General features: G+C 53.0%; 2 protein-coding genes across 3 annotated transcripts; one reads left to right on the top strand and one right to left on the bottom strand.

Annotated features, from left to right (window-relative positions):
* Nucleotides 1-38115: 38115 nt before the first annotated feature.
* Nucleotides 38116-45138, bottom strand: LOC140738207 (nuclear factor 7, brain-like). 2 transcript variants are annotated; one of them, XM_073065317.1, is made up of 6 exons: nt 44693-45138; nt 44519-44614; nt 43871-44104; nt 43164-43186; nt 42949-43067; nt 38116-38732 (listed from the first exon to the last, which is right to left on the bottom strand). In XM_073065317.1, the coding sequence occupies exons 1-6, from the start codon at nt 45101-45103 to the stop codon at nt 38200-38202; spliced, it is 1416 nt and encodes a 471-aa protein (XP_072921418.1). In that variant the 5' UTR covers nt 45104-45138; the 3' UTR covers nt 38116-38199. The 2 variants fall into 2 exon arrangements, with proteins under 2 accessions (XP_072921418.1, XP_072921424.1); XM_073065323.1 differs by having other exon boundaries at nt 43871-44098.
* Nucleotides 45139-88676: 43538 nt separating this feature from the next.
* Nucleotides 88677-141663, top strand: LOC140719979 (zinc-binding protein A33-like). The gene is made up of 6 exons (XM_073034893.1): nt 88677-89093; nt 89220-89315; nt 89724-89957; nt 98853-98875; nt 98972-99090; nt 141077-141663. The coding sequence occupies exons 1-6, from the start codon at nt 88683-88685 to the stop codon at nt 141607-141609; spliced, it is 1416 nt and encodes a 471-aa protein (XP_072890994.1). The 5' UTR covers nt 88677-88682; the 3' UTR covers nt 141610-141663.
* The last annotated feature ends 2516 nt before the right edge of the window (nt 141664-144179 follow it).

Below are 144179 nucleotides of genomic sequence, written 5' to 3'. Positions count from 1 at the left end.
CACACACTCCTCCCCACCCTCTCCATCTGTCCATCCCCCACACACTCCTCCCCACCCTCTCCATCTTCCCATGCCCCACACGCCACCCTCTCCATCTGCCCATCACACACACTCTTCCCCACCCTCTCCATCTTCCCGTCACCCACACTCCTCCCCAGCTTCTCTATCTGCCCATCATCCACACACTCCTCCCCACCCTCTCCATCTGTCCATCACCCACATACTCCTCCCCACCCTCTCCATCTGCCCACTACCCACACACTCCTCCCAACCCTCTACATCTTCCCATCACACACACACTCCTGCCCACCCTCTCCATCTGCCCATCCCCCACAGACTCCTCCCCACCCTCTCCATCTGTCCATCACCCCAACCACACTCTCCATCTGCCCACCACACACACACTCCTCCCCACCCTCTCCATCTGCCCACCACCCACACACTCCTCCCCACCCTCTCCATCTGTCCATCCCCCACACACTCCTCCACACCCTCTCCATCTGCCCATCACCCACACACTCCTCCCTACCCTCTCCATCTGCCGATCACACACACTCCTCCCCACAATCTCCATCTTCCCACCACCCACACACTCCTCCCCACCCTCTCCATCTTCCCATCCCCCACACACTCCTCCCCACACTCTCTATCTGTCCATCCCCCCACACACTCCTCCCTACCCTCTCCATCTGCCCACCACCCACACACTCCTCCCCACTCTCTCCATCTGTCCATCACCCACACACTCCTCCCACCCTCTCCATCTGTCCATCCCCCCACACACTCCTCCCCAAACTCTCCATCTGTCCATCCCCCCACACACTCCTCCCTACCCTCTCCATCTGCCCACCACCCACACACTCCTCCCCACCCTCTCCATCTGTCCATCCCTCACACACTCCTCCCCACCCACTCCATCTGCCCATCACCCACACACTCCTCCCTACCCTCTCCATCTGCCCACCACCCACACACTCCTCCCCACACTCTCCATCTGTCCATCACCCACACACTCCTCCCCACCCTCTCCATCTGCCCCCCACCCACACACTCCTCCCTACCCTCTCCATCTGCCGATCACACACACTCCTCCCCACACTCTCCATCTTCCCAACACCCCCACACTCCTCCCCAGCCTCTCCATCTGCCCATCACTCACACAATCCTCCCCACCCTCTCCATCTGTCCATCACCCACACACTCCTCCCCACCCTCTCCATCTGCCCACCACCAACACACTCCTCCCCACCCTCTACATCTTCCCATCACACACACTCCTGCCCACCCTCTCCATCTGCCCATCCCCCACACACTCCTCCCCACCCTCTCCACCTGTCCATTACCCCAACCACACTCTCCATCTGCCCACCACCCACACACTGCTCCCCACTCTCTCCATCTGTCCGTCACCCCACACACTCCTCCGCACCCTCTCCATCTGTCCATCCCCCACACACTCTTCCCCACTCTCTCCATCTGTCCATCCCCCACACACTCCTCCCCACCCTCTCCATCTGTCCATCACACACACACTCCTCCCCACCCTCTCCATCTGTCCATCATCCACACACTCCTCCCCACCCTCTCCATCTGTCCATCACCCCACACACTCCTCCCCACCTTCTCCATCTGCCAATCACCCACACACTCCTCCCCACACTCTCCATCTGTCCATCCCCCACACACTCCTCCCCACCCTCTCCATCTGTCCATCACCCCACACACTCCTCCCCACCTTCTCCATCTGCCAATCACCCACATACTCCTCCCCACACTCTCCATTTTCCCATCACCCACACACTCCTCCCCACTCTCTCCATCTGTCCATCACCCACACACTCCTCCCCACCCTCTCCATCTGTCCATCACCCCACACACACCTCCCCACACTCTCCATCTGTCCATCACCCCAACCACACTCTCCATCTGCCAACCACCCACACACTCCTCCCCACCCTCTGCATCTGTCCATCACCCCACACACTCCTCCACACCCTCTCCATCTTCCCACGACCCACACACTCCTCCCCACCCTCTCCATCTGTCCATCACCCCACACACTCCTCCCCACCCTGTCCATTTGTCCATCCCCCCACACACTCCTCCCCACCCTCTCCATCTGCCCACCATCCACACACTCCTCCCCACCCTCTCCATCTTCCCTCCACCCACACACTCCTCCCCACCCTCTCCATCTTCCCATCACCCACACACTCCTCCCCACCCTCTCCATCTGCCCATCACCCCCACACTCCTCCCCACCCTCTCCATCTGCCCACACATTCCTCCCCACCCTCTCCATCTTCCCATCCTCCACACACTCCTCCCCACCCTCTCCATCTGTCCATCACCCACACACTCCTCCCCACCTTCTCCATCTGTCCATCACCCACACACTCCTCCCCAACTTCTCCATCTGTCCATCACCCACACACTCCTCCCCACCCTCTCCATCTGTCCATCACCCCACAGACTCCTCCCCACACTCTCCATCTGTCCATCACCCCAACCACACTCTCCATCTGCCAACCACCCACACACTCCTCCCCACCCTCTGCATCTGTCCATCACCCGACACACTCCTCCCCACCCTCTCCATCTGTCCATCCCCCCACACACTCCTCCCCACTCTCTCCATCTTCCCATCACCCACACACTCCTCCCCACCCTCTCCAGCTGTCCATCACCCCACACACTCCTCCCCACCCTCCCATTCTTCCCATCACCCACACACTCCTCCCTACCCTCTCCATCTTCCCACGACCCACACACTCCTCCCCACCCTCTCCATCTGTCCATCACCCCACACACTCCTCCACACCCTGTCCATTTGTCCATCCCCCCACACACTCCTCCCCACCCTCTCCATCTGCCCACCATCCACACACTCCTCCCCACCCTCTCCATCTTCCCTCCACCCACACACTCCTCCCCATACTCTCCATCTTCCCACCACCCACACATTCCTCCCCACCGTCTCCATCTGCCCACCACCCACACACTCCTCCCCACTCTCTCCATCTGCCCACCACCCACACACTCCTCCCCACTCTCCATCTGCCCATCCCCCACACACTCCTCCCCACCCTCTCCATCTTCCCTCCACCCACACACTCCTCCCCATACTCTCCATCTTCCCACCACCCACACATTCCTCCACACCGTCTCCATCTGCCCACCACCCACACACTCCTCCCCACTCTCTCCATCTGCCCACCACCCACACACTCCTCCCCACTCTCCATCTGCACATCCCCCACACACCCCTCCCCACCCTCTCCATCTGCCCACCATCCACACACTCCTCCCCACCCTCTCCATCTGTCCATCACCCCACACACACCTCCCCACACTCTCCATCTGTCCATCACCCCAACCACACTCTCCATCTGCCAACCACCCACACACTCCTCCCCACCCTCTGCATCTGTCCATCACCCCACACACTCCTCCACACCCTCTCCATCTTCCCACGACCCACACACTCCTCCCCACCCTCTCCATCTGTCCATCACCCCACACACTCCTCCCCACCCTGTCCATTTGTCCATCCCCCCACACACTCCTCCCCACCCTCTCCATCTGCCCACCATCCTCACACTCCTCCCCACCCTCTCCATCTTCCCTCCACCCACACACTCCTCCCCACCCTCTCCATCTTCCCATCACCCACACACTCCTCCCCACCCTCTCCATCTGCCCATCACCCCCACACTCCTCCCCACCCTCTCCATCTGCCCACACATTCCTCCCCACCCTCTCCATCTTCCCATCCTCCACACACTCCTCCCCACCCTCTCCATCTGTCCATCACCCACACACTCCTCCCCACCTTCTCCATCTGTCCATCACCCACACACTCCCCCCCAACTTCTCCATCTGTCCATCACCCACACACTCCTCCCCACCCTCTCCATCTGTCCATCACCCCACAGACTCCTCCCCACACTCTCCATCTGTCCATCACCCCAACCACACTCTCCATCTGCCAACCACCCACACACTCCTCCCCACCCTCTGCATCTGTCCATCACCCGACACACTCCTCCCCACCCTCTCCATCTGTCCATCCCCCCACACACTCCTCCCCACTCTCTCCATCTTCCCATCACCCACACACCCCTCCCCACCCTCTCCAGCTGTCCATCACCCCACACACTCCTCCCCACCCTCCCATTCTTCCCATCACCCACACACTCCTCCCTACCCTCTCCATCTTCCCACGACCCACACACTCCTCCCCACCCTCTCCATCTGTCCATCACCCCACACACTCCTCCACACCCTGTCCATTTGTCCATCCCCCCACACACTCCTCCCCACCCTCTCCATCTGCCCACCATCCACACACTCCTCCCCACCCTCTCCATCTTCCCTCCACCCACACACTCCTCCCCATACTCTCCATCTTCCCACCACCCACACATTCCTCCCCACCGTCTCCATCTGCCCACCACCCACACACTCCTCCCCACTCTCTCCATCTGCCCACCACCCACACACTCCTCCCCACTCTCCATCTGCCCATCCCCCACACACTCCTCCCCACCCTCTCCATCTTCCCTCCACCCACACACTCCTCCCCATACTCTCCATCTTCCCACCACCCACACATTCCTCCACACCGTCTCCATCTGCCCACCACCCACACACTCCTCCCCACTCTCTCCATCTGCCCACCACCGACACACTCCTCCCCACTCTCCATCTGCACATCCCCCACACACCCCTCCCCACCCTCTCCATCTGCCCACCATCCACACACTCCTCCCCACCCTCTCCATCTTCCCTCCACCCACACACTCCTCCACACCCTCTCCATCACCCCACACTCCTCCCCACCCTCTCCATCTTCCCATCCTCCACACACTCCTCTCCACCCTCTCCATCTGTCCATCCCCCCACACACTCCTCCCCACCTTCTCCATCTGTCCATCACCCACACACTCCTCCCCACCTTCTCCATCTGTCCATCACCCACACACTCCTCCCCACCCTCTCCATCTGTCCATCCCCCACACACTCCTCCCCACCCTCTCCATCTGTCCATCCCCCCCACACACTCCTCTCCACCCTCTCCATCTTCCCATACCCCACTCTCTCCATCTTTCCATCACACCACACACTCCTCCCCACCCTCTCCATCTGCCCATCCCCCACACTCTCCATCTTCCCATCCCACACAAACTCCTCCCCACCCTCTCCATCTGTCCATCACCCCAACCACACTCTCCATCTGCCCACCACCCACACACTCCTCCCCACACTCTCCATCTTCCCATCACCCACACACTCCTCCCCACCCTCTCCATCTGCCCACAATCCACACACTCCTCCCCACCCTCTCCATCTTCCCTCCACCCACACACTCCTCCCCACCCTCTCCATCTTCCCATCACCCACACACTTCTCCCCACCCTCTCCATCTGCCCATCACCCCCACACTCCTCCCCACCCTCTCCATCTGCCCACACATTCCTCCCCACCCTCTCCATCTTCCCATCCTCCACACACTCCTCCCCACCCTCTCCATCTGTCCATCACCCACACACTCCTCCCCACCTTCTCCATCTGTCCATCACCCACACACTCCTCCCCAACTTCTCCATCTGTCCATCACCCACACACTCCTCCCCACCCTCTCCATCTGTCCATCACCCCACAGACTCCTCCCCACACTCTCCATCTGTCCATCACCTCAACCACACTCTCCATCTGCCAACCACCCACACACTCCTCCCCACCCTCTGCATCTGTCCATCACCCGACACACTCCTCCCCACCCTCTCCATCTGTCCATCCCCCCACACACTCCTCCCCACTCTCTCCATCTTCCCATCACCCACACACTCCTCCCCACCCTCTCCAGCTGTCCATCACCCCACACACTCCTCCCCACCCTCCCATTCTTCCCATCACCCACACACACCTCCCTACCCTCTCCATCTTCCCACGACCCACACACTCCTCCCCACCCTCTCCATCTGTCCATCACCCCACACACTCCTCCACACCCTGTCCATTTGTCCATCCCCCCACACACTCCTCCCCACCCTCTCCATCTGCCCACCATCCACACACTCCTCCCCACCCTCTCCATCTTCCCTCCACCCACACACTCCTCCCCATACTCTCCATCTTCCCACCACCCACACATTCCTCCCCACCGTCTCCATCTGCCCACCACCCACACACTCCTCCCCACTCTCTCCATCTGCCCACCACCCACACACTCCTCCCCACTCTCCATCTGCCCATCCCCCACACACTCCTCCCCACCCTCTCCATCTTCCCTCCACCCACACACTCCTCCCCATACTCTCCATCTTCCCACCACCCACACATTCCTCCACACCGTCTCCATCTGCCCACCACCCACACACTCCTCCCCACTCTCTCCATCTGCCCACCACCGACACACTCCTCCCCACTCTCCATCTGCACATCCCCCACACACCCCTCCCCACCCTCTCCATCTGCCCACCATCCACACACTCCTCCCCACCCTCTCCATCTTCCCTCCACCCACACACTCCTCCACACCCTCTCCATCACCCCACACACTCCTCCCCACCCTCTCCATCTTCCCATCCTCCACACACTCCTCTCCACCCTCTCCATCTGTCCATCCCCCCACACACTCCTCCCCACCTTCTCCATCTGTCCATCACCCACACACTCCTCCCCACCTTCTCCATCTGTCCATCACCCACACACTCCTCCCCACCCTCTCCATCTGTCCATCCCCCACACACTCCTCCCCACCCTCTCCATCTGTCCATCCCCCCCACACACTCCTCTCCACCCTCTCCATCTTCCCATACCCCACTCTCTCCATCTTTCCATCACACCACACACTCCTCCCCACCCTCTCCATCTGCCCATCCCCCACACTCTCCATCTTCCCATCCCACACAAACTCCTCCCCACCCTCTCCATCTGTCCATCACCCCAACCACACTCTCCATCTGCCCACCACCCACACACTCCTCCCCACACTCTCCATCTTCCCATCACCCACACACTCCTCCCCACCCTCTCCATCTGCCCACCATCCACACACTCCTCCCCACCCTCTCCATCTTCCCTCCACCCACACACTCCTCCCCACCCTCTCCATCTTCCCATCACCCACACACTCCTCCCCACCCTCTCCATCTGCCCATCACCCCCACACTCCTCCCCACCCTCTCCATCTGCCCACACATTCCTCCCCACCCTCTCCATCTTCCCATCCTCCACACACTCCTCCCCACCCTCTCCATCTGTCCATCACCCACACACTCCTCCCCACCTTCTCCATCTTCCCATGCACCACACGCCACCCTCTCCATCTGCCCATCACCCACACACTCCTCCCCACCCTCTCCATCTGTCCATCACCCACACACTCCTCCCCACCATCTCCATCTGTCCATCACCCACACACTCCTCCTCACCCTCTCCATCTGTCCATCACCCCACACACACCTCCCCACACTCTCCATCTGTCCATCACCCCAACCACACTCTCCATCTGCCAACCACCCACACACTCCTCCCCACCCTCTGCATCTGTCCATCACCCCACACACTCCTCCACACCCTCTCCATCTTCCCACGACCCACACACTCCTCCCCACCCTCTCCATCTGTCCATCACCCCACACACTGCTCCCCACCCTGTCCATTTGTCCATCCCCCCACACACTCCTCCCCACCCTCTCCATCTGCCCACCATCCACACACTCCTCCCCACCCTCTCCATCTTCCCTCCACCCACACACTCCTCCCCACCCTCTCCATCTTCCCATCACCCACACACTCCTCCCCACCCTCTCCATCTGCCCATCACCCCCACACTCCTCCCCACCCTCTCCATCTGCCCACACATTCCTCCCCACCCTCTCCATCTTCCCATCCTCCACACACTCCTCCCCACCCTCTCCATCTGTCCATCACCCACACACTCCTCCCCACCTTCTCCATCTGTCCATCACCCACACACTCCTCCCCAACTTCTCCATCTGTCCATCACCCACACACTCCTCCCCACCCTCTCCATCTGTCCATCACCCCACAGACTCCTCCCCACACTCTCCATCTGTCCATCACCCCAACCACACTCTCCATCTGCCAACCACCCACACACTCCTCCCCACCCTCTGCATCTGTCCATCACCCGACACACTCCTCCCCACCCTCTCCATCTGTCCATCCCCCCACACACTCCTCCCCACTCTCTCCATCTTCCCATCACCCACACACTCCTCCCCACCCTCTCCAGCTGTCCATCACCCCACACACTCCTCCCCACCCTCCCATTCTTCCCATCACCCACACACTCCTCCCTACCCTCTCCATCTTCCCACGACCCACACACTCCTCCCCACCCTCTCCATCTGCCCATCCCCCCACACACTCCTCCCCACCCTCTCCATCTGTCCATCCCCCACACACTCCTCCCCACCCTCTCCATCTTCCCATGCCCCACACGCCACCCTCTCCATCTGCCCATCACACACACTCTTCCCCACCCTCTCCATCTTCCCGTCACCCACACTCCTCCCCAGCTTCTCTATCTGCCCATCATCCACACACTCCTCCCCACCCTCTCCATCTGTCCATCACCCACATACTCCTCCCCACCCTCTCCATCTGCCCACCACCCACACACTCCTCCCCACCCTCTACATCTTCCCATCACACACACACTCCTGCCCACCCTCTCCATCTGCCCATCCCCCACAGACTCCTCCCCACCCTCTCCATCTGTCCATCACCCCAACCACACTCTCCATCTGCCCACCACCCACACACTCCTCCCCACTCTACCCATCTGTCCATCACCCACACACTCCTCCCCACACTCTCCATCTGCCCAGCACCCACACACTCCTCCCCACCCTCTCCATCTGTCCATCCCCCACACACTCCTCCACACCCTCTCCATCTGCCCATCACCCACACACTCCTCCCTACCCTCTCCATCTGCCGATCACACACACTCCTCCCCACAATCTCCATCTTCCCACCACCCACACACTCCTCCTCACCCTCTCCATCTTCCCATACCCCACTCTCTCCATCTTTCCATCACACCACACACTCCTCCCCACCCTCTCCATCTGCCCATCCCCCACACTCTCCATCTTCCCATCCCACACAAACTCCTCCCCACCCTCTCCATCTGTCCATCACCCCAACCACACTCTCCATCTGCCCACCCCCCACACACTCCTCCCCACACTCTCCATCTTCCCATCACCCACACACTCCTCCCCACTCTCTCCATCTGTCCATCACCCCACACACTCCTCCCCACCCTCTCCATCTGTCCATCCCCCACACACTCCTCCCCACCCTCTCCATCTGTCCATCCCCCACACACTCCTACCCACCCTCTCCATCTTCCCATGCACCACACGCCACCCTCTCCATCTGCCCATCACACACACACTCCTCCCCACCCTCTCCATCTTCCCGTCACCCACACTCCTCCCCAGCCTCTCTATCTGTCCATCACCCACACACTCCTCCCCACCCTCTCCATCTTCCCATGCACCACACGCCACCCTCTCCATCTGCCCATCACCCACACACTCCTCCCCACCCTCTCCATCTGCCCATCCCCCCACACACTCCTCCCCACCCTCTCCATCTGTCCATCCCCCACACACTCCTCCCCACCCTTTCCATCTGCCCATCACACACACTCCTCCCTACCCTCTCCATCTGCCCACCACCCACACACTCCACCCCACTCTCTCCATCTGTCCATCACCCACACACTCCTCCCACCCTCTCCATCTGTCCATCCCCCCACACACTCCTCCCCAAACTCTCCATCTGTCCATCCCCCCACACACTCCTCCCTACCCTCTCCATCTGCCCACCACCCACACACTCCTCCCCACCCTCTCCATCTGTCCATCCCTCACACACTCCTCCCCACCCACTCCATCTGCCCATCACCCACACACTCCTCCCTACCCTCTCCATCTGCCCACCACCCACACACTCCTCCCCACACTCTCCATCTGTCCATCACCCACACACTCCTCCCCACCCTCTCCATCTGCCCCCCACCCACACACTCCTCCCTACCCTCTCCATCTGCCGATCACACACACACTCCTCCCCACCCTCTCCATCTGTCCATCCCCCACACACTCCTCCCCACCCTCTCCATCTGTCCATCCCCCACACACTCCTCCCCACCCTCTCCATCTGTCCATCCCCCACACTCCTCCCCCACCCTCTCCATCTGTCCATCCCCCACACACTCCTCCCCACACTCTCCATCTGTCCATCACCCACTCACTCCTCCCCACCCTCTCCATCTGTCCATCACCCACACACTCCTCCCCACCCTCTCCATCTGTCCATCCCCCCACACACTCCTCCACACCCTCTCCATCTGTCCATCCCCCACACACTCCTCCCCACCCTCTCCATCTGTCCATCCCCCACACACTCCTCCCCACCCTCCCCATCTGTCCATCACCCCACACACTCCTCCCCACCCTGTCCATTTGTCCATCCCCCCACACACTCCTCCCCACCCTCTCCATCTGCCCACCATCCACACACTCCTCCCCACCCTCTCCATCTTCCCTCCACCCACACACTCCTCCACACCCTCTCCATCACCCCACACATTCCTCCCCACCCTCTCCATCTTCCCATCCTCCACACACTCCTCCCCACCCTCTCCATCTGTCCATCACCCACACACTCCTCCCCACCTTCTCCATCTGTCCATCACCCACACACTCCTCCCCAACTTCTCCATCTGTCCATCACCCACACACTCCTCCCCACCCTCTCAATCTGTCCATCGCCCACACACTCCTCCCCACCCTCTCCATCTGTCCATCCCCCCCACACACTCCTCCTCACCCTCTCCATCTTCCCATACCCCACACTCTCCATCTTTCCATCACACCACACACTCCTCCCCACCCTCTCCATCTGCCCATCCCCCACACTCTCCATCTTCCCATCCCACACAAACTCCTCCCCACCCTCTCCATCTGTCCATCACCCCAACCACACTCTCCATCTGCCCACCACCCACACACTCCTCCCCACACTCTCCATCTTCCCATCACCCACACACTCCTCCCCACTCTCTCCATCTGTCCATCACCCCACACACTCCTCCCCACCCTCTCCATCTGTCCATCCCCCACACACTCCTCCCCACCCTCTCCATCTGTCCATCCCCCACACACTCCTCCCCACCCTCTCCATCTTCCCATGCACCACACGCCACCCTCTCCATCTGCCCATCACACACACACTCCTCCCCACCCTCTCCATCTTCCCGTCACCCACACTCCTCCCCAGCTTCTCTATCTGTCCATCACCCACACACTCCTCCCCACCCTCTCCATCTTCCCATGCACCACACGCCACCCTCTCCATCTGCCCATCACCCACACACTCCTCCCCACCCTCTCCATCTGCCCATCCCCCCACACACTCCTCCCCACCCTCTCCATCTGTCCATCCCCCACACACTCCTCCCCACCCTCTCCATCTGCCCATCACACACACTCCTCCCCACCCTCTCCATCTTCCCGTCACCCACACTCCTCCCCAGCTTCTCTATCTGCCCATCATCAACACACTCCTCCCCACCCTCTCCATCTGTCCATCACCCACATACTCCTCCCCACCCTCTCCATCTGCCCACCACCCACACACTCCTCCCCACCCTCTACATCTTCCCATCCCCCACACACTCCTCCCCACCCTCTCCACCTGTCCATTACCCCAACCACACTCTCTATCTGCCCACCACCCACACACTGCTCCCCACTCTCTCCATCTGCCCATCACCCACACACTCCTCCGCACCCTCTCCATCTGCCCATCCCCCACACACTCTTCCCCACTCTCACCATCTGTCCATCACCCCACACACTCCTCCCCACACTCTCCATCTGTCCATCCCCCACGCACTCCTCCCCACACTCTCCATTTTCCCATCACCCACACACTCTTCCCCACTCTCTCCATCTGTCCATCACCCACACACTCCTCCCCACCCTCTCCAGCTGTCCATCACCCACACACTCCTCCCCACACTCTCCATCTGTCCATCCCCCACACACTCCTCCCCACCCTCTCCATCTGCCCATCCCCCACGCACTCCTCCCCACACTCTCCATTTTCCCATCACCCACACACTCCTCCCCACTCTCTCCATCTGTCCATCCCCCACACACTCCTCCCCACCCTCTCCATCTGTCCATCACCCCACACACACCTCCCCACACTCTCCATCTGTCCATCACCCCAACCACACTCTCCATCTGCCAACCACCCACACACTCCTCCCCACCCTCTGCATCTGTCCATCACCCGACACACTCCTCCCCACCCTCTCCATCTGTCCATCCCCCACACACTCCTCCCCACCCTCTCCATCTTCCCATGCCCCACACGCCACCCTCAACATCTGCCCATCACACACACTCCTCCCCACCCTCTCCATCTTCCCGTCACCCACACTCCTCCCCAGCCTCTCTATCTGTCCATCACCCACACACTCCTCCCCACCCTCTCCATCTTCCCATGCACCACACGCCACCCTCTCCATCTGCCCATCACCCACACACTCCTCCCCACCCTCTCCATCTGTCCATCACCCACACACTCCTCCCCACCCTCTCCATCTGCCCATCCCCCCACACACTCCTCCCCACCCTCTCCATCTGTCCATCCCCCACACACTCCTCCCCACCCTCTCCATCTGCCCATCCCCCCACACACTCCTCCCCACCCTCTCCATCTGTCCATCCCCCACACACTCCTCCCCACCCTCTCCATCTTCCCATGCCCCACACGCCACCCTCTCCATCTGCCCATCACACACACTCTTCCCCACCCTCTCCATCTTCCCGTCACCCACACTCCTCCCCAGCTTCTCTATCTGCCCATCATCCACACACTCCTCCCCACCCTCTCCATCTGTCCATCACCCACATACTCCTCCCCACCCTCTCCATCTGCCCACCACCCACACACTCCTCCCCACCCTCTACATCTTCCCATCACACACACACTCCTGCCCACCCTCTCCATCTGCCCATCCCCCACAGACTCCTCCCCACCCTCTCCATCTGTCCATCACCCCAACCACACTCTCCATCTGCCCACCACCCACACACTCCTCCCCACTCTACCCATCTGTCCATCACCCACACACTCCTCCCCACCCTCTCCATCTGCCCACCACCCACACACTCCTCCCCACCCTCTCCATCTGTCCATCCCCCACACACTCCTCCACACCCTCTCCATCTGCCCACCACCCACACACTCCTCCCCACCCTCTACATCTTCCCATCCCCCACACACTCCTCCCCACCCTCTCCACCTGTCCATTACCCCAACCACACTCTCTATCTGCCCACCACCCACACACTGCTCCCCACTCTCTCCATCTGCCCATCACCCACACACTCCTCCGCACCCTCTCCATCTGCCCATCCCCCACACACTCTTCCCCACTCTCTCCATCTGTCCATCACCCCACACACTCCTCCCCACCCTCTCCATCTGTCCATCACCCACACACTCCTCCCCACACTCTCCATCTGTCCATCACCCACACACTCCTCCCCACCCTCTCCAGCTGTCCATCACCCACACACTCCTCCCCACACTCTCCATCTGTCCATCACCCCAACCACACTCTCCATCTGCCAACCACCCACACACTCCTCCCCACCCTCTGCATCTGTCCATCACCCGACACACTCCTCCCCACCCTCAACATCTGCCCATCACACACACTCCTCCCCACCCTCTCCATCTTCCCGTCACCCACACTCCTCCCCAGCCTCTCTATCTGTCCATCACCCACACACTCCTCCCCACCCTCTCCATCTTCCCATGCACCACACGCCACCCTCTCCATCTGCCCATCACCCACACACTCCTCCCCACCCTCTCCATCTGTCCATCACCCACACACTCCTCCCCACCCTCTCCATCTGCCCATCCCCCCACACACTCCTCCCCACCCTCTCCATCTGTCCATCACCCACACACTCCTCCACACCCTCTCCATCTGCCCATCACCCACACACTCCTCCGCACCCTCTCCATCTGCCCATCCCCCACACACTCTTCCCCACTCTCTCCATCTGTCCATCACCCCACACACTCCTCCCCACCCTCTCCATCTGTCCATCACCCACACACTCCTCCCCACACTCTCCATCTGTCCATCACCCACACACTCCTCCCCACCCTCTCCAGCTGTCCATCACCCACACACTCCTCCCCACACTCTCCATCTGTCCATCACCCCAACCACACTCTCCATCTGCCAACCACCCACACACTCCTCCCCACCCTCTGCATCTGTCCATCACCCGACACACTCCTCCCCACCCTCAACATCTGCCCATCACACACACTCCTCCCCACCCTCTCCATCTTCCCGTCACCCACACTCCTCCCCAGCCTCTCTATCTGTCCATCACCCACACACTCCTCCCCACCCTCTCCATCTTCCCATGCACCACACGCCACCCTCTCCATCTGCCCATCACCCACACACTCCTCCCCACCCTCTCCATCTGTCCATCACCCACACACTCCTCCCCACCCTCTCCATCTGCCCATCCCCCCACACACTCCTCCCCACCCTCTCCATCTGTCCATCCCCCACACACTCCTCCCCACCCTCTCCATCTGCCCATCCCCCCACACACTCCTCCCCACCCTCTCCATCTGTCCATCCCCCACACACTCCTCCCCACCCTCTCCATCTTCCCATGCCCCACACGCCACCCTCTCCATCTGCCCATCACACACACTCTTCCCCACCCTCTCCATCTTCCCGTCACCCACACTCCTCCCCAGCTTCTCTATCTGCCCATCATCCACACACTCCTCCCCACCCTCTCCATCTGTCCATCACCCACATACTCCTCCCCACCCTCTCCATCTGCCCACCACCCACACACTCCTCCCCACCCTCTACATCTTCCCATCACACACACACTCCTGCCCACCCTCTCCATCTGCCCATCCCCCACAGACTCCTCCCCACCCTCTCCATCTGTCCATCACCCCAACCACACTCTCCATCTGCCCACCACCCACACACTCCTCCCCACTCTACCCATCTGTCCATCACCCACACACTCCTCCCCACCCTCTCCATCTGCCCACCACCCACACACTCCACCCCACCCTCTCCATCTGTCCATCCCCCACACACTCCTCCACACCCTCTCCATCTGCCCATCACCCACACACTCCTCCCTACCCTCTCCATCTGCCGATCACACACACTCCTCCCCACAATCTCCATCTTCCCACCACCCACACACTCCTCCTCACCCTCTCCATCTTCCCATACCCCACTCTCTCCATCTTTCCATCACACCACACACTCCTCCCCACCCTCTCCATCTGCCCATCCCCCACACTCTCCATCTTCCCATCCCACACAAACTCCTCCCCACCCTCTCCATCTGTCCATCACCCCAACCACACTCTCCATCTGCCCACCCCCCACACACTCCTCCCCACACTCTCCATCTTCCCATCACCCACACACTCCTCCCCACTCTCTCCATCTGTCCATCACCCCACACACTCCTCCCCACCCTCTCCATCTGTCCATCCCCCACACACTCCTCCCCACCCTCTCCATCTGTCCATCCCCCACACACTCCTACCCACCCTCTCCATCTTCCCATGCACCACACGCCACCCTCTCCATCTGCCCATCACACACACACTCCTCCCCACCCTCTCCATCTTCCCGTCACCCACACTCCTCCCCAGCCTCTCTATCTGTCCATCACCCACACACTCCTCCCCACCCTCTCCATCTTCCCATGCACCACACGCCACCCTCTCCATCTGCCCATCACCCACACACTCCTCCCCACCCTCTCCATCTGCCCATCCCCCCACACACTCCTCCCCACCCTCTCCATCTGTCCATCCCCCACACACTCCTCCCCACCCTTTCCATCTGCCCATCACACACACTCCTCCCTACCCTCTCCATCTGCCCACCACCCACACACTCCACCCCACTCTCTCCATCTGTCCATCACCCACACACTCCTCCCACCCTCTCCATCTGTCCATCCCCCCACACACTCCTCCCCAAACTCTCCATCTGTCCATCCCCCCACACACTCCTCCCTACCCTCTCCATCTGCCCACCACCCACACACTCCTCCCCACCCTCTCCATCTGTCCATCCCTCACACACTCCTCCCCACCCACTCCATCTGCCCATCACCCACACACTCCTCCCTACCCTCTCCATCTGTCCATCCCCCCCACACACTCCTCCTCACCCTCTCCATCTTCCCATACCCCACACTCTCCATCTTTCCATCACACCACACACTCCTCCCCACCCTCTCCATCTGCCCATCCCCCACACTCTCCATCTTCCCATCCCACACAAACTCCTCCCCACCCTCTCCATCTGTCCATCACCCCAACCACACTCTCCATCTGCCCACAACCCACACACTCCTCCCCACACTCTCCATCTTCCCATCACCCACACACTCCTCCCCACTCTCTCCATCTGTCCATCACCCCACACACTCCTCCCCACCCTCTCCATCTGTCCATCCCCCACACACTCCTCCCCACCCTCTCCATCTGTCCATCCCCCACACACTCCTCCCCACCCTCTCCATCTTCCCATGCACCACACGCCACCCTCTCCATCTGCCCATCACACACACACTCCTCCCCACCCTCTCCATCTTCCCGTCACCCACACTCCTCCCCAGCTTCTCTATCTGTCCATCACCCACACACTCCTCCCCACCCTCTCCATCTTCCCATGCACCACACGCCACCCTCTCCATCTGCCCATCACCCACACACTCCTCCCCACCCTCTCCATCTGCCCATCCCCCCACACACTCCTCCCCACCCTCTCCATCTGTCCATCCCCCACACACTCCTCCCCACCCTCTCCATCTGCCCATCACACACACTCCTCCCCACCCTCTCCATCTTCCCGTCACCCACACTCCTCCCCAGCTTCTCTATCTGCCCATCATCCACACACTCCTCCCCACCCTCTCCATCTGTCCATCACCCACATACTCCTCCCCACCCTCTCCATCTGCCCACCACCCACACACTCCTCCCCACCCTCTACATCTTCCCATCCCCCACACACTCCTCCCCACCCTCTCCACCTGTCCATTACCCCAACCACACTCTCTATCTGCCCACCACCCACACACTGCTCCCCACTCTCTCCATCTGCCCATCACCCACACACTCCTCCGCACCCTCTCCATCTGCCCATCCCCCACACACTCTTCCCCACTCTCTCCATCTGTCCATCACCCCACACACTCCTCCCCACACTCTCCATCTGTCCATCCCCCACGCACTCCTCCCCACACTCTCCATTTTCCCATCACCCACACACTCTTCCCCACTCTCTCCATCTGTCCATCACCCACACACTCCTCCCCACCCTCTCCAGCTGTCCATCACCCACACACTCCTCCCCACACTCTCCATCTGTCCATCCCCCACACACTCCTCCCCACCCTCTCCATCTGCCCATCCCCCACGCACTCCTCCCCACACTCTCCATTTTCCCATCACCCACACACTCCTCCCCACTCTCTCCATCTGTCCATCCCCCACACACTCCTCCCCACCCTCTCCATCTGTCCATCACCCCACACACACCTCCCCACACTCTCCATCTGTCCATCACCCCAACCACACTCTCCATCTGCCAACCACCCACACACTCCTCCCCACCCTCTGCATCTGTCCATCACCCGACACACTCCTCCCCACCCTCTCCATCTGTCCATCCCCCACACACTCCTCCCCACCCTCTCCATCTTCCCATGCCCCACACGCCACCCTCAACATCTGCCCATCACACACACTCCTCCCCACCCTCTCCATCTTCCCGTCACCCACACTCCTCCCCAGCCTCTCTATCTGTCCATCACCCACACACTCCTCCCCACCCTCTCCATCTTCCCATGCACCACACGCCACCCTCTCCATCTGCCCATCACCCACACACTCCTCCCCACCCTCTCCATCTGTCCATCACCCACACACTCCTCCCCACCCTCTCCATCTGCCCATCCCCCCACACACTCCTCCCCACCCTCTCCATCTGTCCATCCCCCACACACTCCTCCCCACCCTCTCCATCTGCCCATCCCCCCACACACTCCTCCCCACCCTCTCCATCTGTCCATCCCCCACACACTCCTCCCCACCCTCTCCATCTTCCCATGCCCCACACGCCACCCTCTCCATCTGCCCATCACACACACTCTTCCCCACCCTCTCCATCTTCCCGTCACCCACACTCCTCCCCAGCTTCTCTATCTGCCCATCATCCACACACTCCTCCCCACCCTCTCCATCTGTCCATCACCCACATACTCCTCCCCACCCTCTCCATCTGCCCACCACCCACACACTCCTCCCCACCCTCTACATCTTCCCATCACACACACACTCCTGCCCACCCTCTCCATCTGCCCATCCCCCACAGACTCCTCCCCACCCTCTCCATCTGTCCATCACCCCAACCACACTCTCCATCTGCCCACCACCCACACACTCCTCCCCACTCTACCCATCTGTCCATCACCCACACACTCCTCCCCACCCTCTCCATCTGCCCACCACCCACACACTCCTCCCCACCCTCTCCATCTGTCCATCCCCCACACACTCCTCCACACCCTCTCCATCTGCCCACCACCCACACACTCCTCCCCACCCTCTACATCTTCCCATCCCCCACACACTCCTCCCCACCCTCTCCACCTGTCCATTACCCCAACCACACTCTCTATCTGCCCACCACCCACACACTGCTCCCCACTCTCTCCATCTGCCCATCACCCACACACTCCTCCGCACCCTCTCCATCTGCCCATCCCCCACACACTCTTCCCCACTCTCTCCATCTGTCCATCACCCCACACACTCCTCCCCACCCTCTCCATCTGTCCATCACCCACACACTCCTCCCCACACTCTCCATCTGTCCATCACCCACACACTCCTCCCCACCCTCTCCAGCTGTCCATCACCCACACACTCCTCCCCACACTCTCCATCTGTCCATCACCCCAACCACACTCTCCATCTGCCAACCACCCACACACTCCTCCCCACCCTCTGCATCTGTCCATCACCCGACACACTCCTCCCCACCCTCAACATCTGCCCATCACACACACTCCTCCCCACCCTCTCCATCTTCCCGTCACCCACACTCCTCCCCAGCCTCTCTATCTGTCCATCACCCACACACTCCTCCCCACCCTCTCCATCTTCCCATGCACCACACGCCACCCTCTCCATCTGCCCATCACCCACACACTCCTCCCCACCCTCTCCATCTGTCCATCACCCACACACTCCTCCCCACCCTCTCCATCTGCCCATCCCCCCACACACTCCTCCCCACCCTCTCCATCTGTCCATCCCCCACACACTCCTCCCCACCCTCTCCATCTGCCCATCCCCCCACACACTCCTCCCCACCCTCTCCATCTGTCCATCCCCCACACACTCCTCCCCACCCTCTCCATCTTCCCATGCCCCACACGCCACCCTCTCCATCTGCCCATCACACACACTCTTCCCCACCCTCTCCATCTTCCCGTCACCCACACTCCTCCCCAGCTTCTCTATCTGCCCATCATCCACACACTCCTCCCCACCCTCTCCATCTGTCCATCACCCACATACTCCTCCCCACCCTCTCCATCTGCCCACCACCCACACACTCCTCCCCACCCTCTACATCTTCCCATCACACACACACTCCTGCCCACCCTCTCCATCTGCCCATCCCCCACAGACTCCTCCCCACCCTCTCCATCTGTCCATCACCCCAACCACACTCTCCATCTGCCCACCACCCACACACTCCTCCCCACTCTACCCATCTGTCCATCACCCACACACTCCTCCCCACCCTCTCCATCTGCCCACCACCCACACACTCCTCCCCACCCTCTCCATCTGTCCATCCCCCACACACTCCTCCACACCCTCTCCATCTGCCCATCACCCACACACTCCTCCCTACCCCCTCCATCTGCCGATCACACACACTCCTCCCCACAATCTCCATCTTCCCACCACCCACACACTCCTCCTCACCCTCTCCATCTTCCCATACCCCACTCTCTCCATCTTTCCATCACACCACACACTCCTCCCCACCCTCTCCATCTGCCCATCCCCCACACTCTCCATCTTCCCATCCCACACAAACTCCTCCCCACCCTCTCCATCTGTCCATCACCCCAACCACACTCTCCATCTGCCCACCCCCCACACACTCCTCCCCACACTCTCCATCTTCCCATCACCCACACACTCCTCCCCACTCTCTCCATCTGTCCATCACCCCACACACTCCTCCCCACCCTCTCCATCTGTCCATCCCCCACACACTCCTCCCCACCCTCTCCATCTGTCCATCCCCCACACACTCCTACCCACCCTCTCCATCTTCCCATGCACCACACGCCACCCTCTCCATCTGCCCATCACACACACACTCCTCCCCACCCTCTCCATCTTCCCGTCACCCACACTCCTCCCCAGCCTCTCTATCTGTCCATCACCCACACACTCCTCCCCACCCTCTCCATCTTCCCATGCACCACACGCCACCCTCTCCATCTGCCCATCACCCACACACTCCTCCCCACCCTCTCCATCTGCCCATCCCCCCACACACTCCTCCCCACCCTCTCCATCTGTCCATCCCCCACACACTCCTCCCCACCCTTTCCATCTGCCCATCACACACACTCCTCCCTACCCTCTCCATCTGCCCACCACCCACACACTCCACCCCACTCTCTCCATCTGTCCATCACCCACACACTCCTCCCACCCTCTCCATCTGTCCATCCCCCCACACACTCCTCCCCAAACTCTCCATCTGTCCATCCCCCCACACACTCCTCCCTACCCTCTCCATCTGCCCACCACCCACACACTCCTCCCCACCCTCTCCATCTGTCCATCCCTCACACACTCCTCCCCACCCACTCCATCTGCCCATCACCCACACACTCCTCCCTACCCTCTCCATCTGTCCATCCCCCCCACACACTCCTCCTCACCCTCTCCATCTTCCCATACCCCACACTCTCCATCTTTCCATCACACCACACACTCCTCCCCACCCTCTCCATCTGCCCATCCCCCACACTCTCCATCTTCCCATCCCACACAAACTCCTCCCCACCCTCTCCATCTGTCCATCACCCCAACCACACTCTCCATCTGCCCACCACCCACACACTCCTCCCCACTCTACCCATCTGTCCATCACCCACACACTCCTCCCCACCCTCTCCATCTGCCCACCACCCACACACTCCTCCCCACCCTCTCCATCTGTCCATCCCCCACACACTCCTCCACACCCTCTCCATCTGCCCATCACCCACACACTCCTCCCTACCCTCTCCATCTGCCGATCACACACACTCCTCCCCACAATCTCCATCTTCCCACCACCCACACACTCCTCCTCACCCTCTCCATCTTCCCATACCCCACTCTCTCCATCTTTCCATCACACCACACACTCCTCCCCACCCTCTCCATCTGCCCATCCCCCACACTCTCCATCTTCCCATCCCACACAAACTCCTCCCCACCCTCTCCATCTGTCCATCACCCCAACCACACTCTCCATCTGCCCACCCCCCACACACTCCTCCCCACACTCTCCATCTTCCCATCACCCACACACTCCTCCCCACTCTCTCCATCTGTCCATCACCCCACACACTCCTCCCCACCCTCTCCATCTGTCCATCCCCCACACACTCCTCCCCACCCTCTCCATCTGTCCATCCCCCACACACTCCTACCCACCCTCTCCATCTTCCCATGCACCACACGCCACCCTCTCCATCTGCCCATCACACACACACTCCTCCCCACCCTCTCCATCTTCCCGTCACCCACACTCCTCCCCAGCCTCTCTATCTGTCCATCACCCACACACTCCTCCCCACCCTCTCCATCTTCCCATGCACCACACGCCACCCTCTCCATCTGCCCATCACCCACACACTCCTCCCCACCCTCTCCATCTGCCCATCCCCCCACACACTCCTCCCCACCCTCTCCATCTGTCCATCCCCCACACACTCCTCCCCACCCTTTCCATCTGCCCATCACACACACTCCTCCCTACCCTCTCCATCTGCCCACCACCCACACACTCCACCCCACTCTCTCCATCTGTCCATCACCCACACACTCCTCCCACCCTCTCCATCTGTCCATCCCCCCACACACTCCTCCCCAAACTCTCCATCTGTCCATCCCCCCACACACTCCTCCCTACCCTCTCCATCTGCCCACCACCCACACACTCCTCCCCACCCTCTCCATCTGTCCATCCCTCACACACTCCTCCCCACCCACTCCATCTGCCCATCACCCACACACTCCTCCCTACCCTCTCCATCTGTCCATCCCCCCCACACACTCCTCCTCACCCTCTCCATCTTCCCATACCCCACACTCTCCATCTTTCCATCACACCACACACTCCTCCCCACCCTCTCCATCTGCCCATCCCCCACACTCTCCATCTTCCCATCCCACACAAACTCCTCCCCACCCTCTCCATCTGTCCATCACCCCAACCACACTCTCCATCTGCCCACCACCCACACACTCCTCCCCACACTCTCCATCTTCCCATCACCCACACACTCCTCCCCACTCTCTCCATCTGTCCATCACCCCACACACTCCTCCCCACCCTCTCCATCTGTCCATCCCCCACACACTCCTCCCCACCCTCTCCATCTGTCCATCCCCCACACACTCCTCCCCACCCTCTCCATCTTCCCATGCACCACACGCCACCCTCTCCATCTGCCCATCACACACACACTCCTCCCCACCCTCTCCATCTTCCCGTCACCCACACTCCTCCCCAGCCTCTCTATCTGTCCATCACCCACACACTCCTCCCCACCCTCTCCATCTTCCCATGCACCACACGCCACCCTCTCCATCTGCCCATCACCCACACACTCCTCCCCACCCTCTCCATCTGCCCATCCCCCCACACACTCCTCCCCACCCTCTCCATCTATCCATCCCCCACACACTCCTCCCCACCCTCTCCATCTGCCCATCACACACACTCCTCCCCACCCTCTCCATCTTCCCGTCACCCACACTCCTCCCCAGCTTCTCTATCTGCCCATCATCCACACACTCCTCCCAACCCTCTCCATCTGTCCATCACCCACATACTCCTCCCCACCCTCTCCATCTGCCCACCACCCACACACTCCTCCCCACCCTCTACATCTTCCCATCCCCCACACACTCCTCCCCACCCTCTCCACCTGTCCATTACCCCAACCACACTCTCTATCTGCCCACCACCCACACACTGCTCCCCACTCTCTCCATCTGCCCATCACCCACACACTCCTCCGCACCCTCTCCATCTGCCCATCCCCCACACACTCTTCCCCACTCTCTCCATCTGTCCATCACCCCACACACTCCTCCCCACACTCTCCATCTGTCCATCCCCCACGCACTCCTCCCCACACTCTCCATTTTCCCATCACCCACACACTCTTCCCCACTCTCTCCATCTGTCCATCACCCACACACTCCTCCCCACCCTCTCCAGCTGTCCATCACCCACACACTCCTCCCCACACTCTCCATCTGTCCATCCCCCACACACTCCTCCCCACCCTCTCCATCTGCCCATCCCCCACGCACTCCTCCCCACACTCTCCATTTTCCCATCACCCACACACTCCTCCCCACTCTCTCCATCTGTCCATCCCCCACACACTCCTCCCCACCCTCTCCATCTGTCCATCACCCCACACACACCTCCCCACACTCTCCATCTGTCCATCACCCCAACCACACTCTCCATCTGCCAACCACCCACACACTCCTCCCCACCCTCTGCATCTGTCCATCACCCGACACACTCCTCCCCACCCTCTCCATCTGTCCATCCCCCACACACTCCTCCCCACCCTCTCCATCTTCCCATGCCCCACACGCCACCCTCAACATCTGCCCATCACACACACTCCTCCCCACCCTCTCCATCTTCCCGTCACCCACACTCCTCCCCAGCCTCTCTATCTGTCCATCACCCACACACTCCTCCCCACCCTCTCCATCTTCCCATGCACCACACGCCACCCTCTCCATCTGCCCATCACCCACACACTCCTCCCCACCCTCTCCATCTGTCCATCACCCACACACTCCTCCCCACCCTCTCCATCTGCCCATCCCCCCACACACTCCTCCCCACCCTCTCCATCTGTCCATCCCCCACACACTCCTCCCCACCCTCTCCATCTGCCCATCCCCCACACACTCCTCCCCACCCTCTCCATCTGTCCATCCCCCACACACTCCTCCCCACCCTCTCCATCTTCCCATGCCCCACACGCCACCCTCTCCATCTGCCCATCACACACACTCTTCCCCACCCTCTCAATCTTCCCGTCACCCACACTCCTCCCCAGCTTCTCTATCTGCCCATCATCCACACACTCCTCCCCACCCTCTCCATCTGTCCATCACCCACATACTCCTCCCCACCCTCTCCATCTGCCCACCACCCACACACTCCTCCCCACCCTCTACATCTTCCCATCACACACACACTCCTGCCCACCGTCTCCATCTGCCCATCCCCCACAGACTCCTCCCCACCCTCTCCATCTGTCCATCACCCCAACCACACTCTCCATCTGCCCACCACCCACACACTCCTCCCCACTCTACCCATCTGTCCATCACCCACACACTCCTCCCCACCCTCTCCATCTGCCCACCACCCACACACTCCTCCCCACCCTCTCCATCTGTCCATCCCCCACACACTCCTCCACACCCTCTCCATCTGCCCACCACCCACACACTCCTCCCCACCCTCTACATCTTCCCATCCCCCACACACTCCTCCCCACCCTCTCCACCTGTCCATTACCCCAACCACACTCTCTATCTGCCCACCACCCACACACTGCTCCCCACTCTCTCCATCTGCCCATCACCCACACACTCCTCCGCACCCTCTCCATCTGCCCATCCCCCACACACTCTTCCCCACTCTCTCCATCTGTCCATCACCCCACACACTCCTCCCCACCCTCTCCATCTGTCCATCACCCACACACTCCTCCCCACACTCTCCATCTGTCCATCCCCCACGCACTCCTCCCCACACTCTCCATTTTCCCATCACCCACACACTCTTCCCCACTCTCTCCATCTGTCCATCACCCACACACTCCTCCCCACCCTCTCCAGCTGTCCATCACCCACACACTCCTCCCCGCACTCTCCATCTGTCCATCCCCCACACACTCCTCCCCACCCTCTCCATCTGCCCATCCCCCACGCACTCCTCCCCACACTCTCCATTTTCCCATCACCCACACACTCCTCCATACTCTCTCCATCTGTCCATCCCCCACACACTCCTCCCCACCCTCTCCGTCTGTCCATCACCCCACACACACCTCCCCACACTCTCCATCTGTCCATCACCCCAACCACACTCTCCATCTGCCAACCACCCACACACTCCTCCCCACCCTCTGCATCTGTCCATCACCCGACACACTCCTCCCCACCCTCTCCATCTGTCCATCCCCCACACACTCCTCCCCACCCTTTCCATCTTCCCATGCCCCACACGCCACCCTCAACATCTGCCCATCACACACACTCCTCCCCACCCTCTCCATCTTCCCGTCACCCACACTCCTCCCCAGCCTCTCTATCTGTCCATCACCCACACACTCCTCCCCACCCTCTCCATCTTCCCATGCACCACACGCCACCCTCTCCATCTGCCCATCACCCACACACTCCTCCCCACCCTCTCCATCTGTCCATCACCCACACACTCCTCCCCACCCTCTCCATCTGCCCATCCCCCCACACACTCCTCCCCACACTCTCCATCTGTCCATCCCCCACACACTCCTCCCCACCCTCTCCATCTGCCCATCCCCCCACACACTCCTCCCCACCCTCTCCATCTGTCCATCCCCCACACACTCCTCCCCACCCTCTCCATCTTCCCATGCCCCACACGCCACCCTCTCCATCTGCCCATCACACACACTCTTCCCCACCCTCTCCATCTTCCCGTCACCCACACTCCTCCCCAGCTTCTCTATCTGCCCATCATCCACACACTCCTCCCCACCCTCTCCATCTGTCCATCACCCACATACTCCTCCCCACCCTCTCCATCTGCCCACCACCCACACACTCCTCCCCACCCTCTACATCTTCCCATCACACACACACTCCTGCCCACCCTCTCCATCTGCCCTTCCCCCACAGACTCCTCCCCACCCTCTCCATCTGTCCATCACCCCAACCACACTCTCCATCTGCCCACCACCCACACACTCCTCCCCACTCTACCCATCTGTCCATCACCCACACACTCCTCCCCACCCTCTCCATCTGCCCACCACCCACACACTCCTCCCCACCCTCTCCATCTGTCCATCCCCCACACACTCCTCCACACCCTCTCCATCTGCCCACCACCCACACACTCCTCCCCACCCTCTACATCTTCCCATCCCCCACACACTCCTCCCCACCCTCTCCACCTGTCCATTACCCCAACCACACTCTCTATCTGCCCACCACCCACACACTGCTCCCCACTCTCTCCATCTGCCCATCACCCACACACTCCTCCGCACCCTCTCCATCTGCCCATCCCCCACACACTCTTCCCCACTCTCTCCATCTGTCCATCACCCCACACACTCCTCCCCACCCTCTCCATCTGTCCATCACCCACACACTCCTCCCCACACTCTCCATCTGTCCATCCCCCACGCACTCCTCCCCACACTCTCCATTTTCCCATCACCCACACACTCTTCCCCACTCTCTCCATCTGTCCATCACCCACACACTCCTCCCCACCCTCTCCAGCTGTCCATCACGCACACACTCCTCCCCACACTCTCCATCTGTCCATCCCCCACACACTCCTCCCCACCCTCTCCATCTGCCCATCCCCCACGCACTCCTCCCCACACTCTCCATTTTCCCATCACCCACACACTCCTCCATACTCTCTCCATCTGTCCATCCCCCACACACTCCTCCCCACCCTCTCCATCTGTCCATCACCCCACACACACCTCCCCACACTCTCCATCTGTCCATCACCCCAACCACACTCTCCATCTGCCAACCACCCACACACTCCTCCCCACCCTCTGCATCTGTCCATCACCCGACACACTCCTCCCCACCCTCTCCATCTGTCCATCCCCCACACACTCCTCCCCACCCTCTCCATCTTCCCATGCCCCACACGCCACCCTCAACATCTGCCCATCACACACACTCCTCCCCACCCTCTCCATCTTCCCGTCACCCACACTCCTCCCCAGCCTCTCTATCTGTCCATCACCCACACACTCCTCCCCACCCTCTCCATCTTCCCATGCACCAAACGCCACCCTCTCCATCTGCCCATCACCCACACACTCCTCCCCACCCTCTCCATCTGTCCATCACCCACACACTCCTCCCCACCCTCTCCATCTGCCCATCCCCCCACACACTCCTCCCCACCCTCTCCATCTGTCCATCCCCCACACACTCCTCCCCACCCTCTCCATCTGCCCATCCCCCCACACTCCTCCCCACCCTCTCCATCTGTCCATCCCCCACACACTCCTCCCCACCCTCTCCATCTTCCCATGCCCCACACGCCACCCTCTCCATCTGCCCATCACACACACTCTTCCCCACCCTCTCCATCTTCCCGTCACCCACACTCCTCCCCAGCTTCTCTATCTGCCCATCATGCACACACTCCTCCCCACCCTCTCCATCTGTCCATCACCCACATACTCCTCCCCACCCTCTCCATCTGCCCACCACCCACACACTCCTCCCCACCCTCTACATCTTCCCATCACACACACACTCCTGCCCACCCTCTCCATCTGCCCATCCCCCACAGACTCCTCCCCACCCTCTCCATCTGTCCATCACCCACACACTCCTCCCCACTCTACCCATCTGTCCATCACCCACACACTCCTCCCCACCCTCTCCATCTGCCCACCACCCACACACTCCTCCCCACCCTCTCCATCTGTCCATCCCCCACACACTCCTCCACACCCTCTCCATCTGCCCATCACCCACACACTCCTCCCTACCCTCTCCATCTGCCGATCACACACACTCCTCCCCACAATCTCCATCTTCCCACCACCCACACACTCCTCCTCACCCTCTCCATCTTCCCATACCCCACTCTCTCCATCTTTCCATCACACCACACACTCCTCCCCACCCTCTCCATCTGCCCATCCCCCACACTCTCCATTTTCCCATCCCACACAAACTCCTCCCCACCCTCTCCATCTGTATCACCCCAACCACACTCTCCATCTGCCCACCCCCCACACACTCCTCCCCACACTCACCATCTTCCCATCACCCACACACTCCTCCCCACTCTCTCCATCTGTCCATCACCCCACACACTCCTCCCCACCCTCTCCATCTGTCCATCCCCCACACACTCCTCCCCACCCTCTCCATCTGTCCATCCCCCACACACTCCTACCCACCCTCTCCATCTTCCCATGCACCACACGCCACCCTCTCCATCTGCCCATCACACACACACTCCTCCCCACCCTCTCCATCTTCCCGTCACCCACACTCCTCCCCAGCCTCTCTATCTGTCCATCACCCACACACTCCTCCCCACCCTCTCCATCTTCCCATGCACCACACGCCACCCTCTCCATCTGCCCATCACCCACACACTCCTCCCCACCCTCTCCATCTGCCCATCCCCCCACACACTCCTCCCCACCCTCTCCATCTGTCCATCCCCCACACACTCCTCCCCACCCTTTCCATCTGCCCATCACACACACTCCTCCCTACCCTCTCCATCTGCCCACCACCCACACACTCCACCCCACTCTCTCCATCTGTCCATCACCCACACACTCCTCCCACCCTCTCCATCTGTCCATCCCCCCACACACTCCTCCCCAAACTCTCCATCTGTCCATCCCCCCACACACTCCTCCCTACCCTCTCCATCTGCCCACCACCCACACACTCCTCCCCACCCTCTCCATCTGTCCATCCCTCACAAACTCCTCCCCACCCACTCCATCTGCCCATCACCCACACACTCCTCCCTACTCTCTCCATCTGCCCACCACCCACACACTCCTCCCCACACTCTCCATCTGTCCATCACCCACACACTCCTCCCCACCCTCTCCATCTGCCCCCCACCCACACACTCCTCCCTACCCTCTCCATCTGCCGATCACACACACACTCCTCCCCACCCTCTCCATCTGTCCATCCCCCACACACTCCTCCCCACCCTCTCCATCTGTCCATCCCCCACACACTCCTCCCCACCCTCTCCATCTGTCCATCCCCCACACTCCTCCCCCACCCTCTCCATCTGTCCATCCCCCACACACTCCTCCCCACCCTCTCCATCTGTCCATCACCCACTCACTCCTCCCCACCCTCTCCATCTGTCCATCACCCACACACTCCTCCCCACCCTCTCCATCTGTCCATCCCCCCACACACTCCTCCACACCCTCTCCATCTGTCCGTCCCCCACACACTCCTCCCCACCCTCTCCATCTGTCCATCCCCCACACACTCCTCCCCACCCTCCCCATCTGTCCATCACCCCACACACTCCTCCCCACCCTGTCCATTTGTCCATCCCCCCACACACTCCTCCCCACCCTCTCCATCTGCCCACCATCCACACACTCCTCCCCACCCTCTCCATCTTCCCTCCACCCACACACTCCTCCACACCCTCTCCATCACCCCACACATTCCTCCCCACCCTCTCCATCTTCCCATCCTCCACACACTCCTCCCCACCCTCTCCATCTGTCCATCACCCACACACTCCTCCCCACCTTCTCCATCTGTCCATCACCCACACACTCCTCCCCAACTTCTCCATCTGTCCATCACCCACACACTCCTCCCCACCCTCTCCATCTGTCCATCGCCCACACACTCCTCCCCACCCTCTCCATCTGTCCATCCCCCCCACACACTCCTCCTCACCCTCTCCATCTTCCCATACCCCACACTCTCCATCTTTCCATCACACCACACACTCCTCCCCACCCTCTCCATCTGCCCATCCCCCACACTCTCCATCTTCCCATCCCACACAAACTCCTCCCCACCCTCTCCATCTGTCCATCACCCCAACCACACTCTCCATCTGCCCACCACCCACACACTCCTCCCCACACTCTCCATCTTCCCATCACCCACACACTCCTCCCCACTCTCTCCATCTGTCCATCACCCCACACACTCCTCCCCACCCTCTCCATCTGTCCATCCCCCACACACTCCTCCCCAGCCTCTCCATCTGTCCATCCCCCACACACTCCTCCCCACCCTCTCCATCTTCCCAAGCACCACACGCCACCCTCTCCATCTGCCCATCACACACACACTCCTCTCCACCCTCTCCATCTTCCCGTCACCCACACTCCTCCCCAGCCTCTCTATCTGTCCATCACCCACACACTCCTCCCCACCCTCTCCATCTTCCCATGCACCACACGCCACCCTCTCCATCTGCCCATCACCCACACACTCCTCCCCACCCTCTCCATCTGCCCATCCCCCCCACACACTCCTCCCCACCCTCTCCATCTGTCCATCCCCCACACACTCCTCCCCCACCCTCTCCATCTGTCCATCCCCCACACACTCCTCCCCACCCTCTCCATCTGCCCATCACACACACTCCTCCCCACCCTCTCCATCTTCCCGTCACCCACACTCCTCCCCAGCTTCTCTATCTGCCCATCATCCACACACTCCTCCCCACCCTCTCCATCTGTCCATCACCCACATACTCCTCCCCACCCTCTCCATCTGCCCACCACCCACACACTCCTCCCCACCCTCTACATCTTCCCATCCCCCACACACTCCTCCCCACCCTCTCCACCTGTCCATTACCCCAACCACACTCTCTATCTGCCCACCACCCACACACTGCTCCCCACTCTCTCCATCTGCCCATCACCCACACACTCCTCCGCACCCTCTCCATCTGCCCATCCCCCACACACTCTTCCCCACTCTCTCCATCTGTCCATCACCCCACACACTCCTCCCCACCCTCTCCATCTGTCCATCACCCACACACTCCTCCCCACACTCTCCATCTGTCCATCCCCCACGCACTCCTCCCCACACTCTCCATTTTCCCATCACCCACACACTCTTCCCCACTCTCTCCATCTGTCCATCACCCACACACTCCTCCCCACCCTCTCCAGCTGTCCATCACCCACACACTCCTCCCCACACTCTCCATCTGTCCATCCCCCACACACTCCTCCCCACCCTCTCCATCTGCCCATCCCCCACGCACTCCTCCCCACACTCTCCATTTTCCCATCACCCACACTCCTCCCCACTCTCTCCATCTGTCCATCCCCCACACACTCCTCCCCACCCTCTCCATCTGTCCATCACCCCACACACACCTCCCCACACTCTCCATCTGTCCATCACCCCAACCACACTCTCCATCTGCCAACCACCCACACACTCCTCCCCACCCTCTGCATCTGTCCATCACCCGACACACTCCTCCCCACCCTCTCCATCTGTCCATCCCCCACACACTCCTCCCCACCCTCTCCATCTGTCCATCACCCACACACTCCTCCCCACTCTCTCCATCTTCCCATCACCCACACACTCCTCCCCACCCTCTCCATCTGTCCATCCCCCACACACTCCTCGCCACCCTCTCCAGCTGTCCATCCCCCCACACACTCCTCCCCACCCTCTCCATCTGCCCACCATCCACACACTCCTCCCCACCCTCTCCATCTTCCCTCCACCCACACACTCCTCCCCACCCTCTCCATCTGTCCATCACCCCACACACTCCTCCCCACCCTGTCCATTTGTCCATCCCCCCACACACTCCTCCCCACCCTCTCCATCTGCCCACCATCCACACACTCCTCCCCACCCTCTCCATCTTCCCTCCACCCACACACTCCTCCCCACCCTCTCCATCTTCCCATCCTCCACACACTCCTCCCCACCCTCTCCATCTGTCCATCACCCACACACTCCTCCCCACCTTCTCCATCTGTCCATCACCCACACACTCCTCCCCAACTTCTCCATCTGTCCATCACCCACACACTCCTCCCCACCCTCTCCATCTGTCCATCGCCCACACACTCCTCCCCACCCTCTCCATCTGTCCATCCCCCCCACACACTCCTCCTCACCCTCTCCATCTTCCCATACCCCACTCTCTCCATCTTTCCATCACACCACACACTCCTCCCCACCCTCTCCATCTGCCCATCCCCCACACTCTCCATCTTCCCATCCCACACAAACTCCTCCCCACACTCTCCATCTTCCCATCACCCACACACTCCTCCCCACTCTCTCCATCTGTCCATCGCCCACACACTCCTCCCCACCCTCTCCATCTGTCCATCCCCCCCACACACTCCTCCTCACCCTCTCCATCTTCCCATACCCCACTCTCTCCATCTTTCCATCACACCACACACTCCTCCCCACCCTCTCCATCTGCCCATCCCCCACACTCTCCATCTTCCCATCCCACACACACTCCTCCCCACACTCTCCATCTTCCCATCACCCACACACTCCTCCCCACTCTCTCCATCTGTCCATCCCCCACACACTCCTCCCCACCCTCTCCATCTGTCCATCACCCCACACACACCTCCCCACACTCTCCATCTGTCCATCACCCCAACCACACTCTCCATCTGCCAACCACCCACACACTCCTCCCCACCCTCTGCATCTGTCCATCACCCGACACACTCCTCCCCACCCTCTCCATCTGTCCATCCCCCACACACTCCTCCCCACCCTCTCCATCTGTCCATCACCCACACACTCCTCCCCACCCTCTCCATCTGTCCATCGCCCACACACTCCTCCCCACCCTCTCCATCTGTCCATCCCCCCCACACACTCCTCCTCACCCTCTCCATCTTCCCATACCCCACTCTCTCCATCTTTCCATCACACCACACACTCCTCCCCACCCTCTCCATCTGCCCATCCCCCACACTCTCCATCTTCCCATCCCACACACACTCCTCCCCACACTCTCCATCTTCCCATCACCCACACACTCCTCCCCACTCTCTCCATCTGTCCATCACCCCACACACTCCTCCCCACCCTCTCCATCTGTCCATACCCCACACACTCCTCCCCACTCTCTCCATCTGTCCATCCCCCACACACTCCTCCCCACCCTCTCCATCTGTCCATCACCCCACACACACCTCCCCACACTCTCCATCTGTCCATCACCCCAACCACACTCTCCATCTGCCAACCACCCACACACTCCTCCCCACCCTCTGCATCTGTCCATCACCCGACACACTCCTCCCCACCCTCTCCATCTGTCCATCCCCCACACACTCCTCCCCACCCTCTCCATCTGTCCATCACCCACACACTCCTCCCCACTCTCTCCATCTTCCCATCACCCACACACTCCTCCCCACCCTCTCCATCTGTCCATCCCCCACACACTCCTCGCCACCCTCTCCAGCTGTCCATCACCCCACACACTCCTCCCCACCCTCTCCATCTGTCCATCACCCACACACTCCTCCCCACCCTCCCATTCTTCCCATCACCCACACACTCCTCCCTACCCACTCCATCTTCCCACGACCCACACACTCCTCCCCACCCTCTCCATCTGTCCATCACCCCACACACTCCTCCCCACCCTGTCCATTTGTCCATCCCCCCACACACTCCTCCCCACCCTCTCCATCTGCCCACCATCCACACACTCCTCCCCACCCTCTCCATCTTCCCTCCACCCACACACTCCTCCCCACCCTCTCCATCTTCCCATCCTCCACACACTCCTCCCCACCCTCTCCATCTGTCCATCACCCACACACTCCTCCCCACCTTCTCCATCTGTCCATCACCCACACACTCCTCCCCAACTTCTCCATCTGTCCATCACCCACACACTCCTCCCCACCCTCTCCATCTGTCCATCGCCCACACACTCCTCCCCACCCTCTCCATCTGTCCATCCCCCCCACACACTCCTCCTCACCCTCTCCATCTTCCCATACCCCACTCTCTCCATCTTTCCATCACACCACACACTCCTCCCCACCCTCTCCATCTGCCCATCCCCCACACTCTCCATCTTCCCATCCCACACAAACTCCTCCCCACCCTCTCCATCTGTCCATCACCCCAACCACACTCTCCATCTGCCCACCACCCACACACTCCTCCCCACACTCTCCATCTTCCCATCACCCACACACTCCTCCCCACTCTCTCCATCTGTCCATCACCCCACACACTCCTCCCCACCCTCTCCATCTGTCCATACCCCACACACTCCTCCCCACTCTCTCCATCTGTCCATCCCCCACACACTCCTCCCCACCCTCTCCATCTGTCCATCACCCCACACACACCTCCCCACACTCTCCATCTGTCCATCACCCCAACCACACTCTCCATCTGCCAACCACCCACACACTCCTCCCCACCCTCTCCATCTGTCCATCACCCACACACTCCTCCCCACTCTCTCCATCTTCCCATCACCCACACACTCCTCCCCACCCTCTCCATCTGTCCATCACCCGACACACTCCTCCCCACCCTCTCCATCTGTCCATCCCCCACACACTCCTCCCCACCCTCTCCATCTGTCCATCACCCACACACTCCTCCCCACTCTCTCCATCTTCCCATCACCCACACACTCCTCCCCACCCTCTCCATCTGTCCATCCCCCACACACTCCTCGCCACCCTCTCCAGCTGTCCATCACCCCACACACTCCTCCCCACCCTCTCCATCTGTCCATCACCCACACACTCCTCCCCACCCTCCCATTCTTCCCATCACCCACACACTCCTCCCTACCCACTCCATCTTCCCACGACCCACACACTCCTCCCCACCCTCTCCATCTGTCCATCACCCCACACACTCCTCCCCACCCTGTCCATTTGTCCATCCCCCCACACACTCCTCCCCACCCTCTCCATCTGCCCACCATCCACACACTCCTCCCCACCCTCTCCATCTTCCCTCCACCCACACACTCCTCCCCACCCTCTCCATCTTCCCATCCTCCACACACTCCTCCCCACCCTCTCCATCTGTCCATCACCCACACACTCCTCCCCACCTTCTCCATCTGTCCATCACCCACACACTCCTCCCCAACTTCTCCATCTGTCCATCACCCACACACTCCTCCCCACCCTCTCCATCTGTCCATCGCCCACACACTCCTCCCCACCCTCTCCATCTGTCCATCCCCCCCACACACTCCTCCTCACCCTCTCCATCTTCCCATACCCCACTCTCTCCATCTTTCCATCACACCACACACTCCTCCCCACCTTCTCCATCTGCCCATCCCCCACACTCTCCATCTTCCCATCCCACACAAACTCCTCCCCACCCTCTCCATCTGTCCATCACCCCAACCACACTCTCCATCTGCCCACCACCCACACACTCCTCCCCACACTCTCCATCTTCCCATCACCCACACACTCCTCCCCACTCTCTCCATCTGTCCATCACCCCACACACTCCTCCCCACCCTCTCCATCTGTCCATACCCCACACACTCCTCCCCACCCTCTCCATCTGTCCATCCCCCACACACTCCTCCCCACCCTCTCCATCTTCCCGTCACCCCCACACTCCTCCCCAGCCTCTCCATCTTCCCATGCCCCACACGCCACCCTCTCCATCTGCCCATCACCCACACACTCCTCCCCACCCTCTCCATCTGTCCATACCCCACACACTCCTCCCCACCCTCTCCATCTGTCCATCCCCCACACACTCCTCCCCACCCTCTCCATCTTCCCGTCACCCACACTCCTCCCCAGCCTCTCTATCTGTCCATCACCCACACACTCCTCCCCACCCTCTCCATCTTCCCATGCCCCACACGCCACTCTCTCCATCTGTCCATCACCCCACACACTCCTCCCCACCCTCTCCATCTGTCCATCCCCCACACACTCCTCCCCACCCTCTCCATCTGTCCATCCCCCACACACTCCTCCCCACACTCTCCATCTGTCCATCACCCCACACACTCCTCCCCACCCTCTCCATCTGTCCATCACCCCACACACTCCTCCCCACCCTCTCCATCTGTCCATCCCCCACACACTCCTCCCCACCCTCTCCATCTTCCCGTCACCCACACTCCTCCCCAGCCTCTCTATCTGTCCATCACCCACACACTCCTCCCCACACTCTCCATCTTCCCATCACCCACACACTCCTCCCCACTCTCTCCATCTGTCCATCACCCCACACACTCCTCCCCACCCTCTCCATCTGTCCATCACCCACACACTCCTCCCCACCCTCTGCATCTTCCCATCACCCACACACTCCTCCCCACCCTCTGCATCTTCCCATCACCCACACACTCCCCACCCTCTCCATCTGTCCATACCCCACACACTCCTCCCCACACTCTCCATCTTCCCATCACCCACACACTCCTCCCCACCCTCTCCATCTGTCCATCACCCCACACACTCCTCCCCACCCTCTCCATCTGTCCATCCCCCACACACTCCTCCCCACCCTCTCCATCTTCCCATGCCCCACACGCCACCCTCTCCATCTGCCCATCACACACACTCCTCCCCACCCTCTCCATCTTCCCGTCACCCACACTCCTCCCCAGCCTCTCTATCTGTCCATCACCCACACACTCCTCCCCACCCTCTCCATCTTCCCATGCCCCACACGCCACCCTCTCCATCTGCCCATCACCCACACACTCCTCCCCACCCTCTCCATCTGTCCATCACCCACACACTCCTCCCCACCCTCTCTATCTGCCCATCCCCCCACACACTCCTCCCCACCCTCTCCATCTGTCCATCCCCCACACACTCCTCCCCACCCTCTCCATCTGCCCATCCCCCCACACACTCCTCCCCACCCTCTCCATCTGTCCATCCCCCACACACTCCTCCCCACCCTCTCCATCTTCCCGTCACCCACACTCCTCCCCAGCTTCTCTATCTGCCCATCATCCACACACTCCTCCCCACTATCTCCATCTGTCCATCACCCACACACTCCTCCCCACCCTCTCCATCTGTCCATCACCCACACACTCCTCCCCACCCTCTCCATCTGTCCATCACCCCACAGACTACTCCCCACACTCTCCATCTGTCCATCACCCCAACCACACTCTCCATCTGCCAACCACCCACACACTCCTCCCTACCCTCTGCATCTGTCCATCACCCGACACACTCCTCCCCACCCTCTCCATCTGTCCATCCCCCCACACACTCCTCCCCACTCTCTCCATCTTCCCATCACCTACACACTCCTCCCCACCCTCTCCAGCTGTCCATCACCCCACACACTCCTCCCCACCCTCTCCATCTTCCCATCCCTCCACACACTCCTCCCTACCCTCTCCATCTGCCCATCCCCCACACACTCCTCCCCACCCTCTCCATCTGCCCACCACCCACACACTCCTCCCCACCTCCCTCCCTTTACTCCAGGCTCCACTTTCCCCTCCTGTCAGATTCCAAAATCTTCAGCCCTTTGTCCCTGACACTGACACCTCCCAGTATCTGACTCACTTCCACACTCCACCCCTCCCTCATCTACCTGGATCCACCCATCACCTAGCCATTTGCCTACACAGATGTTACCTGACACGCTGGGAGACCCAGGCGCTTTGTGTCTTACCAAGATTCACCCTGACCTCCCTCTCCCAGTCAGCAGCACCATCACTTGCCCCAGTTACCCTGTCAGTCCCGGTGGACCTTAGTACCCGGGGGAGCCGGGGAGCTCAGGACCCACTGCCCGCGGCTGCTGCTGAATCCGCAGTGTTTCTGTTCCGTTGACGGATGCGGTGAACGGGTTAAAATTAATGGATCGATATTTCTCACATCGTGTTTATTTCACTCTCCGCACATTTATATTTACACTGACTTACTCCTGACTCTGGTCCCGGACCTGACCCGTTTACAGACCCGGAGCGGATCCGGAGCTGATTCTCAGCCACTTGTTTATATCCCAAGTCTCCAATAAAGGATAAAGTTTCTCCGTAAATTCATTCCCACTGAAGGTGTGGAGATGGGACTTGGTCTCCACATTGTAAAATGAAATTATCCCGGACTCATAACTGAGATAAACTCCCACCCTCCTGGGGATGGGACCGGCCGGGTGACGGAACCCAGGGGAGGTGTAGACCCGCATCTTGTCATTAATACGCTCGATGATCCAGAAACCGTTCTCCGGACTCTTTCTGAGTTCTCCCTTCCTCTCCACAGACTCTGCGGCGACTCCCAGACACCAGCCCCCATTCCCCATCACCTCCACCTCCCAGTAATGTGTCCCTGATGTGAATCCCTCCGATCCCAGCACACAAAGCCGGATTGTGAACCTCTTCCCGGTGTCAGGGAGATTCCTCCAGGTCCCGGTCCGTCTCACACTCTTCCTATCCTCAGACACCTCGAGTGCCGGATGCGCCGTTTCCACATCCAGGGTGACAGAGACTGGGGGGAGAAGCAGAGAATTAGAGAGTCATGGTCCTGGTGCAGGTCGATGGGAGCAGGTAGTTTAAATGCTTCGGTATAGACCAGGTGGGCTGAAGGGCCTGTGCTGTTAGTTTCTATCACTCTGTGACGCTCGTACAAAGACATAACGGTTTGTAGGTTAAATGGTCATTGTACATTGCCCCGTGATTAGGCTGGTTTTAAATAGTTGGGGTGCTGGGTGGAGCGGGTCGTTGGTCTGGGAAGGCCTGTTTCACACTGTCTCTAAATAAATAAATAACCTCTTCACTGTCCATGAAACCACCAATTATAGAGTCCTTCACAAACCTACTAAACACGTCACCTACATTCTCTCTTAATCGTTCATATGAATGATGAAAAACAGTGGACCCAGCACCGATCTCTGCAGCACAACCACTGGTCACAGGACTCCACCCAGACAACTCTGTATCCTATTCCAGATCGTACTGTATCCCATGTGATCTAACTCTCTGCTGCCTTGTCAAATCCCTCCCTAAACTCCATGGAGACGATGACTACTGCACTTCCATCAGCTGTAATTTATTTATTGAGATACAGCACGGAATAGGCCCTTCCAGCCCTTCGACCCCCACCACCCAGCAACCCGATTTAATCCGAGCCTGACCATGGGACAAGTTACAATGACCCCCACCACACAGCAACCCCTGATTTAATCCGAGCCTGACCATGGGACAAGTTACAATGACCCCCACCACACAGCAACCCCTGATTTAATCCGAGCCTGACCATGGGACAAGTTACAATGACCCCCACCACCCAGCAAACCCTGATTTAATCCGAGCCTGACCATGGGACAAGTTACAATGACCCCCACCACCCAGCAACCCCTGATTTAATCCGAGCCTGACCATGGGACAAGTTACAATGACCCCCACCACCCAGCAATCCCTGATTTAATCCGAGCCTGACCATGGGACAAGTTACAATGACCCCCACCACCCAGCAATCCCTGATTTAATCCGAGCCTGACCATGGGACAAGTTACATTGACCCCCACCACCCAGCAACCCCTGATTTAATCCGAGCCTGACCATGGGACAAGTTACAATGACCCTCACCACCCAGCAACCCCTGATTTAATCCGAGCCTGACCATGGGACAAGTTACAATGACCCTCACCACCCAGCAACCCCTGATTTAATCCGAGCCTGACCATGGGACAAGTTACAATGACCCCCACCACCCAGCAACCCCTGATTTAATCTCAGCCTGACCATGAGACAAGTTACAATAACCCCCACCACCCAGCAACCCCTGATTTAATCCGAGCCTGGCCATGGGACAAGTTACAATGACCAATTAACCTGCCATCCGGTACGGGTTTGAACTGTGAAACCGGAGAACCCAGAGGAAATCCACACGGTCACGGGGAGAACGTACAAACTCCTTACAGCCAGTGACGGGACATGAACCCGGGTCGCTGATACTGTAAAGCGTTGTGTTAACCACTATGCTACCGTAACGTCCATACAGAAATCCAAGCTGGGTATCCCTGATTAGTCCTCACCTTTCCAAATGAATGTAGATCCTGTCTCTCAGAATCCCCGCCATTAATGTACCCTCCACTGACATTAGGCTCACCAGTCTGTACTTCCCAGACTTTTCCCTACAGTCAATCTTCAATAAATGTTCAACATTAGTCTCCCTCCAGTCTTCTAGCCCCTCACCCATAGTTATCAATGACACACGTCTCCAAAATGGGCTCCACACTCTCCTCCTGAGCTTTCCACAATGTCCTGGGATACACTTGATCAGGACCTGGGGATTTGTCTCCCTTTCTGCATTTTAGGACCTGAAGCACATTTGCTTCTGTAATGTGGTAGAAAATGAGGTTGATCATCTTCTGTAACACGGGGGAATTGAGGGCCCTGTGGAACTGGCATAGAAGAGGCGTTGAGGCCTGGGACTGAGAAATGATGACGGGGAGGTTTAGAAGGATACGGGCCAAATGCAGGTAAATGGACTGGGAGGTGATCTGACTGAAATATATAAGGTTATGAGGGGTTAGATTGAGCAGAGGAGAAGGGGAGTGATGAGACAGGAGTCTGAAGTGACTGTGGACTGAAGATTGGTGAAAGATGTCAGGCAGGTTGCTCGAGGTAGTGGAAGGGTGGGGAGTGTGGACTGTGGAGTTGGGAGTCACTGGGAAATGAATGACAGGTGGAGACCAACACAATGAAAGTTTTGATCGCTAGTCGGAGCGGGGTTGCAGGGAAGGTGGGAGACAGCTGTGGGAGGGTGAAAAACAGGAGCTCAAAGGCCAACCTGTGCTGGAATATGATCGGTAAAGGAGGTTCCACTCTATCCGCCCAAAGGGGAACTTCCCAGTGACCAAACATTTTAATTCCCATTCCAAAATGTCGGTCCATGGCCGCCTCTTGCGCCAAGATGAGGCCATCCTCAGGATGGAGGAGAACACCTTGTATTCTGCCTGGGTAGCCTCTGACCTGATGGCATGAATATTGATTTCTTCTTCAGGTAAAATTTTTCTCACCCCTCCCCTCTTCTTCTATTCCCCACTCTGGCATATAATGTCTTCCCACCTCCCTACCACTACTCCCCGGGTTCCCTCTCCTCTCTGATAAGATTCTTTCCTCTCCAGCCCTTCAGCTTTCCCACCCCCTGGCTTCACCTATCACCTTCCAGCTAGCCTCTCTCCCCTCTCCCCACCTTTTTATTCTGGCATCTCCCCCCTTCAATTTTAGTCCTGAAAAAGGATCACAGCCCAAAACATCAACTGTTTATTCATTCCAATAGATGCTGCCTGACCTGCTGAGTTCCTCCAGCATTTTGTGTGTGGTGATTTGGATTTCCAGCATCTGCAGACTTTTTTCTGTTTATGACAATGGGAACCATTAGGGGAGAGATGAATGGCAGATGGAACCAGGACCAGATGGGGAGGGGTGGAAAGCCTGTGGTGAACTGTGTGTGTAGATGGAAACAGAAGGTGAAGGGGGATGAATATGGGTGATAAAGGTCTCCTTTCCCACAAACCCTCTCCCCACATTAGGACAGAGGGTGAATTTGCAGAGACTCTGGCAGATATATTTGCTTCACATTTCCCCACAGGTGAGCTGCTGGAAGACTGGAGGGTGGCTCAGGTGCTGCCGTAAGAAGGGCTGGAAGGTCACACCAGGGAACTCCAGGGGAGTCCAGAACTAGAGGGCAGAGATTGAAGGTGAGAGGGGAAAAGTTTTTCAAGGGATCTGCAGGGCAACTTCCTCACGGTGAGGGAAGTGGGTACGTGTGGAATTTGCTGCCAAAGGAAGCCGTAGAAAGAGATAAAATTAAAATATTATAAAATCAATTTAGACAGGTACAACAATAGGCAATGGTTAGAAGGATATGGGACAAACACACGGAAATTTGTCTGTGTCTCTGACAATGTGTCCCACTCTGATGGTGCATTTGCATATGTGTCATTGTGTTTGTGTGTGTGTTGGTTGTGGCAAATATCAGTGAGTGTGTGTACACAATGAAGGTGAGCGTGCACATTGAACTATTTGTATGTTACAGTGTGTCTTCACATGTCCAGTGTGTGTTGACAATGTGTGACACGTGTGTGAATTGTTCAAATAGAAACCATTCACTGTGTCTGAAGAGAATAGTTTCCAGGTTACCGAGGGGACTAACAATGTGCAATGTTGAGGCTCTGACTACAATCTGCTGAACCTTCTTGTGAATGTGTGTGAGGGAGATTTGCCAGACCGGTTATGCTGTGTCCACCAGTGTTAATGCTGATTGGTGTGTCCGGGTTCAGTCTGACGATGCTTCAATGTGGTGGTTTGATGACAACAGTGAGACTGGCGAGTCCAGCAGGGGGCAGAGCTGAGTCAATCAGACTGCGGTCACGGACAGGTCAGACAGGGGAAGGGGCACGAAGGACTGGTGTATTATTCTGACAATCCCTGTCACCACAGTGATACCAGATTTTATCCCCTTTAATGTCATTAATGGAATATTAATTCCAGAGCTACCACGTCAGGATTCAAACTCGTGCATTGGCTTGTTTGTCCAGTGCAAATGGGATCAGGATGCAGTGATTCGACCAGTGAATTGTTTGTATTTGTCCCTGGTTTGGTGTGTTCAAGGGCCTGACATCTCCAGCTGACCATGTGGCATTGATGCCTCCCGGCAGGTGTGATTAGTGCCGGAATGAATCTGTATGTTTTACCTCGTTTAATGCTGTCCAACGCTTCTCCCAATGCTGTGTCGAACAAATAGGGGTGATAGAATTTTTCAGCCAACAGGGCACCATCTGTCACTGACAATGTCTGTTCTTCATCACTAATCCTGTAAATATTATACATCTAGTTATAAACTGAACATCAGTGATATTTGAACTATTTTACACATCCATACAGAGTTTCAGTAAAGACCATGTCCTACCTCCTCTTCTGACGAGCTTCCTCCTGTAATAAATAAAACACAGATCTCAATTGACTGAGACTGACTGTCGGCATCCGAACAGCAGGAATCTGAGACAAGTTATTACAAGCTGCTGAAAATTCCCACTTAACTCTCTCCCACTGAAACAAATGGAGAAAGAGGGACACAGAACCACGGGAGAAAGTACAAGGAGTGTTTATGAGATTTATACCATAACTGAGAGGATAGAACGTACAGGAGAGCCTGGACAGGTTGTGTATTGTTATCCGGATACGATGTCAGGGAGGATCAGATGGAGGAATTTGACATTCCGAATGGATTTGATGGGGTGGGAGTGGAGAAAATATTTCTGCTTCTGTGAGACCAAAAGTCAAAGATAAAACACCAGATGGTTGTTAATAAATCCCACAAGAAACGTGGTGAAGAGAATATCAGAACACACTCACAGCCTGTGACTGTAACTGGGCGTTACTCTGAGTATCGGGGATATTATACGTGGGAATCACAGCCTCTGATCAGAGTAACTCATTCCTGAGAAGGTTGCAGACTGTCCTGTGATGTACAGATGTTGTGGGAGGCCGGTTTGGGACGATGACAATTCTGAACAGTTCCACATGGTGGAAATCAGTTTCCAACTACAGTATTTGTGATAAAATGCATCATTTTGTGACTCTGCACATTCACAGAACCAAACTGAAATCTCTCACCATGAGGAACATGATATTTTCGTGTTGACCCATCCGTTCCTGTAACTTCGAGATTTCCTCCTGGATAGAATTTAAATTCTCTTGAATCTCTCGAAGATTTTTTTCCATTGGATTCAGAATCCTCTCCTCCTCTTCCCTGAGATCTCGGAGTGCGCGCTGCTCTTTCTCGGTGAGAACCCGGCGCAGTTCAGCAAAATGGGATGTGATGTGGGACTGAAATCTGTGTGACTGTTCCTGTCAATGAAAGGAGAGGCCAGTTTACTATAACAGATTAGTGTTGTATTTCCTTCTGACATGGCAGGTAACCATTCAGCCCACTGAAGTCTATGCTGGTTCTCAGATCAATCCCCTCCATCACATTCCCCCACGTCTCCCAGAAACATACATTCCGTCTCTGACCCACTAACTCCAACCTGATTCACAGACACCCAACTTCACAAGTTTAATTACAGTGGCCAATTTACCGTTCAACCAGGCAATGTGGGCTAAAGGAAGGTACTGGATACGGGGAGAACATGCAAACTCCACGCAGACGGCTCCAGGGGTCAGGATCAATCCCAGGTTACTGGAGCTGCGATATTCCGCTATTCTGCATTAAAGGGAACAAAACTTCACATCGAATTGGTAAATTCTGCTCAGGAGCCTCACCCGAACTCCAGAAATCTTCTCTTTCTGTTGTTGCTCCATCTCCTCGAAGTCCGATTTCTTTTTAGTGAGAGAGTCTAAGGAAGATTTAACCCGACCCTGGGAATCAGAGAGTGAAGACATTAGACCAAAATATGCAACCAAGTAAACAGCTGATCAAAACCTGGTTAGTTTTACCTTGTAGATTTCAGCGGCTTCGTTAATCGGCATGAAGTTGTGAGACTTGTGTTCCCGCGCATCTCTACAGATCAGGCAGATCAGTGTCTTGTCCGTCTCACAAAACAGCTTCAGTTCTTCCTCATGTTTCTCGCAGTGAAGTTTACTTTCCTTCCCTTTGAGATTCAGGTTTAGTTTTCGAGCTTTCTCAGACAGATTTGCCAAGGCCCGATTGACCTTGAGGGTGCGGTCTGCAAACTCCTCTCTACATTCCGGGCAGGAGTTTCTCTCCTTCCTCTCCCAACACCGAGTGATACAGGAGCGGCAGTAGTTGTGTCCACACTCCAGTATGACCGGATCGGTGAAGAAATCCAGGCAGATGGGACAAGTTACCTCCTCGGTTAAACTCTCGACCTGTCCTTTGGAAGCCATGTTAACTCCCGGTACTTCCGGGTTCAGGGTCCTTTCACTTCCGGGGAGCTGCCGAAGCCTGCGGTACCGGGACTGTCCACCAGGGGCGCTGCGGTACCGGGACTGTCCACCAGGGGCGCTGCGGTCCCGGGATTGTCCACCGGGGCGCTGCAATACCGCGGCTGTCCACCAGGGGCGCTGCAGTCTGGGGAATGAACGTTCCTTTTCAGTGAGCAGGAATCGTGTTCATTCTCACAGCAGCGATGAGAAACACATTAAACAAGTCTAACATAGATAAAGCCGGAGAGAAGAGCTTGGTTCAGTCTACGGCAGAACTGAAGGGGCAAGTCCTGAAAAGAGGGGCACAAGGGACTGTAAATGCACGAGATTCTTGCTATTGAGGGAGTGCAGCGTAGGTTCACAAGGTTAATTCCCGGGATGGCGGGACTGTCATATGTTGAAAGATTGGAGCGACTGGGCTTGTCTACACTGGAATTTCGAAGGATGAGAGGGGATCTGATTGAAACATATAAGATTTTTAAGGGATTGGACACGCTAGAGGCAGGAAGCATGTTCCCGCTGATGGGTGAGTCCAGAACTAGAGGCCACAGTTTAAGAATAAGGGGTAGGCCATTTAGAACAGAGATGCGGAAAAACTTTTTCACCCAGAGAGTGGTGGATATGTGGAATGCTCTGCCCCAGAAGGCAGTGCAGGCCAAGTCTCTGGATGCATTCAAGAGAGAGTTAGATAGAGCTCTTATAGATAGCGGGGTCAAGGGATATGGGGAGAGGGCAGGAATGGGGTACTGATTGTGTATGATCAGCCATGATCACAGTGAATGGCGGTGCTGGCTGGAAGGGCCGAATGGCATACTCCTGCTCCCACTGTCTATTGTCTATAGTCTGGAAGGAACTCAGCGGTCAGACAGCATTTGTGGAGAAAAAAAGGAGATATTCTGGGTTGAGACAGTCCAGGTGAAGGATCTCGACCGGAAATGTCGATTGTCCATTTCTCTCCACAGATGCTGCCTGACCCTTGGTGTTCCTCAAAAGCTCATTTTGTTCACCTTGAGGACTGAAGATAGTCAGACTGAGGTGTAAAAACGGTGGTTAATGTAAATTTATAGCAACTATTGAATCAGTTAATGGTATGGGACACGGGAAGTGGAGGGAATCTGCTGTGAGGAGACTGATGCTGTGGCGACGACAAAGATGTGTCTGCAGGAATCACCACAGGACTGGACATTGTACGTCACCGTGTGGAAAACATTCATCTCCTGATTTCCATTTCCCTCTTGACTTCACCATATACATCCCGGCTCCATAGGTCCGGTCTCACTTGTTCTGAACAGGGCCCACGTGTGGAAATGATTTCCCCCTGCCTGTCTTCTGAACCCCGTCAGCCCCAGAGAGCAGGGGCACTGGGCTGGAATCTCCACTCACAAACGCAGGAGATTTTGCAGATGCTGGAATTCCAGAGCAACACACACAATATCCTGGAGGAACTCAGCCGGTCAGGCAGCATATGGAGAGGAATAAACAGCGTTGAAGGGTCTGGGTCTGAAACGACGACCGTTATCCTCTCCACAGCTGCTGCCTGACCCCCTGAGTTCCTCCAGTATTTTGAGTGTGTTGCTCTGCAATCTCCACGTCGCTGAGTCTGACAGTCTTCATCAGGCAGCGTCCACAACAGCAGCTCGAGGGACAGAGGGACTGGGGGTTGGGTTGTGGGTGTGGGGACCCGTCTCCCACTTAAACACGGTTCAGATGGAACAGCACAGAAAGAACCTGCCAGACAGCAGTGGTGAGTTTCGGGAACAAGTCAGTTTATTCAGACCCTGTTACAGTGAACATCGGGGAACACTTCGAGTGTGATCTCAGAGATACTCCACTGAGTCAATGATCTTACGGGTTCCTGTTATACAATGGTGACGTGTGAATTTCACAAAATATCATCAGAAGCCTACATTTCTCTGTAATATTTGACCTTTGATTATTTCTATGTGGTCTCTCTCGATCTGACTTACAGTCATTTCCCAATGCTCTCTGTAATTCATTGTCTTCATTTCTGACCCTGTTTTCCTGCCGTGACTCTCCTTATCTGATGATAAACTCTCCTGCCGTGGTCTGCGATCCAACATCCACCTGTTTACCTTTGATCCAGTGAGCTTCACCTTGCTGACTGAACACGTCCACAGTCTAATCACTGACCTGACTGTCATATCGTCACCTCTCAGTCACCTTCTCCCTTGGCCTAACCACTGTAATTTCCCAAATGGTAAGGCAGCTAGTTTGAATATTTAGCAATGTTCCCAATTCTCATGATTCCCACAGATTCCTTCCTCAGACATCACTGCCTGACACTGTGTGGTGTGATTGTCACTTGCCACCTATCATCCCAGGCCTGGATATTGTCCAGGTCTTGCTGCATTTGTGTTGTGGGCTGTTTCATTACCCGAGGGGTGGCAGATGGTGCTGAACATTGTGTCGTCATCAGTGACCATCCCGACCTCTGACCTTACGATGGACAGAAGGTCCTTGATGAAGCAGCTGAGGGTAATGTTCCTTAAGAATTGTAGCGACACCAGATTTGACACAAGAATTACACTCGCCCCATCACTAGCAAATGCTACAAGGTTCTGTTTCAAGTAAGAGTCATCAAACCCATGGTTATTGAGACAGTTCAATAGTTGCAGCTTTCTGATCAGGCAGATCAATTAGATCTAAAAACATAAAATGGGGATCACCTTCCTTATCACTTTCACATTTCAGATAAACTATTAGTGCGGTCTCAATGCGCAGGCTTGTTGATTCATGAATCAGAACAGACAATTTCCCATTTATCTGCTTGATATGCTGGCAAATTTTCTGTTTCATATTAATGGCTCTGTGATGAATTATCTCTATAGCACCAGTGTGGGAATGCAGTCCCATTCCAATGTCAATGCCATTGCTTTTAAAGTTCCAATAAGCCAAAGTGATCAGAGTGTGGTCTGTCATTCTGAGCTAAACAATATGCAGAACGGAAAATTTCAGCTTCCTTCTGCTTTATTGTGCGAATGCTCGATTTGTCCTGACCGACCTTACGGCCCACTTCGGCAAGCGACCCGCCACTTCTAAAAGATCTAAGATTTTTACTTTCTCGGCTCAAACAACGAGTGCTGGGGAGAGAGTGAGGATCTGGGAAATGGAGGGAGGTTACAGCAGGGTATGCCTGGACAACGGGTCGAGCGAGGAGGAATCTCACAAAACAGTCACAGCTCCAGGATTTCACCAAATATGTTATTAGTGGCATTTTCCCCACCAGCCACCACCCCCTCTCCCCAGCTCCCGTAAAATTCCCTCTATTTAATATGCGGCCGCTGTTAAATTCTCCGCATGTTTATTTCAACATTTTTTGTTAGTGCTGAGATTTAGAAAAGATCGGGACGAGGGGATGGGGACTAGGGATGGGGATCTGTGAGAAAAATTGTTGGATCTGTGACGCCCTTCTGACATTGCGGAGATCGGCTCAGTGAATGACAAGAACTATTGTGATTCTGTACTGCAGCTACTGCAGACTTTTGATTTTTCTGTCTGTATTGCATTTGTGCTGGTTCTAATGAGGTGTTTTCTCGTGGCCTTGAACACGTGTGCAGCATCTCCTTTGTTTGTGAATACCCTGAGCTGAGCTCACTATGAGGCACATCAAGACCCTGCTGCCCCCCTCACTGGACCCCTGCAGTTCACGTACCGTCCCAACCGCTCAACAGACGATGCCATTGCCACCACCCTCCACCTGGCCCTAACCCACCTGCACAAAAAAGACACGTACGTTCGGATGCTGTTCATAGACTTCAGTTCAGCATTCAACACAATCATCACTCAGAAACTGACTGGAAAGCTGAGCCTACTGGGCCGGAACACTTCCCTCTGCAACTGGATCCTAGACTTCCTGACTGGGAGACCTCAGTCAGTCCGGATCGGGAGCAGCATCTCCAACACCATCACACTGAGCACGGGGCTCCCCAGGGTTGCGTGCTCAGTCCACTGCTGTTCACTCTGCTGACCCACGACTGTACTGCAACACACAGCTCGAACCACATCATCAAGTTCACCGATGACACGACCATGGTGGGTCTCATCAGCAAGAATGACAAGTCAGCTTACTTAGAGGAGGTGCAGCGGCTAACGGACTGGTGCGGAGCCAACAACCTGTCTCTGAATGTGAACAAAACAAAATAGTTGTTGACTTCAGTTGGGCACGGAGCAACCACTCCCTGCTGAACATCGACAGCTTCTCGGTAGAGATCGTTAAGAGCACCAAATTTCTTGGTGTTCACCTGGCGGAGAATCTCACCTGGTCCCTCAACACTAGCTCCATAGCAAAGAAAGCCCAGCAGCGACTCTAATTTCTGCGAAGGCTGAGGAAAGTCCATCTCCCACTCCCCCCAATCCTCATCACATTCTACAGGGTTGCATTGAGAGCATCCTGAGCAGCTGCATCACTGCCTGGTTCAGAAATTGCACCATCTCGGATCAGCAGATAGTGAGGTCAGCTGAGAGGATCATCAGCGTCTCTCTTCCCACCATTACAGACATTTACACGACACGCTGCTTCCGCACAGCAAACAGCATTGTGAAGGACCCCACACACCCCTCATACAATCTCTTCTCCCCCCTGCCGTCTGGGAAAAGGCTCCGAAGCATTCGGGCTCTCACGACCAGACTGTGTAACAGTTTATTCCCCCAATCCATCAGACTCTTCAATACCCAGAGCCTGGACTGACACCAACCTACTGCCCTCTACTGTGCCTATGGTCCTGTTTATTATTTATTGTAATGCCGGCACTGTTTTGTGCACTTTACGCAGTCCTGGGGAGGTCTGTAGTCTAGTGTAGTTTTTGTGTTTTTTTACGTAGTTCAGTGTAGTTTTTGTATTGTTTCATGCAGCACCATGGTCCTGAAAACGTTGTCTCGTTTTTATTGTGTACTGTACCAGCAGTTATGGTCGAAATGACAATAAAAAGTGACTTGACTTGCATCAGAAAATAACCCAATGTATCTTAAATATCAACATGAGTGAATCTGCAGATGCTGGAGATAAATAAAAACACAAAATGCTGGCAGAACTCAGCAGGCCAGACAGCATCTATGGGAGGAGGTAGTGACGACGTTTCGGGCCGAAACCTTTCATCAGGAGTGAAGTAGCATGGGATGGTCGAGGGGGGATAGAGTACAGGGGTCGAGAGCCTGGACTGGGTGACACTATCGAATAGAGGAAATATATTTATGAATCTTAACTAAAGGGTCAGTAAAGATAAACAAAAAGAGAAGGGCCATTTTAATTAAACAGTTAAATGTTCACAAGTTGGAACTCAACGTTTCACCATATTCACCGATCCTCAATCGGTCTCGGCACCGGACCATCGGATCACGGTCCCGCAACGGATCGAATCTCACGACCTGTTCTCTCCAGCATCTTCTCTCTTCATCTACCGCCGGACAAAAGCCCCAAGCCTAACTTCAGTGTCCCTCACCAGAGAAACCTCCCCTAGTTCCACCATCCTGACTGGATGACACACATTCCTCATCATCCCTTATCTTGAACAATGAGCCGAACAGGCTGAGAGCAGAACAGACTGATCTCACAGAGCTGCTGAATGAAATACCTACCGCAGAACAGGAAAAACGCGACCCAGGGCGTTACACAAGATACAGAAGTCTGGGAACACGGTGACTCAGCAGCTGTCGAGGCAAAAGTCAGCAAGAGCTGACACAGGCATCATAGACAGTCAGAGTCTGTTTATCCTCAGTGTGGGAAAGTCAAATACTACAGGGAGTGGATATAAGGTGAGAGGAGCAGGTTTAAAGGAGATTGATGAGGCAAGTTTTCTAACACAGAGAATGGTCGGTGCCCGGAACGTGCTGTCAGGGGAGAGGGTGGAAGCAGATTGAACAACATTTCAGTGGCATTCAGACAGACACATGAACAGACAGGGAATGGCGGGTTGTGGCCAGATACAGGCCACACCTGGACACATCAGGATTCTCTTTATCAAAGCCAGCTCAGCATTCAATACTGTCAAAACTAATCACTAAGCTGCAAGATCTTGGCCTCAATAACTCCTTGTGCAATTGGATCCTCAATTTCTGCACTTGCCCACCCTTGTCTGGTCAGATTGGCAACGTCTGCTCCACAATCTCCATCAGCTCAGATGCACCACAAGGCTGTGTTCTCGGACCCTGCTCAACTCGATTTACACTCCTGACCGTGTGGCTGAGCACAGCTCCAATGCCAGGGTTAAGTTTGCTGGTGACACCGCTCTCTCAGGCCAGTCAAAGGTGGTGATGAATCAGCGTATCGGAGGAGACTGAAAATCTGGCTGAGAGGCACCAGAACAACAACCTCCTAATGTCAGCAAGACTGAGGAGCTAATTATTGACTTCGGGAAGAGGAAACTAGAGCTCCATGAGCCAGTCCACACTGGAGGATCGGAGGTGGAGAGGGTCGGCCACTTTAAATTCCTCGGTGTTGTCATTTCGGAGGAACTGACCGGGGCCCGGAACGATTCAGTACAATTTTGAAGAAAGCAGACAGCGTTTCTGCTTCCTCCGGGGTTTGCCAAGATTCAGCACAACATGTAAAACCTTGACAAACTTATATAGGTGAGTGGTGGAGAGCATATTGACTGGCTGCATCACAGTCTGGTCTGGAATCACCAATACCCCAGCACTGAGCACATCTACACAGACCATTGTTGCAGGAAAGCTGCACACCCCCACCACCCGGCCCATGCTCTCTTCCCACTGCTGCCATCAGGACCCACATGATCCAGTTCAGATTCACCCTAACCCCCACCACCCGGCCCATGCTCTCTTCCCACTGCTGCCATCAGGACTCACATGATCCAGTTCAGATTCACCCTAACCCCCACCACCCGGCTCATGCTCTCTTCCCACTGCTGCCATCAGGACCCACATGATCCAGTTCAGATTCACCCTAACCCTAACCCCCACCACCCGGCCCATGCTCTCTTCCCACTGCTGCCATCAGGACCCACATGATCCAGTTCAGATTCACCCTAACCCCCACCACCCGGCCCATGCTCTCTTCCCACTGCTGTCATCAGGACCCACATGATCCAGTTCAGATTCACCCTAACCCTAACCCCCACCACCCGGCCCATGCTCTCTTCCCACTGCTGCCATCAGGACCCACATGATCCAGTTCAGATTCAGCCTAACCCTAACCCCCACCACCCGGCCCATGCTCTCTTCCCACTGCTGCCATCAGGACCCACATGATCCAGTTCAGATAACTTCAAATTCACTCGCCCCATCACTGAACTGTTCCCACAACCTGTGGACTCACTTTCAAGTACACCTCATCTCATGTTCTTGATATTTATTGCATATTTATTTATTTATTTATCACTATTTCTTGTTTTTCTTTCTCCTTGTATTTACAGTTTGTTGTCTTTTGCACACTGGTTGTCTGCCCTGTTTGTGCAATCTTTCCTTGATTCTATTGTGATTGTTGGATTTATTGAGAATGCCCACGAAAGTGAATCTCAGTTTGTATATGGTGAAATATATGTAGTTTGATAAGAAATTTACTGTGAACATTGGACTGAATACAGTGAACATGGGGGACAGAGGATGTTCTGCACAGAGTGCATTGGTTCCCGTTGTGTAATCCAACAGACCGAAGGCCAAAATATTAAATAGCACAAATGTAGATACGCGTATTAAGAAATAGCAACAGATGTGGCTATTTGGCCCTTTGTGTCTGTCCTGTCCTTCACTCAGAACGACTGACCTTTGACCTCAGAGCCACCCCCATTATCACGGAGCCCCAGAAATTGAGAAACCTTGTGGAGAGAATTCCAGAGTTTCACTGCGTTCTGAGTGAGCCAGGTGAAACATCATTCCTGCCTCTGCTCTGTCAATACCCTGTGAGACTGTGTCTGTCTCGGTCACACCACCTCTTATTCTTCTAACTTTGAGACAGGCCCAGCAGTGTAATCTCTCTGAGGACACTAGTAGAGGATGAAGCATTAAAGTGAGAGGGTCAAAGTTGAAACAGGATGTTTTGTTTCAGGACATTACTATTTTCCTCACTGAAATCCCCAGGTTCAAACTGATCCGTCAAGGGACGCATCACTAATTACTCTTTTTCTTCCAACAGATTCACAGAATCTGCTAAATAATCTTGTGTCTTCTTTTTGCCCTCCCAATTCCTCTCTTCAGTGTACTCCTACATTCCTTCATTTTTGCAAGGGAATCGCTCCATCCCAGTTATTTTCACCTGACAAACAAATCCATCATTTTCCTGATCAGAGTCTGGATAACCCTCGTCAGCCAGGGTTCCCTCATCCCATCAGTGCTGACCTTCACTCCAACAGGAACATGCTGATCCCGAACCCCTCCAAACTCTCTTCAGGATCCTCACTCACAAGATGTCTGTTTACTTGGGAACACCCTTCTGTTCCACACCTCTTACCCCCGGCCCTTTCTATCCTCCCTCAGTTTAGTCTGTCCATTGATCTGAAGAGAAATAGTGAGAGAAGAGTTCCCCTCACTGTTTGTGTGTGGAGCAAAGAGGGACGAGTGAGGTCTGGTTCCCCTCATCTGTGCTTACTGTGGAGGAGGGAATGGAAGCTGGTGAATGTAGGGAGGAGGATAAATAGTATAGTCTTGAAACACGACAAACGAGGTGATGCTGGAAGCCTTAAACACGTACAGCTGGATGAACTCCTGGGGCCTGATCAAGTCCATCCTCAGACCTTGTGGGGAAACCAAGGAAGAAGTTGCTGGGGTTTTGTTGAGATAATTTGAATATCAAATACTGAACTTTACCTCACACCATCAGCCCCTATGACATGAGGTCCTGGGTGAGCTGATACTAAATTGGTTTGTGGTTGGAGGCAGAGGGTGGTAGTGAAGGGCTGTTTTTCACACTGGATGTCCGTGACCAGTGCTGAACCTCGGGCATCATTGCTGCCTCCATTCTGTTTGTTATTCATGTTAATGAATTTGATGAGAGTGTAGGAGCATGGTTAGTAAGTTTGTGGAAGTGAGGCAAGAGGGAAAGAAATGAAAGGGGCCCTGAGGGCAATGTTTACATACAGAAGGTGGTGGGTGTATCGAACGAGCTGCCCCAGGAGGTGACAGCGGCAGGTAACTACACCATTTAAAGGACGTTTAGTCAAATGTACGCACAATAAGACCATAAGATATAAGGGCAGAATTAGGCCATTCAGCCCATCGAGTCTGCTCCGCCATTCAATCAGGGGCCAATCCAATTCTTCCAGTCAACCCCACTCCCCTGTTTTCACCCCTACCCTTTGATGCCCTGCCTGATGGTGCATAGTTCCCTGAAGGTGGAATCTCATGTGGATAGGGCGATAAAGAAAGCTTTTGGTATGCTGGCCTTTATAAATCAGAGCATTGAGTATAGGAGTTGGGATGTAATGTTAAAATTGTACAAGGCATTGGTGAGGCCAAATTTGGAGTATTGTGTACAGTTCTGGTCACCGAATTATAGGAAAGATGTCAACAAAATAGAGAGAGTACAGAGAAGATTTACTAGAATGTTATTTGTGTTTCAGCACCTAAGTTACAGAGAAAGGCTGAACAAGTTAGGTCTTTATTCTTTGGAGCGTAGAAGGTTGAGGGGGGACTTGATAGAGGTATTTAAAATTATGAGGGGGATAGATAGAGTTGACGTGGATAGATTTTTCCATTGAGAGTAGGGCAGATTCAAACAAGATGACATGAGTTGAGAGTTAAGGAGCAGAAGTTTAGGGGTAACACGGGGGAGAATTTCTTTACTCAGAGAGTGGTAGCTGTGTGGAACGAGCTTCCAGTAGAAGTGGTAGAGGCAGTTTTGATATTGTCATTAAAAAAAAAAATTGGATAGGTATATGGACAGGAAAGGAATGGAGGGTTATGGGCTGAGTGCAGGTCGGTGGGACTAGGTGAGAATAAGCATTCAGCACTGACTAGAAGGGCCGAGATGGCCTGTTTCTGTGCTGTAATTGTTATATGGTTATAATCAAGAACCTATCTATCTCTCCCTTAAATACACCCAATGATTTGGCCTCCACAGCCACTCGTGGCAACAAATTCCACAGATTTACCACCCTCTGATTAAAGTAATTTCTCCACATCTCAGTTCTAAAAGAACGTCCTTCAATCCTGAAGTTATGCCCTCTTGTCCTAGACTCCCCTACCATGGGAAATAACTTTTCCAAATCTAATCTGTCCAGGCCTTTTAACGTTCGGAATGTTTCTATGAGATCCCCCTCATTCTCCTGAACTCCAGGGAATACAGACCAAAAGCTGCCAGAAATTCCTCATACGGTAACCCTTTCATTCCTGGAATCATTCTCGTGAATCTTCTCTGAGTCCTCTCCAATGTCAGTATATCCTTTCTAAAATAAGGAGCCCAAAACTGCACACAATACTCTCCATTCCTGATGAAAGGTCTCGGCCTGAAACTTTGGCTACTCCTTTCTCACGGATGTTGCCTGACCTGCTGAGTTCTTCCAGCGTTGTGTACGTACTCCCAAGTGTGGTCTCACGAGCTTCCGAAAGATGATCTAAATCAGTGTTTTATTGGCACTTGCGAACAGTAGACGACTAGTATAGCTCCGATGGGAAGTTTCTTCTCCCATTTCTGATGGTCTAATACTGTAAATGAAGATGCTGATGATGTGAAAGTCTTCAAAGGCAGAAAAGTCAAGGTTCATAGTTCAAGATAAAATTTGTTATCACAATACATATGTGTTACCTTATGCTACCATGAGATACTGCAATCATTTTAATTTTGATCTGCAACCATCTCAGGCAGCGTAACTACACGTAAAAATGAGCCTAGCATCTCAGTTATGTTCAAGGACGCAGTTTTTGGAGATCTTGTACCTCTTTCTGCCTGTTGGCTCCATCATGACCCACACCCCTCTGACAGCACGAAGGTCACATGTAATGTACCCTACTCTTATAGGGAGACAGACTTGTGCCCAGTGATGCCTGCACCGTAGAATACAGTGATAGCCCCCTGCCCATCTGTTTTCCAACCTACACCAAGCAGTGCCAGACCTGATCAACAGTTCTATACTCACTGCACCTGCTTCCTACTGTGAATGATGTAAGCGATTAGCATTATTCTCAATTTGCAGTGACGAGCCTGTTCCTTCGAACGAAGTACAGAGATGCACCACCAGGACGGCCGGAGATTGGATCAAGCTCGCGATGAATGGTCCCAGGTCTCAAATCATATTCTGGATACATCAATAGCTGTGCTGATGTTGTCCTCTGACAGGAATAGCATATTTCTTCGCCCATTTCTCTCCAGTTCCAACACGTTCTCACTGTCGTATGCACTATTTCTGCCGTCCCCCTCACTATCTAACTAACCCTCAGCCATCAGGCTCCTGAACCACCCCGTCACTGAAATGTTCCCAGTACCTATGGACTCACTTTCAGGGTCTCTTTATCTCATGATCTCCAGAGTTATAGCTCCGTTACTTAATATTATTGTGTTGTTTTTTTTTATTTGCATATTCTCTATTGGGTTTTGCACATTAGTTGTTTGACCGACCTGTTTATTGAGGTCTTTCATTGGATCCATTGTGTTTCTTCTTATTTGCTGAGAATGCCCGCAAGACAATGAATCTCAGGATTATATATGGTGACGTATGTACTTTGATGATAAAATTTACTTTGAACTTTAGCCAGCAAACTGTCGTCACTATAAACCTCCGGACTCCTGTAATTTCACAAATGAACTTCCCCCACCATGCTTCTTGCAAACTCCACTGTATTTTCCCCGCATTTCTAGCTCCACAATATTTATTCCACTTCCAGAACTTCATCTCAGGCCCGTACAGGTTGCAGTCCCAACGGTGAATTCAACTTTCTCTGTCTCTCTGCATTGTCTGCCTGATCATTTCTGATTTCATCCCCTTCCTCTTATCACTGACACCACCCCCCCCCCCCCCCCCGGTTCATTGTTGCCTCCTTCTTCCAATCGACACCATCAACTCTCAGGTCTCCCCAAATCGCAGATTTTCTCATTGGCTCTCTCTGTCCCTCCCATGTTGTTCTGTAACGTAAATCGTGCTTCATTACCAACTCTTCCCACCGCCAACGAAGGGTCATTGACATGAAATGCTGACCTTGCTCTCGGTTTATAGATCATTTCTGACATGCCAATCAGTTCTAGTCCTTTCTGCTGTTAGGAGCATAGATCAACAGAACGCAGAACAGGCCATCTGCCCAATATACTGTAGGAACCTTTTAACCTGCTCCAAGATTGACCAAACCTTCCCTCCCACATAGCCCTCCATCTGTATATCATCTTACATATCACAACCTCACTATTTTGTTTATTTTATCTTCCTTTTTGCACTACTGATTTAATTATATATTCTGTGTGTTGCTGTATCACATTTTTATTTTTGTTATATCACAATGCAATACCGCCACGCAAAACAGTACACACCGCAACTTATGCCACTGATATTAAACTCGGTTCTGCTTCTAACTTCTCAAATGCCCCTGATGTATCTGCATTCACAACTACCCTTGGCAGGGTGTTCCCGCCCCCACCACTCTCTGTGTTAAATAAAACGACTTACCTGTGACATCCTCCCATCCTTTCCTCATAATAATGCTCCCTCATATTATCCGTTTTTGCTCTGGGGAAAGAAATCTCTGGTTATTCACTCTAACTTCCTGCACTTCTATCAAGTCAGGTCCCGTCCTCAAGGAGCAAAGCTCAAGCTCGGTCACCCTCTCGTCCTAAGGCAAGTCCTCTAACCCAGACAGCATCCTGTTAAATGTCCACTGCACCCTTTCTAAAGTTCCGATGTCTTCCCTAGAATGAGGCAACCGGAACTGAACAGAATACTCCCGATGAGATATAACCAGTGTGTTATAGATTTGCAAATTCCCTCGTCCTTTTGAACTCAATCCCCGACTAATGAAGACTAACACAATTTACACCTTCTTAACAACCCTGTCAACAATTTTGTGCGAGCAATGGGTGTGGAAACAAAGAATGGTTTCAGACATTTTTCCTTTCAATTTTGCGCCATGCCACCCGTTGACTAAACGAATGACTAAGAAGACATTAGGAAGATGAGTCGGGGATCACGGGACTCTCTTCACGCAGCTATGGCGGAATTCGCGGACGTGGCGATTATTTCCAAGTGCGAAGGATGCAGATAACACGTTAAAATCAGCAGAGCTACGGCATAAATTAAGTCATTCGATCATGGCTGATGCAATTCTTCCAGTCATCTTCGGACCCGTTTCAGACTCACAGCACAGTCTTTGGGGATTAAATGGAGCCTGTTCAGCGCCTGTTCTCAGCACAGCTTCCGTCCCACAGCCGATGAGCTGCGCTCCTCACGCCAGTCCCAGGATCACGCCGTTTTCCCGATCCTAATTGTAATGGCAGCAGATTCTCAGCCAGTGCTTTTCACCCAGAGTCCAGAAGAAAGGATAAAGTTTCCTCGTGAATTTATTCACAGTGAAGGTGTGGAGATGGGACTTGGTCTCCGCGTTGTAAAATGAAACTGTCCCGGACTCATAACGCAGATAAACTCCCAACCTCCTGGGGATGGGACCGGCATGGAGATGGGACTCAGGGGAGGTGTAAACCCGCATCACGTCATCACGCCGCGCGATGATCCAGAATCCGGTCTCCGGACTCTGTCTGACCTCTCCCTCCCTCTCCACAGACTCTGCGGCGACTCCCAGCCCCCATCTCTGACTCCTCGCCACCTCCACCTCCCAGTAATGTCTCCCCGATGTGAATCCCTCCGATCCCAGCACACAAGGCTGAGCAGTGAACTACTTCCGGTCATTCAGAAAACCGAACAGACTCCAGGTCGATCTGTGTACCGGCTCGTATTGGGACAATCTGACCCGCTTCCGATCCTCAGACACCTCAAGCTCCCGAGAGGCTATTTCGACATCCAGGGTGACAGAGACTGGGGAGAGAAGCAGAGAATTTGCTACCTATCGGTGACCCAGAGGACAGCAAGGCAGCGCGGCCCCGGAACCGGGGGAGGTTCTTAGGGGAAGGGATCAACTCTGGATTTATCATCGTAGTAGACATAACCGAGGCAGCAATGCGCTATGCAGGGTCGATCATATCTTAATATCATATGTATATGTAAATACCACATATTAAATACTATATACTACATCTATATATGTGTGTGTTTTAAATAGAATAAAAATTATATCTACAGAATATGCACAGAAATGTGGGATATTTGTAAGCTCGAACTCGACAGAAGAATGCGACAGATTTGTGGATAGGGGGTGTGACAATAAAAACAATGTGTAGAACAGTTGGAAACGGGAGTCGAGAAATGGCAGGTGGAGCTCAATGTATGAGGGGTAGCGATCTGGAAGGTGACGTACAAAAGGCTAGTACACAGTGCATAGCTGAACACTTCCCTCTCAATCCATTATTAACTATATTATATAATATATAGACATACGATATAACTATATGTATGTTAATAATCTGGGCTACGGTATTAATGGATTTGTGGCTAAATTTGCCGATGATACAAAGAAAGGTAGAGGAGTGGGTAGTGTTGAGGAAATAGAGAGCCTGCAGAGAGACTTAGATAGTTTAGAGGAATGGGAAAAGAAGTGGCAAATTAAATACAATGTTGGGAAGTGTATGGTCATGCACTTTGGTGGAAGAAATCAACGTGCAGACTATTATATAGATGGGGAGAGAATTCAAAATGCAGAGATGCAAAGAGACTTGGGAGAACTTGTGCAGGACACCCTAAAGGTTAACCTCCAGATTGAGTCGGTGGTGAAGAAGGCAAATGCAATGTTGACTTTAATTTCTGGAGGTGTAGAATATAAGAGCAGGGATGTGATGTTGAGGCTCTGAAGGTCTCGTGAGATCACACTTGGAGTGTTGTGTGCAGTTTTGGGCTCCTTATTTTAGAAAGGATATACTGGCATTGGAGAGGGTTTAGAGAAGATTCAGAAGAACGATTCTAGGAATGAAAGGGTTACCATATGAGGAATGTCTGGCAGCTCTTGGGCTGTATTCCCTGGAGTTCAGGGGAATGAGGGGTGATCTCATAGAAAATTTCCGAATATTAAAATGTCTGAACAGTTTAGATATGACAAAGTTATATCCCATGGTCCAGGAGTCCAGGTCAAGAAGGCACAACTTCAGGACATTAATACTATATTCTGCCATCATATTTGACCTACCAAAATGAACCACATCACACTTATCTGGGTTGAACGCCATCTGCCACTTCTCAGTCCAGTTTTTCATCCTATCGATGTCCCGCTGTAACCTCTGACAGCCCTCCACACTATCCACAACACCTCCAACCTTTGTGTCATCAGCAAACTTACTAACCCATCTTTCCACTTCCTCATCCAGGTCATTTATAAAAATCATGAAAATTAAGGGTTCCAGGACAGATTCCTGAGGCACACCACCGGTCATCGACCTCCATACAGAATATGACCCATCTGCAGCCACTCCTTGCCTTCTGTGGGCAAGCCAGTCTGGATCCACAAAGCAATGTCTCCTTGGATCCCATGCCTCCTTACTTTCTCAATAAGCCTTGCATGTGTTACCTTATCAAATGCCTTGCTGAAATCCATATACACTACATCTACAGCTCTACCTTCATCAATGTGTTTAGTCACATCCTCAAAAAATTACATCAGGCTTGTCAGGAACGACCTGCTCTTAACAAAGCCAAGCTGACTACTCCTAATCATATTATACCTCTCCGAATGTTCATAAATCCTTCCTCTCAGGGTCTTCTCCATCAACTTACCAACCACTGAGGTAAGACTCACTTGCCTTAATTTCCTGGGCTATCTCTACTCCCTTTCTTAAATAAAGGAACAACATCTGCAACCCTCCAATCGTCCGCAACATCTCCCACTACTTGATGCTTTCCAAAAGCTCCAGCACATCCTCTTTCTTAATATCGACATGCTCAAATTCTCTTTCTTTCGATCCGACACCAACCAACATTATTTACTTAAATTTCAAAGGGCCTTGGACAAGATATCGCACATCTGCTGCTGAGGACAATGACGTGACGTGGGGTTAGAAGCAAGGTACTGCCATGGCCAGATGATTGGCTGACTGGCAAAGGGTAGCGAGCGATAATAAAGGGTCCTTTACAGGAAATTTCCAGTTCACATTGGAGTTCAGCAGGGAGCAGTGTTTGGAGCACAACTTTTCACAGCCATTTCGGGTCCTAGATTCTCCCATAAAATTTAGTGCCCGGACAGTCCTTTCAGTTGAATCGCCAATTTCACTGTATCCCTTTTAATATCAATCTCTGCATTCAGTTCTCGCCCCAGTCTTTTTTTTTTTGCATTTCAGATGCCAAAAGAGAGTTGGACCACTTTTTATGGTAAAACTGAATGGACCTTCGAGAACTTTATCTGGATTTATCTGGCTGCTCTCGAGCCCAGCATTGAAATGTAATCATTCAGGTTACCATGCATTCTTCATACCCTACAGTCCTGAAATTCTATTTCCTTACTTCATATTTTAACTTCCAAGTTCATCGTCCCCGTTGTTGCCACGTCCCAGATAGGCCATTTTCGGACCGAGTCCTCAGCGTTCTTCAGTGGGAGGGGGAGCAGATAGAGGTCATGCTCCAATGATGGATGAAAGACACAGGCAGCAACAGTGACGAGGTTCTGCAAAGTAAGATCAGTGAGTTATGTGCTACGTTACAAGAACTTCCAGCGTCGTGATATCACGATTAGTACTGTACCAAGTGCTGGTGAGGTCAGAAAGAGGAAGGTTTTACAGTTTAACATGTGGCTAAGGAGTTGGCTTAGGATGGACGGCGTCAGATTTTTGATCAATTGGTTGGGCTCTCTTCCAGAAAAAGTGGGCCTTGTAAGAACAGACGGTTTGCACCCGAAATGGAACCAGAGTGCCAGAACATACAGTGGAGAGGTTGAGGTGACAGATGTTGTTAAGACCTCGGACAATTTCCGGAATCAAGACACTGAGCATGATGTGAGGAATATCCTGTGCTGCGAATATTTCAATGGAAGAAATATCGTAGGAAAGGCAGATGAGCGCAGGACATGGATCAACACATGGAATTGTGGTATTATAGCCATTAGTCAGACTAGATTGCAGGAAGGGCAGGATTGGCAGCTCAATATTCCTTAATTCAGTTGTTCTAGACGCAATAGAGTGTGACGGATTAAAGGAGGCGAGGCATTACTAGTCAGGGAATGTCACAACAATGGTCAGTCAGGATGGACTGGAGAACTCGCCTAATGTGTCGTTATAGGTTGAACTGAGGAACAAGAAATGTATGACCACATTAATGGGGCTGTATTGCAGAACATCAAACAGTCCACGGATATAGAGGGGCAAATTTGTAGAGTGCTCAGATAGAGTTACAAGAAACGTGAGGTTGTGATAGCACAAACACGACAAACTCTGCAGATGCCGGAATTCCAAGGCAAAGCACGGAATATGCTGATTAACTCAGCACGTCCGGCAGCATCTATGGAGCTGAATAAACAGTGACTGTTTCGGGCCGAGACACTTCATCAGGATGGAGGGCATCAAGAGGGAGCTGTGAAAGAGTGTTTCATTGAAATTCCATCGATTGAAAGGTTTAAACTTCTTCAGCATAGGCATCCCTGGAAGAGACTTTGCAGTGCAGTAATAGAATCACAAACATGATAGAATTTGCAGATGCTGAAAATCCAACTCCAAACACACAAAAAGGAACTCAGCAGGTCGGGTGTTCATGGTGCTTCTTGCGTTCAGACAGACACATAAACCATCAGTCTGAGTGTATCCCTTCTCTATCACCTGCCTATCCTCCCTCTCGTACTGTCTCCAAGCTTTCTCTATAAGTGAGTCAACAGCCCCTACCTCCGTCTCTTCATTTCGGATCCCACCCCACAGCAATTCTAGTTTAAACTCTCCCCAACGGTCTCAGCAAACCTCCCTGCCAGGATACTGCCCCCACTCGGATTCAAGTGCAACCCGCCCTTTTTGTACAGGTCACGCCTGCCCCAAAGGAAGTCCCAGTGATCCAGAAAACTGAATCCTTGTCCTGTGCTCCAATCCCTCAGCTATTCATACATCCTCCACCTCACAGCAGAGGTACTTAATGAATACTTTGCTTCAGTATTCTCTACGGAAAAGGATCTTGGCGATTGTAGGGTTGACTTACAGCAGACTGAAATGCTTGAGCAAATAGACATGAAGAAAGAGGATGCGCTGGAGCTTTTGGAAAGCATCAAGTTGGATAAGTCACTGGAACCGGACGAGATGTACCCCAGGCTACTGTGGGAGGCGAGGGAAGAGATTGCTGAGCCTCTGGCAATCATCTTTGCATCATCAATGCGGAGGATTGGAGGGCTGCAGGTGTTCTCTTATTCAAGAAAGGGAGCAGAGATAGCCCAGGAAATTATAGACCAGTGAGTCTTGATTGGGATCCAAGGGGACCTTGCTTTGTGGATCTAGAACTGGCTTGCACACAGAAGGCAAAGCATGGTGGTAGACGGGTCATATTCTATTAGAGGACAGTGACCAGTGGTGTACCTCAGGGATCTGCTCTGGGTCACCTTCCCTTGTGATTTTTATAAATGACCCGATGAGGAAGTGGAGGGATGGGTTAGTAAATTTGCTATTGACGCAAAGGTTGAGGATGTTGTGGATAGTGTGGCCGGCTGTCAGAGTTTACAGCTGGGAATCGACAGGATACAAAACTGGGCTGAGAAGTAGCAGATGGACTTGACCCCAGATAAGTGTGAGATGGTTCATTTTGGTAGGTCAAATATGATGGCAAAATATAGTATTAATGGTAAGACTCTTGGCAGTGGGGAAGATCAGAGGGATCTTGGAGTCTGAGTCCATAGGACACTCAAAACTGCTGCGCAGGTTGACTGTGGTTACGGTGCATTGGCCTTCATTAATCATGGGATTGAGTTTAAGAGCTGAGAGAATGTTATAGCTATATAGGACCCTGGTCAGACCCCACTTGGAGTACTGTGCTCAGTCCTGGTCACCTCACTACAGGAAGGATGTGGAAACTCTAGAAAGGGTGCAGAGAAGATTTACAAGGAAGTTGCCTGGATTGGGGAGCATGCCTTATGAGGAAAGGCTTACTGAAAGTGGCCTTTTCTCCTTGGAGCGACGGAGGATGAGAGGTGACCTGATAGAGGTCTATAATGAGAGGAATTGATCGTGTGGATAGTCAGAGGCTTTTTTCCCAGGGCAGAAATGGCTAACATGAGAGGGCTCAGTTTTATGGTGTTTGGAAGTAGGTACAGAGGAGATGTCAGAGGTAAGTTTTTTTTTACACAAAGAGTGCTGCATACGTGGAATAGGGAGCCAGTGATGGTGGTGGAGCTGGGTACAATAGGGTGTTTTAATAGACTCCTGGATAGGTACATGGAGCTTAGAAGAATAGAGGGCTATAGGTAACCCGAGGTAATTTCTAAAGTAAGTACATGTTCGGCTCAGCATTGTGGGCGAAGGGCCTGACTGTGCTGTAGGTTTTCTATGTTTCGAGGGAAGTTTCCATTCTGGATAAAGCAGTGGCTGCTTGGCAGGTGGCAAAAGGTGGGAATAAAGGGAGCGTTTTCTGTTTGGCTGCCTGTGTCTCGGGGTGTTCCAGACGGGCCTGTGTTAGGACTGATACCTTTTACGTTCTATGTCAAAGATAGAATTGATAGCTGTGTTGTTACGTTCAGCCGATGTGAAGATCAATAGAGGGGCAAGTAGTTTTGAGGAAGTAGAGAGGCTTCATAAGACTCACAGATTAGGAGAGTGGACAAAGAGATGTCAAATGGAATACAGTGTCGGAAATTGTATGGTCATGCACTTTGGTAGAAATGGTTGACGTTTTTTCTAGATGGAGAGAAAATACAAAGTGCAAGGGAGTCCTTGTGCACGATTCCCTGCAGAGTAGTTTGTAGTACGAGTCTGTGTTGAGGAAGGCAAATGCGATGTTAACATTCATTTTAAGAGTACTAGGATATGAAAGCAAGGATGTAATATTGGAAATTTATAAAGCACTGGTGAGGCCTCACCTGGAGTATTGTGAGTAGCTTTGGGCCCTTTATCTTAGAAAGAGTGTGCTGAAACTGACCAGGGTTCAGGGGTTTTACGGAAATGGTTCCACAATTGACTGGCTTGTCATTGGAAGAGCGTTTGATGGCTCTGGGCCTGTTTTCACTCAAATTCCGAAGAATGAGGGGTGACCTCATTGAACACTATCGAATGGTGTAAAGGGCTTGATAGAGTGGATGTGCAGAGAATGTTTCCTATGGTGGGGGTGTCTAAGACCAGAGAACACAGCCTTAGGCATCCTTATGGAATACAGGTCCTTAATTCATTGAAAGGGACGTCACAGGTAAAAACTTTTGAATAAAGCCTTTGGCGCATTGGTCTTCATGAATCACAGTACCGAGTGGAAGAGATGGGATGTTGAAGATGGCGATTCCCAGTTGGAGTATTGTGTCTAGTTACCTATGGAAACATGTAAGTCAGGTTGGAAGAGTACTGATAAAATCCACAGGGATGTTGCGGGGTCTGGAAAGTTAGAGGCAGAGTGAAGGATTGAATGCTTCCTTGGATTGAGAGAATTTTTGATAGAGCTATACACCTTACGGGAGGTGTAGATGGGGACATACAAGCGAGCTTTTCGCACTGTGGTTGGGTGAGACTACAAGTAGGGGTCATGGGAGAAGTGTGAAAGGTGGAAAGTTTAAGGAGAACAGGAGGGGGTAACTTCTTCCCTGAGAGGAGAGTGAGAGTGTCAGCGCAGGTGGTGCATGCGAGCTCGATTTCAACGTTTGAGAGAAGTTTGGATCGGTACATGGATGATGGAGGGTTATGGTCTCTGTGTATGCCGATGGCAGCAGTGAGAGTAAAGGGCTTGATACGGACTTTAGGGACCGATGGCCTGTTTCTGTTTCGTATTTTACAATGTCTGTGTGACTCTGTGTTTAGTTGAATCAGAAATAGAAATACTACACTCACGGGCCTGTTGGCCCAACAGGCCCGAGCCGACCATGCCGCAGCTTAGAATGCGCGGGAAATCGCAGCTTCCGCCCGCATTCCAGGTGGTCACGGAGAGGCCGAGACCGTACAAACTCCTTTCAGGGAGCGGCGAGGGTTGATCCAGTTTGCTGGCGCTCTCGGAGCGTTACGCTGACTGCTGCACCACATGCCCCCCCCGAGTCAGTTCCACTGCTACTTGTGTCAGTCAACCGCATGCCACAGAGCTCCACCAGGCACTTTCACTCGGCCACTCCCTGCGCACTCCCGAAACGCAAAACTCGCCGTAGAAATGAATAAACTGTCGTCTTTTCGGGTGTCCTGTTGAAGACTCTCGGCGCTGAACGTCGACGGCTTATTCATTTCCACAGATGCTGCCTCCACCGCTGAATTCCTCCAGCATTTTGTGTGTGTTGCTCTATATTATCCGATTTCCGCATAATCTCTCCTGCCAAATCCCAACTCTTCGCCGGAAAGACATTGACCTGAGATGTCCACCTTTTTCCCGGTCCACAGATTCTGTCTGGCCAGGTAAGCGTGCACGGCGCTTCTAGTTTCAAGAAAACTCTGTTTGAAGGTACAGTGCGTCTGACTTATTGCAACGATTCCTCTGCATGTAGGACGCGAGGCCCCAGTGGTGCTGAACTCGCAGAGCCCGCGAAAAGCGAGATCTTCAAGTTTTCACTGAAGTATTACGGTTTCGCGGACAGATGCAAATGACATGATTAAATCATTTAGTCGAGAGTATTGGATTCAATTAGTTTTTATTTCATTCATTCAACCTGCATAAACGTGTTGATTCACTCTGCCCGGTTTGGGGATCACATGAGACCCGTTCAATGCTAGCTTGTTGTCAATGGTGTCTCCTGACCCACCGTCTCGGTCCTGGGACCCGACCCGTTTCCAGAGCCGGAGTAGAACCGGAGCAGATTCTCAGCCACCTGTTTTCATCAACAGTCCAGGAGAAGAAAGGATTGTAGCGGAGTGCAGGAATGCTGTAGGGGGCGCGTATTCTCGGTCCCGTCCCGTGCGCGGGCTTTTCCCCTTGCTGGGTCGCTACATAACACCCCCCGCCCCCCAGAACCGGCGATACACCCCCCAATGTCTACAGTCTCAGCCACCTGTTTTCATCAATAGTCCAGGAAAAGAAAAAATTGTAGCGGCTGTGAGCCGGTTCGAGTGCGCCGCTCTGTGAGCCGGTTCGAGTGCGCTGGGAAGTGGGTCGCCACAGGATAACGTTTATCTCTGAATTTATTCGCAGTGAAGGTATGGGGATGGGGCTTGGTCTCCGCGTTGTAAACTAAAGCCATCCCGGACTCCTAACTGAGATGAACTCCCACCTTCCCGGGGAGCGGACTGGCAGGGAGATGCAATTCAGGACAGAGCTCGCTACCCGCCAGTTCAAGGGCCCAAACTCCGGTCTCGTGTATCAGTCCTCCCGCTGTCTTTCTCTGCACAGACTCTGGAGACAAGCAGGCTCCGGTTCTGATTTCCCGCCACCGCCACTTTCCAGTAATTTCTCCCCGACGGAAATCCAGCCGATTCCAGTGCGAACTCCTCTCGGGGCCAGGTCGATCTTTCCGTGTCCGGGTCCACCTCACACTCTTCCAATCACTTCGCGGTCGGGATGCGCCGTTTCCACATCCAGGGTGACAGACTGGGGGGTGGGGGGATGTGGGGAGAAGCGGAGAATTAGAGTCCCCGGGGATCCGGGCGAATCTCGAGTAGCGCAGGGGAGGGGTCTCTTGGCCACGGGAACAGTTGAGCGGTCAATTAGAATCTTCTCCTGTGTGACAACCAACTGCACGCCGTGCGCGATAAACTTCTTCCGAGGTTACTTGTCAGAGCAGACTCGTGGAGAGAGCCTTCGTGGAAAGGAGAGGGAGGAGAGGTGGCGTGATGTTGAATACAACTCTTCGGAAGCCAGAGTCGTTCACCCTTTGCTCATAGCTACATCTCTAAAATCTTTAGCACCCCCTCAGGACCATCACGTTCTTCCTGGGACGAGACGGCTAAAACTCATCTCTTCTAGTTAAAGTTTGATTCCTCTGCAACCGGCGCCGTCAGGAGCCTGCAGCCAGTCAGGTTGTTCCCTGTATTTTTGCCGGTTTCGATCATGCGCTTTTGCTGTTCGTAGTGTTTTCTGTTTAGTATAAATATTTAGTTTGGTTTGAAGTGAGTTTCGGTTTAACGATGTGACTTCAGCAGGGTTTTTATGGCTTTTGCCGCCCTCGAGATGTTTTTTGCTACGTCTGTCTGTCCCAGCAGAAACGGCAGACGGATCCATTGCTTACTCCAGGGTTGAGCTGACAGTGATCGCGGAGCCTCCGCAGTACCGTCATTGTCCAGTAGGGGTGCTGCAATACCTGGGGCTGAATGCCGCACTAAACAATAAGATTTTCTTTCATTGTTTGCGCTAAAGCGCCCCCGGCTGTTTCCAGCTCATCTCAGACGAGTGATGAGACATTAATCAAGGATCAATATGCGTTTTTAAAGGAGCGTTTCGCGGGCTCGGCGCATTTGCGGCTCACCAATCCGTGCGCCATACATCAGCAGGAGCAAATGAAAGTAAAGCAGGGACAAAGCGGAGTGGCTGTTCTGTGGGTGGACCAGTGTAGGAGTGGGAACTTCGAGGCTTTGGCTCAAGTGGCTTCGAAGAAGAGGCACAGGTAAGTAGTGGGTAAAGCTTTTGTAGTGGTTGAATAAAAAAAGTCACTGATTAAATAAAGTCGGAATAATGCAGGGCCAGGTGATGTGCTGTGGCTGCATGATATGGGAGCCGGAGGACTCCACTGTGGTTCCTGATGTGTCCACATCTGCAGAAAGTGTCGGCTGCTCGTGGAACTCAGGCTGAAAGTTGATGGCCTGGAATCTGAGCTTCAAACACTGTGGCACATCCTGGAGGGGAGAGTTACCTGTATTCTCCGCTTCAGGAGATTAGCTTCTCATATTCGGTCCGTGGTCAGGGACAAGAGGGTGTGACTGTGAGTGAGGTGGTAGTGAGGATCCAAGAGACAGGGCTGGAGGAGCCTCAGCCCTTCAGCTTGTCCAGCACTAAATAGTGGGGGTGGGGAGGGTTCAACCGATTGAAGAAGTATGAATAAAGTAAAAAAGAAAAGTGTGGATAAAGATAAAGTGAAAGCAAAAGATAAAAAAGAAAAAAGTAAGAGTGGAGCGAAGAAAAGTCAAGTGGAAAAGAGAAGAAGATTACAGGATTTATAAAGCTCAATTAGTGTAAGGGCACTTTATTTGAATGTCCGTAGTATTCAAAACAAAGTGAATAAACTTGTGGCATAAATCAGTACAAAGCAGACCAACAGGATTTCTTGACAATCGAAAGTACGCTGATAATCTCACATAAATCATAAGCCATAGGAACAGAATGAGGCTTTTCGACAAACCCGATCATGGCTTGTTTTCCCTCTCAACCCCCTTCTTCCGTCTTCTCTCTGTAACCTTTGATGTCCTTGCTAATCAGGAACTTATCGACTGTGGCAATGAGTTCCACAGATTCTCCACCACCTGGCTGAAGAAATTCTTCATCACTGTACTACAGGAACGTGTCTCTGGCTCCAGAACTACATAACTTCTCCCCCTCCCCTCCCCCAGATTTCAATGAAGTCTCTCAACATTCTTCGAAGCTCCATCGAGCACAGGCCCAGAGCTATAAAAACACTACTCATGCCTTAACTCTTTCATAGCTGGAAGCATTCTCGTGAACATCCCCTGGACTCTCTCCAGTGCCAACACAACCCTTCTCAGACAAGGGACACAATATTACCAATCCTACTCAATGTGGTCTGACCATGCCTTACAGCAGATGGCTGTTAACGCTCGAGTCTCTGGTAACAGCCAGTATATAGATAGATAGATAGATAGATAGATACTTTATTCATCCCCATGGGGAAATTCAACTTTTTTCCAATGTCCCATACACTTGTTGTAGCAAAACTAATAACATACAATACTTAACTCAGTAAAAAATATGATATGCATCTAAATCACTATCTCAAAAAGCATTAATAATAGCTTTTAAAAAGTTCTTAAGTCCTGGCGGTTGAATTGTAAAGCCTAATGGCATTGGGGAGTATTGACCTCTTCATCCTGTCTGAGGAGCATTGCATCGATAGTAACCTGTCGCTGAAACTGCTTCTCTGTCTCTGGATGGTGCTATGTAGAGGATGTTCAGAGTTTTCCATAATTGACCGTAGCCTACTCAGCGCCCTTTGCTCAGCTACCGATGTTAAACTCTCCAGTACTTTGCCCACGACAGAGCCCGCCTTCCTTACCAGCTTATTAAGACGTGAGGCGTCCCTCTTCTTAACGCTTCCTCCCCAACACGCCACCACAAAGAAGAGGGCGCTCTCCACAACTGACCTATAGAACATCTTCAGCATCTCACTACAGACATTGAATGACGCCAACCTTCTAAGGAAGTACAGTCGACTCTGTGCCTTCCTGCACAAGGCATCTGTGTTGACAGTCCAGTCTAGCTTCTCGTCTAACTGCACTCCCAGATACTTGTAGGTCTTAACCTGCTCCACACATTCTCCATTAATGATCACTGGCTCCATATGAGGCCTAGATATCCTAAAGTCCACCACCATCTCCTTGGTCTTGGTGATATTGAGACGCAGGTAGTTTGAGTTGTACCATATCACAAAGTCCTGTATCAGTTTCCTATACTCCTCCACTGTCCACATGTACATTATTAACAATAGAGATTTGTAAAGAAGAGTCCTTCTGCATTCTCATCAACTGGGTGAGTGAGTGGTCAGATACTTGGCAGATGACGTTTAATGTGAATAAGTGTGAGGTTATCCACTTTGGGAGTTAGAAAAGGAAGGCAGATTATTATCTGAACGGTGTAGAGTTAGGTAAGGGAGAGATACAAAGAGATCTAGGAGTCCTTGTTCATCAGTCACTGAAGGTGAATGAGCAAGTGCAGCAGGCAGTGAAGAAGGCTAATGGAATGTTGGCCTTTATTACAAAGGGAATTGAGTACAAGAGCAAGGAAATCCTCTTGCATTTGTACAGAGCCCCGGTGAGACCACACCTGGAGTATTGTGTACAGTTTTGGTCTCCAGGGTTAAGGAAGGACATCCTGGCTATAGAGGAAGTGCAGCGTAGATTCACGAGGTTAATTCCTGGGTTGTCTGGACTGTCTTACGCAGAGAGGTTAGAGAGACTGGGCTTGTACACGCTGGAATTAAGGAGATTGAGAGGGGATCTGATTGAAACATATAAGATTATTAAGGGATTGGACAAGATAGATGCAGGAAATATGTTCCAGATGCTGGGAGAGTCCAGTATCAGAGGGCATGGTTTGAGAATAAGGGTAAGTCATTTAGGACAGAGTTAAGGAAAAACTTCTTCTCCCAGAGAGTTGTGGGGGTCTGGAATGCACTGCCTCGGAAGGTAGTGGAGGCCAATTCTCTGGATGCTTTCAAGAAGGAGCTAGATAGGTATCTTCTGGATAGGGGAATCAAGGGATATGGGGACAAGGCAGGAACCGGGTATTGATAGTAGTTGATCAGCCATGATCTCAAAATGGCGGTGCAGGTTCGAAGGGCCGAATGGTCTACTTCTGCACCTATTGTCTATTGTCTAACTCCATCAAGATTCTACCACACAATCGAACTGAAATCAATGGCGTCCAAAGAAATCAGCAATTGTGGAAGAAGATTTTGAAGAAAGGGTTAAAATACCTGAGTTGTTAACACCCTGTACCTTCACTTAATTAGCAATATGTCTAGTGCTGGCGTTAGTGCTTAACACAGCTGCATAAATAATATAAAGACAGTGAAGGGCATAGATTGTTGGGAGGACCCTGTCGGCTGTCAAGTTTCTGATAATTAAAAATGATCCTGCTTTGTTCTTCACCTGTTAGCTATTAACTTCAAAACAAAATGTATCTTTGTACTTAAATGACTTACTGTATCTAAGGATTTAATGAAGCTTTTCGTATGTGATAAATTCCTTAGCTGGGTTCTGAAAACGGGACAGGCACGCCTGCGGAGACAAGTCAATCTATGCACGATGACAGATGTATGTGTGCGACGGTGAGTTAGAGCTAAACATCAGGGATGTTTGTAGAACTGTTCACGCCTAATGTGCCTCCTCTTTCTGTATAAATAGAGGTGTGCTTGTCTTGGTCTTCGCAGGTGGGGATCCCAATGTTAGAGGATCGGGCCCCCACACGATATCGTGTCTCTATTACCTCTGACTGTTTAGAGTGTTTATGTGAATGAATTAGTTTCTCTGACAACAACCTATGCGTCTATGAGGAGTGGGGGAAAAAGTCAAGCGTCCAGGGATACACAGGTGGTCACATGGTAGACGTGCAAACTCCACATAAGCAGCAACCTATGTCAGGATATAACCTGAGTCTCGACGTTCTGAGGCAAAGGCTGCTGTGGGCAAGATGTACAGGAGCCTGAGCTCACACACCACCAGGACACTGCGCTTTGGGGCATCCCTCAACACAAAGTCCTGATGTATGCCCGTCACACACCACCAGGACACTGCGCTTTGGGGCATCCCTCAATGCAAAGTCCTGATGTATGCCCGTCACACACCACCAGGACACTGCGCTTTGGGGCATCCCTCAATGCGAAGTCCTGATGTATGCCCGTCAGAATTCACCAGGACACTGCGCTTTGGGGCATCCCTCAATGCAAAGTCCTGATGTATGTCTGTCAAAATTTGCTGATGACATTAAACTGAGTGGAAAAGCAAATTGTACAGAGGATGTGGAGAGTCTGCAGAGGGATATAGATAGGTTAAGTGAGTGGGCCAAGGTCTGGCAGATGGAATACAATGTTGGTAAATGTGGGACCATCCACTTTGGAAGGAATAATAGAAGAGCAGATTATTATTTAAATGGTGAAAGATTGCAGCATGCTGTTGTGCAGAGGGACTTGGGAGTGCCTGTTCATGAATCGCAAAAAGTTGGTTTGCAGGTACAACAGGTTATTAAGAAGGCAAACGGAATGTTGACCTTCATTGCTAGAGGGATTGAATTCAAGAGCAGGGAGGTCACGCTGCAACTATACAGGGTACTGGTGAGGCTGCACCTGGAATACTGTGTGCAGTTCTGGTCACCATACTGGAGGAAGGAGATACTGGCTTTGGAGGCAGAGCAGAGGAGGTTCACCAGGTTGATTCCAGAGATGAAAGGGTTAACCTATGTGGTGAGATTGAGTCGTCTGGAACTATACTCTCTGGAATTCAGAAGAATGAGAGGGGATCTTATAGAAACATACAAAATATTCAAAGGGATAGATAAGATAGAAGTAGGAAAGTTGGTAGGTGAGACTCGAACTAGGGGACATTGCCTCAAGATTCAGGGGAGAAGATTTAGGATGGAGATGAGGAAAAACTGTTTTTCCCAGAGAGTGGTGAATCTGTGGAATTCTCTGTCCATGGAAGCAGTTGAGACTTCTTCATTAAATATATTTAAGATACATTTAGATAGGTTTTTACATAGTAGGGGAATTAAGGGTTATGGGAAAAAGGGAGGTAGATGGAGCTGAGTTTACGGACAGATCAATCATTGAATGGGGGGCAGCTCGATGGGCCGGATGGCCTACTCCTGCTCCTATTTCTTATGTTCTTATGTGCCAGTCATCAGCATTCACCAAAGGACGCCTCGTTACATTGGAAGATCAGCAATTATTGAGGATGCGAAACTGTGTTGATGATCTGACAGCAGATGTCTGTTAACTGTCGAATTCCTGGTAACAGCCAGTAGTATATCAAGGAGTCCTCGGCTGTCTATTTTCATAAATTCGATATTAATACATAGAGAGAATCTTTTTAAAATACTGTCTGTGATCTCATTAACTCTCTCCGGATTCTACTACAGACACACACAAGGAACAATACACGGTTTCCAATTAACCCACCTATCCACAAATCATATTTCAGGTAGTTATTACACTACAACAATCAGGTTAGTGAACCAGCGTGGATATCTGTTCACAACAACACTGACCTGTCTCCACAACCTAGAGACTCGCTTTCAAAGACTCTACATCTCATGTTCTCTGTGTTATTTATATTTTTATCGTCATTGTTTGCACGATTTGTCATCTTGTACACATTGGTGGTTTGCCAGTTTTTGTTTAAGAATAGTTTGTTTTCATAAAGTCCATTGTATCGTTTTTTCCTGAAAGAAAATGAATCTCAAGACACTATATGGTGACATACAATATATGCACTTTGATAAATTTAACCTTGACTCAGTTCTCTCTGCAGTACCGGCTTCGAGCAGCAGGTGGGAATCGTGCACCGTGAATCTCCGCCATCCCTTTGCCTCTGCAGACGTTGTTTGACACGCTACAGCAGTCTTCATCCAGTCCACAACCCCTCTCCTTACCAGGGAGGGGTCCTCACACACTGAGGGGATCACAAGGTACAGAGGTCTGGGAACACGGTGCTTCAGCAGCTGTCGAGGAAACAGTCACCAACTGACACAGACATGATAGACAGTCAGAGTCTCTTCATCTTCAGCGTGGGAATGTCAATTCCCCCAGGGAGTAAATGTAAAGAGGTTTAAAGGAGTTTAATGAGGCAAGTTTTTTTTTACACAGAGAATGGTCGGTGCCCGGAACGTGCTGTCAGGGGAGGTAGTGGAAACAAATACAACAACAACATTTCAGTGACATTTAGACAGACACATGAACTGACAGGGAATGAAGGCTTGTGGACCTTGTACAGGCGGATGGGATGAGATTGAATTGGCACAATGTTCAGCACAGACTTGTGGGCCGAATGGCCTGTTCCTGTGCTGTATTGTTCAATGTTCAATGTTCAGCTGCTGTGAACACAGCAGTCAACAACAACTGGTATTTAGGTACAGTCGCTGTGTAAATGCAGTAAAGTGTCCCGGGTGCTTACACAGACGTGTTTCTCACTGGATACAAAAACAATGAACACAACAAACTCTGCATACTGTTACAAACTCTGGGGACAGTGGAGTGAATACAGTCAACACGGGGTACAGAGGATGCTCTACACAGAGTGCATTGGTTACCGCTCCTCTGTGTAATCCAACAGACTGAAGACCAAAACATTAAAAGACACAAAGATCGATTAGTGTTTCAAGAGAACCGGGACAAGAAGTGGCCATTCGTCCCCTTTCACCTGTTCTACTCCAGAACTTGGCTGGTCATTGACTTCAGTGACAATTTCCTGCACCATCCCATCTTCTCTTCCCCTTAAATCCAGAAATCTTTTGTAGAGAATTCCATCACACACTGGGGGAGGAAGTTTTCCTCATCTCAGTCCTGCTGAGGCGACCTCTGATTGTGAGTCTGTGACCCCCGGTTCCACACCCCATCATTCCTGCCTCTACCCTGTCAATACCCAGTGAGACTGTGTCTGTGCCAGTGAGAACACCTCTTATTCTTCTAATTATCAGACAGTCTCAGTCAGTGTAATCTCCCCGAGGACACTACGTGAAGGGTAAAGCTTTAAAGTCAGACGGTCAAAGTTGAACCGGGATGTTCAAGGAATGTTTTTGGACACAATGAGTGGTATCTTCCTGGAATGCACGGCCGGGATGGGGATTGGTGGAATCAGATACGATCGTGATGTTTAACAGACATTTAAACAGGGAAATGAACAGACAGGGAATGGAGGGTTTGGGTCATTTGCAGGCAAATGCGATCACATCATGGTCAGCATAGACAGCGTGGGCCGAATAGCCTGTTCCTGTGCTGTACTGTTCTGTGTTCAGTGTTTGAAATATCACAGCCAGGGACCCAGCAATTTCTTCCCTGGATTCCCACCCTGTCAGAGATACACTGGGGCAGACCCCCAGGTTTATTCATTCCATCACCTTCTCCACAGTGAATACAGATGAGAAGTATTTATTTCAGACCTCACCCATCTGCTGTGTCTCCACACATAGAAGACCACACTGATCCTTCAAGGGACATATTCCCTCACCAGTTACTCTTTTGTTTCCCACAGACTCACAGAATCTGTTTGGAATCACCTTTATCTGACCCCCTAAAGCTATCTCATGTCCACTTCATGTCCATCTGAGTTTCCCTTTTTAGTGTTCCCCACACCCCTTCTACCCCTCGAGGAGCTCAGCCTCTTTCCCCTCACACGCGACTCCATCCTGACCAGAGCCTCAATGACCCTCGTCAGCCAGGGTTCCCTCATCCCTCCAGTCTCGCTATTCACTCTAACAAGGACAGGCTGATCCTGAACCCTTCCAAACTCAGTTTTAAAGCCGCTCACTTGCCAGATGTCTGTTCACTTGGGAACACCGTCCTGTTCTACACATCCGTTTATTCCCCGACCCCTTCCATCCTCCCTCAGTTCAGTCTGTTCACTGCTCTGATCATCAGAAATAGCAGCAAGAGGAGGCCATTCAGCCCCTCACACCTGCTCTCCCATTGAATAAGATCAAAACCACCTCACTGTGCTACAGATACAAAGGACGTGACAGAAGTGGAGGTGGGAGAGGAGGGGGAGTTGTGATGTTGATTAGGGAGAGCATCACCACAGCACTCAGAGAGATCCTTGTGGGGATAAAACATTTGTTTGTGATAGGAAGCAGAGAGTGGTGCCATGGCCGGTAATTTCATGGATGTGAGGTGAGAGTGGAAAATATTTAAGAGCTGAAGAGAAACATTTTCCACAGGGAAGATGGAAAAAGGTGAATTTGAACAGAAGTCTTGCTGAAATCATACTCAGAATCAGAATCAGAATCAGAATCAGACTTTATTCGCCAAGTACCTATGCACATACAAGGAATTTACTTCCGGCAGATGTTGTCTCTCTGCTCATAACAATAATAATGATAAATATAAATGAAAATATAGATTATACATACAGGTAGTGCAATCCAAGTAATAGTTAGCCGACAGTTAACCGGCAGTTAACTGTTCAACAAAGTGACCGCAGTAGGGAAAAAACTTCTCCAATGCCTATTAGTCTTAGTCTGAAGGGATCTGAAGCGCCTACCAGACGGAAGCAGATCAAACAGTCCGTGCGCAGGATGGGAGGAGTCCTTTATGATGTTCCCCACCCTCTTCTTCAACCTGGAAGAGTACAGGTCCACAGTAGAGGGCAGGAAGGCTCCAATAATGCGCTCGGCAGTCCTCACTGTGCGCTGTAGTCTGGTTCTATCCTGCTTGGTGGCGGCTCCAAACCACACAATGATGGAGGTGCACAGGACAGACTCAATGACTGCAGTGTAGAACTGCAGCAGCAATTCCTGAGGCAGACCGTATTTCAAGAGCCGCTGGAAATACATCCGCTGCTGGGCCTTCTTCAGGATGGAGCTGATGTTCTGCTCCCAGTTCAGATCCTGGGAGATGGTGGTTCCCAGGAACCTGAAGTTCTCCACGGTGGACACAGGGCTGCTGAGGACTGTGAGGGGAGACATAGCGGGGGGATGTCTCCTGAAATCCACTATCATCTCCTTTGTCTTGAGCGTGTTCAGCTCCAGATTGTTCCGACTGCACCAGAGCACCAGTTGGTCCACCTGCTGTCGATATGCAGACTCATCACTATTCTGGATGAGTCAGATTAATTCATCTAATTATCAAACAATCAGTCGCATCATCCTATTTCTTTTATGATCTGATATACAGACTAATACATTAATGTTTTGGATGAGAATGTGGGTGAGCTGATCAGTGAACTTGCAGATGGTGGACAGTGAAGGTGTTTAATTATCATTTGAACATACCATATGACCATAACATATAGAAACTCAATGGCCCATCGAGTCTGCTCGGCTATTTCAACCTGACTGATCCAATTTTCCTCTTTGCCCCAATCTCCTGCCTTCTCCCCGTAACCCTTCATGTCCAGACCAGTCAAAAATCTATTAACCTCTGCCTTAAATATAAAGACTTGACCTCCGCAGCTGCCTGTGGCAAAAAATTCCACAGATTCACCACCCTCTGGCTAAAGAAACTCCTCCTCATCTCCATTCTGAAAGGACGCCCCTCCATCCTGAGGCTGTGTCTTCTGGTTTTAGACTCTCCCACCACAGGAAACACCCTCCACACATGCACTCTGCCAAGGCCTTTCACCATTTGAAGGTTGCAATGAGGTCACCCCTCATTCTTCCGAATTTAGTGAACACTGACACAGAGCTCCTATGACAAGCCGTTCATTCTTGTGAACCTCCTTTGAACTCTCTCAGTTTCAGCACATTCTTTCTGAGATAAGAGGCCCAAACCTGCTCACAATACTCCAAATGAGCCTCACCAACGCTTCATAAAGTTTCATCCTTGCTTTCATACACTCATCCTCTTGAAATGAATGCTGACGTTGCATTTGCCTTCCTCACCGGAGAATCAACCTGCAAATTAACCTTTAAGGAATCCTACACCAGGACTCCCGAGACCCTTTCCACCTCAGATTTTTGTGTGTTGCTTCAGACTCCATCATCCAAAGTCCTGTTGAAGGGGCAGGTGCAGTGATGGGAAGTTTCTGGTCATGTAGTTTGGTGGCAGGAATAAAGGCACGGAATGTTTTCAAAAGGGGAGCAAATTCAGAATTCAGAGGAGCAAAGGGACATCTGGGTCCTCATGCAGAATTCCCGAAACAGCAAATTACAGGTGAAGTCAGTGGAATGGAAGGCAAATGCAATGTATCATCCATTTCGAGAGGTCTGGGATATAAAATCAACTCTGTAACAGAGTGGCATTATAAGGCATTGGTTAGACTGCATCTGGAGTATTCTGAACAGTTCTGGGACCCTCCGCTAACATAGAATATGCTGGTGTTTGAGATGGTTGAGATGTGGTTCTCAGGAATGATCCCAGGAATGAAAGGGTGAATGTGTGAGGAACATTTGATGACTCTGCCCTGTACTCACTGGAGTTTAGAAGAATAGGGAGTGTGGGTGGATCTCATTTAAACCAACTGAATATTGAAAAGCCTAGACAGTGTGGATGTGGAGGGTGTTTCCTGTCACAGGATGTCTGGGACCAGTGGTCACCTTCTCAGATTGGAAAGAGTCCCCTTCAGAACAGAGATGAGGAGGAATTTCTTTCCCCATATGGTTGTGGGTGTGTGGAATTCATTGCTACAGATTTCTGTGGAGACCATGTCATTGGGTACGTTTAACATGGATGTGGACAGGTTATTGATCAGTAAGGGTATCAAAGGTTATGGAAGGACGGCCGGGGAATGGGTTGGAGACGGATCATAAATCCGCCATGTTGGAATGACAGAGAGGAGGGGATGGGATGAAAGGCCTAATTCTGCTCCAATGTGTTTGGGTCGTATGGACCAGACTGCCTCACAGAGAGTGTCAGGAGAGGACAGGCAGAAGCCACACAACTCAACTGATCTCAGTCCATGGGGTTGGGGAGTGGGACCGCTCCCACTCCAGCCTCCAAGGGCTCAGGTTGTGGGCTCCAACTGCCTCCCCAGAGGGTGAGAACCAAACCCTGGCCTGATCAAAGGTGTGGTACACTCTCAGTGGGGCTCATTCTCCCAGAGTAACACCGATGTGGAGTCAGGCCCAAAATGTCGATTGTTTATTCCTCTCCATAGATGCTGCCTTTCGGGCAGAAGGAGCGAGACACCCGTGGCTGGCAGCTCATAGAGGAGAAGGAAAACTCTGATCTCTCACCTCCCCTGCTTTGCAGCTATACCCACTCATGGGGAAGGCATCGGTGGTAAACCCCGAGGAAAAATCCTGAGCTGGAGTCCCTGAGGCAGTTCGACGTTGAGTTCAATGCTGACTGGCAAAGCCTGCAACGATGCTGGTGTCAGACTGTATCGGTCTCTGCTCTTCCTCGGGATTCATCAGCTACACGGAGAGTGGGAGCCTCCTGCCTGGACAACAGCTTGTTCTCCATATCGTACTGCCCTGACCAGCACACCGGCAATGTAGACAGCTAGGATGCAACGTCCATAGCTGAGCCTGACCAATGGAGTTACTCAGATGCTGCCTGACCTGCTGAGTTCCTCCAGCACTGTGTGAGTGTGTGTGTGTGTGTGTGTGTGTGTGTGTGTGTGTGTGTGTGTGTGTGTGTGTGTGAGAGAGAGAGTGTGTGTGTTGCTCTGGATATCAGGGATCTACAGAATCACTTACATTTATCATTCTTCCCGAGCCCTCAACTCCATCGACATTACCCTGTGCTTCACGCCGAGGAGTCACGTGTCGTCACCACAGTGAATGAGTCCTGATGAGCCCAGCACGACAAAAAGACATTTACAAGGACACTCTCGGTGGTCAAGGGACTGAGTCACAGGGAAAGGTGGACCAGGCTGAACTTTATTCTTCACAGCGCAGAAGACTGAAGGGTGACCTTATCGAGGTGTGTAAAATTGTGAGGGACACAGATGCCAAAGACTATCACAAATGGAAACACGTTAACGGGTTGCCTCACCATCGAGGATGGAGGGGTCACTACACAGGATTGGGAAAAGCTGCAGAAAGTTGTAAACTCACCGAGCTCCGTCATGGACATTAGTTTCCCCAGCATCGAGGATATCTTCAGCAGCTGATGCCTCAAAAAGGTGTCACCCTTCATTAAAGACCCCCAGTCACCCAGGACATGCCCCCTTCTGATTGCTATCATCACGAGGGAGGTACAGGAGCCTGAAGACACACACTCAATGTGTTTGGAACAATATCTTCCCCTCCAGCATCAGATTTCTGTATGGACAGTGAACCCCAGAACACTTCCTCAACTTTTTTCTCTTTTTGCACTATATATTTTATACACATTTCTTCTTGTAACTTATAGTTTTATCATTATTATTATTATTATTATTATTATTATTATTATTATGCATTGCAATGTACAGCTGAAGATGTGCAGAGATTTACAGGAAGCTGCCTCGATTAGGGAGCATGTTTAATGAGGAAAGGTTGAGCGAGATAGATTTCACAACAGTCAAAACTGCCCAATGAGTCACGACCATCAACGACGTATATTCAGAAAGGGGCGGGAAAAGGGCCAGGAACATCATGAAGGAACACACACACCTTGCTCATGAACTGTTTGCCCCACTCCCATCAGGGAGGAGGCTACGTAGCATCCACGTCAGGACGACCAGACTCAAAAACAGTTACTTTCCCCAAGGCTGATCAACACCTCCACTCAGTAACCCACCCCTGCACACCCCCCACCAGCACTACTTTATCATTTCCGGTCAGAGTCACCTACTGTACCGACACCCCTGTACATCCCCACCAGCAATACTTTATCATTTCCGGTCAGAGTCACCTCATGTACCGACACCCCTGCACATCCCCACCAGCACTACTTTATCATTTCCAGTTAGAGTCACCTCCTGTACCGACACCCCTGTACATCCCCACCAGCACTACATTATCATTTCCGGTCAGAGTCACCTCCTGTACCGACACCCCTGTACATCCCCACCAGCACTACTTTATCATTTCCGGTCAGAGTCACCTCCTGTACCGACACTCCTGTGCCCAGCGTCATATTATGGACATAGTAGTAGGCAGCCATCGGTCCCAGGGCATCACGGGTTTGCACCTCTGGTGAACTGTGTCCTCTCCAGGGCACAAGTCTGGGTGGCAACATTTGAAGAACCGGCTGTTGCCCCGTCCACGTCATTGATGTAGTCCAAGGGAAGGGCAAGCACCGATACAGCTTGGCACCAGTGTCGTCACAGGGGTTGCCAGAGTGAAGTTGTAAACAACATCAAACTGCCTCATGGACCCCGGCTCCGGATTTCTTCCTCGGGGTTTACTCCCAAAGCCTTTCCCATGGGTGGGTATGGCCACAAGGCAGCGGATGGAGGTTTAAAATCAGAGTTTTCCTTCTCCACAGAGCAAAGGAGGATGAGAGGAGACTGATAACAGTGTGCACGATGATAAGAGGCACGGATAGATTGGAAAGCCAGCACATTTTTCCCAGGGTGAAAGTGGCCAATACCAGTGGACATCCATTTGAGGCGACTGAAGGAAAGTTCAGGGTAGATGTCAGAGGAAAGTGTTCAGAATTCTGAGAGTATTTGTAGAAAGACGCCAGACATATTTTTTTAAGAACAGCTTGTGGTTGAGACCACTGGGATATCTGCTATTCTTAGACTGGGTGTTCTAGAATGAACTTGATTTGATTCGGGAGTTTAAGGTAAAGGAATCCTTTGGAGACTGTGATCATAATATGAAATAATTCACCCTGCAATTTAAGGGGGAGAAGTGAAAGTCAGATATATCAGTATTACATGGAGTAAAGACAATTTCAGAGGTCTGAGAGAGGAGCTGGACAAATTTGATTAGAAAGGAACACGAGCAGGGATAACAGCAGATGGAGTTTCTGGGAACTGTTTGGAAGGCACAGGATAGATACATTCCAAAGAAGAATAATTATTCTAAAGGCGGGATGACTCAACCATGGCTGACAAGGGAAGTTAAAGCCAACAAAAAGTAAAAGAGAGGGTGTAAAACAAAGTGAACATTGGTTGGAGGTTCAAGAATTGGGAAAATTTAAAAACAACTGAAAAAGCAACTGTAAAGCAATAAGGAGGGAAAAGACGAAATATGAAGGTATGCTAGCCAACAATATGAAAGTGGATACTAAAACTTTTTTCTGAAATATAAGAAGTAAAAAGAGGCAAGAGTACATATTGCATCAGTGGAAAACGACACTGGAGAGGTGGTAATGGGGCACACAAAAATGGTGGATGAACCCAATCTGAATTTTGAAGTACTCTTCACTGTGGAAGGGCCTGTGGTATGCTGGAAGTTGAAGAATATCAGGAGGCAGACGTAAGTGTAATTGCTATTTCTAGGGAGAAGGAGCTTGGGAAACTGAAAGGTCTGAAGGTAGATAAGTCACCTGCACCAGATGGGACTAAATCCCAGGATTCGATTCTGAAGGAGTTAGCTGAAGAGAATGAGGAGGCATTAGGAATGATCATTCAGAATGCACTATATTCTGGAATGGTTCCTCAGGACTGGAAAATTACAAAATGTCATTCCAACCTTAAATGACCTGGATGAAGAAGTGGGTTAGTAAATTTGCTGATGAAACAAAGGTTTAGGGTGTTTTGGATAGTGTGGAGGGCTGTCAGAGGTTACAGCGGGACATTGATAGGATGCAAAACTGAGCTGAGAAGTGGCAGATGGAGTTCAACCCAGGTAACTGTGAGGTGGTTCATTTTGGTAGGTCAAATATGATGGCAGAATGTAGTATTAATGGTAAGACTCTTGGCAGTGTGGAGGATCAGAGGGAGCTTGGGGTCCGAGTCCATAGGACACTCAAAACAGCTGCGCAGGTTGACTTTGTGGTTAAGAAGGTGTATGGTATATTGGCCTTCATTAATCGTGGAATTGAATTTAGGAGCCGAGAGGTAATGTTGCAGCTATATAGGACCCTGGTCATACCCCACTTGGAGTACTGTGCTCAGTTCTGGTCGCCTCACTACAGGAAGGATGTGGAAACTATAGAAAGTGTGCAGAGGAGATTTACAAGGATGTTGTCTGGATTGGGGAGCACGTCTTATGAGAATAGGTTGAGTGAACTTGGCCTTTTCTCCCTGGAGCGACGGAGGATGAGAGGTGACCTGATAGAGGTGTATAAGATGATGAGAGGTATTGATCGTGTGGATAGTCAGATTCTTTTTCCCAGGGCTGGAATGGCTAACACGAGAGGGCACAGTTTTAAGGTGCTTGGAAATAGGTACAGAGGAGATGTCAGGCAGAGAGTGGTGAGTGTGTGGAATGGGCTGCCAGCGGTGGTGGTGAAGGCGGAAACGAGAGTCTTTTAAGAGACTCCTTGATGGAGCTTAGAAAAATAGAGGGCTATGGGTAAGCCTAGGAAGTTCTAAGGTAAGGACACGTTCGGCACAGCTTTGTGGGTCAAAGGGCCTGTATTATGTTGTAGGTTTTCTATGTTTCTGTGTTTCTAAGGCACTCGTGAGACTACATTTAGATTATTGTGTGCAGTTTTGAGCTCCTTAATTTAGAAAGGATATACTGACATTGGAGAGGGTTCAGAGAAGATTCATGAGAATGATTCCAGGAATGAAAGGGTTACCATATGAGGAATGTCTGGCAGCTCTTGGGCTGTATTCCCTGGAGTTCAGGAGAATGAGGGGGGATCTCACAGAAACACTCCAAATGTTAAAAGTCCTGAACAGATTAGTTATGGCAAAGTTATTTCCCATGGTAGGGGAGTCTAGGACAAGAGGGCATGACTTCAGGATTGAAGGACGTCAGTTTGGAACTGAGATGCGGAGAAATTACTTTAGTCAGAGGTGGTAAATCTGTGGAGTTTGTTGCCATGAGCGGCTGAGGAGGCCAAGTCATTGGGTGTGTTTAAGGCAGAGATAGATACTTTCTTGATTAGCCAGGGTATCAAAGGGTGTGGGTTGAAGGCAGGGGAGTGGGGATGACTGGAGAATTGGATCAGCCAATGATCGAAGGAGCACACTCGATGGGCTGAATGGCCTACTGCTCCTATGTCTTATGGTTTTAAGACACTCTCAGCATTTCAGAGACGGCTTCTTCCACTCGCCATCGGATTTCTGAACGGACAATGAACCCACGAACACCTCCTCAGTATTTTCCCTCTCTTTTGTCATTACCTTTTAAAATGTATTTTAATATATTCTCATTGTAATTTATAGTTTTTATTACTGTGTATTGCAATGTCCTGCTGGCACAAAACAACACATTTCACCACAGATGTTGGAAATATTGAACCTGATTCTGACACACAAACCACACAGCTGGGCTCCGGCTCCCACATACCCCCCTTGTGTCTCTCTGCCTACTCCGAGGCTCTCGGCCTGAAGCTCTAACTGTGGGAACACTTGCCCTTTCAATTCCCGTCTGAGGGGGTGCATCTGTTCACTGTTGAGTTCTATATTCGATGGAGAGCACTGAATGGGAAGGAAGGTTTGAATACAAGAATACAGATCTCCTCTGAAGGTATTTGGGGTCCTGGTGAGAGCGGACATGGAACACTGTGTACAGGTCCGGTCTCCCTCCCAGAGTCAGCCTGTGGGGTGAAGGGAATGAAAAGGTTTCCCAGATTGATTTGGGGGGTGAGGTCGTGTCCTGAGAGAGATTATACTGACGAGGACTGTCTCACAATTAGAGAAATCAGTGGTCTCACTGACACAGACACAGTCTCACTGAATATTGACAGGTTGAGGCAGGAATGATGTTTCCCCTGTGGGTGTGGAACTGGGGGGTCAGAGACTGGAAATAAGAGGCCACCTCAGCAAGTCTGATGAGGAGAGATTTCCTCACCCTGAGTGTGGTGAACCTTTGGAAGTGTCTCCACGAGGTTTTTAAATTCAAACGGCAAACTTAGGGGCTCAGCGATGACGGGAACTTGGGAGGAAAATGGCACTGAGGTCAAAGATCAGCCATGCTCCGAGTGAAGGGCAGAGCTGGCGCAAGGAGCCGAATGGCCACGCCGGCTCCTGTTCTAAAACACTTTGTGTCTCGTTCACCCTCGCCCTCAGTCTACCGGATTGCACAGGAGAGAGGTGAGGGAACCAGAGATGCGGGGCAGCTCCGGTCTCCCGGCGGCAGGAGGCGGGTTTCGGAGGCAGCTGCGGGCAACAGGCCCCGATCCACCGGGGAGAAAGGCCGGGCACCCTCCGTGCACCTGAACCATCTCATGCGATCCCCGCCAGTTTCTCCATCTCCGCAGTCGGAACCCCGGCCCGTGTTGCACCTTTGCCCGAGGAGCTGCCCCCGATCTCCGGCCTCGCCCCGGGTCCAATCGCTCCCGGTTCTAAACACCGGACCGCATTCCGCTCCGGACGCTCTGCGTCCCGCCCACTGGCACCGACCGCAGCCAATGAGAGGCGGCCTCTCCCAGCACTGCTCGCTGATTGGCTGTGAGTGTGGCTGAGAACGAAGTTCCCGAAACTCGAGCTCAAAGTACATTTTATCATCAGAGTTCCGAAATGTCAGCACATACAACCCTGGGATTTAATTTCCTGCGGCCACACTGAGAAAATCTATAAAATAGTAACTATAACAGGATCAATGAAAGATGAACCAGTGTGCAGAAAACAACAAACTGTACAAATACAAACAAATAAATAAAGAAGATGAAATGACAGTGTCTTTCACTGCGTGACTCTGGTTGTGGGACCATCTCAATGGACGGGCAGGTGTGCGTATTTATCCCCTATTGTTGAAGATCCCGATCTTTGGGGGCTCGTACCTGTTCTTGAATCCGATGCTGCGAGTCCTGAGGCTCTTGTACCTTCTGCCTGATGGCAGCAGCGAGAAGAGAGCACGGCCTGGGTGGTGAGGATCTCTGATGATGGACGCTGCTTTCCTCCGGCAGCATTTCATGTCGATGTGCTCAGTGGTTGGGAGGGCTCTCCCTGTGATGTACTGGGCCGAATCCACTACCTTTTGTAGCTTCATCGCACTCTCGATGTGAACCGTGTGTTAATGAAATGGGTTACATTCATTCAGACCAGCACGTTGACCACAGGTCTATCAGGCAGTGGTCAGCACGGAATGCCCCGCAGTTACTGCAGGACAACGATTGGATGTACCTGGTGTGGTGGTTCCCTGAGCGACAGTCCGGACCATCAGCAGATCTCACCGTCAGTCACCAAGACCTCGCCTGGCCGGCGGTGAGAGGAGCCCTCCCAGTCTGATCCTTGCTGCACACCGGAGCATCACTCCCTCAGCGCGCTGCCCCGAGATTGATGCAGTGGAGATGAAACCGTCTCTCAGCTCTTTGCGGACGGATGTGGAGAAAGATGCAAGGGTCTGAGCCACGGCAGCCGAGCGACACTGATCTTCAGGCTGTTCCCAAGACGCTCAGGAAAACGGAGATCACACCGAAGTGTCCATAGACAGGGGTTCCCAACCTGGGGTCCACTGTCCCTCGTTAATCGTCTCGGTCCGGGGTATAAAAAAGCCTGGGAGCCCGAGCTGCAGAGGAGAGTAGCCGACTGACACCTTCCACGCTGCAGGGACGCACTGAAGGGATGAGGCTCCTTTCCCACTGGGCAGGGAGAGGCCGGGTTGGGTGTGGAAGCCTCTCTATTATTCCATCATCTGAGCTTGTCCCTGGTATAAAAAAGCACTGAAGGGATGGGGCTCCTTTCCCACTGGACGGGAGGAAGCCTCTCTGTTGTTGTCGGAGTGAACCAGCCTGGGCACCACATGAGCGGCAATAGTCTTGTGGGTTTTAATGAATGTAAAAGAACGCCGATATCTGTAAGTATTTCATTTCAGTTCTGGAAGAACAGTCTGTTCTGCTTTCTGGCCTGTTTGGGTTTGAGCTAAGATAAGGGGCTTTGATGTTCAACTTGGAAATGCTGTGTCAGCCAATCAGGATGGTGGAATTGGGAGAAGGTTCTAGAGAAGGCCGGGCGGAGAGGTTTTTGTGCGGACACTGGTGTGGGTCGAGGTCTTTCTGGCGGGAGCTGGGAGCAGACAGGAGGGAAGCTGACTGAGCATGCCGTCCCCGTTGCACAATGTTGTTCATGGAGTTGAATGGCTTCAAGGAGAAAGGACCTGTGCTCCCGAGGGAGAGTCCGTTTGTTCGAGATGGATTTCGAGAGATATTCGGAAGGTGGTGCGTGATTTCACACAGACCGCGGGTCCAACGTGTGAGTTAAGGACAACTTCAGGATGAGCACCAACTTACGTGCAATTTATGATGGGCCCTTATGTTTATTTTCTTTGATAACTGTTTGGTTAAGTGAACATTCATAAATATACAGTGGCATGCAAAAGTTTGGGCACCCTGGTCAAAATTTCTGTTACTGTGAATAGTTAAGTGAATAGAAGATGAACTGATCTCCAAAAGTCATAAAGTTAAAGATGAAACATTCTTTTCAATATTTAAGCAAGATTTGTGAATTATTTTTGTTTTGTACAATTTTAGAGTGGAAAAAAAAAGGAAAGGAGAATCGTGCAAAAGTTTGGGCACCCCAAGAGGTTTGAGCTCTCAGATAACTTTTACCAAGGTCTCAGACCTTAATTAGCTTGTTCGGGCTATGGTTTGTTCACAATTATCGTTAGGAAAGGCCAGATGATGCAAATTTGAAATACCCTGAATCCTCAAAACTTGTCCCAACAATCAGCAGCCATGGGCTCCTCTAAGCAGCTACCTAGCACTCTGAAAATTAAAATAAATGATGCCCACAAAGCAGGAGAAGGCTATAAGAAGATAGCAAAGCGTTTTCAGGCAGCCCTTTCCTCAGTTCGTGATGTAATTAAGAAATGGCAGTTAACAGGAATGGTGGAGGTCAAGTTGAGGTCTGGAAGACCAAGAAAACTTTCCAAGAGAACTGCTCGTAGGATTGCTTGAAAGGCAAATTTGACTGCGAAAGATCTTCAGGAAGATTAAGCAGACTTTGGAGTGGTGTGCACTGTTCTACTGTGCAGCGACACCTGCACAAATTTTGTTCATCCACCATCATCGATGAAGACCTCAACACTATTACTGGTGATGGTGTCCAGACTAGCGCTTGATTTGGATTTAAGTGAGCGCCCCTAGTGGACAATCCCGGTACCGCAGGGTTCAGCAGCTCCCCGAAAGTGAAAGGACCCTGAACCCGGAAGTGCCGGGAGTTAACATGGCTTCTAAAGTTCAGTTCGAAAGTTTGACAGAGGAGGCAATTTGTCCCATCTGCCTGGATTTCTTCACCGATCCGGTTATACTGGAGTGTGGACACAACTTCTGCCGTTCCTGTATCACTCGGTGTTGGGAAAGGGAGGAGAGAAACTCCTGCCCGGAATGTAGAGAGGAGTTTGCAGACCGCACCCTCAGGGTCAATCGGGCCTTGGCAAATCTGTCTGAGAAAGCTCGAAAACTAAACCTGAATCCCAAAGGGAAGGAAAGTAAACTTCACTGCGAGGAACACGAGGAAGAACTGAAGCTGTTTTGTGAGACGGACAAGAAACTGCTCTGTCTGATCTGTAGAGATTCGCGGGAACACAGGGAGCACCGCTTCCTGCCGATTAAAGAAGCTGTTGAAGACTATAAGGTAAAATCAAATCGATTTTGATCACCTGATGTTTTTTCATTTTATATTTATTTGTATATGACAATCAATTGGCTCGACTCAGCACTGCATTTTTATTGTCTAATTCCTTCACTCTCTGCTTCGCAGGAACGGGTTAAATCTGTGTTAGACTCTCTCACAGAAAAGAAATGCGAGCTCGAGGACATGGAGCGGCAACAGAAAGAGAAGGTTTCCGGAGTTCGGGTGAGGCTTCCTGAGAAGAATTTCCAATAATACTGTGTAGTTTTGTTTCCTTTAATGCCGAGTAGCAGAGTATCGCAGCTCCAGTGACCTGGGTTCGATCCTGACATCTGGTGCTCTCTGCGTGGAGTTTGCATGTTCTCCTTGAGATCACAGTGGGCCGGCATTGCCAAGAAATCTAGATGAATGTATAATTCAGGGCTGTAATTAACCCTGTGATGGCGGGTGGTCTGTGAATCAGGTGGGAGTTGATGGATCAGTGAGGAAGAATCGGTTTCAGGGAGACGTGAATGAATGGGATTGAATATCTGAGAAATAGCATAGGATCAGTGGACTGAATGGTCTCCTTCCATGTCACAGGGAAATACTTTACAGCCAAATAATAAACTAGCCTCTCCTTTCATTCGACAGGAACAGTCACACAGTGTTCAGTCCCACATCACATCCCAGTTTGCTGAACTGCACCGGATTATCACCGAGAAAGAGCAGCACACACTCCGAGATCTCAGGGAAGAGGAGGAGAGGATTCTGAATCCGATGGAGAAAAATCTTCGAGAGATTCAAAAGAATTTAAATTCAATCCAGAAGAAAATGTCAAAGTTACAGGAACAGATGGATCAACAAGACAATGTGACATTCCTCATGGTGAGAGATTTCAGTTTGGTTCTGTAAAAGTGAACTGTCTCAAAATGATGTATTTTAACTCAGTGTGGTATTTACAGATACTATCATTGTAAACATATTTAAACCGGACAGATGTTTTAACTGTTCAGAACTGTTGCGTTCCCCAACCGGCCTCTCACAACATCTGTACATCACAGGACAGTCTGCATCCTTCTCGGGAATGAGTTACTCTAATCAGAGCGCTGAGCTGGTGATCGTTTCTGTGATTCCCACGTATAATATCCCTGAGACTCAGAGTAACACCCAGTTACAGTCACAGGCTGTGAGTATGTCTGGTGTAGTGGGTGTGAGGGTCACTCTGTCGATCAGTGGGAACTAAGATTGAATTTCACATTGTGACCCACACATCAGATTAAACATCCACAGCGTCTGTAAAAAGTATTCACCACCACCCCCCTCCCCCGGCTTGGAAGTTTCATTGTTTTTCATGTTTCATTGTCTCAAAGTGAAAACAGATCTCTACATTAATCTAAATTAATTAGAAATATAAAACACAAAATAACTGATTGCATAAGTATTCATCCCCTTGAAGTCAGTATTTAGTAGATGCATCTTTGGCAGCAATTACAACCTTGAAGCTGTGTGGATCGGTCTCTATCAGCTTTGCACATCTGGACACTGCAATCTTTCCCCATTCTTCTTTACAAAACTGCACACGCTCTGTCAGATTGCACGGGGATCGTGAGTGAACAGCCCTTGTCAAATCCAGCCACAGTTCTCAATGGATTGAGACTGGATGCTGACTCGGCCAGTCCAGGACATTAACTTTGTTGATTTTAAGCCATTCCTGTGTAGCTTTGGCTTTATGCTTGGGGTCATTGTCTTGCTGGAAAACAAATCTTCTTCCAAGTCACAGTTCTCTTGCAGAATACATCAGGTTTTCCTCCAGGATTTCCCTGTGTTTTGCTGCATTCATTTCAGTCTCTACCTTTACAAGCCTTCTAGGGCCTGCTGCAGTGAAGCATGATGCAGCCACCACCAGGCCCAAAATAGCATGTAGACTGATGGCCAAAATGCTCAGTTTTAGTTTCCTCAGACCATAGAACCTTCGTCCTGCTGGTTTCAGTCTCCCGTGTGCCTTCTGGCAAACTCTAGCTGAGATTTCATGTGAGCTTTTTTCAACAGTGGCTTTCTCTTTGCCACTCTCCCATAAAGCTGTGATGGGTCGACAGTTGTTGTGAGTTTCTCCCATCTCAGCCACTGAAGCTTGTAACTCCTCCAGAGTTGTCATAGGTCTTTTGGAGGCCTCCCTCACGAGTCCCCTTCTTGCGCAGACACCCAGTCTTTGAGGACAGCCTGATCTCAGCAGATTTACAGCTGTGCCACATCATGATGATTACTGAAACTGTATTGTAAGGGATATTCAGTGACTTTGAATTTTTCTGTGTCCATCTCCTGACTTGTGCTTTTCAATAACCTTTTTGTGGAGTTGCTTGGACTGTTCTTTTGTCTTCATGGTGTAGTTTTTGCCAGGATACTGACTCACCAGCAGTTGGAGCTTCCAGATACAGGTGTAATTTAACTACAATCAATTGAAACGCCTTCACTGTACACAGGTCTCTAAAAACAGATCCCCGTTGAAATGATTATGTGAATTCTAAAACCAATTGGCTGCACGAGTGATAATTTGGTGTGTTATATTAAAGGAGGATGAATTCTAATGCAATCAATTATTTTGTATTTTAATTAATTTAGATCACTTTGTACAGATCTATTTTCAGTTTGATACGAAAGAACCTTTTTTGACACTGGAGTGTGTTTGTTGATCAGTGTCAAACAAGCCAAATTAAATCCACTGTGATTCAATGTTGTAAAATAATGAAACATCAAAACTTCCAAGGGCAGTGAATACTTTTTATAAGCATAGAAACATTGAAAACCTACAGTACAATACAGGCCCTTCGGCCCACAGAGTTGTGCCGAACATGTCCCTACCTTAGAAATTACTAGCCTTACCTATAGCCCTCTATTTTACTAAGCTCCATGTACCTATCCAAAAGTCTCTTAAAAGACCTTATCGTATCCGCCTCCACCACCGTTGCCAGCAGCCCATTCCACGCACTCACCACTCTCTGAGTAAAAAATTTACCCCTGACGTCTCCTCTGTACCTACTCCCCAGCACCTTAAACCTGTGTCCTCTTGTGGCAACCATTTCAGCCCTGGGAAAAAGCCTCTGACTATTCACACGATCAATGCCTCTCATCATCTTATACACCTCTGTCAGGCCACCTCTCATCCTCCGTCGCTCCAAGGAGAAATGGCCGGGTTAACTCAACCTATTCTCATAAGTCATGCTCCCCAATCCAGGCAATATCCCTGTAAATCTCCTCTGCACCGTTTTCACATCCTTCCTGTAGTGAGGTGACCAGAACTGAACACAGTACTCCAAGTGGGGTCTGACCAAGGTCCTGCAACAGTACCTCTCGGCTCCTAAATTCAATTCCACGATTGATGAAGGCCAAATCACCATACGCCTTCTTAACCACAGAGTCAACCTGTGCAGCTGCTTTGAGAGTCCAATGGACTCGGACCCCAAGATCCCTCTGATCCTCCACACGGACAAGAGTCTTACCATCAATACTATATTCTGCCAACATTTTTGACCTACCAAAATGAACCACTTCACACTTATCTGGGTTGAACTCCATCTGCCACCTCTCAGCTCAGTTTTGCATCCTATCAATGTCTATATCCAGCTTGCATCAAGCTCATCGTTTCAGAGACTATTACCCTGTCTTTCTTTTTCAGATATATTCTTCATTGGATTATATCCCATTTTACACAACAGACAGGTCTTTCAACCCTTCTTCTCCTATCAACTTCTCTGCTTCACAAGCAACCTCCCACCTATCACCACTGCTGGCAACAGTGCCCAAACTCCACAAGAACATAAGAATTAGGAGCAGGAGTCGGTCATCTGGACCATCGAGCCTGCTCCACCATTCAACAGGATCATGTCTGATCCTATCGATCCTGGACTCATCTCCACCTACCTGCCTTTTCCCCGTAACCCTTAATTCTCCAACTATGCCAAACCCTTTCCAACTTTGTCATAAATATATTTACCGAGGTGGCCTCCTCTGTTTCACTGGGCAGAGAATTCCACAGATTCACCACTCTCTGGGAAAAGCAGTTTCTCCTCATCTCTGTCCTAAATTTGCTCCCCTGAATCTTGAGGCTATGTCCCCTAGTTCTACTCTCACCTACCAGTGGAAACAACTTTCCTGCCTCTATCCCTTTCATAATTTTATATGTTTCTACACAATCTCCTCTCATCTTGAATTCCAGCGATACAGTCCCAGGCAACTCAATCTCTCCTCATAGTCTAACCCCCTCATCTCTGGAATCAAACTGGTGAACCTCCTCTGTATCACCTCCAAAGCCAGTATTTCCTTCCTCAAGTATGGAGACCAGAACTGCACACAGTACTCCAGTACCCTGTAGAGTTACCTCACCAGTACCCTGTACAGTCGCCTCTCCAGTACCCTGTAGAGTTACTTCTCCAGTCCCCTGTACAGTTGCCTCACCAGTACCCTGTACAGTTGCAGCATAACCTCTCCGCTCTAACATACAATCCCTCCAGCAATGAAGGTCACATTCCCTTTGTTGTCTTTTTTTAATTACTTTATTTTCAAACTTTCAAAAAGCTATAAAACCAACAAGAACACATAAGCTCAGACGTTTGTGAAGATAAAATGAGCAAAAAGAAAGGACATAACATTAGAGGGATGCCTGTTGTACAGAGTGCTGAAAAGTGCTAACCATTAAGTCTCAATTGAGGGCCGTGAAAGATGAGCTGGGGGGAAATTGTTCATCTGCCCCCGGCCTCGTCTAGGTCGGCAAGAAATGGATCCCAGACGGCCGAAATGTTTTAATTGAATTGGTTCTCAAGAACCTGAGTCTCTCCATCTGTACGACTGAGATCATGTCAGCCATCCATCTCCGGAGAGAAGGGGGAGAGGGTGATTTCCGTTCCCTCAGGATGAGTCTTTAGCGACAGTCATCCCAGGCATCAGAGACTGTTGTATGGCTGCAGGGAAGCGTAGAGTGGATTGCCAACATCCAAAGATGGCGAGACCAGCTTCCAAGGGGAAGGATCTTTTATAGGCCTTTGAGTACCAGTCACATATTTTGGATGAAAATCCAGTCGGTGAAGGGCAAAACCTTCCATTGACCAACATTGTCCTCCATCTGCCAGGCCCTCGGCCACTCGATTAACCGATGTAAATCTCTCTGCACAATATGCTTTTACTCCCCGTTTTGTGTCACCAGCAAACTTAGATACGTTACACTCGGTCCCCTCTTCCAGATCATTAATGACTATCGCCAACAGTTGTGGGCCCTTCACCGACCCCTGTGGCACACCCCTCACCTCTGATTGCCAACCAGAGAAACAGCCATGTCTCACAACTCTCTGCTTTCTATTGGTTAACTAATCCTCTATCCATTCTAATACATCACCCCCAACTCCGTGCATCCTTATTTTATGGATAAGTCTTTTATGTGGCACCTTATTGAACACCTTCTGGAAATCCAAGTAAATGACATCCATCTGTTCCCCTCTATCCACTGCGCCCGTTATATCCTCAAAGAACTCCAGTAAGTTTGTCAAACCGACCTACCTTTGCTGAATCCATGCTGCTCTGCCTGATGGGTCCATTTCTTGCTATTTCTTCTTTAATGATAGCTTCAAGCATTTTCCCAACTACAGACGTTAAATTAACTGGCCTATAGTGACCTGCCTTTTGCCTACATCCTTTTTTGAACAGTGGTGTGACATTCACCTTATTCCAATCCACTGGGTCCTGCCCAGAATCTGGAGAATTTTGGTAAACTATCACCAGATTCTTTGCCACTTCTTTCAGTACCCTGGGACACATTCCACCAGGACCAGGGGACTTATTTATCTTCAGGCCCACAAGTTTGCTCAGCTCTACCTCTTGTGTTGAGTTCTTCACCTCCTATCACATCCATAACATCTCTCTTTGGCATGTTAGTTGTGTTCTCCACCATAAAGACTGACACAAAATAGTCATTCAATGCCTCGGCCATTTTCTCATTACCCAAGCAACACACACAAAATGCTGGTGGAACACAGCAGGCCAGGCAGCATCTGTAGGGAGAAGTACAGTCGACGCTTCAGGCCGAGACTCTTCGTCAGGACACTTTACCCAATATCAATTTCCCCTTCTCATCCTCCAAGGGACCAATGTTCACTTTGGCCATTTTCTTCTGTTTTATATAATTATAAAAACTTTTACTATCCATTTTTATATTTTGTGCTAGTTTATTTTCATAATCTATCTTCCCTTTCTTTATTGCTCGTTTAGTGGTTCTTTGTTGCTTTTTAAAGTTTTCCCAATCTTTGAATTTCCCACTACTCTTGGCAACTTTGCACACACAAGCTTTTAGTTTGATGCCTTCCTTTATTTCCTTAGTTATCCATGGCAGGCTCTCCCCACCCTCACTGTCCTTGCTTTTAACTGGAATATACTTTCATTAAGCACTGTGAAAAATCTGTTTGGAAGTCTTCCACTGTTCCTCAACCATCCCACCTGTGTTCCCAGTCTATCCTGTACAACTTCTCCCTCCTCCCTCCCTCGTTTAGGCAGAATACACTGGTTTTAGATGAAACTATTGCACCCTCCATTTGTATGAGAAACTCACCCATAGCATGATCGCTCTTCCCAAAACGATCCTTAACTACAAATTGCTAATTTTACCTTTCTCACTGCACAAGACCAGATCCAAGACAGCACGTTCCCTTGTAGGTTCAGTAACATGTTGTTCAAGACAGCTATCACATATTATTCTGTGAAGTCCTCCTCAGGACTGCCTGGACCAACTTGATTCACCCAGTTAAACTACCCCACGATAACTGCTCGTGCCTCAGAGATTTCTCCGTTTATTGCCTGTGCCACTGTAATGTAATTGTTCAGTGGCCGATAGACAACTCCCACCAGTGATTTTTCTCTTTACGATTCCTAATCGCTACCCAGATGGATTCAACGTTCTGCTCCTCAGATCTTATATCGTCTCTCACTATCACCCTGATCTCATCCTTAATTAAGAGCCCTACCCCACCTCCCTTACCTGATATCCTTGGATATTAAATTCCCAATCCTCTCCACCCTGCAACCATGTTTCTGTAATGGCCATTAAACCATACCCCTTTATACTGACTGGTGCCACGACTCACTGACCTTGTTACGAATACTCTGGGCATTCAGGTAAAGTGTCCTTACAATCCAGTAACCTTTGCATCTTTTACACTTGTCTATTCTGCCCTTACTTTTCTCTTTTTTAACTTTTGCTTTTTCTTTATCTTTATCTTTGCTTTTCTCTTTTACTTTCTCCATACTTCTCTGATCTGTTGAACCTACCCCCCTGCTATTTAGTTTAAAGCCAAACCCGCAGTCTCAGGTATATGATTCACCAGAATCCAGGTCTCATCCTGGTTCAGGTGGAGCCGATCCCAATGGAACAGCTCCCTCCTTCCCCAGTACTGGTGCCAGTTTCCCGTGAATTCAAACCCACTTCTCCCACACCAATGGTGGAGCCGATCCCAATAGAACAGCTCCCTCCTTCCCCAGTACTGGTGCCAGTTTCCCGTGAATTCAAACCCACTTCTCCCACACCACTGGTGGAGCCGATCCCAATAGAACAGCTCCCTCCTTCCCCAGTACTGGTGCCAGTTTCCCGTGAATTCAAACCCACTTCCCCCACACCAATGGTGGAGCCGATCCCAATGGAACAGCTCCCTCCTTCCCCAGTACTGGTGCCAGTTTCCCGTGAATTCAAACCCACTTCCCCCACACCAATGGTGGAGCCGATCCCAATAGAACAGCTCCCTCCTTCCCCAGTACTGGTGCCAGTTTCCCGTGAATTCAAACCCACTTCCCCCACACCAATGGTGGAGCCGATCCCAATGGAACAGCTCCCTCCTTCCCCAGTACTGGTGCCAGTTTCCCGTGAATTCAAACCCACTTCCCCCACACCAATGGTGGAGCCGATCCCAATAGAACAGCTCCCTCCTTCCCCAGTACTGGTGCCAGTTTCCCGTGAATTCAAACCCACTTCCCCCACACCAATGGTGGAGCCGATCCCAATAGAACAGCTCCCTCCTTCCCCAGTACTGGTGCCAGTTTCCCGTGAATTCAAACCCACTTCTCCCACACCAATCCTTGAGTCGCACATTGAGCTCTCTGAATCTTCTTAACCCTGGGCCAATTTGCAGGTGAATCCAGAGAAGACCAATGTTTGGCTCTGCTTTATTTAGTCCCTAGCTACTCAAATTCCCTCAGCAGAACCTCTTTCCTCATTCTACCTACGTTTTTGGTACCCACATGGACCATGACAACTGAATCTTTCCCTCCCACTGCAAATTCCTCATGTCAGATAAGATGTCCCAAACCCAGGCACCATGAAAGCACGTATGGGACGTTCTACCCTCACGACAGAGAACTTTGTCTAGTTCCCTGACTATACTATCCCCATCACCACTACATTTCTCTTCTCTCCCCCCTCTTGAATGGCCGCCTGAACCACTGTGCCACAGTTAGGTTGCCCATCCTTCCTACAGCCCCCATTCTCATCCACACAGGGAGCAAGAATCTCAGACCTGTTGGACAAGCTGAAGGGCTGAGGCTCCTCCATCACTGTCTCTTGGATCCCACTACCCACCTCACTCGCAGTCACACCCTCTTGTCCCTGACACAGACTGAAGTTGTGGCAGCTAATCCAATGGGTATGACTACCTCCTGAAACAGAGAATCCAGGTAACCCGCCCCCTCCCTGATGTGCCACAGTGTTTGAAGCTCAGATTCCAGGTCATCAACTTTGAGCCTGAGTTCCTCGAGCAGCCGACACTCGCTGCAGATGTGGTCACCAGGAACCGCAATGTGGCCCACCAGCTCCCACATCATGCAGCTACAGCACATCACCCGATCCTGCATCATCCCTACTTTATTTAATTAGTTGTAGTTTGGTGACTTTTTCTTCATCCCCTCCAAAACCTCTACCAGCTAATCAACTGTTCCTCCTCACCGAAGCCTCTTGAGCCAAAATCGGTAAACTCTGCTCTGTCCACCAGTAAACTACACTGCGAAGCAACTATTAGTCCCGCCTTGTTAGTCCTGCGACAATCCCATCACTATTCTCATCATTGGTTGGCTTTCTGTCTTTGATAAAACACGCTCAGTGCCTCTGTTACCATGGGTGCTGTGAACTGCTTATGCATGGCTGCTCCAAACAAGGGATAGGCCAGAAAAATATTCCTTTGCTGCCCCTGTAAGGTGACCAAACACAAGTTATAGAAGCAGTCGTGTCTGTGATTTAAAATAGAACAAAAGAATGCTACAGGCCAAACCAGCCAAACCTCTTTCTCTCACTCTCACACTCTCCCCAACAACACGCAGAGTTGGACCAGAGTCTGTATGTGTTTATCCGGCTTCCCCATCACATTCAATCTCTGCTGTTCCACTTCAACCACTCCTGTGACAGTGAGTTCCACATTCCCTTCACTACGTTTCAAGCAGAGATGCGTTCTCCACCCACACCCAATCCAATCCACCACTAATCTTAAATTCCGGCATCTGATCCTCCCTGACATCATATCCAGAAAAACATTCACAGCCTGTCCAGTCTTTCCCGTCAGTTCCATCCTCTCAGTTATGGGATAATTATCAACTTTCTCCCGGGTTCTGTGCCCCTTGTTACAGTCTCCCCTTTCTCTGTGTGTGTCAGTGAGAGAGAGCTGGGAAGTGGGAAATTTCAGCAGCTTGTAATAACTTGGCTCAAATTCCTGCGGTCAGGATGCAGTCAGTCAATTGAGATCTGTGTTTTGTTTATTTCAGGAGGAAGCTTGTTGGAAGAGGAGGTAGGACATGGTCTTTACTGAAACACAGTGTGGATTTGTAAAATAGTTCCAATATCACTGATGTTCAGTTTATGACCGGCTGTGTAATGTTTACAGGATCAGTGATGATGACCTGTTGCTGTCAGTGACACATGGCACCCTACCTGTTGAAAAATTCGATCACCCCTTTCTGTTGAACACAACGTTGAGAGAAATGTCTGATACAATTAAGCCAGGTAAACATTTACAGTTTCCTTTCTCCATGTTTGTGAACAATTTTAAGTGATATTTGCTCGCAAAGACTGTCTGTAACTCTGGGTGAAGACATCACTATCACATGGTCAGCTGGAGATGTCAGACCCCTGAACACACCTACACAGGGGGACGATACAACCAATACATGGGACTGTTAGATTACCCACTGAATCCTGAACCAATTCACACTGTATAAACATACCAAGATATCACCAGGTAATAAAAGCTGGCGTCTGTCATGTGACTGGGATTTTCAGAAAAATACATACGAGTCCTTCAGAGAAGGAAATCTGCGTCACTCAGCCGGTCTGAACCGTCCGTGACTGCAGACTCTGATTGACTCAGGTCTGCCCCCTGCTGGACTCACGAGTCTCACTATTATCAAACCCCCACATTGAAGCGTTGGCAGACTGAGCCGGACACAGCAACCAGCATTGACATTGGTCCAGATTTCATCTCGGGAGAAGCTCACACATCATAGCCGGACTGGCAAAGCTCCCTCACGTACATACACAGACCGACTGGCAGACTGTGGCCAAATCCTCAACAAAACTTCCAAGTACCTCATGACCTGCTCATCTCCTCCCCACCTCCTTCCATTTATTCCAAGGTCTATTGCCCTCCCTAATCAGATTCCTTCTTCTTTAGACCTTTGTGTCTTCCACCTATCACATCGCAGTTTCTCACATCGTTCCCTATCATCCCCCCTCTCCCGTCCACCTACCTTCTCCCTCGCCTGGACTCTCCTAGTGAGTCTTTCAGCTTTTGCTCGTCCCCCTCCCTCAGCTTCTTATTCTGCATCCTGGTGCCTTCCTCTCCAGTCCGGGTGAAGGGTCTCAGCCCAAAGTGTTCATTTCCTTCCGTAAACCATGCGTGACGAGTTTGTCTGGCGTTTTGTGTGTGTGACCGGCAAGATTCCGGTTGTGAGTGAACCCAGTGACTGAGACTCCAGAGGCATCAGGATAGAGAGTTCCAAAGATTCACACCCCTCTGCGAGAAGAAAGTTCTCCTCTTCTCAATCCTGAATGACATTTCCCTTATTCAGAGTCGGTGAGCCCTGGTTCCAGACTCATCGGCCAAGGGAAACATTCTCCCTGCATCCAGCCCGTCGAGCCTTGTTAGAAATTTATACCTTTCCATGGAATTCCTCAACACAGCCAGGCTCCAGGGTGAGATTCCTCAGGAGGATGATCTGGGAAGGGGTTTGGCAGAAGTTTATTCACAGGGACTACAACACACATTTGTGGCCAGTAAACTGTGAACCTTCTGTGGTTGTTCACTGAGGCTCCAGTTACAGCTTTTGTTCACTTTATTTCTCCTCTCCCCACAAATCTGACTGCACGGAGATTTGATCATTTCGGAAGCCGGCACCTCCCTACACTGAATCCCCAGTGTTTCTGCGGTTGTCAGATCCTCGTTCCCTCCCCTCGGGTGGATCTTTTATCGAGTTGAGAAACAGGACATTCAGTGAAAAGCTGCAGCAACACCCCCACATCCTCTGTCGATATCTCATTCCAGTCATTGAGATATAAACATGGAATCAGGCCCTGCTGTAGTTCATGTCGACAATGTCCATCACCCTATCCTCAACGATCCTTTCTGTCCCCTCATCAAAGAAAAATTAATTAAATTTGTGAGTCACTATTTCCCGGGTATAAACAGAGCTGACTATCCTGACTCAGTCCCTGCCTTTCCAAATGCTGGTAAATCTGTCTCTCAGTGTCCATTCCAGTAATTGTCCCACCACTGATGTTAGGCTCAGTGACCTGGAGTTCTCTGCTTTGACCTTCCTGTCCTTCTGAACTCAAGACAACACCTGAGCCACCCTCCTGTCTTCCAGCAGCTCACCTGTGGTGAAATGTGAAATAAATTTATCCTCCAGGGCCCTGGAATTCATTCCCTAGTCTGGAGGTATCAGACAGAGCAGATCACGGTCTGGGGCTCATCCACCTCTAATACCTCCAGCACCTTCGCTTTTGCACTGTGATATGTTCCAAGACATTACTGTTCATTTTCCTTAATTCCTTAGCTTCCGTGACCCTCTCCCTGGGAAATATTCATTTAAAACCTCCCCCATCTCCTTTTATCGATGACCACATTGACCCTCAGGGTGACCTGTTGGAGTCAGGGTGTCATACATTTGACCCAATATCCATGCCGACTGTGTTGCCCAGTGAGCTGGTGCCATCTGCCCACGTTTGGTCCAAAACCCAATAAAACTCTTCAATCCGTGTACGATCCACTGTAGATTCATTTCAACGTTGCTTATTTCCAGCAGCTCATTCCAAATATGCACCACCCTGTGTGTGAAGAAAAGTTCCTGATGTCCCTTTTAAATCCATCGCCTCTGATCATAAACCTTTGCACTCCTGTTCTTCACACACCGTCCCTGGGGAAAATCCCTAATGTGGAAGGGGATGGGGACCGGAGTGACAGGGCTGAGGAAGGGGCAGTTAATACACAAGTTGATGCATTGTGTAGTGGGACTGTGAGGAAGAACAGACAGATGATGGGGCAGAATTGCAGTCGGTAGGATGAGCCGCAGTCAAACGGGGCAAAATCAGAAAGAGTGACCGATACAGGACTGAAGGTGAATGCACTAGGTACAGAGAACATGGTAGATAATCTTGTAGCATAGTTAGAGACGTATGACATCGTGGGCATCACTGAATCGTGGCTGAAAGAAGATCATAGTTGGGAGCTGAACATCCAAGGATACACATTGCATCGGAAGGACCGGCAGGTAGGCAGAGTGGGTGTGGTGGCTCTGTTGGTAAAAATTGAAATCAAATCCTCAGAAAGAGGTGACACAGGATTGGAAGGTTTGGATTCTTGTGGGTCGAGCTAAGAGACTGCAAAGGTAAAAAGACCCTGTTGGGAGTTAGACACATTCCTCCGAACAGTAGCCAGGATATGGGATATACATTACAATGGGAGATAAAAAGGACCTGTAATATGGGCAACGTTCCGATAATTATGGGGGATTTCAATATGAAACTGGGTTGGGAAAATCTGGTTGAGCTGGAGCCTAAGAAATGGAATTTGGAGGATGTCTATAAGATGGCTTTTAGAGCAGCTTGTGTTCGAGCATACAAGGAGATCAGGTATTCTGCATTGAGTGTTGTGTAATGAACCGAATTTGATTGGGGAGCTTAAGGTAAAGGAACCTTTAGTAGATAGTGATCATAACATGAGAGAATTCACCCTGCGGATTAACAGGGAGGAGATAAAGTCAGATGTATTAGTATGACAGTGGAGTAAAGGGAATTACAGAGGCATCAGACAGGAGCTGGCCAAAGCTGATGGGAAAGAGACACCTTCAGGGATGGTTCAAAGTTCAAAGTAATTTTATTATGAAAGGACATATGTCACCATATACAATGAAGAGATTCATTTTCTTGCGGGCATACTCAGTAAATCAAAAAACCATAATAGAAGCAATGAAAGACTGCATTAACAGGGAGGACAACCAGTGACAACAAACACAAAAAGAAGCAACAAAAAAGAAATAATACTGATAAATATCAAGAACCTGGGAAGCGGAGTCCTTGACAGTGAATCCATCGATTGTGGGAACAGTTCAGTGATGGGGCAAGTGAAATGGAGTGAAGTTATCCCCTCTGGTTCAAGAGCCTGATGGTTGAGGGGTAATAACTGTTCCTGAACCTAGTGGTGTGAGTCCTGAGGCTCCTGTACCTTCTTCCTAATGGCAGCAGTGAGAAGAGAGCATGGCCTGGGTGGTGGGGGTCCCTGATGATGGGTGCTGAAAAAAGGAATGAGGAGAGAAAAGATGAAATATGAAAGGTAGCTAACAAATAATATAAAAGAGGATATGAAAAGATTTTCAGATACATAAAGAGTAAAAGAGAGGTGACGGTCTATGATAATGTCAGGTGTATGATAATGCATTGTGGTGAAAGGAACAATAGTGCAGACTGTTATCTAAATGGAAAGAAAATTCAAACATCAGAGGTGCAGAGGGATATAGTGGTCCTCATGCAAGACTCCCCGAAGGTTAATTTACAGGTGGAGTCTGTGGTAAAAATGGCAAATGCAATGTTGGTGTAACTCGCACTTCAGCTAGCAGCTTAATATTGGGGGTGATAGTCCTCAGCCCGGCTAAACTTAAGAAATCTCACTTGGGTGGATACTGCGTGATGTGTTCCTGTTACAAATCAGTACCCCGCAATAACAAACAGTACAGAATATGTGATTAAACGATTGAGTTGTATAATTCTTAATAATTCCTCCTATCTCAGAAAGAATGTGTTGTCATTGGAGAGAGTTCAGAGAAGGTTCACGAGGATGATTTCAGGAATGAAAGGGTTAACACACGGGGAGTGTTTGTCAGCTTTGGGCCTGTACTCACTGGAATTTAGAAGGATGCAGGGGGATCTCATGAAACCTACCGAATGTTGAAAGTACTCGATAGGGTGGATGTGGAGAGGATGTTTCCTATGGTGGGAGTGTACAAACTCGAGGGCACAGCCTCATAATTGAGGGGTGACCCTTTAGAACAGAGTTGAGGAGGAATTGCATAATCCCTCACCCCTCCTCAGTCCACACTCACCTCAGACTCGTCTCATCATCCCTCACCCCTCCTCAATCCACGTTACCTCAGACTCATCTCATTATCACTCACTCCTCCTCAGTCCAGTTACATCATACTCCTCATCATCCCTCACCCTCCTCAGTCCACAGTCACCTCAGACTCGTCTCATCATCCCTCACCCCTCCTCAGTCCACAGTCACTTCAGAATCGTCTCACCATCCCTCACCCTCCTCAGTCCACAGTCACCTCAGACTCGTCTCATTATCCCTCACCCGTCCTCAGTCCACAGTCACCTCAAACCCGTCTCATCCCTCACCCCTACTCAGTCCACAGTCACCTCAGACTCGTCTCATCATCCCTCACACTCCTCAGTCCACAGTCACCTCAGACTCGTCTCATCACCCCTCACCCCTCCTCAGTCCACAGTCACCTCAGAATCCTCATCATCCCTCACCCTCCTCAGTCCACAGTCACCTCAGACTCGTCTCAACATCATTCACCCCTGCTCAGTCCACAGTCACCTCAGACTTCTCTCATCATCCCTCACGCCTCCTCAGTCTACAAGACACCTCGGACTCATCTCATCATCCCTCACCTCACCTCAGTCCACGTCAACTCAAACTCATCTCTTCATCACTCACTCCTCCTCAGTCCACAGTTATCTCATAATCCTCATCATCCCTCACCCCACCTCAATCCATGTCACCTCAGACTCATCTCATCTTCACTCACCCCTCCTCAGTCCACAGTCACCTCAGACTCGTCTCATCATACCTCACCCCTCCTCAATCCATGTCACCTCAGACTCGTCTCATCATCCCTCACCCCTCCTCAGTCCACAGTCACCTCAGACTCATCTCATCATCCCTCACTCCTCCTCAATCCATGTCACCTCAGACTCATCTCATCATCCCTCACCCCTCCTCAGTCCACAGTCACCTCAGACTCGTCTCATCATACCTCACCCCTCCCCAGTCCACAGTCACCTCAGGTTCGTCTCATCATCCCTCACCCCTCCTCAGTCCACATTCACCTCAGAATCATCTCATCATCACTCACATCTCCTCAGTCAACAGTCACCTCAGACTCCGCATAATCCCTCCCCCTCCTCAGTCTACGTCACCTCAAACTCATCTCATCCCTCACCCCTCCTCAGTCCACAGTCACCTCAGACTCCACATCATCCCTCACCCCTCCTCAGTCAACAGTCACCTCAGACTCGACTCATCATCCCTCAACGCTCCTCAGTCCACAGTCACCTCAGACTCGTCTCATCGTCACTCACATCTCCTCAGTCCACAGTCACCTCAGACTCGTCTCATCATCCCTCACCCTCCTCAGTCCACAGTCACCTCAGACTCGTCTCATCATCACTCACCCCTCCTCCGTCCACGTCACCTCAGACTCATCATCCCTCACCCCTCCGCAGTCCACAGTCACCTCACTCCGGATAATCCCTCCCCACTCCTCAGTCCACGTCACCTCAGACATGTCTCATCATTCCTCACCCCTCCCCAGTCCACAGTCACCACAGATTCGACTCATCATCCCTCAACCCTCCTCAGTCCACAGTCACCTCAAAGTTGTCTCATCATCCCTCACCCCTCCACAGTCCACAGTCACCTCAAACTCGTCTCATCATTCCTCACCCCTCCTCAGTCCACAGTCACCACAGACTCGAATCATCATCCCTCACCCCTCCTCAGTCCACAGTCACCTCTAAGTCGTCTCATCATCCCTCACCCCTCCTCAGTCCACGTCACGTCAGACTCATCTCATCATCACTCACCCCGCTCAGTCCACAGTCACCTCAGACTCGACTCATCATCCCTCACCTCTCCTCAGTCCACAGTCACCTCAGACTCCTCATCATCCCTCATCCCTCCTCAATCTACGTCACCTCAGACTCATCTCATCATCCCTCACGCCTCCTCAGTCTACAAGACACCTCGGACTCATCTCATCATCCCTCACCTCACCTCAGTCCACGTCAACTCAGACTCATCTCTTCATCACTCACCCCTCCTCAGTCCACAGTCACCTCAGACTCGTCTCATCATCCCTCACCCGTCCTCAGTCCACAGTCACCTCAAACCCGTCTCATCCCTCACCCCTACTCAGTCCACAGTCACCTCAGACTCGTCTCATCATCCCTTACTCTCCTCAGTCCACAGTTACCTCAGACTCGTCTCATCACCCCTCACACCTCCTCAGTCCACAGTCACCTCAGAATCCTCATCATCCCTCACCCTCCTCAGTCCACAGTCACCTCAGACTCGTCTCAACATCATTCACCGCTGCTCAGTCCACAGTCACCTCAGACTTCTCTCATCATCCCTCACCCCACCTCAGTCCACAGTCACCTCAGACTCATCTCATCATCCCTCACCCCTCCTCAATCCATGTCACCTCAGACTCATCTCATCTTCACTCACCCCTCCTCAGTCCACAGTCACCTCAGACTCGTCTCATCATACCTCACCCCTCCCCAGTCCACAGTCACCTCAGGTTCGTCTCATCATCCCTCACCCCTCCTCAGTCCACATTCACCTCAGAATCCTCTCATCATCACTCACATCTCCTCAGTCAACAGTCACCTAAGACTCCGCATAATCCCTCCCCCCTCCTCAGTCTACGCCAACTCAAACTCATCTCATCCCTCACCCCTCCTCAGTCCACAGTCACCTCAGACTCCACATCATCCCTCACCCCTCCTCAGTCAACAGTCACCTCAGACTCGACTCATCATCCCTCAACGCTCCTCAGTCCACAGTCACCTCAGACTCGTCTCATCGTCACTCACATCTCCTCAGTCCACAGTCACCTCAGACTCGTCTCATCATCCCTCACCCTCCTCAGTCCACAGTCACCTCAGACTCGTCTCATCATCACTCACCCCTCCTCCGTCCACGTCACCTCAGACTCATCATCCCTCACCCCTCCGCAGTCCACAGTCACCTCACTCCGGATAATCCCTCCCCACTCCTCAGTCCACAGTCACCACAGATTCGACTCATCATCCCTCAACCCTCCTCAGTCCACAGTCACCTCAAACTCGTCTCATCATTCCTCACCCCTCCTCAGTCCACAGTCACCACAGACTCGAATCATCATCCCTCACCCCTCCTCAGTCCACAGTCACCTCTAAGTCGTCTCATCATCCCTCACCCCTCCTCAGTCCACGTCACCTCAGACTCATCTCATCATCACTCACCCCGCTCAGTCCACAGTCACCTCAGACTCGACTCATCATCCCTCACCTCTCCTCAGTCCACAGTCACCTCAGACTCCTCATCATCCCTCATCCCTCCTCAATCTACGTCACCTCAGACTCATCTCATCATCCCTCACCCCTCCTCAGTCCACTGTCACCTCAGACTCGTCTCATCATCCCCCACACCACCTCTGTAAACAGTCACCTCAGACTCGTCTCATCTTCCCTCACCCCTCCTCAGTCCACAGTCAGCTCAGAATCCTCATCATCCCTCAATCTCCTCAGTCCACAGTCACCTCAGACTCGTCTCAACATCACTCACCCCTCCTCAGTCCACGTCACCTCAGACTCATCTCATCATCACTCACCCCTGCTCAGTCCACAGTCACCTCAGACTCGTCTCATCAGTTGACTGTCACCTCAGACTTCTCTCATCATCCCTCACGCCTCCTCAGTCTACAAGACACCTCAGAGTCATCTCATCATCCCTCACCTCACCTCAGTCCACGTCAACTCAGACTCATCTCTTCATCACTCACTCCTCCTCAGTCCACAGTTAGCTCATAATCCTCATCATCCCTCACCCCACCTCAGTCCACAGTCACCTCAGACTCATCTCATCATCCATCACCCCTCCTCAATCCATGTCACCTCAGACTCATATCATCTTCACTCACCCCTCCTCAGTCCACAGTCACCTCAGACTCGTCTCATCATACGTCACCCCTCCCCAGTCCACAGTCACCTCAGGTTCGTCTCATCATCCCTTACCCCTCCTCAGTCCACAGTCACTTCAGACTCGTCTCATCATCCCTCACCCTCCTCAGACCACAGTCACCTCAGACTCGTATCATCATCACTCACCCCTCCTCAGTCCACGTCAACTCAAAATCGTCTCATCATCCCTCACCCCACCTAAGTCCACAGTCACCTCGGACTCGTCTCATCATCCCTCAACCCTCCTCAGTCCACAGTTACCTCAGACTCGTCTCATCATCACACAACTTCTCCTCAGTCCGCAGTCACCTCAGACTCGTCTCATCATTCATCACCCCTCCTCAGTCCACAGTCACCTCAGACTCGTCTCATCATCCCTCACCCCTCCTCAGTCCACAGTCACCTCAGACTGGTCTCATCATTCCTCACCCCTCCTCAGTCCACAGTCACCTCTGAGTTGTCTCATCATCCCTCACCCCTCCTCAGTCCACAGTCACCACAGACTCTTCTCATCATCACTCACCCCTCCTCAGTCCACGTCACCTCAGACTCGTCTCATCATTCCTCACCCCTCCTCAGTCCATGTCACCTCAGACTCGTCTCATCATCCCTCACTCCTCCTCAGTCCACAGTCCCCACAGACTCGTCTCATCATCACTCACCCCTCCTCAGTCCACGTCACCTCAGACTCATCTCATCATCACTCACCCCTCCTCAGTCCACGTCAACTGAGATACCTCTCATCATCCCTCACCCCTCCTCAGTCCACATTCACCTCAGACTCGTCTCATCATCCCTCACCCCTCCTCAGTCCACAGTCACCTCACTCCTCATCATCCCTCACCCCTCCTTAGTCCACATCTCCTCAGACTCGTCTCATCATTCCTCACCCTTCCTTAGTCCACAGTCACCACAGACTCGACTCATCATCCCATACCCCTCCTCAGTCTACAGTCTCCTCAGACTCATCTTATCATCACTCACCCCTCCTCAGTCCACAGTCACCTCTGACTCATCTCATCATCACTCACCCCTCCTCAGTCCACATTCACCTCAGACTCCACATCATCCCTCACCCCACCTCAGTCCACAGTCACCTCAGACTCATCTCATCATCACTCACCCCTGCTCAGTCCACAAGACACCTCAGACTCATCTCATCATCCCTCACCCCTCCACAATCCATGTCACCTCAGACTTGTCTCATCATCACTCACCTCTCCTCAGTCCACGTCACCTCAGACTCATCTCATCATCAATCACCCCTCCTCAGTCCAGAGTCACCTCAGACTCATCTCATCATCACTCACATCTCCTCAGTCCACAGTCACCTCAGACTCGTCTCATCATCCCTCACCCCTCCTCAGTCCACAGTCACCTCAGACTCATCTCATCATCACTCACCCCTCTTCAGTCCACGTCACCTCAGACTCATCTCATCATCACTCACCCCTCATCATCCCTTATCCCTCCTGAGTTCACAGTCACCTCACTCCACATAATCCCTCCCCCTTCTCATTACACGTCACCTCAGACTCATCTCATCATCACTCACCCCTCATCATCCCTTATCCCTCCTGAGTTCACAGTCACCTCAATCCACATAATCCCTCCCCCTTCTCAGTACACGTCACCTCAGACTCATCTCATCATCACTCACCCCTCCTCAGTCCACAGTCACCTCAGTCCCATCTCATCATCCCTCACCCCTAATCAGTCCACAGTCACCTCATACTTGTCTCATCATCCCTCAACCCTCCTCAGTCCACAATCACCTCAGACTCGGCTCATCATCCCTCACCACTCCTCATTCCACAGACACCTCAGACTCGTCTCATCATCCCTCAACCCTCCTTAGTCCACAATAAACCTCAGACTCATATCATCATTCCTCACCCCTCCTCAATCCATTTCTCCTCAGACTCATCTCATCATCGCTCACATCTCCTCAGTCCACAGTCACCTTAGACTCGTCTCATCATCACTCACCCCTCCTCAGTCCACGTCACTTCAGACTCATCTCGTCATCACTTACCCCACCTCAGTCCACTTCAACTCAGATACCTCAATCATCGCTCACCCCTCCTCAGTCCACAGTCACCTCAGACTCCTCATCATCCCTCACCCCTCCTCAGTCCACAGTCACCTCAAAGTCGTCTCATCATCCCTCACCCCTCCTCAGTCCAGTCACCGCAAACTCGTCTCATCATCCATCACCCCTCCTCAGTCCACAGTCACCTCAGACTCGTCTCATCATCCCTCACCGTCCTCAGTCCACAGTCACCTCAGACTAGTCTCATCTTCACTCAACCCTCCTGTCCACAGTCACCTCAGACTCGTCTCATCATCCCTCACCTCTCCTCAGTCCACAGTCACCTCAGACTCCGCGTAATCCTCCCCCCTCCTCAGTCCACAGTCACCTCAGACTCATCTCATCATCACTCAACCCTCCTCAGTCCAAAGTCACCTCAGACTCGTCTCATCATCCCTCACCTCTCCTCAGTCCACTGTCACCTCAGACTCCGCGTAATCCCTCCCCCCCTCCTCAGTCCACAGTCACCTCAGACTCGTCTCATCATCACTCAACCCTCCTCAGTCCACAGTCACCTCAGACTCGTCTCATCATCACTCAACACTCCTCAGTCCGCAGTCACCTCAAACTCGTCTCATCATCCCTCACCTCTCCTCAGTCCACAGTCACCTGAGACTCCACATAATCCCTCCCCCTCCTCAATCTACGTCACCTCAGACTCATCTCATCATCCCTCACCCCTCCTCAGTCCACAGTCACCTCGGACTCCGCATAATCCCTACCCCCTCCTCAGTCCACCTCACCTCAGACTCATCTCATCATCTCTCACCCCTCCTCAGACCACAGTCACGTCAGACTCGTCTCATCATCCCTCACCCCTCCTCTGTCCACAGTCACCTCAGACTCGTCTCATCAACCCTCACCCCTCCTCTGTCCACAGTCACCTCAGACTCCGCATAATCCCTCCCCCCTCCTCAGTCCATGTCACCTCAGACTCATCTCATCATCCCTCACCACTCCTCAGTCCACAGTCACCTCAGACTCATCTCATCATTACTCACCCCTCCTCAGTCCACAGTCACCTCAGACCCATCTCATCATCCCTCACCCCTCCTCAGTCCACGTCACCTCAGACTCATCTCATCATTACTCACCCCTCCTCAGTCCACAGTCACCTCAGACTCGTCTCATCATTCCTCACCACACCTCAGTCCACAGTCACCTCAGACTGCGCATAATCCCTCCCACCTCCTCAATCTACGTCACCTCAGACTCATCACATCATCTCTCACCCCTCCTCAGACCACAGTCACCTCAGACTCGTCTCATCATCCCTCACCCCTCCTCAGTCCACGTCACCTCAGACTCATCTCATCAGCATTCACCCCTCCTCAGTCCACAAGACACCTCATACTCATCTCATTATTCCTCACCCCTCCTCAATCCATGTCACCTCAGACTCATCTCATCATCACTCACCTCTCCTCAGTCCACGTCAACTCAGACTCATCTCATCCCTCAACCCTCCTCAATCTATGTCACCTCAGACTCATCTCATCATTCCTCACCCCTCCTCAGTCCACAGTCACCTCAGACTCGTCTCATCATTCCTCACCCCTCCTCAGTCCACAGACTCCTCAGACTCATCTCATCATCACTCACACCTCCTCAGTCCACAGTCACCTCTGACTCGTCTCATCATCACTCACCCCTCCTCAGTCCACAAGAAACCTCAGACTCATCTTATCATTCCTCACCCCTCCTCAATCCATGTCACTTTAGACTCATCTCGTCATCACTTACCCCTGCTCAGTCCACGTCAACTCAGATACCTCTCATCATCCCTCACCCCTCCTCAGTCCACAGTCACCTGAGACTCTGCATAATCCCTACCCCCTCCTCAGTCCACCTCACCTCAGACTCATCTCATCATCTCTCACCCCTCCTCAGACCACAGTCACCTCAGACTCGTCTCATCATCCCTCACCCCTCCTCAGTCCACGTCACCTCAGACTCATCTCATCATGACTCACCCCTCCTCAGTCCACACTCACATTTGACTCGTCTCATTATCCCTCACCCCTCCTCAGTCCATGTCACATCAGACTCATCTCATCATCACTCACCTATCCTCAGTCCACGTCATCTCAGACTCGTCTCATCATCCCTCAACCCGCCTCAGTCCACAGTCACCTCAGACTCGTCTCATCATCACTCACCCCTCCTCAGTCCACGTCAACTCAGACACCTCTCATCATCCCTCACCCCTCCGCAGTCCACAGTCACTTTAGACTCCTCATCATCCCTCACGCCTCCTCAGTCCACAGTCAACTCAGACTCGCCTCTTCATCACTCACCCCTCCTCAGTCCACGTCACTTCAGACTCATCTCGTCATCACTTACCCCTCCTCAGTCCACGTCAACTCAGATACCTCTCATCATCCCTCACCCCTTCTCAGTCCACAGTCACCTCAGACTCGTCTCATCATTCATCACCCCTCCTCAGTCCACAGTCACCTCAGACTCGTCTCATCATTACTCAACACTCCTCAGTCCGCAGTCACCTCAAACTCGTCTCATCATCCCTCACCTCTCCTCAGTCCACAGTCACCTGAGACTCCACATAATCCCTCCCCCTCCTCAATCTACGTCACCTCAGACTCATCTCATCATCCCTCACCCCTCCTCAGTCCACAGTCACCTCGGACTCCGCATAATCCCTACCCCCTCCTCAGTCCACCTCACCTCAGACTCATCTCATCATCTCTCACCCCTCCTCAGACCACAGTCACGTCAGACTCGTCTCATCATCCCTCACCCCTCCTCTGTCCACAGTCACCTCAGACTCCGCATAATCCCTCCCCCCTCCTCAGTCCATGTCACCTCAGACTCATCTCATCATCCCTCACCACTCCTCAGTCCACAGTCACCTCAGACTCATCTCATCATTACTCACCCCTCCTCAGTCCACAGTCACCTCAGACCCGTCTCATCATCCCTCACCCCTCCTCAGTCCACGTCACCTCAGACTCATCTCATCATTACTCACCCCTCCTCAGTCCACAGTCACCTCAGACTCGTCTCATCATTCCTCACCACACCTCAGTCCACAGTCACCTCAGACTGCGCATAATCCCTCCCACCTCCTCAATCTACGTCACCTCAGACTCATCACATCATCTCTCACCCCTCCTCAGACCACAGTCACCTCAGACTCGTCTCATCATCCCTCACCCCTCCTCAGTCCACGTCACCTCAGACTCATCTCATCAGCATTCACCCCTCCTCAGTCCACAAGACACCTCATACTCATCTCATTATTCCTCACCCCTCCTCAATCCATGTCACCTCAGACTCATCTCATCATCACTCACCTCTCCTCAGTCCACGTCAACTCAGACTCATCTCATCCCTCAACCCTCCTCAATCTATGTCACCTCAGACTCATCTCATCATTCCTCACCCCTCCTCAGTCCATAGTCACCTCAGACTCGTCTCATCATTCCTCACCCCTCCTCAGTCCACAGACTCCTCAGACTCATCTCATCATCACTCACACCTCCTCAGTCCACAGTCACCTCTGACTCGTCTCATCATCACTCACCCCTCCTCAGTCCACAAGAAACCTCAGACTCATCTCATCATTCCTCACCCCTCCTCAATCCATGTCACTTTAGACTCATCTCGTCATCACTTACCCCTGCTCAGTCCACGTCAACTCAGATACCTCTCATCATCCCTCACCCCTCCTCAGTCCACAGTCACCTGAGACTCCGCATAATCCCTACCCCCTCCTCAGTCCACCTCACCTCAGACTCATCTCATCATCTCTCACCCCTCCTCAGACCACAGTCACCTCAGACTCGTCTCATCATCCCTCACCCCTCCTCAGTCCACGTCACCTCAGACTCATCTCATCATGACTCACCCCTCCTCAGTCCACACTCACATTTGACTCATCTCATTATCCCTCACCCCTCCTCAGTCCATGTCACATCAGACTCATCTCATCATCACTCACCTATCCTCAGTCCACGTCATCTCAGACTCGTCTCATCATCCCTCAACCCGCCTCAGTCCACAGTCACCTCAGACTCGTCTCATCATCACTCACCCCTCCTCAGTCCACGTCAACTCAGACACCTCTCATCATCCCTCACCCCTCCGCAGTCCACAGTCACTTTAGACTCCTCATCATCCCTCACGCCTCCTCAGTCCACAGTCAACTCAGACTCGTCTCTTCATCACTCACCCCTCCTCAGTCCACGTCACTTCAGACTCATCTCGTCATCACTTACCCCTCCTCAGTCCACGTCAACTCAGATACCTCTCATCATCCCTCACCCCTTCTCAGTCCACAGTCACCTCAGACTCGTCTCATCATTCATCACCCCTCCTCAGTCCACAGTCACCTCAGACTCGTCTCATCATCCCTCACCCCTCCTCAGTCCACAGTCACCTCAGACTCGTCTCATCATTCCTCACCCCTCCTCAGTCCACAGTCACCTCTGAGTTGTCTCATCATCCCTCACCCCTCCTCAGTCCACAGTCACCACAGACTCTTCTCATCATCACTCACCCCTCCTCAGTCCATGTCACCTCAGACTCGTCTCATCATTCCTCACCCCTCCTCAGTCCATGTCACCTCAGACTCGTCTCATCATCCCTCACTCCTCCTCAGTCCACATTCCCCACAGACTCGTCTCATCATCACTCACCCCTCCTCAGTCCACGTCACCTCAGACTCATCTCATCATCACTCACTCCTCCTCAGTCCACGTCAACTGAGATACCTCTCATCATCCCTCACCCCTCCTCAGTCCACATTCACCTCAGACTCGTCTCATCATCCCTCACCCCTCCTCAGTCCACAGTCACCTCACTCCTCATCATCCCTCACCCCTCCTTAGTCCACATCTCCTCAGACTCGTCTCATCATTCCTCACCCTTCCTTAGTCCACAGTCACCACAGACTCGACTCATCATCCCATACCCCTCCTCAGTCCACAGTCACCTCAGATTTCACTCATCATCCCTCACCCCTCCTCCGTCCACATTCACCTCAGTCTCGTCTCATCATCCCTCACCCCTCCACAGTCCACAGTCACCTCAAACTCGTCTCATTATCCATCACTACTCCTCAGTCTACAGTCTCCTCAGACTCATCTTATCATCACTCACCCCTCCTCAGTCCACAGTCACCTCTGACTCATCTCATCATCACTCACCCCTTCTCAGTCCACATTCACCTCAGACTCCTCATCATCCCTCACCCCACCTCAGTCCACAGTCACCTCAGACTCATCTCATCATCCCTCACCCCTCCACAATCCATGTCACCTCAGACTTGTCTCATCATCACTCACCTCTCCTCAGTCCACGTCACCTCAGACTCATCTCATCATCAATCACCCCTCCTCAGTCCAGAGTCACCTCAGACTCATCTCATCATCACTCACATCTCCTCAGTCCACAGTCACCTCAGACTCGTCTCATCATCCCTCACCCCTCCTCAGTCCACAGTCACCTCAGACTCATCTCATCATCACTCACCCCTCTTCAGTCCACGTCACCTCAGACTCATCTCATCATCACTCACCCCTCATCATCTCTTATCCCTCCTGAGTTCACAGTCACCTCACTCCACATAATCCCTCCCCCTTCTCATTACACGTCACCTCAGACTCATCTCATCATCACTCACCCCTCATCATCCCTTATCCCTCCTGAGTTCACAGTCACCTCAATCCACATAATCCCTCCCCCTTCTCAGTACACGTCACCTCAGACTCATCTCATCATCACTCACCCCTCCTCAGTCCACAGTCACCTTAGTCCCATCTCATCATCCCTCACCCCTAATCAGTCCACAGTCACCTCATACTTGTCTCATCATCCCTCAACCATCCTCAGTCCACAATCACCTCAGACTCGGCTCATCATCCCTCACCACTCCTCATTCCACAGACACCTCAGACTCGTCTCATCATCCCTCAACCCTCCTTAGTCCACAATAAACCTCAGACTCATATCATCATTCCTCACCCCTCCTCAATCCATTTCTCCTCAGACTCATCTCATCATCGCTCACATCTCCTCAGTCCACAGTCACCTTAGACTCGTCTCATCATCACTCACCCCTCCTCAGTCCACGTCACTTCAGACTCATCTCGTCATCACTTACCCCACCTCAGTCCACTTCAACTCAGATACCTCAATCATCCCTCACCCCTCCTCAGTCCACAGTCACCTCAGACTCCTCATCATCCCTCACCCCTCCTCAGTCCACAGTCACCTCAAAGTCGTCTCATCATCCCTCACCCCTCCTCAGTCCAGTCACCTCAAACTCGTCTCATCATCCATCACCCCTCCTCAGTACACAGTCTCCTCAGACTCATCTCATCATCCCTCACCGTCCTCATTCCACAGTCACCTCAGACTCATCTCATTATCCCTCACCCCTCCTCAGTCCACAGTCACCTCAGACTAGTCTCATCTTCACTCAACCCTCCTCAGTCCACAGTCACCTCAGACTCGTCTCATCATCCCTCACCTCTCCTCAGTCCACAGTCACCTCAGACTCTGCGTAATCCCTCCCCCCCTCCTCAGTCCACAGTCACCTCAGACTCATCTCATCATCACTCAACCCTCCTCAGTCCAAAGTCACCTCAGACTCGTCTCATCATCCCTCACCTCTCCTCAGTCCACTGTCACCTCAGACTCCGCGTAATCCCTCCCCCCCTCCTCAGTCCACAGTCACCTCAGACTCGTCTCATCATCACTCAACTCTCCTCAGTCTGCAGTCACCTCAGACTCGTCTCATCATTCCTCACCCCTCCTCAGTCCACAGACTCCTCAGACTCATCTCATCATCACTCACACCTCCTCAGTCCACAGTCACCTCTGACTCGTCTCATCATCACTCACCCCTCCTCAGTCCACAAGAAACCTCAGACTCATCTCATCATTCCTCACCCCTCCTCAATCCATGTCACTTTAGACTCATCTCGTCATCACTTACCCCTGCTCAGTCCACGTCAACTCAGATACCTCTCATCATCCCTCACCCCTCCTCAGTCCACAGTCACCTGAGACTCCGCATAATCCCTACCCCCTCCTCAGTCCACCTCACCTCAGACTCATCTCATCATCTCTCACCCCTCCTCAGACCACAGTCACCTCAGACTCGTCTCATCATCCCTCACCCCTCCTCAGTCCACGTCACCTCAGACTCATCTCATCATGACTCACCCCTCCTCAGTCCACACTCACATTTGACTCGTCTCATTATCCCTCACCCCTCCTCAGTCCATGTCACATCAGACTCATCTCATCATCACTCACCTATCCTCAGTCCACGTCATCTCAGACTCGTCTCATCATCCCTCAACCCGCCTCAGTCCACAGTCACCTCAGACTCGTCTCATCATCACTCACCCCTCCTCAGTCCACGTCAACTCAGACAGCTCTCATCATCCCTCACCCCTCCGCAGTCCACAGTCACTTTAGACTCCTCATCATCCCTCACGCCTCCTCAGTCCACAGTCAACTCAGACTCGTCTCTTCATCACTCACCCCTCCTCAGTCCACGTCACTTCAGACTCATCTCGTCATCACTTACCCCTCCTCAGTCCACGTCAACTCAGATACCTCTCATCATCCCTCACCCCTTCTCAGTCCACAGTCACCTCAGACTCGTCTCATCATTCATCACCCCTCCTCAGTCCACAGTCACCTCAGACTCGTCTCATCATCCCTCACCCCTCCTCAGTCCACAGTCACCTCAGACTCGTCTCATCATTCCTCACCCCTCCTCAGTCCACAGTCACCTCTGAGTTGTCTCATCATCCCTCACCCCTCCTCAGTCCATGTCACCTCAGACTCGTCTCATCATTCCTCACCCCTCCTCAGTCCATGTCACCTCAGACTCGTCTCATCATCCCTCACTCCTCCTCAGTCCACATTCCCCACAGACTCGTCTCATCATCACTCACCCCTCCTCAGTCCACGTCACCTCAGACTCATCTCATCATCACTCACTCCTCCTCAGTCCACGTCAACTGAGATACCTCTCATCATCCCTCACCCCTCCTCAGTCCACATTCACCTCAGACTCGTCTCATCATCCCTCACCCCTCCTCAGTCCACAGTCACCTCACTCCTCATCATCCCTCACCCCTCCTTAGTCCACATCTCCTCAGACTCGTCTCATCATTCCTCACCCTTCCTTAGTCCACAGTCACCACAGACTCGACTCATCATCCCATACCCCTCCTCAGTCCACAGTCACCTCAGACTTCACTCATCATCCCTCACCCCTCCTCCGTCCACATTCACCTCAGTCTCGTCTCATCATCCCTCACCCCTCCACAGTCCACAGTCACCTCAAACTCGTCTCATTATCCATCACTACTCCTCAGTCTACAGTCTCCTCAGACTCATCTTATCATCACTCACCCCTCCTCAGTCCACAGTCACCTCTGACTCATCTCATCATCACTCACCCCTTCTCAGTCCACATTCACCTCAGACTCCTCATCATCCCTCACCCCACCTCAGTCCACAGTCACCTCAGACTCATCTCATCATCACTCACCCCTGCTCAGTCCACAAGACACCTCAGACTCATCTCATCATCCCTCACCCCTCCACAATCCATGTCACCTCAGACTTGTCTCATCATCACTCACCTCTCCTCAGTCCACGTCACCTCAGACTCTTCTCATCATCAATCACCCCTCCTCAGTCCAGAGTCACCTCAGACTCATCTCATCATCACTCACATCTCCTCAGTCCACAGTCACCTCAGACTCGTCTCATCATCCCTCACCCTCCTCAGTCCACAGTCACCTCAGACTCATCTCATCATCACTCACCCCTCTTCAGTCCACGTCACCTCAGACTCATCTCATCATCACTCACCCCTCATCATCTCTTATCCCTCCTGAGTTCACAGTCACCTCACTCCACATAATCCCTCCCCCTTCTCATTACACGTCACCTCAGACTCATCTCATCATCACTCACCCCTCATCATCCCTTATCCCTCCTGAGTTCACAGTCACCTCAATCCACATAATCCCTCCCCCTTCTCAGTACACGTCACCTCAGACTCATCTCATCATCACTTACCCCTCCTCAGTCCACAGTCACCTTAGTCCCATCTCATCATCCCTCACCCCTAATCAGTCCACAGTCACCTCATACTTGTCTCATCATCCCTCAACCCTCCTCTGTCCACAGTCACCTCAGACTCGGCTCATCATCCCTCAACCATCCTCAGTCCACAATCACCTCAGACTCGGCTCATCATCCCTCACCACTCCTCATTCCACAGACACCTCAGACTCGTCTCATCATCCCTCAACCCTCCTTAGTCCACAATAAACCTCAGACTCATATCATCATTCCTCACCCCTCCTCAATCCATTTCTCCTCAGACTCATCTCATCATCGCTCACATCTCCTCAGTCCACAGTCACCTTAGACTCGTCTCATCATCACTCACCCCTCCTCAGTCCACGTCACTTCAGACTCATCTCGTCATCACTTACCCCACCTCAGTCCACTTCAACTCAGATACCTCAATCATCCCTCACCCCTCCTCAGTCCACAGTCACCTCAGACTCCTCATCATCCCTCACCCCTCCTCAGTCCACAGTCACCTCAAAGTCGTCTCATCATCCCTCACCCCTCCTCAGTCCAGTCACCTCAAACTCGTCTCATCATCCATCACCCCTCCTCAGTACACAGTCACCTCAGACTCGTCTCATCATTCCTCACCACTCCTCAGTCCACGTCTCCTCAGACTCATCTCATCATCCCTCACCGTCCTCATTCCACAGTCACCTCAGACTCATCTCATTATCCCTCACCCCTCCTCAGTCCACAGTCACCTCAGACTAGTCTCATCTTCACTCAACCCTCCTCAGTCCACAGTCACCTCAGACTCGTCTCATCATCCCTCACCTCTCCTCAGTCCACAGTCACCTCAGACTCTGCGTAATCCCTCCCCCCCTCCTCAGTCCACAGTCACCTCAGACTCATCTCATCATCACTCAACCCTCCTCAGTCCAAAGTCACCTCAGACTCGTCTCATCATCCCTCACCTCTCCTCAGTCCACTGTCACCTCAGACTCCGCGTAATCCCTCCCCCCCTCCTCAGTCCACAACCTCAGACTCGTCTCATCATCACTCAACCCTCCTCAGTCCACAGTCACCTCAGACTCGTCTCATCATCACTCAACTCTCCTCAGTCCGCAGTCACCTCAGACTCGTCTCATCATTCCTCACCCCTCCTCAGTCCACAGACTCCTCAGACTCATCTCATCATCACTCACACCTCCTCAGTCCGCAGTCACCTCAGACTCGTCTCATCATCCCTCACCTCTCCTCAGTCCACAGTCACCTGAGACTCCACATAATCCCTCCCCCTCCTCAATCTACGTCACCTCAGACTCATCTCATCATCCCTCACCCCTCCTCAGTCCACAGTCACCTCGGACTCCGCATAATCCCTACCCCCTCCTCAGTCCACCTCACCTCAGACTCATCTCATCATCTCTCACCCCTCCTCAGACCACAGTCACGTCAGACTCGTCTCATCATCCCTCACCCCTCCTCTGTCCACAGTCACCTCAGACTCGTCTCATCAACCCTCACCCCTCCTCAGTCCACAGTCACCTCAGACTCCGCATAATCCCTCCCCCCTCCTCAGTCCATGTCACCTCAGACTCATCTCATCATCCCTCACCACTCCTCAGTCCACAGTCACCTCAGACTCATCTCATCATTACTCACCCCTCCTCAGTCCACAGTCACCTCAGACCCGTCTCATCATCCCTCACCCCTCCTCAGTCCACGTCACCTCAGACTCATCTCATCATTACTCACCCCTCCTCAGTCCACAGTCACCTCAGACTCGTCTCATCATTCCTCACCACACCTGTCCACGTCTCCTCAGACTCGTCTCATCATCACTCAACCCTCCTCAGCCCACAGTCACCTCAGACTCGTCTCATCATCCCTCACCTCTCCTCAGTCCACAGTCACCTCAGACTGCGCATAATCCCTCCCACCTCCTCAATCTACGTCACCTCAGACTCATCACATCATCTCTCACCCCTCCTCAGACCACAGTCACCTCAGACTCGTCTCATCATCCCTCACCCCTCCTCAGTCCACGTCACCTCAGACTCATCTCATCAGCATTCACCCCTCCTCAGTCCACAAGACACCTCATACTCATCTCATTATTCCTCACCCCTCCTCAATCCATGTCACCTCAGACTCATCTCATCATCACTCACCTCTCCTCAGTCCACGTCAACTCAGACTCATCTCATCCCTCAACCCTCCTCAATCTATGTCACCTCAGACTCATCTCATCATTCCTCACCCCTCCTCAGTCCACAGTCACCTCAGACTCGTCTCATCATTCCTCACCCCTCCTCAGTCCACAGACTCCTCAGACTCATCTCATCATCACTCACACCTCCTCAGTCCACAGTCACCTCTGACTCGTCTCATCATCACTCACCCCTCCTCAGTCCACAAGAAACCTCAGACTCATCTCATCATTCCTCACCCCTCCTCAATCCATTTCTCCTCAGACTCATCTCATCATTCCTCACCCCTCCTCAATCCATGTCACTTTAGACTCATCTCGTCATCACTTACCCCTGCTCAGTCCACGTCAACTCAGATACCTCTCATCATCCCTCACCCCTCCTCAGTCCACAGTCACCTGAGACTCCGCATAATCCCTACCCCCTCCTCAGTCCACCTCACCTCAGACTCATCTCATCATCTCTCACCCCTCCTCAGACCACAGTCACCTCAGACTCGTCTCATCATCCCTCACCCCTCCTCAGTCCACGTCACCTCAGACTCATCTCATCATGACTCACCCCTCCTCAGTCCACACTCACATTTGACTCGTCTCATCATCACTCACCTATCCTCAGTCCACGTCATCTCAGACTCGTCTCATCATCCCTCAACCCGCCTCAGTCCACAGTCACCTCAGACTCGTCTCATCATCACTCACCCCTCCTCAGTCCACGTCAACTCAGACACCTCTCATCATCCCTCACCCCTCCGCAGTCCACAGTCACTTTAGACTCCTCATCATCCCTCACGCCTCCTCAGTCCACAGTCAACTCAGACTCGTCTCTTCATCACTCACCCCTCCTCAGTCCACGTCACTTCAGACTCATCTCGTCATCACTTACCCCTCCTCAGTCCACGTCAACTCAGATACCTCTCATCATCACTCACCCCTTCTCAGTCCACAGTCACCTCAGACTCGTCTCATCATCACTCACTTCTCCTCAGTCCACAGTCACCTCAGACTCGTCTCATCATCCCACACCCCTCCTCAGTCCACAAGACACCTCATACTCATCTCATTATTCCTCACCCCTCCTCAATCCATGTCACCTCAGACTCATCTCATCATCACTCACCTCTCCTCAGTCCACGTCAACTCAGACTCGTCTCATCCCTCAACCCTCCTCCATCTATGTCACCTCAGACTCATCTCATCATTCCTCACCCCTCCTCAGTCCACAGTCACCTCAGACTCGTCTCATCATCCCTCACCCCTCCTCCGTCCACATTCACCTCAGTCTCGTCTCATCATCCCTCACCCTTCCTCAGTCCACAGTCACCTCAAAGTCGTCTCATCATCCATCACCCCTCCTCAGTCCACAGTCACCTCAGACTCGTCTCATCATCCCTCACCCCTCCTCCGTCCACATTCACCTCTGTCTCGTCTCATCATCCCTCACCCCTCCACAGTCCACAGTCACCTCAGACTCATCTCATCATTCCTCACCCCTCCTCATTCCACAGTCACCTCAAATTCGTCTCATCATCCCTCACCCCTCCTCAATCCACAGTCACCTCAAACCCGTCTCATACCACACCCCTCCTCAGTCCACAGTCACCTCAGACTCGTCTCATCATTCCTCACCCCTCCTCAGTCCACAGTCACCGCAGACTGATCTCATCACCCCCTCACCCCTCCTCAGTCTACAGTCACCTCAGACTCATCTCATCATCGCTCACATCTCCTCAGTCCACAGTCACCTCAGACACGTCTCATCATCCCTCACCCTTCCTCAGTCCACAGTCACCTCAGAGTCATCTCATCATTCCTCACCCCTCCTCAATCCATGTCACCTCAGACTTGTCTCATCATCACTCACCTCTCCTCAGTCCACGTCACCTCAGACTCATCTCATCATCAATCACCCCTCCTCAGTCCAGAGTCACCTCAGACTCATCTCATCATCGCTCACATCTCCTCAGTCCACAGTCACCTCAGACTCGTCTCATCATCCCTCACCCCTCCTCAGTCCACAGTCACCTCAGACTCATCTCATCATCACTCACCCCTCCTCAGTCCACGTCAACTCGGTCACCTCTCATCATCCCTCACCCCTCCTCAGTCCACAGTGACCTCAGACTCCTCATCATCCCTTATCCCTCCTGAGTTCACAGTCACCTCACTCCGCATAATCCCTCCCCCCTTCTCAGTACACGTCACCTCAGACTCATCTCATCATCTCTCACCCCTCCTCAGACCACAGTCACCTCAGACTCGTCTCATCATCCCTCACCCCTCCTCAGTCCACGTCACCTCAGACTCATCTCATCATGACTCACCCCTCCTCAGTCCACACTCACATCTGACTCGTCTCATTATCCCTCACCCCTCCTCAGTCCATGTCACATCAGACTCATCTCATCATCACTCACCTATCCTCAGTCCACGTCATCTCAGACTCGTCTCATCATCCCTCAACCCGCCTCAGTCCACAGTGACCTCAGACTCCTCATCATCCCTTATCCCTCCTGAGTTCACAGTCACCTCACTCCGCATAATCCCTCCCCCCTTCTCAGTACACGTCACCTCAGACTCATCTCATCATCACTCACCCCTCCTCAGTCCACAGTCACCTCAGTCCCATCTCATCATCCCTCACCCCTAATCAGTCCACAGTCACCTCATACTTGTCTCATCATCCCTCAACCCTCCTCTGTCCACAGTCACCTCAGACTCGTCTCATCACCACTCACTTCTCCTCAGTCCACAGTCACCACAGACTCGTCTCATCATTCCTCACCTCTCCTCAGTCCACAATCACCTCAGACTCGGCTCATCATCCCTCACCACTCCTCATTCCACAGTCACCTCAAACTCGTCTCATCATCCCTCACCCCTCCTCAGTCCACAGTCACCTCAAACCCGTCTCATCATCCCTCAACCCTCCTTAGTCCACAATAAACCTCAGACTCATATCATCATTCCTCACCCCTCTTCAATCCATTTCTCCTCAGACTCATCTCATCATCGCTCACATCTCCTCAGTCCACAGTCACCTTAGACTCGTCTCATCATCACTCACCCCTCCTCAGTCCACGTCACTTCAGACTCATCTCGTCATCACTTACCCCACCTCAGTCCACTTCAACTCAGATACCTCAATCATCCCTCACCCCTCCTCAGTCCACAGTCACCTCAGACTCCTCATCATCCCTCACCCCTCCTCAGTCCATAGTCACCTCAGCCTCTGCATAATCCCTCACCCCTCCTCAGTCCACACTCACCTCAGACTCGTCTCATCATCCCTTCTCCCTCCTCAGTCCACAGTCACCTCAGACTCTGCATAATCCCTCACCCCTCCTCAGTCCACAGTCACCTCAGACTCGTCTCATTATCCCTCACCCCTCCTCAGTCCACAGTCACCTCAGACTTGTCTCATCATCCCTCACCCCTCCTCAGTCCACAGTCACCTCAGACCTGTCTCATCATCCCTCCCCCTCCTGTCCACAGTCACCTCAGACTCTGCATAATCCCTCACCCCTCCTCAGTCCACAGTCACCTCAGAGTCGTCTCATTATCCCTCCCACCTCCACAGTCCACAGTCACCTCAGACTCCTCATCATCCCTCACCCCTCTCAGTCCACAGTCTCCTCAGACTCATCATCCCTCACCCCTAATCAGTCCACAGTCACCTTAGACTCGTCTCATCATCCCTCACCCCTCCTCAGTCCAGTCACCTCAGACTCATCTCATCATCCCTCATCCCTCCTGTCCACAGTCACCTCAGACTCCTCATCACCCCTCACCCCTCCTCAGTCCACAGTCACCTCAGACTCGTCTCATCATCCCTCACCCCTCCTCAGTCCACAGTCCCCTCAGACTCATCTCATCATCCCTCACCCCTCCTCAGTCCACAGTCACCTCAGACTCATGTGATCATCACTCACCCCTCCTCAGTCCACAGTCCCCTCAGACTCATCTCATCATCTCTCACCCCTCCTCAGTCCACCGACACCTCAGACTCATGTGATCATCACTCACCCCTCCTCAGTCCACAGTCCCCTCAGACTCATCTCATCATCCCTCACCCCTCCTCAGTCCATAGTCACCTCAGACTGATCTCATCATCCCTCACCCTCCTCAGTCCACAGTCACCTCCGACTCGTCTCATCATCCCTCCCCCCTCCTCAGTCGACAGTCAGCTCAGACTCCTCATAATCCCTCACCCCTCCTCAGTCCACATCACCTCAGGCTCCTCATCATCACTCACCCCTTCTCAGTCCATAGTCACCTCAGACTCATCTCATCATCGCTCTCACCTCCTCAGTCCACAGTCACCTTATGCTCCTCATCATCACTCACCCCTGCTCAATCCACAGTCACCTCAGACTCATCTCATCATCCCTCACCCCTCCTCAGTCCACAGTCACCTCAGACTCATCTCATCATCCCTCACCCCTCCTCAGTCCACAGTCACCTCAGACTCATCTCATCATCCCTCACCCTCCGCAGTCCAGTCACCTCAGACTGATCTCATCATCCCTCACCTCTCCTCCGTCCACAGTCACCTCAGACGCCTCATCATCCCTCACCCTCCTCAGTCCACAGTCACCTCAGACTCGTCTTATCACCCCTCATCTCTCCTCAGTCCACAGTCACCTCAGACTCTGCATAATCCCTCACCCCTCCTCAGTCCACACTCACCTCAGACTCGTCTCATCATCCCTCACCCCTCCTCAGTCCACAGTCACCTCAGACTCTGCATAATCCCTCACCCCTCCTCAGTCCACAGTCAACTCAGACTTGTCTCATCATCCCTCCTCCCTCCTCAGTCCACAGTCACCTCAGACTCTGCATAATCCCTCACCCCTCCTCAGTCCACAGTCACCTCAGACTCGTCTCATCATCCCTCACCCCTCCTCCGTCCACAGTCACCTCAGACTTGTCTCACCATCCCTCACCCCTCCTCAGTCCACAGTCACCTCAGACGTCTCATCATCCCTCACCCCTCCTCTGTCCACAGTCACCTCAGACTCTGCATAATCCCTCACCCCTCCTCAGTCCACAGTCACCTCAGACGTCTCATCATCCCTCACCCTCCTCAGTCCACAGTCACCTCAGACGTCTCATCATCCCTCACCCCTCCTGTCCACAGTCACCTCAGACTCTGCATAATCCCTCACCCCTCCTCAGTCCACAGTCACCTCAGACTCCTCATCATCCCTCACCCCTCCTCAGTCCACAGTCACCTCAGACGTCTCATCATCCCTCACCCCTCCTGTCCACAGTCACCTCAGACTCTGCATAATCCCTCACCCCTCCTCAGTCCAAAGTCACCTCAGACTCCTCATCATCCCTCACCCCTCCTCAGTCCACAGTCACCTCAGACTCCTCATCATCCCTCACACCTCCTCAGTCCACAGTCTCCTCAGAGTCGGCTCATCATCCCTCACACCTCCTCAGTCCACAGTCACCTCAGACTCGTCTCATCATCCCTCCCCCCTCCACAGTCCACAGTCACCTCAGACTCCTCATCATCCCTCACCCCGCCTCAGTCCACAGTCTCCTCAGACTCATCATCCCTCACCCCTCCTCAGTTCACAGTCACCTTAGACTCATCTCATCATCCCTCATCCCTCCTCAGTCCACAGTCACCTCAGACTCCTCATCACCCCTCACCCCTCCTCAGTCCACAGTCACCTCAGACTCGTCTCATCATCCCTCACCCCTCCTCAGTCCACAGTCCCCTCAGACTCATCTCATCATCCCTCACCCCTCCTCAGTCCACAGTCACCTCAGACTCATGTGATCATCACTCACCCCTCCTCAGTCCACAGTCCCCTCAGACTCATCTCATCATCTCTCACCCCTCCTCAGTCCACCGTCACCTCAGACTCATGTGATCATCACTCACCCCTCCTCAGTCCACAGTCCCCTCAGACTCATCTCATCATCCCTCACCCCTCCTCAGTCCATAGTCACCTCAGACTGATCTCATCATCCCTCACCCTCCTCAGTCCACAGTCACCTCTGACTCGTCTCATCATCCCTCCCCCCTCCTCAGTCGACAGTCAGCTCAGACTCCTCATAATCCCTCACCCCTCCTCAGTCCACATCACCTCAGGCTCCTCATCATCACTCACCCCTTCTCAGTCCATAGTCACCTCAGACTCATCTCATCATCGCTCACCCCTCCTCAGTCCACAATCACCTCAGACTCATCTCATCATCGCTCACATCTCCTCATTCCACAGTCAGCTCAGACTCGTCACATCGTCTCTCATCCCTCCTCAGACTCGTCTCATCATCCGTCACCCCTCCTCAGTCCACAGTCACCTCAGACTCATCTCATCATCGCTCACATCTCTTCATTCCACAGTCAGCTCAGACTCGTCACATCGTCTCTCATCCCTCCTCAGTCCATGTCACCTCAGACTCGTCACATCGTCTCTCATCCCTCCTCAGTCCACAGTCAACTCAGACTCGTCTCATCATCACTCACCCCTCCTCAGTCCACGTCACTTCAGACTCATCTTGTCATCACTTACCCCTCCTCAGTCCACGTCAACTCAGACTCGACTCATCATCCCTCACCCCTTCTCAGTCCACAGTCACCACACTCCGCATAATCCCTACCCCCTCCTCAGTCCACGTCACCTCAGACTCGACTCATCATCCCTCACCCCTCCTCAGTCCACAGTCACCTCAAAGTCGTCTCACTATCCCTCACCCCTCCTCAGTCCACAGTCACCTCACACTCGTCTCATCATCCATCACCCCTCCTCAGTCCACAGTCACCTCAGACTCGTCTCATCATTCCTCACCACACCTCAGTCCACGTCTCCTCAGACTCGTCTTATCATCCCTCACCCCTCCTCAGTCCACAGTCACCTCAAAGTCGTCTCAGCATCACTCACCCCTCCTCAGTACACATTTACCTCAGAATCATCTCAACATCACTCACCCCTCCTCAGTTCACGTCACCTCAGACTCATCTCATCATCACTCACACCTCCTCAGTCCACAGTCACCTCAGACTCGTCTGATCATCACTCAACCCTCCTCAGTCCGCAGTCACCTCAGACTTGTCTCATCATCCGTCACCTCTCCTCAGTCCACAGACACCTGAGACTATACATCATCCCTCACCCCTCGTCAGTCCACAGTTACCTCAGACTCCGCATAATCCCTACCCCCTCCTCAGTCCACCACACCTCAGAATCATCTCATCATCTCTCACCCCTCCTCTGTGCACAGTCACCTCAGACTCGTCTCATCATCCCTCACCGCTCCTGTCCACAGTCACCTCAGACTCGTCTCATCATCCCTCACCCCTCCTCAGTCCACAGTCACCTCAGACTCGTCTCATCTTCCCTCACCCCTCCTCAGTCCACAGTCACCTCAGACTCGTCTCATCTTCCCTCACCCCTGCTCTGTCCACAGTCACCTCAGACTCGTCTCATCATCCCTCACCTCTCCTGTCCACAGTCACCTCAGACTCCGCATAATCCCTCCCCCCTCCTCAGTCCACAGTCACCTCAGACTCATCTCATCATCCCTCACCCCTCCTCAGTCCACAGTCACCTCAGACTCGTCTCATAATCCCTCACCCCTCCTCAGTCCATAGTCACCTCAGCCTCTGCATAATCCCTCACCCCTCCTCAGTCCACACTCACCTCAGACTCGTCTCATCATCCCTCACCCCTCCTCAGTCCACAGTCACCTCACACTCGTCTCATCATCCATCACCCCTCCTCAGTCCACAGTCACCTCAGACTCGTCTCATCATTCCTCACCACACCTCAGTCCACGTCTCCTCAGACTCGTCTTATCATCCCTCACCCCTCCTCAGTCCACAGTCACCTCAAAGTCGTCTCAGCATCACTCACCCCTCCTCAGTACACATTTACCTCAGAATCATCTCAACATCACACACCCCTCCTCAGTTCACGTCACCTCAGACTCATCTCATCATCACTCACACCTCCTCAGTCCACAGTCACCTCAGACTCGTCTGATCATCACTCAACCCTCCTCAGTCCGCAGTCACCTCAGACTTGTCTCATCATCCGTCACCTCTCCTCAGTCCACAGTCACCTGAGACTATACATCATCCCTCACCCCTCGTCAGTCCACAGTTACCTCAGACTCCGCATAATCCCTACCCCCTCCTCAGTCCACCACACCTCAGAATCATCTCATCATCTCTCACCCCTCCTCTGTGCACAGTCACCTCAGACTCGTCTCATCATCCCTCACCGCTCCTGTCCACAGTCACCTCAGACTCGTCTCATCATCCCTCACCCCTCCTCAGTCCACAGTCACCTCAGACTCATCTCATCTTCCCTCACCCCTCCTCAGTCCACAGTCACCTCAGACTCGTCTCATCTTCCCTCACCCCTGCTCTGTCCACAGTCACCTCAGACTCGTCTCATCATCCCTCACCTCTCCTGTCCACAGTCACCTCAGACTCCGCATAATCCCTCCCCCCTCCTCAGTCCACAGTCACCTCAGACTCGTCTCATAATCCCTCACCCCTCCTCAGTCCATAGTCACCTCAGCCTCTGCATAATCCCTCACCCCTCCTCAGTCCACACTCACCTCAGACTCGTCTCATCATCCCTCACCCCTCCTCAGTCCACAGTCACCTCAGACTCTGCATAATCCCTCACCCCTCCTCAGTCCACAGTCAACTCAGACTTGTTTCAGCATCCCTCCTCCCTCCTCAGTCCACAGTCACCTCAGACTCTGCATAATCCCTCACCCCTCCTCAGTCCACAGTAACCTCAGACTCGTCTCATCATCCCTCACCCCTCCTCCGTCCACAGTCACCTCAGACTTGTCTCATCATCCCTCACCCCTCCTCAGTCCACAGTCACCTCAGACTTGTCTCATCATCCCTCCCCCTCCTGTCCAGTCACCTCAGACTCTGCATAATCCCTCACCCCTCCTCAGTCCACAGTCACCTCAGACTCGTCTCATCATCCCTCCCCCCTCCACAGTCCACAGTCACCTCAGACTCCTCATCATCCCTCACCCCGCCTCAGTCCACAGTCTCCTCAGACTCATCATCCCTCACCCCTCCTCAGTCCAGAGTCACCTCAGACTCATCTCATCATCCCTCATCCCTCCTCAGTCCACAGTCACCTCAGACTCCTCATCACCCCTCACCCCTCCTCAGTCCACAGTCACCTCAGACTCGTCTCATCATCCCTCACCCCTCCTCAGTCCACAGTCCCCTCAGACTCATCTCATCATCCCTCACCCCTCCTCAGTCCACAGTCACCTCAGACTCATGTGATCATCACTCACCCCTCCTCAGTCCACAGTCCCCTCAGACTCATCTCATCATCTCTCACCCCTCCTCAGTCCACACTCACCTCAGACTCGTCTCATCATCCCTCACCCCTCCTCAGTCCACAGTCACCTGACTCTGCATAATCCCTCACCCCTCCTCAGTCCACAGTCAACTCAGACTTGTCTCATCATCCCTCCTCCCTCCTCAGTCCACAGTCACCTCAGACTCTGCATAATCCCTCACGCCTCCTCAGTCCACAGTCACCTCAGACTCGTCTCATCATCCCTCACCCCTCCTCCGTCCACAGTCACCTCAGACGTCTCATCATCCCTCACCCCTCCTCAGTCCACAGTCACCTCAGACGTCTCATCATCCCTCCCCCTCCTGTCCACAGTCACCTCAGACTCTGCATAATCCCTCACCCCTCCTCAGTCCACAGTCACCTCAGACTCCTCATCATCCCTCACCCCTCCTCAGTCCACAGTCACCTCAGACTCCTCATCATCCCTCACACCTCCTCAGTCCACAGTCTCCTCAGAGTCGGCTCATCATCCCTCACACCTCCTCAGTCCACAGTCACCTCAGACTCGTCTCATCATCCCTCCCCCCTCCACAGTCCACAGTCACCTCAGATTCCTCATCATCCCTCACCCCGCCTCAGTCCACAGTCTCCTCAGACTCATCATCCCTCACCCCTCCTCAGTTCACAGTCACCTTAGACTCGTCTCATCATCCCTCACCCCTCCTCAGTCCAGAGTCACCTCAGACTCATCTCATCATCCCTCATCCCTCCTCAGTCCACAGTCACCTCAGACTCCTCATCACCCCTCACCCCTCCTCAGTCCACAGTCACCTCAGACTCGTCTCATCATCCCTCACCCCTCCTCAGTCCACAGTCCCCTCAGACTCATCTCATCATCCCTCACCCTTCCTCAGTCCACAGTCACCTCAGACTCATGTGATCATCACTCACCCCTCCTCAGTCCACAGTCCCCTCAGACTCATCTCATCATCTCTCACCCCTCCTCAGTCCACCGTCACCTCAGACTCATGTGATCATCACTCACCCCTCCTCAGTCCACAGTCCCCTCAGACTCATCTCATCATCCCTCACCCCTCCTCAGTCCATAGTCACCTCAGACTGATCTCATCATCCCTCACCCTCCTCAGTCCACAGTCACCTCCGACTCGTCTCATCATCCCTCCCCCCTCCTCAGTCGACAGTCAGCTCAGACTCCTCATAATCCCTCACCCCTCCTCAGTCCACATCACCTCAGGCTCCTCATCATCACTCACCCCTTCTCAGTCCATAGTCACCTCAGACTCATCTCATCATCGCTCACCCCTCCTCAGTCCACAATCACCTCAGACTCATCTCATCATCGCTCACATCTCCTCATTCCACAGTCAGCTCAGACTCGTCACATCGTCTCTCATCCCTCCTCAGACTCGTCTCATCATCCGTCACCCCTCCACAGTCCACAGTCACCTCAGACTCGTCTCATCATTCCTCACCACACCTCAGTCCACGTCTCCTCAGACTCGTCTTATCATCCCTCACCCCTCCTCAGTCCACAGTCACCTCAAAGTCGTCTCAGCATCACTCACCCCTCCTCAGTACACATTTACCTCAGAATCATCTCAACATCACTCACCCCTCCTCAGTTCACGTCACCTCAGACTCATCTCATCATCACTCACACCTCCTCAGTCCACAGTCACCTCAGACTCGTCTGATCATCACTCAACCCTCCTCAGTCCGCAGTCACCTCAGACTTGTCTCATCATCCGTCACCTCTCCTCAGTCCACAGTCACCTGAGACTATACATCATCCCTCACCCCTCCTCAGTCCACAGTTACCTCAGACTCCGCATAATCCCTACCCCCTCCTCAGTCCACCACACCTCAGAATCATCTCATCATCTCTCACCCCTCCTCTGTGCACAGTCACCTCAGACTCGTCTCATCATCCCTCACCCCTCCTCAGTCCACAGTCACCTCAGACTCGTCTCATCTTCCCTCACCCCTCCTCAGTCCACAGTCACCTCAGACTCGTCTCATCTTCCCTCACCCCTCCTCAGTCCAGTCACCTCAGACTCGTCTCATCATCCCTCACCTCTCCTGTCCACAGTCACCTCAGACTCCGCATAATCCCTCCCCCCTCCTCAGTCCACAGTCACCTCAGACTCATCTCATCATCCCTCACCCCTCCTCAGTCCACAGTCACCTCAGACTCGTCTCATAATCCCTCACCCCTCCTCAGTCCATAGTCACCTCAGCCTCTGCATAATCCCTCACCCCTCCTCAGTCCACACTCACCTCAGACTCGTCTCATCATCCCTCACCCCTCCTCAGTCCACAGTCACCTCAGACTCTGCATAATCCATCACCCCTCCTCAGTCCACAGTCAACTCAGACTTGTCTCATCATCCCTCCTCCCTCCTCAGTCCACAGTCACCTCAGACTCGTCTGATCATCACTCAACCCTCCTCAGTCCGCAGTCACCTCAGACTTGTCTCATCATCCGTCACCTCTCCTCAGTCCACAGTCACCTGAGACTATACATCATCCCTCACCCCTCGTCAGTCCACAGTTACCTCAGACTCCGCATAATCCCTACCCCCTCCTCAGTCCACCACACCTCAGAATCATCTCATCATCTCTCACCCCTCCTCTGTGCACAGTCACCTCAGACTCGTCTCATCATCCCTCACCGCTCCTGTCCACAGTCACCTCAGACTCGTCTCATCATCCCTCACCCCTCCTCAGTCCACAGTCACCTCAGACTCATCTCATCTTCCCTCACCCCTCCTCAGTCCACAGTCACCTCAGACTCGTCTCATCTTCCCTCACCCCTGCTCTGTCCACAGTCACCTCAGACTCGTCTCATCATCCCTCACCTCTCCTGTCCACAGTCACCTCAGACTCCGCATAATCCCTCCCCCCTCCTCAGTCCACAGTCACCTCAGACTCGTCTCATAATCCCTCACCCCTCCTCAGTCCATAGTCACCTCAGCCTCTGCATAATCCCTCACCCCTCCTCAGTCCACACTCACCTCAGACTCGTCTCATCATCCCTCACCCCTCCTCAGTCCACAGTCACCTCAGACTCTGCATAATCCCTCACCCCTCCTCAGTCCACAGTCAACTCAGACTTGTCTCAGCATCCCTCCTCCCTCCTCAGTCCACAGTCACCTCAGACTCTGCATAATCCCTCACCCCTCCTCAGTCCACAGTAACCTCAGACTCGTCTCATCATCCCTCACCCCTCCTCCGTCCACAGTCACCTCAGACTTGTCTCATCATCCCTCACCCCTCCTCAGTCCACAGTCACCTCAGACTTGTCTCATCATCCCTCCCCCTCCTGTCCAGTCACCTCAGACTCTGCATAATCCCTCACCCCTCCTCAGTCCACAGTCACCTCAGACTCGTCTCATCATCCCTCCCCCCTCCACAGTCCACAGTCACCTCAGACTCCTCATCATCCCTCACCCCGCCTCAGTCCACAGTCTCCTCAGACTCATCATCCCTCACCCCTCCTCAGTCCAGAGTCACCTCAGACTCATCTCATCATCCCTCATCCCTCCTCAGTCCACAGTCACCTCAGACTCCTCATCACCCCTCACCCCTCCTCAGTCCACAGTCACCTCAGACTCGTCTCATCATCCCTCACCCCTCCTCAGTCCACAGTCCCCTCAGACTCATCTCATCATCCCTCACCCCTCCTCAGTCCACAGTCACCTCAGACTCATGTGATCATCACTCACCCCTCCTCAGTCCACAGTCACCTCAGACTCGTCTCATCATCCCTCACCCCTCCTCCGTCCACAGTCACCTCAGACGTCTCATCATCCCTCACCCCTCCTCAGTCCACAGTCACCTCAGACGTCTCATCATCCCTCCCCCTCCTGTCCACAGTCACCTCAGACTCTGCATAATCCCTCACCCCTCCTCAGTCCACAGTCACCTCAGACTCCTCATCATCCCTCACCCCTCCTCAGTCCACAGTCACCTCAGACTCCTCATCATCCCTCACACCTCCTCAGTCCACAGTCACCTCAGACTCATCTCATCTTCCCTCACCCCTCCTCAGTCCACAGTCACCTCAGACTCGTCTCATCTTCCCTCACCCCTGCTCTGTCCACAGTCACCTCAGACTCGTCTCATCATCCCTCACCTCTCCTGTCCACAGTCACCTCAGACTCCGCATAATCCCTCCCCCCTCCTCAGTCCACAGTCACCTCAGACTCGTCTCATAATCCCTCACCCCTCCTCAGTCCATAGTCACCTCAGCCTCTGCATAATCCCTCACCCCTCCTCAGTCCACACTCACCTCAGACTCGTCTCATCATCCCTCACCCCTCCTCAGTCCACAGTCACCTCAGACTCTGCATAATCCCTCACCCCTCCTCAGTCCACAGTCAACTCAGACTTGTCTCAGCATCCCTCCTCCCTCCTCAGTCCACAGTCACCTCAGACTCTGCATAATCCCTCACCCCTCCTCAGTCCACAGTAACCTCAGACTCGTCTCATCATCCCTCACCCCTCCTCCGTCCACAGTCACCTCAGACTTGTCTCATCATCCCTCACCCCTCCTCAGTCCACAGTCACCTCAGACTTGTCTCATCATCCCTCCCCCTCCTGTCCAGTCACCTCAGACTCTGCATAATCCCTCACCCCTCCTCAGTCCACAGTCACCTCAGACTCGTCTCATCATCCCTCCCCCCTCCACAGTCCACAGTCACCTCAGACTCCTCATCATCCCTCACCCCGCCTCAGTCCACAGTCTCCTCAGACTCATCATCCCTCACCCCTCCTCAGTCCAGAGTCACCTCAGACTCATCTCATCATCCCTCATCCCTCCTCAGTCCACAGTCACCTCAGACTCCTCATCACCCCTCACCCCTCCTCAGTCCACAGTCACCTCAGACTCGTCTCATCATCCCTCACCCCTCCTCAGTCCACAGTCCCCTCAGACTCATCTCATCATCCCTCACCCCTCCTCAGTCCACAGTCACCTCAGACTCATGTGATCATCACTCACCCCTCCTCAGTCCACAGTCACCTCAGACTCGTCTCATCATCCCTCACCCCTCCTCCGTCCACAGTCACCTCAGACGTCTCATCATCCCTCACCCCTCCTCAGTCCACAGTCACCTCAGACGTCTCATCATCCCTCCCCCTCCTGTCCACAGTCACCTCAGACTCTGCATAATCCCTCACCCCTCCTCAGTCCACAGTCACCTCAGACTCCTCATCATCCCTCACCCCTCCTCAGTCCACAGTCACCTCAGACTCCTCATCATCCCTCACACCTCCTCAGTCCACAGTCTCCTCAGAGTCGGCTCATCATCCCTCACACCTCCTCAGTCCACAGTCACCTCAGACTCGTCTCATCATCCCTCCCCCCTCCACAGTCCACAGTCACCTCAGACTCCTCATCATCCCTCACCCCGCCTCAGTCCACAGTCTCCTCAGACTCATCATCCCTCACCCCTCCTCAGTTCACAGTCACCTTAGACTCGTCTCATCATCCCTCACCCCTCCTCAGTCCAGAGTCACCTCAGACTCATCTCATCATCCCTCATCCCTCCTCAGTCCACAGTCACCTCAGACTCCTCATCACCCCTCACCCCTCCTCAGTCCACAGTCACCTCAGACTCGTCTCATCATCCCTCACCCCTCCTCAGTCCACAGTCCCCTCAGACTCATCTCATCATCCCTCACCCCTCCTCAGTCCACAGTCACCTCAGACTCATGTGATCATCACTCACCCCTCCTCAGTCCACAGTCCCCTCAGACTCATCTCATCATCTCTCACCCCTCCTCAGTCCACCGTCACCTCAGACTCATGTGATCATCACTCACCCCTCCTCAGTCCACAGTCCCCTCAGACTCATCTCATCATCCCTCACCCCTCCTCAGTCCATAGTCACCTCAGACTGATCTCATCATCCCTCACCCTCCTCAGTCCACAGTCACCTCCGACTCGTCTCATCATCCCTCCCCCCTCCTCAGTCGACAGTCAGCTCAGACTCCTCATAATCCCTCACCCCTCCTCAGTCCACATCACCTCAGGCTCCTCATCATCACTCACCCCTTCTCAGTCCATAGTCACCTCAGACTCATCTCATCATCGCTCACCCCTCCTCAGTCCACAATCACCTCAGACTCATCTCATCATCGCTCACATCTCTTCATTCCACAGTCAGCTCAGACTCGTCACAATGTCTCTCATCCCTCCTCAGTCCATGTCACCTCAGACTCGTCACATCGTCTCTCATCCCTCCTCAGTCCACAGTCAACTCAGACTCGTCTCATCATCACTCACCCCTCCTCAGTCCACGTCACTTCAGACTCATCTTGTCATCACTTACCCCTCCTCAGTCCACGTCAACTCAGATACCTCTCATCATCCCTCCCCCCTCCTCAGTCCACAGTCACCTCAGACTCCTCATCATCCCTCACCCCTCCTCAGTCCACAGTCACCACACTCCGCATAATCCCTACCCCCTCCTCAGTCTTCGTCACCTCAGACTCGACTCATCATCCCTCACCCCTCCTCAGTCCACAGTCACCTCAAAGTCGTCTCACTATCCCTCACCCCTCCTCAGTCCACAGTCACCTCACACTCGTCTCATCATCCATCACCCCTCCTCAGTCCACAGTCACCTCAGACTCGTCTCATCATTCCTCACCACACCTCAGTCCACGTCTCCTCAGACTCGTCTTATCATCCCTCACCCCTCCTCAGTCCACAGTCACCTCAAAGTCGTCTCAGCATCACTCACCCCTCCTCAGTACACATTTACCTCAGAATCATCTCAACATCACTCACCCCTCCTCAGTTCACGTCACCTCAGACTCATCTCATCATCACTCACACCTCCTCAGTCCACAGTCACCTCAGACTCGTCTGATCATCCCTCACCCTTCCTCAGTCCACAGTCACCTCAAAGTCGTCTCACTATCCCTCACCCCTCCTCAGTCCACAGTCACCTCACACTCGTCTCATCATCCATCACCTCTCCTCAGTCCACAGTCACCTCAGACTCGTCTCATCATTCCTCACCACACCTCAGTCCACGTCTCCTCAGACTCGTCTTATCATCCCTCACCCCTCCTCAGTCCACAGTCACCTCAAAGTCGTCTCAGCATCACTCACCCCTCCTCAGTACACATTTACCTCAGAATCATCTCAACATCACTCACCCCTCCTCAGTTCACGTCACCTCAGACTCATCTCATCATCACTCACACCTCCTCAGTCCACAGTCACCTCAGACTCGTCTGATCATCACTCAACCCTCCTCAGTCCGCAGTCACCTCAGACTTGTCTCATCATCCGTCACCTCTCCTCAGTCCACAGTCACCTGAGACTATACATCATCCCTCACCCCTCCTCAGTCCACAGTTACCTCAGACTCCGCATAATCCCTACCCCCTCCTCAGTCCACCACACCTCAGAATCATCTCATCATCTCTCACCCCTCCTCTGTGCACAGTCACCTCAGACTCGTCTCATCATCCCTCACCCCTCCTCAGTCCACAGTCACCTCAGACTCGTCTCATCTTCCCTCACCCCTCCTCAGTCCACAGTCACCTCAGACTCGTCTCATCTTCCCTCACCCCTCCTCAGTCCAGTCACCTCAGACTCGTCTCATCATCCCTCACCTCTCCTGTCCACAGTCACCTCAGACTCCGCATAATCCCTCCCCCCTCCTCAGTCCACAGTCACCTCAGACTCATCTCATCATCCCTCACCCCTCCTCAGTCCACAGTCACCTCAGACTCGTCTCATAATCCCTCACCCCTCCTCAGTCCATAGTCACCTCAGCCTCTGCATAATCCCTCACCCCTCCTCAGTCCACACTCACCTCAGACTCGTCTCATCATCCCTCACCCCTCCTCAGTCCACAGTCACCTCAGACTCTGCATAATCCCTCACCCCTCCTCAGTCCACAGTCAACTCAGACTTGTCTCATCATCCCTCCTCCCTCCTCAGTCCACAGTCACCTCAGACTCTGCATAATCCCTCACCCCTCCTCAGTCCACAGTCACCTCAGACTCGTCTCATCATCCCTCACCCCTCCTCAGTCCACAGTCACCCCAGACTCGTCTCATCATCCCTCAGACTCCTCAGTCCACAGTCACCTCAGACTTGTCTCATCATCCCTCCCCCTCCTGTCCAGTCACCTCAGACTCCTCATCATCCCTCCCCCCTCCACAGTCCACAGTCACCTCAGACTCCTCATCATCCCTCACCCCGCCTCAGTCCACAGTCTCCTCAGACTCATCATCCCTCACCCCTCCTCAGTCCAGTCACCTCAGACTTATCTCATCATCCCTCATCCCTCCTCAGTCCACAGTCACCTCAGACTCCTCATCACCCCTCACCCCTCCTCAGTCCACAGTCACCTCAGACTCGTCTCATCATCCCTCACCCCTCCTCAGTCCACAGTCCCCTCAGACTGATCTCATCATCCCTCACCCCTCCTCAGTCCACAGTCACCTCAGACTCATGTGATCATCACTCACCCCTCCTCAGTCCACAGTCCCCTCAGACTCATCTCATCATCCCTCACCCCTCCTCAGTCCATAGTCACCTCAGACTGATCTCATCATCCCTCACCCTCCTCAGTCCACAGTCACCTCCGACTCGTCTCATCATCCCTCCCCCCTCCTCAGTCGACAGTCAGCTCAGACTCCTCATAATCCCTTACCCCTCCTCAGTCCACATCACCTCTGGCTCCTCATCATCACTCACCCCTTCTCAGTCCATAGTCACCTCAGACTCATCTCATCATCGCTCTCACCTCCTCAGTCCACAGTCACCTTATGCTCCTCATCATCACTCACCCCTCCTCAATCCACAGTCACCTCAGACTCATCTCATCATCCCTCACCCCTCCTCAGTCCACAGTCACCTCAGACTCATCTCATCATCCCTCACCCTCCGCAGTCCAGTCACCTCAGACTGATCTCATCATCCCTCACCTCTCCTCCGTCCACAGTCACCTCAGACGCCTCATCATCCCTCACCCTCCTCAGTCCACAGTCACCTCAGACTCGTCTTATCACCCCTCATCTCTACTCAGTCCACAGTCACCTCAGACTCTGCATAATCCCTCACCCCTCCTCAGTCCACACTCACCTCAGACTCGTCTCATCATCCCTCACCCCTCCTCAGTCCACAGTCACCTCAGACTCTGCATAATCCCTCACCCCTCCTCAGTCCACAGTCAACTCAGACTTGTCTCATCATCCCTCCTCCCTCCTCAGTCCACAGTCACCTCAGACTCTGCATAATCCCTCACCCCTCCTCAGTCCACAGTCACCTCAGACTCGTCTCATCATCCCTCACCCCTCCTCCGTCCACAGTCACCTCAGACTTGTCTCATCATCCCTCACCCCTCCTCAGTCCACAGTCACCTCAGACTTGTCTCATCATCCCTCCCCCTCCTCAGTCCACAGTCACCTCAGACTCGTCTCATCATCCCTCCCCCCTCCACAGTCCACAGTCACCTCAGACTCCTCATCATCCCTCACCCCGCCTCAGTCCACAGTCTCCTCAGACTCATCATCCCTCACCCCTCCTCAGTCCACAGTCACCTCAGACTCATCTCATCATCCCTCATCCCTCCTCAGTCCACAGTCACCTCAGACTCCTCATCACCCCTCACCCCTCCTCAGTCCACAGTCACCTCAGACTCGTCTCATCATCCCTCACCCCTCCTCAGTCCACAGTCCCCTCAGACTCATCTCATCATCCCTCACCCCTCCTCAGTCCACAGTCACCTCAGACTCATGTGATCATCACTCACCCCTCCTCAGTCCACAGTCCCCTCAGACTCATCTCATCATCTCTCACCCCTCCTCAGTCCACCGTCACCTCAGACTCATGTGATCATCACTCACCCCTCCTCAGTCCACAGTCCCCTCAGACTCATCTCATCATCCCTCACCCCTCCTCAGTCCATAGTCACCTCAGACTGATCTCATCATCCCTCACCCTCCTCAGTCCACAGTCACCTCCGACTCGTCTCATAATCCCTCCCCCCTCCTCAGTCCACATCACCTCAGGCTCCTCATCATCACTCACCCCTTCTCAGTCCATAGTCACCTCAGACTCATCTCATCATCGCTCTCACCTCCTCAGTCCACAGTCACCTTATGCTCCTCATCATCACTCACCCCTCCTCAATCCACAGTCACCTCAGACTCATCTCATCATCCCTCACCCCTCCTCAGTCCACAGTCACCTCAGACTCATCTCATCATCCCTCACCCTCCGCAGTCCAGTCACCTCAGACTGATGTCATCATCCCTCACCTCTCCTCCGTCCACAGTCACCTCAGACGCCTCATCATCCCTCACCCTCCTCAGTCCACAGTCACCTCAGACTCGTCTTATCACCCCTCATCTCTCCTCAGTCCACAGTCACCTCAGACTCGTCTCATCATCACTCTCCCCTCCAGTCTCGGGGCCGCGCTGCCCGAGTCTCCCCCCTCCCCCGGTCCCAGGACCGCGCTGCCGGAGTCTCCCCCCTGTCCGGGGGACGCGTTGCCCGAGTCTCCCCCCGATCCCCGGGGCCGCGCTGCCCGAGTCTCCCCCCGATCCCCGGGGCCGCGCTGCCCGAGTCTCCCCCCGATCCCGGGGCGCGCTGCCCGAGTCTCCCGCCGATCTCCGGGGCCGCGCTGCCCGAGTCTCCCCCCCGATCCCGCGGCCGCGCTGCCGGAGTCTCCCCCCAGTCCCCGGTCCGCGCTGCCGGATTCTCCCCACACTCCTGGGGACTCTCTAATTCTCTGCTTCTCCCCCCAGTCTCTGTGACACTGGATGTGGAAACTGCGAGTCCGAAGCTCGAGGTGTCTGAGGATCGGAAGGGTGTGAGATACACCGGAACCCGGAGGGATCTCCCTGACACCGGGAAGAGATTCACAGACCGGGGTTGTGTGCTGGGATCGGAGGCATTCACATCGGGGAGACATTACTGGGAGGTGGAGGTGACGGGGAATCGGAGCTGGTGTCTGGGAGTCGCAGCAGAGTCTGTGGAGAGGAAGAAGGGGGTCAGACAGAGTCCGGATACCGGATTCTGTACCATCGCGCGGATTGATAACGAGATGTGGGTTTTCACCTCCCCTGAGTCCCGTCTCCCTGCCGGTCCCATCCCCGGGAGGGTGGGAGTTTATCTCCGTTACGAGTCCGGGACAGTTTCATTTTACAGCGCAGAGACCAAGTCCCATCTCCACACCTTCACTGGGAATAAATTCACGGACAAACTTTATCCTTTCTTCTGGACTGGATATAAAAACGAGTGGCTGAGAATCTGCTCCGGTTCCGCTCCGGGTTTGTAAACGGGTCGGGTCCGGGATGGCATCAGGAGTCAGTCAGTGTAAATATAAATGTGTGGAGAGTGAAATAAACACGATTTGAGAATTATCGGTCCATTAATTTTAACCCGTTCACCGCATCCGTCAACGGAACAGAAACACTGCGGATTCAGCAGCAACCGCGGGCGGCGGGTCCTGAGCTCCCCCAGGTCCTAAAGTCCACCCGCACCGAGACAGGGTAACTGGGACAAGTGGTGGTGCTGCTGACTGGGAGAGGGAGGTCAGGATGAATCTTGCGGAGGCGGGACCCGTGATGGTAACGTGCTGGAGAATCGGGGATGGACAGATGGAGAGGGTGGGGAGGAGTGTGTGGGGGACGGGCAGATGGAGAGGGTGGGGAGGAGTGTGTGGGGGTGATGGACAGATGGAGAGGGTGGGGAGGACTGTGTGGGAGACGGGCAGATGGAGAGGGTGGGGAGGAGTGTGTGGGGGATGGACGGATGGAGAGGGTCGGGCGGAGTGTGTGGGTGATGGGCAGATAGAGAGGTGGGGAGGAGTGTGTGGCGCTGTCCGAGTCTCCTCCGGTCCAGGGGCCGCACCTCCCAAATCTCCCCCCGGTCCCTGGGCCGCGCTGCCCGTGTTTCCCCCGGTCCCAGGGCCGCGCTTCCTGAATCTCACCCGGTCCCGGGGCTGCGCTTCCCGAATCTCCCCCCGGTCCCTGCGCCGCGCTGCCCGAGTCTCCCCCAATCCCGTGGCCGCGCTGCCCGAGTCTCCCCCGGTCCCAGAGGCCGCGCTGCCCGAGTCTCCCCCGGTCCCGGGGCCGCGCTGCCCGAGTCTGGCCCGGTCCCGGGACCGCGCTGCCCGAGTCTCCCCCAGTCCCAGGGGCCGCGCTGCCCGAGTCTCCCCCGGTCCCGGGGCCACGCTGTCCGAGTCTCCCCCGGTACAGGGGCCGCACCTCCCAAATCTCCCCTCCGGTCCCTGGGCCGCGCTGCCCGTGTTTCCCCCGGTCCCAGGGCCGCGCTTCCTGAATCTCACCCGGTCCCGGGGCTGCGCTTCCCGAATCTCCCCCCGGTCCCTGCGCCGCGCTGCCCGAGTCTCCCCCAATCCCGTGGCCGCGCTGCCCGAGTCTCCCCCGGTCCCAGAGGCCGCGCTGCCCGAGTCTCCCCCGGTCCCGGGGCCGCGCTGCCCGAGTCTGGCCCGGTCCCGGGACCGCGCTGCCCGAGTCTCCCCCAGTCCCAGGGGCCGCGCTGCCCGAGTCTCCCCCGGTCCCGGGGCCACGCTGTCCGAGTCTCCCCCGGTACAGGGGCCGCACCTCCCGAATCTCCCCCCGGTCCCGGGGCCGCGCTGCACGAGTCTCCCCCGGTCCCGGGGCCGCGCTGCCCGAGTCTCGCCCGGTCCCTGGGCAACGCTGCCCGAGTCTCCCCTAGTCCCGGGGCCCCGCTGTCCGAGTCTCCCCCGGTCCCGGGGCCGCGATGCCCGAGTCTCTCCCGATCCCAGTTTCCGCACTGCCCGAGTCTCCCCAGGTCCCGGGGCCGCGATGCCCGAGTCTCTCCCGATCCCAGTTGCCGCGCTACCCGAGTCTCCCCCGGTCCCGGGGCCGCGCTGCCAGAGACTCCCCCGGTCCCTGGGCCGCGATGCCCGAGTCTCCCCAGGTCCCGGGGCCGCGCGGCCCGAGTCTCCCCCGGTCCCGGGGCCGCGCTGCCCGAGTCTCGCCCGCTCTCTGGGCCGCGCTGCCCGAGTCTCTCCCGATCCCAGTTGCCGCGCTGCCGAGTCTCCCCCGGTCCCGGGGCCGCGATGCCCGAGTCTCTCCTGATCCTAGTTGCCGCGCTGACCGAGTCTACCCCCGATCCCGGGGACCCCCTGTCCGAGTCTCCCCCGGTCCCAGGGGCCGCGCTGTCCGAGTCTCCACCGATGCCAGGGGCTGCGTTGCCCGAGTCTCCTCCGGTTCAGGGGGCCGCACCTCCCAAATCTCCCCCCGGTCCCAGGGCCGTGCTTCCCGAATCTCACCCGGTCCCGGGTCTGCGCTTCCCGAATCTCCCCCCCCCCCCCCCTGGTCCCTGCGCCGCGCTGCCCGAGTCTCCCCCGGTCCAGTGGCCGCACTGCCTGAATCTCCCCACGGTCCCTGCGCCGCGCTTCCCGAGTCTCCCCCAATCCCGTGACCGCGCCGCCCGAGTCTCCCCCGGTCCCGGGGCCGCGATGCCCGAGTCTCCCCAGGTCCCGGGGCCGCGCTGCTCGACTCTCTCCTGATCCCGGGGCCGCGTTGCCCGAGTCTGCCCCCGGTCCCAGAGGCCGCGCTTCCCGACTCTCCCCCGGTCCCGGGGCCGCGCTGCGAGTCTCCCCCATCCCGGGGCCGCGCTGACCGAGTCTCTCCTGATCCTAGTTGCCGCGCTGACCGAGTCTCCCCCCCCCCAATCCCGGGGACCCCCTGTCCGAGTCTCCCCCGGTCCCGGGGCCACGCTGTCCGAGTCTCCCCCGATGCCAAGGGCTGCGTTGCCCGAGGCTCCCCCGGTCCCGGGGCCGCGCTGTCCGAGTCTCCCCCGATGCCAGGGGCTGCGTAGCCCGAGTCTCCTCCGGTCCAGGGGCCGCACCTCCCA

The sequence above is a fragment of the Hemitrygon akajei genome, chromosome 2 (genome assembly GCF_048418815.1).
Source record: "Hemitrygon akajei chromosome 2, sHemAka1.3, whole genome shotgun sequence".
In the NCBI taxonomy this organism is placed as follows: Eukaryota; Metazoa; Chordata; class Chondrichthyes; order Myliobatiformes; family Dasyatidae; genus Hemitrygon; species Hemitrygon akajei.
The sequence above is the reverse complement of the archived record's forward strand: the minus strand, read 5'-3'. Positions and strand labels throughout refer to the sequence as shown.

Excerpts from the sequence above, each read along its gene's own strand:
- LOC140738207 (XM_073065317.1), bottom strand. The coding sequence starts at position 45,103 with ATGGCTTCCAAAGGACAGGTCGAGAGTTTAACCGAGGAGGTAACTTGT. Across the intron at positions 44,615-44,692 it reads AAGCCGCTGAAATCTACAAG|GGTCGGGTTAAATCTTCCTT; the intron begins GTAAAACTAACC and ends TCTGATTCCCAG. Across the intron at positions 43,068-43,163 it reads GAAGCTCGTCAGAAGAGGAG|GATTAGTGATGAAGAACAGA; the intron begins GTAGGACATGGT and ends TAATATTTACAG.
- LOC140719979 (XM_073034893.1), top strand. The coding sequence starts at position 88,683 with ATGGCTTCTAAAGTTCAGTTCGAAAGTTTGACAGAGGAGGCAATTTGT. Across the intron at positions 89,094-89,219 it reads AAGCTGTTGAAGACTATAAG|GAACGGGTTAAATCTGTGTT; the intron begins GTAAAATCAAAT and ends TCTGCTTCGCAG. Across the intron at positions 98,876-98,971 it reads GAAGCTTGTTGGAAGAGGAG|GATCAGTGATGATGACCTGT; the intron begins GTAGGACATGGT and ends TAATGTTTACAG.